This window comes from Rhinoderma darwinii, chromosome 3 (genome assembly GCF_050947455.1).
Source record: "Rhinoderma darwinii isolate aRhiDar2 chromosome 3, aRhiDar2.hap1, whole genome shotgun sequence".
NCBI lineage: Eukaryota > Metazoa > Chordata > Amphibia > Anura > Rhinodermatidae > Rhinoderma > Rhinoderma darwinii.
In genome coordinates this window covers 326985997-327130175 of record NC_134689.1, presented here as the reverse complement: position 1 = coordinate 327130175, position 144179 = coordinate 326985997, and the positions used below count along the sequence as shown (strand labels likewise).

Here is a 144179-nt window from a genome sequence, read left to right as displayed (position 1 = left end):
CCAATGATACATATAGCAGAGGATTGTTCTGGCATGTCGCTTTAGATCTGAATGACAAGAGAAGCGTTTCCCTAGTCCTGATGTATAAAGCAGTCTGTGTTCGCATGACATCTTTACACAATTGCACAGCTTATTGCATGACGTCACACGCCTTCGTGCAGTCATCTGGTTAGGGCGACTCATGATTAGAAGCTCGGTTAACAAGCAGCACATTTCTATGTCTGGCTTTTTCAAGGCTAAACAGAAGCTCAATGGATTCTTATTTCAAGGCAAAGGCAGTTGAAAGTCGTCCGACATGCCAAATAGAAGCCTTCCTTTTCTTGAGTCATAATCAATAAGATTTATAGGTTTTCTTAATTAGGATTAGGGCATTATAGCAGGGATGTTGCTAGAATCTCAATAGACATATCCCACAGGGCAAACATTATAGGGGTAATGGTGGGACACATATAGTAAGCCTGCCTCAAATAATGTTGTCACCAGGGGCGTAGCTAAAGGCTCATGGGCCCCGATGCAAAAGCGCTTATTGGGCCCCCCCCTCCCCGCAAACTTCTCATGGCGGACGATCCGCAGCTTTCAGCTGCATCGCTGGGTCTCCTAAGTGACCCAACAATGCAGCACAAGCAGCCAGGGGCTTTACTAAGGACTTAAAATATCAGGGGAAATAGCCCCAATACATATGTGTCCGCCCAAGAAAATGTGTGTGTGTATAGGAGACAGCATATCTATAGCACTACGACCCTATCAACTATGGATAGGATTAGATACATTGGCTCAGCAGACAGTATCACACATGATAGGATTAGATACAGTGGCCCAGCAGACAGTATCACACATAATAGGATTAGATACAGTGGCTCAGCAGACTGTATCACACATGATAGGATTAGATATAAGGCCCACCAGACAGTATCACACATGATGGGATTAGATACACAGCTCAGCAGACAGTATCACACATTATAGGATTAGATACAATGGCTCAGCAGTCAGTATTACACATGATAGGATTAGAGATAGGGCCCAGCAGACAGTATCACACATGATGGGATTAGATACACAGCTCAGCAGACAGAATCACACATGATGGGATTAGATACAGTAGCTCAGCAGACAATATCACACATGATAGGATTAGATACAGTGGCTCAGCAGACAGTATCACACATGATTGGATTAGATATAGGGCCCAGCAGACAGTATCACACATGATGGGATTAGATACACAGCTCAGCAGACAGTATCACACATGATAGGATTAGAACAGTGGCTCATCAGACAGTATCCCACATGATAGGATTAGATATAAGGCCCAGCAGACAGTATCACACTTGATAGGATTAGGTACACAGCTCAGCAGACATTATCACACATGATAGGATTAGATATAAGGCCCAGCAGACATTATCACACATGATAGGATTAGATACAGTGGCTCAGCAGACAGTATCACACATGATAGGATTAGATACAGTGGCTGAGCAGACAGGATCACACATGATTGGATTAGATACATGGCCCAGCTCGCTGACATTGCGGCTCCAGCGCTGGACCCAGGAAAGGTAAGAATAATAATTTTGCTTCTTTATGTGTTACTAATTATTTTTGTGTCTTTGTGTTTTTTTACAAGTTCGATCGTTGGACTACTTTGGATTCGAGGACTAATTCAATGACAACGTTTTTTTATTCTCAATAAAATGGTTAATGGGGGTTGTGTTTTTTTATTTCAATAAAATATTTTTTCTATGTGCTTCTACTTTTTTAAACTTTATTATTACCGCCTTAGTAATGTCCGCTGGCTGATTGACAACCTCCATTACAAAGGCGGGGCTTAATGTTAGCCGGGGCAAAGGCCAACACTAACCCCCATTATTACTGCCACCAGGGGTACTGGGAAGAGCCCTGGTACGAACCAGTACCCGACCATCTGTAGTGACGATCAGGCACCGTTGCGGCCGTAGGCTGGTAGTATTATGCTGGGATAGGCCAAAAACAGTGGCCCTTCCAACCCTGGTAATGCTGCCTGCCGCTGCTGTGTTGTATCTGGCTGGTTATGAAAATTGGGGGAACCCCACATCGCTCTTTCCAATTATTTTTATTTTTATTTATTTTTTAAATGACGTTGGGTCCCCCCCCCCATTTTTCATAACCAGCCAGATACAATAAAGCAGCAGCAGCGTAGCATTACCAGGGTTTGGAAGGGCCACTGTTTCTGGCCTTTCCCAGCCTGATAATATCAGCCTGCGGCCACCCCAGTATCCGACCATCACTGCAGATGGTCAAGTACTGGATCATACTGGCTCTTCCCAGCACCCCTGGTGGCGGTGGGTACCGGGGTAATAAAGAGGGTTAGTGTTAGCCTCTGCACCGGCTAACACTAAGCCCCGCCTTAGCAATGGACACTGTCAATCAGCCGGTGGCCATTACTAAGGCGGTAGTAATATAGTTTAAAAAAAAAACACAAAGACATAGAAAAAATATTTTATTGAAATAAATAAAAAACATAACCATCATTAACCATTTTATTGATAATAAAAAGAGCCGTCATCGAAGTAGTCCTGGAATCCGACGTAGTCCAATGACGGGACCTGTAAGAAAACACACAAAAAACGATTAGTAACACGTGTTAGGCTTAGATACAGGGCCCATGTGTGATACTGTCTGCGGGACCCTGTAGGGTCCAGCAGACAGTAATCTTATACAGTATAAGATTACTGTGTGCTGGGGCCCTGTATCTAAACCTACCGTGTGGTAGGCTTAAATACAGGACCCATCAGACTGGATCACACATGGGCCATGTATCTAAGCCTACCATGTGATTGGCTCAGATACACGGCCCTTGAGACAGCATCACACAATCTGTGATCCTGTCTCATGGGCCCTCTAAGCCTGCTAGATCGTAGGCTTAAAGGGGTTGTCCAGTGCCTAAACATTGATGGCCTATCCTCAGGATAGGCCACATCAATAACTGATGTGTCGGGGTCCGACTCCCGGGAGCCGGCCAATCAGCTGTTTTGAAGGGGCCGCAGCACTCGTACGACAGCTGCTTCCCTTTCATTTCCCTTACTCGCTTACACTGTGAATCACCGACACGGATTCACAGTGTGAGCAAGTGACCGGAATGAAGGGGAAGCAGCTCTCGTACGACTGCTGCGGCCCCTTCAAAACAGCTGATTGGCTGGCTCCCGGGAGTCGGACCCCGCCAACCAGCTTCAGCAGACAGGTATATTAATCTTACCCTCCTCTTCAGCCGCGGCGGAAGTTCTGTCCTTACTCTATCCAGGATCACAATGTTGTGCGTGGCGCATAGCGTTGTGACATCAGGACCTGTTAGCACTGTCAGTTACTACAGTAACAGGGGCCCGCAGCCCGAGTTACTATAGTATTTTATTGATGTGGTGCAGGGGGCCGTGGGCCCCCCTGGCTTCGGGGCCCGGTTGCAATTGTGACTGCTGCGACCCCTATAGCTACGCCACTGGTTGCCACATCTTCACCTCACAAGTACTTTGTATGTAGAGTTGATTTTTATTATATATCCCTATTAAATAAAAATCTAAGTAAATTCAAAGGTAAATTCATTCATGCCGATCGCTCCCTATTATGTAGAACGGGCAAACTGTCCGGCATCATTGTGAACTTCACTCTTTTTGGCTGATGGAGTCACTGACTAATCTATATTACAGACTTAATTTATAATTTTGTTAGTGCCTCCAGATGTTGAAGACATATTTTTATCTGGATTCCAAGTCAATCAGTGGTAGTGTCTGCAGCTTGGACCCTATGGCACCAGAGATCTTGATTATGTTCCCTTGATGGATGATTTCGATGACAAATTTGGAAAATGACGAAAAAGTGGGTGTGGTATTCAAGTCGGCGTAGTTAAATGGTTTTCCCATCTAAGACTTTTTTGGGCATATCAAGCTCTGGGATCCGCACCTATGTAAAGAATGGGGGTTTTCTAACCCTTGTTCCACCTAGTGAGGTGGCCGTCAGCTAGTGCATCCAGATGGAGAATGAATGAAGAGATGGGCATGCATGTTTGTTTTGTTCTATGGACGTTACGGAAACAGTGAAGCAAGAGTTCTTGGCTGCTGCCGTAAATCTTGTAGAAGCGAATTAAGAGAGCCAAGCACATGCATGGCCACCTCTCTATTTATTCTACACCCAGGAAGCAGCAGCCAGGTGGGTCGGGAATTGGAGGAATATCTCTTTAGGCCACATTTAAGAAAAATAGGTTAAAGTGGTGCAAATTTGGGCATAAATTTTACCAGGCATAGATTTCATTTTGTGGATGCCAGCCAGTTCCAAGTGCACCAAATTGCTTAAAGGCATGAACCTTTTAATAAATTAGGTGCAATTCATTCAAACTATATCCTTTTTTTAGACTGGAGCAAGATACACCAGTCCTAGTAAATGTGGCCCACTGGGCCTCAATTTTCGAAACTGCCAACAGAAAAACTGGTTTAGTTCATTGCGACCAATCAGAGCTCAGCTTTCATTCTTAGTGATATGGAAAATTAAAGCTGCACTGTGATTGGTTGTTATAGACAAGGCATCTATGAACCCTACCTGTCAGGGGATTAGCTTTCTACTTCATGTCCTACATGAGGCCTCTGCGAGCCACTTCGGAATGCCGAGTGGGTGCCAGAGAACCTCCAATAGGTGTCCAATAGGTGGAGGTGCAAGAGGTGGGGCCTCTACCTATAAAACATTTGTATCCTGTCTGTAGTCAGAATAACCCTTTAATGTAGTACCCCCCTCCCCCCCCCCCATTACCTGTGTGCAATGGTCTGTGCTGCAATGATGCAGCCATTTAGGGAAAAATGCAGAAAGTGTTCCGGAACAGACCAATGTGTGAAGATAATGGAGGGGTTCTTGATATACTTCTGACTACACTAACAAACTGAAGCTTCGTTCACATCTGCGTGAGGGTCCCGTTCTGACGTTCCGTCAGAGTGTTCCGTTAGAACGGGACCCTGACTGAAACAAGCGGAAACCATAAGTATTCGTTTGCATCACCATTTATTTCAATGGTGACGGATCCGGTGCCAATGGTATCCGTTTGTCTCAGTTGTGCAAGGGTTCCGTCGTTTTGATGGAACCAATATCGTAGTCGATGGAAATCATTGGTTTCAGTCAGGTTCCCGTTCTGATGGAAAACTCTGACGGAACATCAGAACAGGACCATTACGCAGATGTGAACGAAGCCTTAGTAAAGTTAGTAACCTGATTTTATTTCCTGTTTCTGCTATGAAGTATAAATAAAGACTACCATAACAAATAAATAAAGTATTTTACAACAAGTTTTACTGTGCACTGCTCAATGTAATTACTTGATTTTGTGGTAAAGAAAAATCTATAATTTAACCCCTTAACGCAACAGGACACACCGGTACGTCCTGTATTGCAGTACTTTAAGGCACTGGGACGTACCAGTGCGTCCTGGCTAAGAACTGTCACCCTGTCAAAGGACCAGGTGACAGAACTGTGCCATCAACTGTTTATGACAGTTGATCGGCACAGTAAGACGGCAGGGGACCAATCACAGCAGTCTCCTGCCGGCGATCGCTTTGATTGGTCAGTCACAGCAGACTGACCAATCAGAGTTCCTTGAGAACGTGTATGTGATAGAGCTGGCTCAGATGCTGAGCCAGCACCATCACTGCCAGGTGTCGGCTGTATATTACAGCCGACACCCCGCTGTAACGGCCAGGACCAGAGCTAGCTTCCGATCCGGCCGATTAACCCCTTAGATGCAGCAATCGCTGCATCTAGGTGGTATCTAGCCTGTCGGCACCCCTGATGGTTGCCATGGCCGCCATTTGTCACAGCTGACATCCTGCTCTAACAGCCAGGAACGGAGCTAGGCTCCGATCCGGCCGATTAACCTATTAGATGCAGCGATCAAAAGCAATCGCTGCATCTAGGTGGTTAGATCTCACCCGATGGTTGCTAATGGCAACAATAGGCACCTGCGGGGGTGCCGATGGTTGCTATGGCAACTGGAGGTCTGACAATGACCTCCTAGTACGGAAGCCTATTTGGTAAGCCAGGAGGCGAATAGCTGAGAGCTCTAATACACTGCACTATGTAGGTAGTGCAGTGCATTAGAATAGCAATCAGGGCTTTATGCCTTGAAGTCCCCTAGTGGGACAAAAAAAAAAGTTTAAAAAAAATTAATAAAAACGTTGTAAAACACTAAAAAAAATTAACGTTTCAAGTTATAAAAACAATAATCGCCCTTTTTCCCATAATAAGTCTTTTATCATAGGAAAAAAAGGGAAAAGATTTTTAAAAAAGTACACATATGTAGTATCACCGTGTCCATACTGACCCAAACTATAAAAATATCATGCTATTTTACCCACATGGTGAACACCGTAAAAAAATTAAATAAAAAAACTATTCTAGAATCGCTGTTTTTTGGTCACTACCTCTCCCAAAACAGAATAAAAAAAGTGATCTAAAAGTTGCATGTACCCCAAAATCATACAATTAAAAACTACAGCCTGTTCCGCAAAAAAACAAACCCTCCCTCAGCATATCAGAATATGGCGACAGAAAAAATAAATGATTTGAAACAAAAGTGATTTTATTGTGCAGATGCTGCAAAACATAAAAAAAACTATATATATATATATGGTATCGCCGTAATCATATCGAACCGCAGAATACAGTAAAATTGTCATTTATAGCGCATGGTAAAAGCCGTAAAAAAAAAAGAATAGAAAACATTATCAGAATTGCTGGTTTTCGGTCATCTTGCTTGAAATGGAATGGAATTAAAAGTGATCAAAAAATCGCATATACCCCAAAATGGTACCAATAAAAACTACAGATTGTCCCACAGCAAATAAGCCCTCACACAGCTCAGGTGTAGAAAAAAACAAAAAAGTCCTGGCTCTCAGAATATGGTGATGTAAAATGTGAAAAGTGTTCCAAAAGCGGATAAGATTGGGCATCATTTATCAGTGCGACAATGGCCACATATCTATGAATTATTATTTATTTATCGCTTTATTATACCACCTTATTATGCCCTGATGTACTCTGCCCAGCATACATATGCCCCCACATTATAAACTGAAATAACAGCAAAACCCCAAACAGAACTACCACTAAGTAAAATCTACGCTCCAAAAGACAAATGGCGCTCCCTCCCTTCTGAACCCTACAGCGTGCCCAAACAGCAGTTTACGTTCACATATATGGCATCACCATACCCGGGAGTACCTGCTTAGCAGTTTGAGGTATTTATCTTCAGTGGCACGAACTGGGCACAACATGTTGTGCACTAAAATGGCATACCTGTAGAAAATTGCAATTTTCACTTTGCACAATCCACTGAGCGTTCATTTCTAATAAAAAACCTGTGGGGTCGAAATGCTCACTACACCCCTTAAAAAATGCCTTGAGGGGTGCAGTTTCCAAAATGAGGGTCTCCACTTGGGGGTTTGTTTTACTATTTGACCCCGGAGCCCTGCCATTGTGGGCCAATGCTGCGAAAATCACCAAAATAGGCCTCACATGCGCATTTGCTCTTTCACTCCTAAGACCTGTCATATGTCCAGGCAAATAATAAATGCCTTGAGGGGCGTAGTTTACAAAATGGGGTCACTTCTCAGGGTTTTCCACTCTACTCTGATACCTAAGAAACCTCTGCAAATGCGACACGGTGCACCGTACACCAGTCCAGCTAAATCTGCGCTGTAAAAGCCAAATGGCGCTCCTAACATTTTGAGCTCTGCCATGTGCCAAAACAGCAGTTCAGGGCCACACATGGGGTATTTTCTTATATTACCCCTTGTGAAAATAAAAAATTGGCAGCAAAAACGACATATTTTTGGAAAAAAAAATATTTTTCATTTTCACTGCCTAATTCTAATAAAATCTATGAAACACCTGTGGGATCAAAATGCGACATGGTGCCCAAAAAACAATCAAGCAAAATCTGCATGCCAAGTAGCGCTCCTGCCATTCTGAGCCCTGCAATGTGTCCAAACAGCAGTTCATGAGCACATATGGGGTATTGCCATACTCGGGAGAAATTGCTTTACAAGTGTAGCGGTGCTTTTTCTCCTTTATTCCTTGTAAAAATGAAAAAAAAAGTCAACATTTTAGTGGAAAAAAAATCTAGATTTTCATTTTCACTGCCTAATTCCAATAAATTCAGCAAAAAAAAAACCTGTGGGGTCAAAATTCCTTGAGGTGTGTAGTTTCCCAAATGGGGTCATTTTTGCGGGGTTTGCCCTGTTTTAGCCACTCAGGGTCTTTGTAAATGTGACATGGTGCCGCAAACCATCCCAGCAAAACTTGAGCTCCAAAAGTCAAATGGTGCTCCTAACTATACCCAAAGATAAATTTATTGAGGGGTGTAGTTTGCAAAATTGGGTCATCTGGGGGCTTCCACCGTTTTGGTCCCTCCAGGGCGTTGCAAACACGACATGGCACTGAAAACCATTCACAAATCTGTGCTCCAAAATCCAAATGGTGCTCCTTCACTTCTCCCTTCTGAGCCCTGTCGTGGGTCCATGCAGCAGTTTATTACCACGTATGGAGTATTGCCGTAATCGGGAGAAATTGCTTTACAAATGTTGGGGTGCTTTTTCTCTTTTATTCCTTGTCAAAATTACAAATTTCGATTTTTATTTTTACAGACTAATTCTAATAAGTTTAGCAAAAAAACCTGTGGGGTCAAAATGCTAACTATACCCCTAGATAAATGTCTTGAGGGGTGTAGTTTCCAAAAATAGGGTCACTTTTGGGGGTTTCCACTGTTTTGGCACCACAAGACCACTTGAAACCTGACATGGTGCCTAAAATATATTTAAAAAAAAAGGAGGCTCCAAATTCACTAGGTGCTCCTTTGCTGAGGCCTGTGTTTCAGTCCATTAGGACACTAGGGCCACATGTGGGATATTTCTAAAAAGTTCAGAATCTAGGAAATAAATATTGAGTTCCATTCCTCTGGTAAAACCTTCTGTATTACAAATTAATTTTGGCAAAAAAAATTAAAATTTTAAATTTCACCTCTACTTTGCTTTAATTCCTGTGAAACGCCTAAGGGGTTAAGAAACTTGCTGAATTCTGTTTTGAATACTTTGAGGGGTGCAGTTTTTAAAATTGGGTGATTTATGGGGACTTTCTAATTTATAAGGCCCTCAAAGCCACTTCAGACCTGAACTGGTCTTAAAAAAATAGGCTTTTGAAATTTTCTTGAAAATTTTAGAAATTGTTGCTAAAGTTCTAAGGGCATGACCACACATGGCGGAATTCCTCCGCAACTGTCCGCATCCATGCCGCACAGAATCTGCGTTGCAGATTCTGCTGCGGATCTGCACAAAATGTGCAGTACATTGATGCGGACTAGCTGCTGCGGACTGCGGGAAAAGTGCTTCCCTTCTCCCTATCAGTGCAGGATAGAGAGAAGGGACAGCACTTTCCCTAGTGAAAGTAAACGACTTTCATACTTACCGGCCGTTGTCTTGGTGACGCGTCCCTCTTTCGGCATCCAGCCCGACCTCCCTGGATGACGCGCCAGTCCATGTGACCGCTGCAGCCTGTGCTTGGCCTGTGATTGGCTGCAGCCGTCACTTACACTGAATCGTCATCCTGGGAGGCCGGACTGGAGACAGACGCAGGGAGTTCTCGGTAAGTATGAACTTATATATTTTTTTACAGATACATGTATATTGAGATCGGTAGTCACTGTCCCGGGTGCAGAAACAGTTACTACCGATCGCTTAACTCTTTCAGCACCCTGGACAGTGACTATTTACAGACGTCTCCTAGCAACGCTCCCGTCATTACGGGAGCCCCATTGACTTCCTCAGTCTGGCTGTAGACCTAGAAATACATAGGTCCAGCCAGAATGAAGAAATGTCAAGTTAAAAAAGCAAGACGCATCCGCAGCACACATGACATGTGCATGACAGCTGCGGAATTCATTGCGGAACTTTGAATCTCCATTGAAGTCAATGGAGAAATTCCGCCATGAGTCCGCCACTGGTCCGCAACAGACAGAGCATGCTGCGGACACCAAATTCCGCTCCGCAGCCTATGCTCCGCAGCGGAATTGTACGCATCGTGTAAACGAACACTGCTAAATTAAAGTGAAAGTCAATGGAGAAACGGCTCCGCTGCGGATTAACGCTGCGGAGTGTCCGCAGCGGAATTTAAGTGAAATTCCGCCATGTGTGAACCCGCCCTAAGTCTTGTAACGTCCTAGAAAAATAAAAGGACTGTTAAAAAACGATACCAACATAAAGTAGACATATGGTAAATGTTAACTAGTAACTATTTTGTGTGGTATTACTATCTGTCTTACAAGCAAATACATTTAAATTTAGAAAGATACTAATTTTTGCAAATTTTCTCTGAATTTTGGTGTTTTTTACAAATAAACACTGAATATATTGACCAAATTTTACCACTAACATAAAGTACAATGTGTCGCAAGAAAACAGTTCCAAAAATCACTTGGACCCATAAAAGCATTCCAAAGTTATTACCACATAAAGTGACACATGTCAGATTTGAAAAAATTGTCTGTCCCTAAGGCCAAAACAGGCTATGTCCTTAAGGGGTTAAAGGAAAACTTTAAATAGCAGGTTATGATACATTTGGTTGTCTGTTTTAGAAAACCCATTCTTAATACTTTATTAGAGAATTCTGAGTTAATAGAGAGGTACTCTATTCAGGACTATTATCCACTATATTAGCCTTGTCTATTAGGGTATGTTCACATGCAAAATCAAAAATGGCTGAAAATTACGGAGCTGTTTTCTAAGGAAAACAGCCTCTGATTCTCAGCCATTTTTATGGCCGTATACGTTTTTATTTAAGGTGTTATTTGGAGCCGTTTTTGGAGCCGTTTTTCCATTGACACAATGAAAAACAGCTCCAAAAACGGCTCAAGCATGCTCCTTCTTTTTACACAGCGTTTTCTTTTACGCGCCATTTTTTAAAATCAGTTGGATATTTAGATGCCTCATTAGCATTATGACTGTCAAAAGAAATTAAGAGATAAATTAAAGGGGATCCCCAAGATTTGAAAAAGAGTGCTTCCCCCCCTCCCCCAGAAACAGAGCCACTCTTGTGCTGCCGGTATTTCTGCTGATCCCCATTCAAGTGGATTGGGTTGAGCTGTGATAGCAAACAGAGCCAATGGACAAGAGTGGCGCTGTTTAGGAAAAAGAAGACCCTTTTTCTAATCCCGCATCCTGCAATTTTTGCAGCAATTCCATTGAAAGCAGCAGACATTCCGCTGTGGAAAAAACGCACCATTTCTTACAGTTTTTACTGTAGAAAATGGTGCATATTTTGCAGCATTTTTTCACAATGCTGGGAGATGGTGACATCTCCTCTGGAAAACGCAGCAATTCTGACCACTTTCCGCAGCAGGAATTGATATGCTGCATTCCGAAAAATACGCACCACAGGTCAATATCTGGTTGGAATTTTTACACAGCGTGAAAACGCAAGATTGAATTAATGTGCTGCAAATTTTAAAATATGCACAAAAGGTAAATTTAGGTGTGGAAAAAATATGCAATGTGTAGATGAGATTACTTGAAAAATCTGCGGGGCAAATCCGCACGTAATCCGCATCTTGTGCATGTGGCCTTAATTGGGTATGAACCAGCAGTTGATGTTTTTTTAAAATACCTAAGGATTTTCAGATTCTGGCCTGATGCTTCTTCCACTACATGCAAATCTGGGTGTAGGCAGAAGTTGACTTTATGGTCTGTCCAAGTTATGTGAGACATAGATGTAAACAGAGTAAAATGTCAGAGAGCGCTAGACAGTTCTTGAGATTTAAAGACACCTATCAACTGATGTAATGTCTCAAAGGACATTCAGGAGTTGTGTTCCCTTAGATAATTTAGATTAAACCAAAATCTATGGTGCCAATGGAATCACTACACATGGGCAGCATCCTATAAAAATTCCTTAATCTACCAATAGATTGGTTTGTTGAATACTCAATGTCATATGTGTTCATTGGCTTATAACTGCAATAAAATATGGTCAGTCTGGAGAATTTAATTTAAAGTGCGGAGGCGGAAATGTCTATCCTGCAACAACTTCTCAATTCACAAGGGAAATTTTGACTGCTTACAAACTGCTACCTTAAACCATCTGTCAAATACCTTGATCCACCAGAGACATGGAACAATTTTAAGAAAGCAACTTTCTCTGCAGAATCAGTTACTGTAGACGTAGCACATATACTGTCTAGAGTAAGTAGAAAAAGCGCTAAGTAAAGTTACAGAACAGTGGGCGTAATCTGTGTCTGAACAAGGACTTGGAATACAGAATTTAAAAACGTCTTATATTACAAAAAGGGTCTGCTTTCTTTTTCCAGAAGTAGCGCCACTTTTGTCTCTGGACGGTGTCTGGTATTGAACTCAGCCTCATTCACTCAAACGAAACTGTGCTGTAATACCAGACATAACCCGTAGACAAAAGTGGCACAGTTTCTGCAAAAAAGTGACTCTGAGCTACAATGGAGCCCAGTGAATTATTCACATATAACCTCTCTAAATGTTGCAGAAATCTACAGGATCTGATTTTTTTTTATTTGAGATATATATATATATATATATATATATACACACACACATATATATATATATATATATTTGTTTATTTTTATTTTTTATTATATATATATATATATATATATATATATATATATATATATATATATATATATATATATATATATAGTCATTCTAGAGCATAGTCTTCTATAATCACTATTCCAAAGGAGGAGATGGGACAATGGTGGAGTAAAATGGAAATAAAGTAATGGTAACATGTTAGCTGTTGGCATTATTATGTATTAATGTGTATGGATATAAGAAGGCTCCTGGTGGTTTATCAAAAATACCTATTTAAGGATGTTGGTAAAATGTGTTGGCAGGTGATTTGGCATCCAGGACCAGAGGAGCCCAGGGGAAGACACTCCAGAGTAAGATGAGACCTGGCTTATTGATTTGCCTGCTGCTCTTGGAGTTGGCCTATGTGTCTGGACAAGGTTTGTATTCGATTTACAAGATGTCATCTTAATCTGGTAACATTTATGTGAGGAGAATTACAGGATCTGCACTGGTTACAGATGTCTTGAATAAATCTAGAATAAGAAACATAAATTCTAGATTTATCTACTGCTATTGGGAAAATATTACCATATACATTTGTGGGTTTTTCCCCTCTTGCAGTTGTCTGCAATCTGTCAGAATAATATGTTTTCATTTCACACCTGTGTTAACTCATTGTACATACATTTTGACTATATTAATATATAACTATGCAACATGTAGACATTCCCTTCAGGAAATGTTTAAGATAAGTAGAACTAATTATTTCTTAATAATATTCATAGTAAAAAGTATCAAAATTTTATTGCACCTGGTTGGTTGCTGCAGACAAAAATAACACTTTTTCTCTGAGCCAGTTTTGGATGTATAAAACTTCACTCAGGGCTGTTTGCAAAGTTTCTCCATTCTCTATTTTAAAAAAATGGTCATGAAGGTGGACTTAAACTTTTTGTCCGTAGAATTCATCCATCCGTAAATACTCTCTGTAAATACGGATCCGTAGTCAATGCACATCCGTAGCCGTCCGTAATTACGGAAGCACCCATAGACTTCTATGGGGAGTCCATGTGGTAATTACAGACAAAAAAATTAAATGTTCTATAATTTCTACGGCACGGACACCCATCCGTAAAAATACAGAAAGGTGTCCATAGCCCATAGAAATTACTGGGTCAGTAATTACGGATGAAAAATACGATCATGTGCATGTGTCCTAAGGCATCATGCACATGAACTTTTCTGTTTTGCGGACCACAAAACATGGAGCCTAGTGGCTTCCATGTGCAGTCCGTTGTTTTTGCGGACCCATAGACTATGGGTGAGACAGACTGCAAACAGAATAGTACCTGTCCTCTAATTTGCGGAAGGGACACACAGATCTGCAAAAGAAAGAAATGTGTGCATGGCCCCATAGAAATGAATGGTTCAGTATGCTATCTAAAAAATAAAAAATAAACGGATAGGATGCTGAAGAATACAACGGTCATGTGAATGAGCCCTTAATTTAAAACCATTTTATGTTTCAAAAAAATATATAAATATATATATATATTATATATATATACACACTTCTCAACATTGAAACTGCAACACCAAGAAGGGGAAGCCATAAAGTTACGCAAATCGAGGAAGTGGCAGGTGTCACTAAGCTCTGCAAATTATACATTTTTCAATTTTCAAGCACCTAGTTCCAATCTGTGGCATGTGGGATGCACAAAAGCTAGATTGATAGCAAAGTTTTTTAGCCACATGAAACCTCAAAAATTGGATAAAGTGATTTGGATGATTGTGCGATGCCTCCTGTTCGTCAGTATGCCAGTTATCGCCACTTGTCACTAACTGAGAGGGACAGAATCCTCGAACTAGAGATCTTAGTCTATCACTCCGGCAGATCGCTACGCGCTTAGGCCGAGATGTCAGCACTGTTCAACGTTGCGTGTCCCAGGGGTTGGGAGCACAGCAACAAATGGGAATGACAGCAAGAGGTGCAAAGAGACGAACCTCTGATTGGAAGAATGGTACGTACTGCAAATGAAATTGGACATCACATCCCAAGCCCAGGATGGCAATCAGTGTTGGCACAAACCATCAGAAGGTGTTTATATGACATTGGGCTACGAGCCAGACGTCCAGCTACAGGTGTTCCATTGACCACACGCCACCGCTCTCAAAGGCTATCATGGTGCACAGCAAGATGGCAATGGAAGCTGGAATGGAGGTCTATTATTTTCAGCGATGAGTCCCACATAATAGCCGGAGATTGGTCTGGAGACCATATGGGCAATGCCATGACAAAGCCTTCACAAGGGAACGTCACACCGGTCTTACTACCGGGATTATGGTGTGGGGTGGCATTATGTATGGGTAGCCAGACCCCTAAAGTCTTCATTTCAGGTACACTAACAGCTCAGCATTACATTGATTTTGTCGTGGAAGCAGTGGTACGGCCATTTCTCCAAAGTGTCTCAGAAGCCGTTTTTCAACAGGACACCAGGCCACAGGTTGCCCGTGCTACTGTGAGCAGCCTGGGTGGCCTAAACGTGTTACCATGACCTGCAGCGTCTCCGGACTTGTCTCCCATCGAGCACATCTGGGACGTCATTGGTCGGCAACTGCAAAGGGAGCTATCAGCAGGCAATCTTGATGATTTGCGTGCCCAAGTGCATTCAGCGTGGCATAAAAATCCGCAGACAACCATTAATAACCTCATTAATAGCTTGCCAAGGTATGTAAGTGCACATGGCACACATACTCGATACTGAATATATCAAGATGTTTAGAATATTTTGTTTCTGTAATGGCAGGAAGGAGGTGAAGGGAAAGTGAGCCCTAATCTACCCACCGCCCTGTCCCTGCCTACTTGCAACGACCCGCCCTAGGCGACGGGGTACAACTGGGCGGTGGTCCCTACGCTGTCTAAGTGCATGGGAGAACAAACAGGGAACATGCAAGGGAAGGGGCAGTAGCCCACGGAACGCCGCGAGGAAACGGAGGGGTGAATGAGTAGTCAGGACCAGGATGAAGTGGAGTATACCAACGTGAGCACGGAGAAGGAAGCAAGCCAGGGGCAAGCGAAGCAGGTTAAGCGGAACTGCAGCAAAGCAGAAGCACGGCAGAAGCAGGCTGGAGCAAGCAGCAGTGGGGCCAGGAATCCATAAGAATTACAAGCACTGAGGAAGAGAACACGGCAGGTAATAATGGACAGGGGGCGGAGCTAACTCCGACTGACCAGGCCGCGATAGGCTCTCCCACTCCTGAGCCTGCCACCCTGGTTGGTGGGAGCCGGTGTCAGTCTAAGAGGTCTGGCCTCAGGTGTGGATTGATTAATCCCAGGAGTATACCTAGACGTAGTACCTGGCAGATCCCTAACAGTTTCCATATTTTTTAGGATTTGTATATGATTAATATGTCTATTGATCCTATGAATTCTACAATTCCAAAACTTTTCCTTCTTGGTGTTGCAATTTCAATGTTGCGTAGTGTATATACATATAATTTTCTATTATTTATTTCAAAATTTTTGCATTAGTTTGTTAGAAAAAAGAATACCACGTCTACAGTCCTCACCTCTAACAGAGTGTGGCACTTTAGAGTAGTACTAAAGAATTTAAAATAACATATATATATATATATATATATATATATATATATATATATGATACAATATTGTAAATGCCAATAAAACAAAGAATTTATTATTGATGGACACATTTACAGGGTTATCTCACTAAAGACATTGACCACCAATGGGGGAGGTCAAATCACTGAGACACGTACGTGATGATCGCTAGAACAAAGTATTTTATTCTTGCATTTGGACCCCAACGGATTGGACATTGCTGTTATATCCTAGAGATATGTCATCAATGTCTTTAGTGAGATATCTTCTTTAGTGATTTCAGGTAATGCACACGATTTAGTACCTTAACACATATTGTTCATGGGAAGCATACAAAAAAGTACCTTACTGGACTGTCGTAAATGTCTACTTATAGAATGACAGGGGAGGATGTGTTCACGTGTTTGATTATTTAGAGCGCACTGTACGTTTCCTGAATTAGCTATTCTCCATAGAGAGCAGCTGTTGTGTGATTTCTAACACTGCCACCCATCACTGGAATTCACCACTGAGGAATTATCCTTACAGTTCTGTTCCCACTGGGTCTAACTATAGAATACTTCAGATCAGGTGGCCCCAACTTTATTTTTGGGTTCTTGACATTCATTTGCTGTCAAATAATAGATGAGGAATTGTCTTCTTCAGACACATGATGATGTTGTGTGGGTCATCCTTAAATAACTTGCTGGTACAAAGACTCCCCAACACTTTTTTATATTGTATTCCATCCAGTACATACAGTACATGAACCTCTACATTTATGATAACCTGAATGGCTTTGAAGTACTAAAATATAAAGTTATACCATCTCTAAAGGACGACTACCAGAATAAATATCTAAAATATTATTTTAAAGCACACTAAAAATGGAAAACCCCTACTTCTATGGTAAGATATGATTGCGTGAAGTCACAGGTACAAAGCCTGAGGTTGCACTACTGAAAGATTCTGATGACGTCTCCTTCAGATTCTTGTCAAGCTTAATGTTGGCATCAAAACATTGGCCTAAACGCATCAATATTATTATAATAACAATCTTACTTTCTTTTGCAGCAGGTTAATTTTGTGACAAACATTGCACGCCATTTGTAAAATGTGTTGCATTTTATACTGGAGAAAAGGCGTAGGTTTAGTTTAGTGGCTTACATTTTATGGTACCCTGCAGGTGGTGTGAAGATGCAACTTTTTATTTTATTTTTATTTTTTGAAAAGTTTAATTTCATAATATGGCTAAAAAATAACTCCACCTATAACCATGCCCAATTGGCTGACATGAAGCAAAAAGTGATGCACACAGCGCAAACAGTAATTATTTTTGGAGTAAATACTTAAAAGATCAAGCACACACAGGATACGCCATTATTTCTGCCGAAAATGCGTAAAAAAAGTGGTTCACAGAAGTTGATGCATGAGGGTGATTATGTGCATCAAAATCACCATTCCCATGAACATCTACATCCTAAATGGCTTGAATAGTGGCAGTCATCTGTGGTAGGGTGCGCGAACAAGTGATGTCGATGGTGATTTGTATGCACACAGTAGGAAGAATTTATGCAGTTTTCTGGCACTAAAATGTCACAAAAAATGGTGCACGACATATTTGCACAATAATTTGCAACTTTTTGCTGTTTTCCTCCACTCACTCCAAAGCAACTCAACAAAAAAGTCTTACGGGTCTGAGCGAAACGGGATGGGACTATTCACGGCCCGACCAATGAACTAAAATTTATGTCAGAAACAAGCGTAAATTATAGCTGAAATCTACAGCAGCTTGTATCTGGCGTAGAATTACCTTTTGTAGCGCACAGACTGTACAAGATGCGGGTTTCAGACTAAAACTACCATATGAAACGCCAGTCTTAGGAAATCTGCCCCAATATCTCCACGACAACACTGCACATGACAGAAACTAGAACACCGAAAGCTATGGGTGATGCAACAGTAGACACAAGTCAACTACAAATATTTATAGGACTTTCAATTTCTAATATATATATATAGTGTATATTAATACATATCTGTTTTGTATAGTAACTAGTAGGTTTCTCACAGTTGAAGTTTATCCGCATTTCCAAGATGATCGTGTGAATATTGAAGCAGATTTAGTCCAGAGTCAGGAGAAAAACATACTGGCTATGTTCACACGGAGTATTTTGCAGGCAGAATTTCTGCCTCAAAATTCAGTTTGGAAGTTTGAGGCAGATTTTCCTCTCCGTGCACGCCGATTTTCGCTGCGTTTTTCGCCCACGGCCATTGGGCGCTGTGGGCATAAAACGCCGCAAAATAAGCTTTCTCTGCTTTCCATTGAAGTCAATGGGAGGTCAGAGGCGGAAACGCCTGAAGATAGGGCATGTCGCTTCTTTCTCCCGCGAGCCGGTTTTACTGCTCGCGGGAGAAAACCGCCCCCGCCTCCCATTGAAATTGACGGGAGGCATTTTTGGGCCGTTTTTGACGAGCTTTTTGGCGCGGTTTCCGCGTCAAAAAAACTCGTAAAAAGACTCTGTGTGAACTTAGCCTTAAAGATTAATACATTTTAGAATACAGTATTTAATATAAAATTTTTGAAAATTCTTCTCTGTATTGGAATTCTCCAGAGCTTTCTCTTCAGGATCCTGAAAAATCTGTTTTCTTTTATAAATCCTAGGGCTGCTAGCAACATACGGAATTAAAAAACATAATGCAACACCCAATTATAGAGAATCCTGTTAAAAGCATGGCCAAGATGCACAAAAATGTTAGATATTTTCGCAAATTGTTCATATTACAATAAACTTGTTATAACTTGTAGGACCCCGGAAAGGAGATGCTGTGCTAAACCATTCTGCAAGGAGAGTTCGCACTGGGAAAAAAATCGCAACTACTCCAGTAAAGGTTAAAGCTGATGGTAAAGAATGTACTATGTACTTATGGTATCACATTGAGGATGGAGATTGAGAGATGAGAAACTGGAGAGATTAAGAAATATATAAGTGTATATATATATATATATATATATATATATATATATATTTATTCCGTCCCAGTCGAAAGTTTGGTCACACCCGACTATAAAATGGGATTTTCTTCATTTTTCCTTTTTTACACATATTAGAATAATAGTAAAGTCATTGGAACTAAGAAGTAATAAACATGGAACTATACAGTGACCAAAAAAGGTAATACAATTCTTAGAATTATATTTTAGATTCTTTGAAATAGCCACACTTTGCCTTGATATCAGCTTGAAGTTCAAAATTAAATGGTAATGATATAAGGTTAGAGACTTTGTTCAGGTTACTAAAAATAGAAAAATCTGCAGAAAAAAGAACGCTCAAAAACGTAAAACTTTTAAACGTTCTATTCCAGGTGGATTTTTCTATCACAATGAAATGGGTGCAGTCCAAAATATATATTGTTCTGAAGCATTATCCTTAGAAAACTTCACCAATTTAAGCTGTAAGCATTTAGATAAAATATATATATAAAATATAAATAAAAATCTTTATTTGACAGTTTTTAAGTTTTTTTTTATTAGTCCTCCTAGAGGAGTTGAACCAGTGATCGTTGGCTACTAATACTAATGTATTGCTGTATATCGTGGTTCTGACATACTTTTATTAAGCCCTGGAGTACAAAGATTGCAGAGAGGGGGGGGGGTTGTCAATGCAATGTTACAGGGGGCTGCCCCCCTGTTTCTAATGGCTTAGATGCCGCGGTTGCATCTAAGGAGTCAAACAAGCTGGATCTCGTTCGTTAGACTGAAGTGTCAGCTGTTTCAAACAGGCGACACGCTGAACAAATGGAGCAGGCTCTGCTGTACAATGCATTCGCAAAGTCTTCAGACCCTTTCATTTTTTCCACATTTTGTTATGTTGGGGACTTTTGCTAAAATAAAAAATATTTAAGAGGTTTTCTCATCATTCTGCACTCAGTACCCCATAATGACAAAGTGGAAAGAGAATGTTAGTAATCTTTGCTAATTTATTGAAAAGGAAAAACGAAACTCTTGCATTGACATAAGTATTCAGACCCTGTACTTAGTTGAAGCACCTTTGGCTTTGATAACAGCCTCCAGTCTTCTTGGGTATGATGCCACAAGGTTTGTACACCTGGATTTAGGGACTTTCTGCCATTCTTCTCTGCAGATCCTTTCAAGCTCTGTCAGGTTGGATCAGGACCATCAGTGGACAGACATTTTTAGGTCTCTCCAGAGATATTCGATTGGGTTCAAGTCAGGACTCTGTCTGGGCAATTCAAGGACATTCACAGAGTTGTCCCTAAGCCACTCCTGTGTTGCCTTGGCTGTGTGCTTAGGGCCATTGTCTTGTTGGAAGGTGAACCTTCAGCCCAGTCTGAGGTCCCAAGCACTCTGGATCAGGTTTTTATTACGGTTATCTCTGTACTTTGCTCCATTCATCTTTCCCTCAACCCAGACCAGTCTCACTGTCCCAGCCGTTGATAAACACCCCCACAGCGTGATTCTGTCACCATCATGCTTCACTGTAGGGATGGTATTGGGCAGGTGAGGAGCAGTGTCTGGTTTCCTCCAAACATGATGCTTAGAATTGAGGCCAAAAAGTTCAATCTTAGTTTCATCAGACCACATAATCCTGTTTCTCACAGTCTTGAGAGTCCTTTGGGTGCTTTTTTATAAACTCCATTCGGCTTTCATGTGTCTTTTACTGAGGAGAGGCTTCTTTCGGCCACTCTGCTATAAAGCCCTGATTGGTGGAGTGCTGCAGTGATGGTTGACCTTCTGGAAGTTTCTCCCTTTTGCACACAGGATCTTTGGTGCTCAGCCAGAGCGACCATTCGGTTCTTACCCAGACTCTTCTCCCCTGATAACTTAGTTTGGTGGGGCGGCCCGCTCTACGAAGAGTCCTGGTTGTTCCAAACTTCTTCCATTTAAGAATTATGGAGGCCACTGTGCTCTTGGGAACTTTCAGCACAGCAGACATTTTTTTTGTACCCTTCTCCAGAACTGTGCCTCCACACAATCCTGTCTCTGGACTCTACAGGCATTTCTTTCCTCATCATGGCTTGGTTTTTGCTCTGATATGTATTGTCAGCTGTGAGACCTTATATAGACAGGGGTGTGTCTATCCAAATCATGTCCAATCAAATGAATTTAACACAGGTGGCTCCAATCAAGGTGTAGAAACAACTTAAAGATGATCTAGATAAATGGGAGGCCCCCAGAACTAAAGTGTCATAACAAAGGGTCTGAATACTTATGTCCATGCGAAATGTAAGTTTTTAATTTTTAATAAATTTGCAAAAATTTCTAAAATTCTGTCTTCACTTTGTCATTATAGGGTATTGGGTGCAGAATGATGGGAACTTGATTTTTTTTTTTTTTTAGCACAAGGCCTCAACATAAAATGTGAAAAAAGTAAAAAGGGTCTGAAGACTTTCCGAATGCACTGTATATACATGCTGGATGTCAGAAAGTGGTTACTTATCACACACACTACATCTATAGGATTCTTATAAGGCTTCATTCCTACAGACGTATAATAATCAGTATTTTGCATCAGTATTTGTAAGCTAAAACCAGGACTGAAACCTAAAGGGTATGTGCACACGTTATCTTCCTTTTACAGGAGAAAACAGCTGCCTCGTTTCAGCCGTAATTCCTCCTCCTGGCATTTTGCGAGGCTTCTCTGACAGCGGTAAATTTTGAGCTGTGCTTCATTGAGTTCAATGAAGAACGGCTCAAATTACGTCTGAAAGAAGTGTCCTGCACTTCTTTTGACGAGGCTTTATTTTTACGCGTCGTCGTTTGACAGCTGTCAAACGACGACGCGTAAATGACAGGTCGTCTGCACAGTACGTCGGCAAACCCATTCAAATGAATGGGCAGATGTTTGCCGACGTATTGTAGCCCTATTTTCAGCCGTAAAACGAGGCATAATACGCCTCGTTTACGTCTGAAAATAGGTCGTGTGAACCCAGCCTTACAGAGAAAAACTAGAATGTTAAGAATTGCACCTCTTCTGGTTTTGGCTTACAAATACTTATGCAAGATACTGACCATAATATGCAAGTAACAATAACTCCATCCAAAATTTCCTTTTAAATGACATTTCTTTATCTAGTGTGAATGTCATAGTTACATTACCTGTGCAATATGTGTGATTCTAATTCCTTTATTCTGCTGCTCAGAGTTTCAGCAGTGGACAACCTGGTTCAACATTGATCACCCAGGTGGAAATGGAGACTATGAGCGCTTGGATGCCATTAGATTCTACTATCCTAATAGAGTTTGCCAAAAGCCTCTGCGCATGGAATCACGGACGACAGAGTGGGTGCCAGCAGGGAAAACTGGTGAAGTGGTGCATTACAGCCTGACAAAGGGATTCTGGTGTATCAATACAGAGCAAGTCGAGGGCAAAAATTGTTCTAATTATTCAGTTCGCTTCTTGTGTCCTGTTGGTGAGTTCACGGTTTCTACATTTTTTGTGGTTTACAAAACAATTGCCATTTTATGATGTGTGAATGGCGAGGATTTGTTGAGATCATCTGGAATATGTACGTAATGCAGCATAAAACATTTGGCAAGGGTATAATATTTTACAAGTTTATATTGCATTAGAACTTTAGTGTTTACAACTTTATTTTACATTTTCATTGAGGTTTAAAAACATTCTTACGTATATTTAAAAAAAAGTACTGATTGCAGCTTTGTTGTTGTTGTTTTTTCATTTGTAAGGCATTGGTATCAACAATTCACTGCATTTGAGTCCATTTCTAAGTTGCGACGTACGTTTGGTACAGTGATGTCATATACTTCATTTTGTACAAGCAGACATATTGTACAATTGACTATGGACCTGCTCAGCAAGATGGTTACATTTTCTCAATGGCCTCATATGGTAGATTAGTCCGTTTTTATTTATCGTGAAACGCTAAACCTTTTTGGGGTGACCGCCAAAAAAATCTAATGTGATGTGAATGTTTTACGCTGAATTAGAGCAAAAGTAACATTAATGCAGTTGTTGGCTTGTAGAATAAAGCTGTACATAAATACACAGGATATTCCTTCTGTTACAGTTTTACAGCCCACTGTTCCAAAAGAGCCGTGGTCAGAATGGTCACCATGGAGTGTGTGCTCAGCCAGATGTGGTAGTAATGGCATGCAGATTCGGAGGAGAACCTGTTTAGCCGAGGATCAGTGGCAAGACCACTGTAATGGACCCACAGAAGAGGGACGCAGGTGTACTGGTGCCCTATGTGCAGGTAACAGGAAACCAGACTAACCAATCCGCATGGCTTTATTATTGCAGAACAACACCAACAACCAAGAAGTCCATCTGGTCTGCCCCATTTTCAGATATTAGTGTTATTTTCTGTCCCTGTCTAACATATTTTATTTATAATATTTGAATTTAAAAAGTTTTATATTTTAATTTAAAAGGTAACTCTGTAAAAACCTCAGTGTATATAAAGTTTGTTAAGTTAAATGACATGAATTCTTTTATTGTTATATTACTGCTACTATATTTACTTCTAGTAAATATAGTGGTCTTATGTTGTCTATAACTACTCATGTCTCATTCTCAGAAATTCTTCCACCTCCTATAAACTGAAAAACATTATTGCTAATACATCTTACCTATTTGCCCAACATTAGAAAGTTGTCTTCATTCTTATTTCTCTTCGCAGTGTGTAACCTGAGCTGTCCTATGGGCAAAGCAAGTGCAGACTGCAGTGTGTGTGAATGCAAGAACCAAATACTGTACGGCACAGTCACACTCCAAGACGGAGCACCCGCTGCTGGTGTAAATGTGTATGTAATCTCTAGGAAACCCAGAGTGAAAGCTGTATCCGATGCCCAAGGGCAGTTCCGCGTGGTAGGGCTGTGCCCCAACAGCACATTGCAGTTAAAGTTGGAAAAATACTCTGTGGTCAATGTCAAAATACCTCAAAGCAATGGATCATCTTCATCTATCAATATTAGTATGAAAAGGAAAGGTAAGAGTATTGGAAAAATATTATATTTTCTTATCGCATAGAATAAAGGCAGGAATTTTGCGGACTGACATTATTTTGCTCACCAATTCACTTGGAACTATTGATATTACTGAGGATTGAGGCTCTTTGTGTGTTATATGTCAGCAATGTTCTATATTTATGAACTTGTTCCTAGTGCAACAAATGGATAAACCCGTCAGCAATCCTGATATGTCTGCTTTAGTAAATATTAGTAAGTAATAACTAATAACATACAACACTGGAGAACCATTTCTTAGAGCTCTGCATCATGTTATTCCTCCTCTGTAATGCCTCCTGGAAATGTGTGATTAAATTAACAACTGGGTGTTAGCATTCCCTTTGTCAATACGGTGTGGGACACACAATCTAACACTGTCAGCATTGATTAAAAAGTGTCAGAATGTGTAAGATATATAAACAAATAGTAGCCGTAAGGGCACAATAACCCATTTGTTCCAATTCATCAATTAAGGCCTCATGCACACGACCGTAGCGATGTGCACAGGCCGTGACTTGCGGCTCAAACGGCCACGGAGTGTCACCCGCGGCCATCCTACAAATCACGGGCCATGCACATTGCTGCGTGCATTCATTTCTATGAGCCTGGACAGCAAAACACGGCCGTAATAAGACATGTCCGATCTTTTTGCGATCCAGGCACGGACCGTTTGTATGGGTCCATTGAAATGAATGGGGCGCAATTCACCCGCAGATTTGTAGGTGAATTGCGGCCGCAAAAATACGTTCGTGTGCATGGGGCCTAAATTCTAATAAAAATTAAGCTTTTGTTGGTAAATATATAAGAATGGATATTGATTGCCACAATATTGTAAGGAACAATTTAAAAACTGTGTTTGTTAGTGTCAATCATTAGTAAAGCTTGTATAGTAGCATGTTCACTGCTGGACATTCATACAGTGAATGTTAATGGTATGACACTGTATCAGCTAATGCCACTGTTGCTCATTCGCGGCCGTTTGCGTTTAGCCTGCGAAATAGTTTTCTTATTTGCTCATATGTGTACCAACACAAATATATTTGTGTTGGTGTACTGCAGACAACGTAATACAGAAGGGGTCAATTTATACATACATTTCCAGAAGGAGTAACAGAGGAATAATACAACACAGAGTTCTACGTAAAAATGCTCCAAAATTGCTAATTTATGGGGGATGGAAGTGTTTACTAGAACAGACATGTCAGGAGTGCTAATAGGTCCTCTTTAACATCTTTAGTGGTGAACTCCAAAAATCCAAAAGTAGGAAAATGTACCTCTGATTAGAGTTTCCAGCTATTTTCAATGTCTAAATTCTGATTTACCTGTGCGTCATGAGATTGGTGGTTCCGGGAAGTAACAAGGACCACACGGCTGCATTCTGTTACTACCTATTAGTAAATGACAACAACCTGAGCAGCAGGATCTTGAGGGAGTCTCCAGTCATTTCTGGACTCTACGTTACATATCGTATAGTAAACAGTAATAGAGAGCAGTCCATACCTAAATAAAAAAAAATTGAGTGCCGACAACATCAGTCAATAAAAAGTTAGATCTTTATTATAGTACTACACAAATTTAATACATAGTTATCAATAAATAGTTTTTAAAAATCACACAAGAGGAAAAGGCGACATCACCAGTCTGGATTTGTAGTTTAAAGCGAGCCTCGGGAATCACCCTGACAAACAGGCCTTAGTATAGTTACTTTACGTCTAGCACCTCCTTGCCCTGAATACTTAAATTACTGTGCATTTAGCTTACCTTTCTGATTATTCTTCGTTTTGGCCGCCATTTTGAATCCCCCTTGCTGTTTTCGCTGTACCTGCAGAGTGGGCAGTGAAATTCAGCAATATGACATCAGAGCATTCTCACCACTCATAGTTCCAAACGCTTGGTTAGGGACTTGGACACAGCGCTGATGTCAACAATGTGCCCTAGTGCTTTAGAAAAGAGGGGCTCAGACTACTCAGGCACACTAAGCGACACTGTGTGCAGAGTAGTCTGAAATACAGCAGCCATGACAGGCAAAAAAACAAAGGATACTAGGAAGCTTAGAAAGTAAACAAGAAATAAATAAAAGTCAGCATAGGCACTTTGACTGGTCTGTGGCTTTGCAGCCTCAAATGGAGCAAGCTACGATGCACTGTGTGTTCTGACACCTTTCTCTCATAGCCAGGAGTAACTTTTCAGCAATTTGTGCTAGAGTACCTCTACTGTGATTGGATCAGATGGGCTACGCGCATAAAAGACCTTGCACGCCCATTGCCCTGTTGCCCGTACACCGGTTGTCCTTCCTTGGACCACTTTTGGTAGATACTACCCACTGCACCTGCTAATTTGGAGATGCTCTTACCCAGTGTAGTCATCATAATTTGGCCCTTTTCAAAGTTGCTCAAATCCTTATGCTTGCCAATTTTTACTGCTTCAAATATATCAACTTCAGGAACCGAATGTTCACTTTCTGCCTCACAGTGGCGTAACTACTGCTATAGCAGCCATATCGGCTGCTACGGGGGCCAACACCATGAAGGGGACCGTGCCACCCGCCGGCACGGGCCCCCCCCATGGCCGGAGGCTCCGCTAGCAGCCGTTACGACTGCTACAGCGCGACGCCACTGAAGGGGTTGTTTCTACAAAAGACATGCATCCCTTATCCACAGGATAGGGGATACATGTGTGATCGCTGGGACGCCCAGTGATAAGGAGACCGGGGGACCGAAAGTCCCCCGAAGTTCTCCATGACAAACCTCGGACTTCTGGGCTCTGTCGGCAGCTCCATTGAAATGACTTGTGCACAGGTCGCGCTTGTGCGCATGCGTGACCAGCGCTCCTTTCATTGTTATTGAACTGCGCAAACCCTGGAAGTCCGAGGTTTGTTATGGAGAACTTCGGGGGACTTTCGGTCCCCTGTTCTCCTTATCGCTGAAAGCGATCACACATGTATCCCCTATCCTGTGGATAGGGGATACATCTCTTTTGTAGGACAAACTATAGGTTGTTTTTTTTGGGGGGTGGGGGGTCTATATGGCGGGCTGTATGTCTATATGGCTACAGGGAGGGCTGTATGGCGTTATCCTCAGGGGGGGCTGTATAGCGTAATCTACAGGGGGGGCTGTATGGCATAATCTGCAGGGGGGTCTGTATGGTGTAATCTACAGGGGGTTGTATGACGTTATCTACAGGGGGTCTGTATGGTGTAATCTACAGGGGGGTCTGTATGGTGTAATCTATAGGGGGGTCTGTATGGCGTTATCTACAGTGGGGTTGTATGGCGTTATCTACAGGGGGGGCTGTATGGAGTTATCTACAGGGCGCTGCGTGGCGGAATCTATAGGGAGGCGCTATCTACAAGGGGGGGTTGTGTGATACCCAAGGGAGGGGGCCCCCAGTTGAAAATTTGCTATGGGGCCTAGTTTTTCCTAGTTACGCCTCTGCTGCCTCATATATCCCACCAGTTGACAGGTGCCATTGTAACAAGATCATCAATCTTATTCACTTCAACCAATGTTATTCACTTCACTGATCTGCATATATCAATGGTAAAATGCAGAAGTGCAATGGTATATCCGCTTCCATAATAGGAATTACATACCCATAACGTGGAAACACCTCCGGGATGGTGCCAAACCCAACACGTGTTTCAGATTGAGCCTTTATCTGGGAATTCACGCATAAAACACATCGGGGTTGGTGCCTTCCGAGAGATGTTCTCACATGTGTAACTCCTGTCATTGAAGTGGCTATACCATCATAAATATGAATGAATTGCACGTATGCACTTTGCCATTGATATCGTTTTTAATTGAATATATATTATATGCGACTTAAATTCATAAATTAGACTAAAATAAGCTGGAAAATCCACCTAATGCTTGTAAGATGGATTTGTCCAGTACCTTCCATCATTGGAATCATAATATTGTAAGACAGAATACAATTCCAAATGATCCTCAGTTGAACTGTGCATCCTCTATGATTCTCCACAGAAAAACCTTACATAATAGAAAATCCTGAAGCCAAGGTGCGGAGAGTGGGGCAAAGCGCGACATTCTGCTGCAATGCTGTGGGAGAGCCAGCCGTAGAGCAGTATCTGTGGTACGTGAGATCGACATATTTTTATTCACCTGAATACAAGCACCATTACTGTATGAATACAGTGCACAAAAAGGTTTAGCAACCTATTGCGTGGTACTAAAATTTAGGAATATGGTGATTTGTAGTGGGATACTGCATTCAAACTTCTCAATGCCTGGTCATGTCTTGTTTCTAGGAAATCGAAATGCCAGTTGATCAGTGGTTGGCACAGGACAAGGAACTTACTACAAATGATCTGTGGCAGACTGCTTCTGCAGAAAGATATGAGCGGCACTTATGTAGCGCCACTCATTTCTGTATAAACGTCAGGCTCTGACATAGAATATGATGTCTATACCAATATTATTTTTAGATATGTCAATAGCAACATTTCCATGGATGTGTATTATAAATATATTATAGACAATCCTAAAATATATTACATAAATATATTAAACCTGTAAATAGAAAACCTTATTTTATTTAATATGGCACTGTTTGTTTGTTTGTTTGTTTGTTTGTTTTTTCACTGTCTAGTTAGATAGAAAATTAAATTGTGCTCCCACAATATGAGTAAATTATATTATATGGTTCACTGAAGTAACAATAAAGTAAAAAATACCTTTTTATTTAGTAACTAGTTAAAAACAGGGGTAACACACCACTGTAAACATAAGCCCCACCGTGATTGTTAAAAAACGTATTAAACAGAAAACACTGAGTCATTATAATACATCTAACTCGGTGTTTTTAGATATTTTGTCTGAAACCAGCATATATCCAGGGCACATCAATAGTACACTCCCCAAATGAAGCACAGGTGTCCGAAATAATCGGGTCTCCTAGTGCTGGGTGTAACTCAATATGACTATCCCCAATGCAAACATTCCATAAACAATACAACGACCCTACGCGTTTCAGGTACTCATCCTCAGGGGTCCGTATAATGGTAACTCTGGCCTTCACACCAGCGATAGAATCCTTTGAACAGCAGGTATTCTGCTGTAAGTCACGGCAAAGATGCGCGTATCGATGTCAACGGCTTTTCAACGGCGACCGTCTCTCGGTCCCCCATATTTATGAGGGATCGTATTTTTCTTTCCACCCTATATGTGATTAATACTTTATAGTTGCTATATCAGGCAGCCTACTTGCGGTGTTTAACTGTCCCGCGAGATTTACTTATATTCTATCATCGTGTAGCGCTTACCTTCTCTCACTATGGCAGTTTGGGCGAATTGTCCTTGACTTCTACTGCGCCTGCGCGAGCGGCTTGATGCGGCCGATGATGACCCCTGGTTGTCAGCTGACGGCGAGGGGTCACATGGGCAGGTGTCACTAATCGTGAGGGTGCGGGGATTGGTCAGTTCATGTTTGCCGCTAGAATACGAGGGGTGGAGTTTAGCGCTTATAGTAACGTAGCGCCTGCAATGAAGTATGCCGTTGACATCGATACGCGCATCTTTGCCGTGACTTACAGCAGAATACCTGCTGTTCAAAGGATTCTATCGCTGGTGTGAAGGCCAGAGTTACCATTATACGGACCCCTGAGGATGAGTACCTGAAACGCGTAGGGTCGTTGTATTGTTTATGGAATGTTTGCATTGGGGATAGTCATATTGAGTTACACCCAGCACTAGGAGACCCGATTATTTCGGACACCTGTGCTTCATTTGGGGAGTGTACTATTGATGTGCCCTGGATATATGCTGGTTTCAGACAAAATATCTAAAAACACCGAGTTAGATGTATTATAATGACTCAGTGTTTTCTGTTTAATACGTTTTTTAACAATCACGGTGGGGCTTATGTTTACAGTGGTGTGTTACCCCTGTTTTTAACTAGTTACTAAATAAAAAGGTATTTTTTGTTTGTTTGTTTGTTTGTTTGTTTGTTTGTTTGTTTCCAATTGTATCATTTGTTTTTCAGGTACCATAATGGAACCCTTTTGGACCAAAATATACATAAATCCAGCAACCAGCTGACCCTCCGCAAGCTCAAGGCAAACCAAGCTGGAGAGTACTATTGTAAAGCTAAAAACGATGCAGGATTTGTAAAATCTAGACAATCCCGGCTCACTCTCATTGGTGAGTTAAAACTTGACTGTAGAGAAAGCCTTGAAAAATTATGCTCTATTCAATTTTATTAGAACTAACACTTTTAAATTAAGCAAATTTCACAAATGCTTGGAGTTAAAGTGTGTACAGCGTTATACGTTTTTCTCATGTAAAACATAAGTCGACCATACAATGTAATATAACGGAGATTGAATGAAGATTTGTTATCTTAAATTAATCACATGCTTTTACATTTCTCTTATGATGGTAAAAGAAAAAGAAAATATTTTCAATTACTTCTATCAATTTCTTTGTAAAATTGGTTGCATGTTCCAATCATTCAATGGTTGACTCTTCATTGAATCTTACCATGTATGGCCGGTTCTAGTGTCATGAATGTCAAGTATAAATTGAATTGTGAAGTGTCATACTAAAAATCCCTCTTTTGCTTCAGCTCTTGATGAACATGCCTGCAATCCAAATCCAGAGATTCATCTCATCCAACTTCCTCATGACTGTTTTCAAAATGCCACTAATTCGCTCTACTACAATGTGGGGAAATGTCCCTCTACGTCATGCCCTGGGGATCTGGACAATGGACTGCGGTGCAAGGACACGGTGCCATACTGCTGTGGAATAACCAAGACAGAAGTAAAAGAAGTCTCCTGTCAGGATTATGTTCTCCCAATTAAAGTTGCCATGCACTGTGGTTGCTTAAAGTGTGCAGACTCCAAAATAATTGTCCGTGGGAGAGCAGTGGCAGCTGATACTGGAGAACCAATGCGATTTGGACACATATACATGGGAAATACAAGGGTTAGCATAACGGGTTATAAAGGCACCTTTTCAATTCAGGTTCCTACAGAAACAGAGAGGTTGGTTCTTACTTTTGTTGACCATCTACAAAAATTTGTTAATACCACAAAAGTTCTTCCATTCAATAAAAAGGGAGGTGCTGTATATCATGAGGTTCTTCTTCTCAGGAGAAAAGAACCAGTAATATTGGACTCTATGAAGATTAACCAGATATCACTGGGAGATATAGAAAATAGTGATCCTATGGCTGAATTGGAAATCCCACCAAATTCTTTTTATCGACAAAATGGAGAGATCTACAATGGAAAAGTAAAGGCAAGTGTTACATTTTTAGACCCAAGAAACATATCAACAGCCAGAGCTGCACAAAGTGACTTAAACTTTGTCAATGAGGAAGGTGACACCATGCCACTACGCTCATATGGAATGTTCTCAGTAGACTTTACTGATGAGAAGGCCACAGAATCTTTGAATGCTGGAGCGGTTAAAGTATACCTTGACTCTTCCCAAGTTAAAATGTCAGAGCATCTTAAAAGCATGAAATTATGGTCTCTAAATCCAGAAACCGGAATTTGGGAAGAAGAGGGAGACTTTCAACAAGCAAAAGTTCGACGAGGTAAAAGAGAGGAGAGGACCTTTCTTGTAGGCAACATGGAAATTAGAGAGAGAAGATTGTTTAACTTGGATGTTCCAGAAAGTCGAAGATGTTATGTAAAAGTTCGTGCATACAGAAGTGAAAGATTTTTGCCAAGTGAACAAATTGAAGGTGCAGTAGTGAATCTAATCAACATGGAACCTGTGTCAGGATTTTCATCCAATCCTCGAGCCTGGGGACGTTTTGACAGTGCTATAACTGGTTCAAATGGGGCATGCTTACCAGCATTTTGTGATGACAAATCCTCAGATGCTTACTCTGCATTTGTAACTGCAACCTTAGGAGGAGAAGAACTGGAACCAGTTGAATCTTCTCCAAAGTTTAACCCAAATATAATTGGTGTTCCACAACCCTACCTAAATAAATTGAATTACAGAAGAACAGATCATGATGATCCCAAAGTCAAGAAGACCGCTTTCAGCATTAATGTGGCCAAACCAGGTCCAAATGTTGCTGAGGAGAGCAATGGTCCAGTTTATGCCTATGACAAACTTCTAGAATGTGAAGAGGCCCCTTATAATGCTGCCCATTTTCGATTTTACAGAGTAGAAGGTGACACATATGACTACAATACTGTATCTTTTAATGAAGATGACCCAATGAGCTGGACTGCAGATTACTTAGCTTGGTGGCCCAAGCCAATGGAATACAGGGCTTGCTATACAAAAGTTAAAATTGTTGGGCCTCACGAAATTATTGTAAGGTCTCGGAATATGGGTGGCACGCATCCACAGACAGTTGGCCAGCTCTACGGAATTCGAGATGTACGTAGTACCAGAGACCAGGAAGAATCCAACCTCTCTACAGCATGTGTAGAATTCAAATGTAGTGGTATGCTGTATGATCAAGACAGAGTGGATCGTACACTTGTAAAGATTGTTCCTCAAGGAAGCTGTCGGAGGGAGTCCATAAACAGCATGCTTCATGAATATCTTGTCAATCATCTTCCAATGGCAGTTAACAATGACACCAATGAGTATACTATGCTCGCTCCTCTTGACCCGCTTGGACATAATTATGGCATTTACACAGTTACTGATCAGGATCCAAGAACAGCCAAGGAGATTGCTCTTGGTAGATGCTTTGATGGCTCATCTGATGGGACTTCGAGGGTGATGAAGAGTAATGTAGGGGTAGCCCTTACTTTTAACTGCTTGGATAAGGATGTCGGGCAGCAAAGTGTTTTTCGTGGGAATGGATTAGCAGCTTCCAGTGCCGCTAGACAGGGAGGCAGAATTGGGAGGCAGCAAAGAGCAAGTCGTAGAAACAGGTCAACAAGCAGACTAACCTCTCTTTTAACCACAAGACAACGCAGCTCAGAGCAGTAATGAAAGAAAGAACTCCAGACCAGGCTGCTAGTACTTTCTTTAACATAATAGGTATAGCAGAGTTTTCAGCAAATTTCATAATAAAAATGTTCATGTCCTTTTTAAAGTCATTTGCCCAGATGAGGTATACTGAATTATAGCTGAATATATCTACATATCAATAGTTTTAATCTAAGCTTTGTCTTTTATCCAAACAAGAACAATGAGAAGTATCCTAAATAAAATAAATTGCAGGCAAGGACATCTAAGGAAAAAAAATCTAAATATAAATCCATCACATATCTGTTACTTTTTTTCCCTATATCATTCAGTATACTGAAATATAATTAGTGGCACACATGCTTTATTACCTACTTACATGCTTATTTCATCTGAGTTATGTATATAACTTAATGGCTTCCTCCTGTCCGTTATTCTTTAATTTGTATCTTTCAGCAGCCAAAACTACCCCTTCTTCATGGGGACTAGTTAAAAACTGTATTATGTATTTTCCATCACTTGACACCATTAGCAAGCAATAACATCTTTCCAGATGTGAGTCCCACTGAAAATGTAACATGAAAACCAGAACTAGAATGTGACAAATCCCTTACACATTGAGAGACCTAAATCACATCCAAAATAGTTTATTGGCATTCAATATAAGAGTTCTAAGGCAAAATCACTACAATCTATAAAGCAGATAATGCCTAGAGCTTACTAGAGACTGTTACTGGTCTCATGGGGGCAAGAGAGTTATATTTGAATGTCATAACTTCCAATATACGTAAATATTTCACTAAAGAAATTGTTACACATTGAGTTTTGTCTTGGAGTTGAATTGTGTATATTCCCAATAAAACAATGCTGCTTTCTGTTACCCACTCAAAATAAGGTGAAACGGACTGAAACTGAATTTATAACATACATACCAAATCCTGGCCTCAGTGTCAGGAGTGGGGTGGCTATTTGCCAACACTAGGAAATATGGTTTCAATCAATGTTCAGTCGAAAATGTGCTATGTCTATCAGTTCAGTTGTGCATACTAGTTGCTTCCTTTCTTGAATTGGCTATTCCCTTGAGGAGGATTATTCATATTACATTTCAGACTGTAATAATGTACTTGAAAATGTAAATAACATTTTATTTATTTTCTTTTTTATTATTTCTTGTAATTGCTAATTCTAAGGTTTTTTTTCTTTACTGTGGAGACAGTGAAAGGTTACTGTCATTATTAAAACAGCGAAGTATTAAATATACCGTGACTCTGTGCTAATCATGGCCTTGTAAAAGACTTGGCAAAGGACCATGGCAGGTGGGGAGTTTAACTGGGACGATCAAATCGTAACACAGGTGTTCTAAGGCAAGCTCAGGGAAACAGAAACCTTCCCTGGAGCAGAAGGGCAAATACAGACCATGAAAGCACGGGCTCATGATTCTTCTGACTTTTTGGGTAGCCAGTTGTCCTCATTAAACAATAGTTTTGAAATTAACCACATTGGGTATTGCTATAGGGGTTGCAGCAGAAGTTGCAGTCGGCCCCTGTCCCTGGTGTCTGAGTTGGACAACGGGCTCCTCTTTCTCCCGAAGAAGACATCAGTATTGTAAATAGCACATGGTAGCTGGAGGAGAGGCCTATTATAGATTTAGCATTGGAGCCCAGGAGCTTTAAATTACGAGACTATATCACACTTTAAAGTATAACATAAGAAATAGAACCCTTATAGACTTCTGCCAGTGCCAGGAGGCATCCCTTGTCTCCAACTTCTTTTTCTCCCTCCATTGCTACTGCATTGGAAACTAGACACCTAGGACAGGGGCTGTGACTTTGGCTGTTGAACTTCTCTGTCTGCAATGCAAATTAGACTGGCCAGTCATTCCCAATTATCTAAGCCCCTATTTTTATTGCCAGATATTTGGAAGACTGTTTTAGATGTTCCTGTTGCCCGCTTAGCTGCCCCTAGTGGCAGTGTCCACAAATAAAGTGCTAGTGCCCACGTAGATAGTACCACAGTGCCCATGTAGATAGGGCCATACACAGTGTCCATGTAGATAGCGCCAAAGTGTCCCCTGTAGATAGTGCCCTATTGAGTGCCACAGCACCCAGGTAGATAGTGCCACACTCCCCCTTGAAGATAGAGGTCACACCCTGTATATAGCACTATAACACCTGTAGATAGCGCTATAGGGACTCCCTCTAGAATCGGAATCCCCAGCCAGAGCATCGGAAACGCTCTGGCGGTAGATTTCGCTCCAGGAGTAGTCGCTGATGTCAGTGTCTATATATGGACAGTGACGTCAGGGGTTCCCTCTAGGAGCGGAATTGCCAGCCAGAGCTTTGGCAGCGCTCTGGCAGGGGATTCCACTCCAGGAGTACCCCCTGACGTCACTGTCCATATATGGACAGTGACGTCAGGGGTTCCCTCTAGGAGCGGATTCCCTGGCCGGAGCGTCGGCCATGCTGTGGCCGGCGATTTTGCTCTAGGAGGAGCCCCTAACATCACTGTCCATATATGGATAGTGACGACCCCGGATATAGTGTCCTATATAGTGTCACAGTGCCCATGTAGATAGTGCCACAACTAATTCATTTCTAGATTTAGCATCCCTTTAGTAAACTATCAGTTTATAGATTATTTTAAACACAGTCATTAAAGATTGGGCTACTTTCCTGTTGCCGGCTTAGCTGCCCCTAGTGCCAGTTTCCTCAAATAAAGTGCTAGTGCCCACGTAGATAGTACCACAGTGCCCATGTAGATAATGCCATGCACAGTGCCCATGTAGATAGGACCACAGTGTCCCCTTTAGATAGGGCCCTATAGAGTGCCACAGTGCCCATGTAGATAGTGCAACACCACCCCTTGATGATAGCACCACCTCTTTGTATATAACGCTACCCCCTGTAGATATCACCACTAGGACATCCTCTAGGAGCAGAATCCCCAGCCAGAGCATCGGCCACTCTATGGCTGGGGATTCGGCTCCAGGAAAATCCCCTGACATCACTGTCCATATATGGACAGTGACATTACGGGTACCCTCTAGGAGCGGAATCCCCGGCCAGAGCCTTGGCCACGCTGTGGCCGGGGATTTTGCTCCAGGAGGAGCCCCTCACGTCAGTAGTGAGGACCCTGGAGATAGTGTCTTATATAGTGCCACAGTGCCCATGTAGATAGTGCCACACCCCCCTTGAAGATAACACCCCCCCCCCCCGTATATATAGCGCTACCACCCCTGTAGATAGCGCCATTAGGATTCCCTCTAGGAGCGTAATCCCCAGCCAGAGAATTGGCCACGCTACGGCTGGGCATTCTGCTCCAGGAGTAGTCACTGAAGTCACTGTCTATATATGGACAGTGACGTCAGGGGTTCCCTCCAGGAGCGAGATCGCTGGCCAGAGCTTCGGCAGCGCTCCAGGACTAGTCCCTGATGTCACTGTCTATATATGGACAGTGACATCAGGGATTCCCTCTAGAAGTGGAATCGCCGGCCAGGGATTCAGCAGCGCTCTGGCAGGGGATTCCACTCCAGGAATAGCCCCTGACGTCACTGTCCATATATGGACAGTGACGTCAGGGGTTCCCTCTAGGAGAAGAATTCCCGGCCGGAGTGTTGGCCACGCTGTGGCTGGAGATTCCGCTCCAGGAGGAGCCCCTGACGTCACAGCCATATATTTGGATAGTGACGACAGGGGCTCCCTCTAGGAGCAGAATCCCCAGTCAGAGCATCAGCTACACTCTGGCAGGGGATTCCACTCCAAGAGTAGCCCCTGATGTCACTGTCCATATATGGATAGTGGCGACCGGAGTTCCTCTAGGTGCCACTGACGTCACTGTCCACTATCCATATATGGACAGTGATGTCAGGGGTTCCGTCTAGGAGCAGAATCCCCAGCCAGAGCTCTGGCAGGGAATTCCACTCCTGGGGGAGCCACTGAGGTCACTGTCCATATATGGATAGTGATGTCAAGGGCTTCCCCGAGCTCAGCGCTTAAAGTGCTGTGCCTGGGGAGTCCTTGACGAGCGGAGGAGCTCCCTCTGCTCCTCCGCTCTGTACTATTGCTGAAGCAGGGAGCTGATTGACACCCTGCTTCAGCATTGGGTTCAACTGTATCTGCGTCCTGAGGACGCAGATACAGTTGACACCGGGACATAAGCCTGGACGCACAGGACAGAGGGACACCGACCATAATCCGGGACTGTCTCACTGAATCGGTGACTGTTGGGAGGTATGGCTACACTGTTTCCGTAACTCCCATAGAAGGGAATGGGAGATATGGAAACAGTGTAGCACATCGAGCTTCGCTGTTTCCGTACCTCCCGAGTTCCGGAAACAGCATAGTTCACTTTGCAGAACTGTTGCTAGTTCTGTTTGCAGAACTCCCATTCACTTCTATGGGAGTTACGGAAACAGCTCAGCAAGCACGGCTGTTAGCGTACACCTGACCATCTCGTCAGTCAGTGTCCGGAACCAAGTGACAGTGGCAGAACGTAGGCCGGGGATCAGGGTCCCCGTTCTAGAGTTTGGTACGTGTTCCAGAGATGAGACCTGCATTTATCGGACATTTAAGGCATATCATGTGAATATGCTATAAATGTCCAAGAAGGGAAACACCCTTTAAGCATGGACACCTACAAATGCACCGTTATACAGGGTGGGCCATTTATATGGATACACCTAAATAAAATGGGAATGGTTGGTGATATTAACTTCCTGTTTGTGGCACATTAGTATATGGGAGGGGGGAAACTTTTCAAGCTGGGTGTTGACCATGGCGGCCATTTTGAAGTCGGCCATTTTGTATCCAACTTTCGTTTTTTCAATGGGAAGAGGGTCATGTGACACATCAAACTTATCGAGAATTTCACAAGAAAAACAATGGTGTGCTTGGTTTTAACGTTACTTTATTCTTTCATGAGTTATTTACAAGTTTCTGACCACTTATAAAATGTGTACAAAGTGCTGCCCATTGTGTTGGATTGTCAATGCAACCCTCTTCTCCCACTCTTCACAGACTGATAGCAACACCGCAGAAGAAATGCTAGCACAGGCTTCCAGTATCCGTAGTTTCAGTTGCTGCACATCTCGTATCTTCACAGCCTTCAGATGACCCCAAAGATAAAAGTCTAAGGGGGTCAGATCGGGAGACCTAGGGGGCCATTCAACTGGCCCACGATGACCAATCCACTTTTCAGGAAACTGTTCATCTAGGAATGCTCGGACCTGACACCCATAATGTGGTGGTGCACCATGTTGCTGGAAAAACTCAGGGAACGTGCCAGCTTCAGTGCATAAAGAGGGAAACACATCATCATGTAGCAATTTCAGAGATCCCGTGGCCTTGAGGTTTCCATTGATGAAGAATGGCCCCACTAGCTTTGTACCCCATATACCACACCATACCATCAATTTTTGTGTTCCAACAGTCTTGGAGGGATCTATCCAATGTGGGTTAGTGTCAGACCAATAGCGGTGGTTTTGTTTGTTAACTTCACCATTCACATAAAAGTTTACCTCATCACTGAACAAAATGTTCTGTGTAAACTGAGGGTCCTGTTCCAATTTTTGTTTTGCCCATTCTGCAAATTCAGTGCGCCGATCTGGGTCATCCTCGTTGAGATGCTGCAGCAGCTGGAGTTTGTAAGGGTGCCATTTGTGAGTAGCTAATATCCGCCGAAGGGATGTTCGACTGATGCCACTCCCCAGTGACATGCGGCGAGTGCCATGCTGTGGGCTCTTGCTGAATGAAGCTAGGACAGCCACTGATGTTGCTTCATTAGTGACAGTTTTCATGTGTCCACATTTGGGCAAATCCAACACTGAACCAGTTTCACGAAACTTGGCAAGCAGTTTGCAAACTGTAGCATGGGAGATGGGTGGTCTCGTAGGGTGTCTTGTATTGAAAGCTGCTGCAATGACCCGGGTACTGCGTTCTCCAGACATCAACACAATTTCTATCCGCTCCTCACGTGTTAACCTCTGCGACATGTCAATGGCTGTAAACAAAGAGATGCTTGTAAATAACTCATGAAAGAATAAAGTAACGTTAAAACCAAGCACACCATTGTTTTTCTTGTGAAATTCTCGATAAGTTTGATGTGTCACATGAGCCTCTTCCCATTGAAAAGACTAAAGTTGGATACAAAATGGCCGACTTCAAAATGGCCGCCATGGCCAACACCCAGCTTGAAAAGTTTCCCCCCTCCCTTATACTAATGTGCCACAAACAGGAAGTTAATATCACCAACCATTCCCATTTTATTTAGGTGTATCCATATAAATGGCCCACCCTGTAGAATAACAAACGATATAACTACAAAAACTGGCTTTAGTGGCAACCTGTCACTAGATTTTAGGGCACCAAAACACCAGACTGTTGTTAAACTGCTGGGGTTTAGAGTCCTGAATTTGCTGCTGTCAAAACTGTCTGTTTTATCATTTTGTCTAAAAAGAAGTTATAATGCAGCATGCACTGTATGTCAATTACCAAGACATTACCTTGACAGCCTGCACTCCTCTCAGGACTCTTCTGTGGTAATTTACATTCTGCGCATGCCCTGTTATAACTTTTTATCAGACAAAATGCTAAAACGGTCAGTTTTGAGAGGAGCATGTTTAGAACGCTAAACCCCAGCAGTATAACGACATGCTGATGCAGGGGCGTAACTAGGAAAGACTGGGCCCCATAGCAAAGTTTTGACTGGGGCTCCCCCTCCCCTGGGTGTCACACAAACCCCCCTTGTAGATAGTACCTTTTTTACAGCCCCCCTGTAGATAACGCCATACATCCCCCTGTAGATAACGCAATACATCCCCCTGTAGATAACACCATACAGCCCCCCCTGTAGATAACGCCATACACCCCCCTGTAGATAACGCCATACAGCCCCCCTGTAGATAGCGCCATACATCCCCCTGTAGATAACGCCATACAGCCACCCTGTAGATAATGCCATACAGCCCCCCTGTAGATAACGCCATACAGCCCCCCTGTACATAACGCCATACAGCCCCCCTGTAGGTAACGCTATACAGCCCCCCTGTAGGTAACACTATACAGCCCCCCCTGTAGGTAACGCTATAAAGCCCCCCCTGTAGGTAACGCCATGCAGCCCCAACCCCCCAAAAAAATCCGACCTACAGTGTGTCCTACAAAAGACATGTATCCCCTATCCACATGTGTGATCGCTGGCAGCGATAGGGAGAAGGGGGGACTGAAAGTCCCCTGAAGTTCTCCATGACTAACCTCTGACTTCCGGCGTCTGCGCAGGCAGCTCAATAAAAATGAAAGGAGTGCTGGTCACGCATGGGCACAAACGCGACCGGCGCTCCATTCATTTCCCCGTTCTCCCTATCAATGCCAGCGATCAAACATGTATCCCCTATCCTTTAAAGGGAACATGTCACTAAACCATCAGCACAGTGGCGTAACTACCGCTGTAGCAGCCGTAGCGGCTGCTAGCGGAGCCTCCAGCCATGGTGGGGGCCCGTGCCGGCGGGCGACACGGGCCCCCTCATGCCGCAGGCCCCGCAGCAGCCGCTACGGCTGCTACAGCGGTAGTTACGCCACTGTGCTGATGGTTTAGTGACATGTTCCCTTTAAAGGGGTTGTATTAGATTGGAAAAACATGGATGTGCCCTTCCAGAAAGAAAACCACTCTTGTTCATAAACTGTGTCATGCAGCTCTGCTCTATTCAATCTGAATGGGACTGAGCTGCATTACCAGACAAAGACTATGTACAAGAGTGGCATTGTTTAGGAAAGAAAGCAGCCATATTTTGGTAATCTCGTACAACCCTTTTAACCCCTTGGCAACATTTGACGTGGGGGTTAGGTCATAGCTGGCAAGCAGTGGCGGATTAAGTAGACCATAGTCCCTGGGCTGTTTCACAAACTTGGGCCCCCTTCCCCACCGCCGCTCTGCCGTGTCTATAAGTGAACATCACCTTTTTGTGTGAGCATTGATAAATCGTTGTTACGATTCCCCTTGTCAAAGGGCTGTGTCCCTACATACTGACAGTCTCCAACCATCGCTGACTGTATCACACTGTGTAGGGACACATCCTCTTGACAATGGGAATGGTAACACACATTTGTCTATTAGTCCTGGGTACACAAATATATGTAGAATACAAGGATTTCCTACAAAAGACATGTCAGGATAGGGGACAGATCCCCTATAGATACAGTCTTCTCTGATGGGAGTCATTTTCTTTTCTTCTCCATCTGACGCAGACCGTTATGGCTACTTCTACTGATGAGACATCTTTGCCCATCACTTCTTCAGCCATTTCGAGCCTCTATAGAAACACACAAATTTAGACACCAAGGCCCAGAACCAAACATTAAAGGGGTTGTCCGGGCACAGAACGTTTTTTATACTGATGACCTATCGATGTGCCTGGACAACCCCTTTTACTCAGACTAATAAATTTGGACCCCAGACTAGATCATAGAATACATACAGACCCCATCAAGGGGAAGTATGGTGCAGACTCACGGGCTGCGCCCGCTCCATACTCGGCAGGTGTTGGCTGTATGTTACAGCCGACACTGTAACAGGCTGAATCAGAGAAAACTACGATCCCGTCCATTTAATCACTTAGATGCCACCGTCAATAGTGACCATGGCATAAACCGTTAGAAAAACAGCGGGTGGCCCCCTCCGACATGTACACATGCTTTATTGTACTGCGATATTCTCATGGTATCAACTGTACATTTTGTGATTTGTCAAATAAATGTTCCTTTAAAAAACATTAAAAAAATACTTTTTGTTTTAGATTTTCCCTTGAGGGAATCACATTAGTTAGGTTCTTTATACAGAAAGGGCCATCATCAGGGCAGTATGGATGGGATTGTTGTCAGGGCCCTAGCCAAAAATATGAAAAAAAGGGCCCGCTGATGCCACAATCATCACTGCTACCCATTTAGATTATTACACTTCTGCCTGGGTTGGACCTCACACTCTTTGTAAAGCTAAGTAAAACAGGACCCCCAAAAAAGGTACCCTGCCTTCTCCCCTCCTCCTCTCAGCAGCGTGATGTGCGTCCTGCATGTGAAGGGGAGGCAGACCGCGGCGGAGGTAATTCTTAGAGCCCACCAGAAGACCAGCTGTGAGCAGCAGGCACAAGAGCGAGTCGTAAATTACGGAAGGGAGGTCAGGGGAGTCCTTGAGCTGCTGTCTAATTTGAACAGGCTGCAGCTTCAGTTAAATGTTGTTGTTGTTGTTTTTTAAAGTCCCTACTCTGCTTCCCACAGAGCCCCCCCATCCCGTCTTATTCCCAAAGAGCCCCTGCCAAATTCTGTCTCCCTGCCCCCCCCCCCCTACAGGACATTTGCAAATTTGTGTCTCCTGCTCTCTCTTAGCCCCACAGAGCCCCTGCCACTTTGTGTCCTTCCTGTTCCTTGTTTTATCCACAGAGCCCCTGACACATTTTTTCTTCTACCACCTCCCGCTATAGAGCGCCAGCAACCTTCTGGACTTCTATCCCCCCCCCCCCCCCACAGAGCGACTGCCATTTACTGTTCTCCCACCCCATCTCTCCACAGAGCCCCTGCACCCAGTGGCGGATTAAGTAGACCATGGGCCCTGGGCTGTTACCCAAACTTGGGCCCCCCTTCCTCACCGCTGCCCTGCCGCGCCGTAACTATTTTTGACACTACTTTTTTGGGCAAGCATTAACAGTGTTACGATTTCCCTTGTCACAGGGCTGTGTCCCTACATACTGAGAGTATCACACTGTGCAGGGACACAACCTCCTGACAAGGGGAATTGTCTATCAGTCCTGGACTGCAGAAAGACTTTTTGTGAAATACAAGGATTCCTATAATAAACATGTCAGGAGAGGCGACAGATTCTCTATAAATCTAGTGACTCACAGGTGACGACATCTCAGATTCTAGTAGTTTTTTTCCTCTTTTCTTCTCCATCCGGTCCAGCGCTCATGACGACTTCTCCCGGCCATGACTCATTTCTGCAGAATTTGCCACTCAGACGTCTCCTCACTTTTCCAACATTTCCACACCTATAAACGAAAATAAAGTTATCATGGTGCCACATACTGTGCCCCTAAATATAATAGCACCAAACACTGCGTGCCTGAATATAATAATACCACACACTGTAAAACACCACATACGCACAGCCCCCTGTACATAGTGCCACACACAGCCCCTGTAGATATTACACACCCCCATAGATATCGCCATACACAGCCCCCTCTATATATCACACATCCTCCCCGTAGTGAGCGTTACACACAGCCCCATATAGATAGTGCCATACAGCCCACTGTAGAGAGCGCCACACAGCCCTCCCCCTCTTGTAAATAGCACCAAAAAGCCCCCCCTATAAAGAGCGCCACACACATACCACTGTGGATAGCACTACACAGCCCCCCCTTGTATATAGTGGCACACAGCGCTCCCCCTTGTATATAGTGCCACACAGCGCTCCCCTTGTATATAGTGCCACACAGCGCTCCCCCTTGTATATAGTGGCACACAGCGCTCCCCCTTGTATATAGTGCCACACAGCGCTCCCCCTTGTATATAGTGCTACACAGCGCTCCCCTTTGTATATAGTGCCACACAGCGCTCCCCCTTGTATATAGTGGCACACAGCGCTCCCCCTTGTATATAGTGGTACACAGCGCTCCCCCTTGTATATAGTGCCACAAGGTTATGTACACATTTAAAAACTTTATATCATAATTTTATATATATATATATATATATATATATATATATATATATATATATATTACCCAATTACCCTAATATAGACATGTAATATATTACAATTTACGGTAAACAATGACGATTACAAATAAAAGGTCTATTTTAGGGTAAAACTATGTTATTACCAAAAAAAATTGCTGAAACTTAAAAAAGCTTATTTGTTTACTATTATTTTCAAACTTTATGAATAAAAATTGTAAAATAGCAAAAAAGGTGTGTCTAAAAACGATAAAAAACCAAACCTGCATTGTCTACGGAAAAAACGTCGCAAAAATCACGTCGTTTTTATTTATTTTTTATAAAAATGTGTGCTTGGTGCAACTTTGTAATTACGTTTTATTAAAAAATATTTTTACTTTTTGAGATACAGCTGCTTTGTTTCAGCTATTTTTTTGGGTAATAACATAGTTTTACCCTAAAATAGACCTTTTATTTGTAATCGTCATTGTTTACCGTAAATTTTAATATATTACATATCTATATTAGGGTAATTGGGTCAGCGCTAGCGTTACAACAATGATTGGCGGGGGGGGGACGGTTTTTATTGGGGTGGGTATTTTATGTGTATTTATTATTTCATTTTTTTTTGCACTTTACTTTCCTATTTTTTTATTACTGTGGTCTGTTCCTCAAAGGTCAAAAAAGACCTTTGGGGAACTTTATGTATATTTTTTCTTTCTTTTACACCATGTTTTTCCACTGTAACTGGAGCTGAACAGCAGCCCCAGTTACAGGAGAAATCAGCCCTCTCATAGTGACGATTGTCACTAATAGGGCTGTGCTGGGTCTAGTTAGACCCAGCAGCAGCCTGTCAGTAACGGCACCCGGCGATCATGTGACCAGTCACATGATCACCGGGAGGAATAGAGACAGCGCCGCTGCTGCTGTCTCTATTCCTATACACAGCGTTCATTGAACGCTGTGTAAGAAGACATCGGAGAAGACAGAAGCAGCTTTCGCTGCTTCTGTCTTCTCCTCAGGGTCCCCGGCAGTCACTGACAGCCGGAGACCCGACATTCAGCTGCCCGATCGCGCGGGCAGCAAGTTAAAACCCGAGCCGTAGAAAGTCTATGGCTCAGGTTTTAAGGACCCGTCCCTGACCGCTGGCCGTAAAAATACAGCCAGCGGTCGGGAACCAGTTGGGCAGGAGGATAAGCCTGCTGTACTGACCTCAGCGCCGGTGACCGACCGCCCGGCTCTTGTCTTGCAGATTCGGAGTAACAGAACAGCCGTCCGTCGCTGTTCTGTTACTCAATGGCGGCGGCCCGCACTTGTCAGGGAGGCGTGTCCTACCCCTTTCCCGGCCAATTCCCTGCTCCTCCCCTCCTCATCTTCGTTAGTTAGCAGCGCTAGCGCGCTGAATAGGTACCTTTGCAAGATGATGTGCGGTTCGGGCTGCCATGGGCCCCCTGGGAGCCTCGGGCCCCGGGCGGCCGCCCGAATCGCCCATATGATAATCCGCCACTGCCTGCACCCTTCACAGAGCTTACAACCAACCACCTCACAAAGCCAGCCCCTGATGCCTTGTGACCCTCTTACTAGACACCGACACCTTGCTAACTCTTTTCACCCTGCTGCCCCCCTCCTGGTAGGGGTCCGCGTCCCCAGATTCTAGCTGTATGGGGCCTGAAAATTCCTGATGGTGGCCCTGCATACTGGCATCACGGTTTCTGTTGTTTACAAGATCCATTACAGATATGAAAGATGATATGAAAGATTTTTGTGGACCCGTTGACTGGTTCATCAAGTTTCCATATTTCTCTGAAGAGCAGACCAGTACAGCAGACTATGCTATTCTGCCCATCAAGAGACCTGATGCAACAGAACATAAGACCAGTGTGAACAGTGGTGTATCAGGTATCAAATAGTTATAAATGACAGTATCCACAGAATATCATCAATTTTGCGATTTGTTCATCCACTGAATGCAGCTTTTGGTTTAAACCCAAGACTTTCTCATGCTGGAGATTATCTCATGCTCTTATACTAAACAGGGCGCCTGGTTTAAGGCTGAAACATTGCAATTTGTGGATTGCTAAACATCAAAATTGAAGACATTCTGTGGATGGTATCTCTCATTTACAGCTATGAGGGACTTGACAGGGACCTCAGAGGGACTTGACAAGCAGATTTGCTTGCTGGACTCACATTGTGCTACTAATTTCTATTATAATTTGGTTTTAAAGTCAGGTATCAGAGTAATTCATCATTACACCTAAAACTAATGTGGTACCTAAAAAACCTGGAGATTACCTAAAGAAAAACACAATTTACATGGACACAGTGGTTGGCTGATGAAAGACATGGTGCATCATAGAGGCAAGATACATTAGGGGCGCAATGTTAAACTATCAACAGTCAAGAGTACTAAACCCATGGGGAACCCCTAAAACAGTTTTCCCATTATAGGAACACCTACCCCTAACTTGAAGAATTTCGGTATGGGGCAGGCAAAGAATTCCAGTCTACTTGCTCCACAGAGGACACTCCTGCTGGTAGAATTCTCTCTAAGGGTATGTTCACACGCAGTGACCAAAAACGTATGAAAATAGGGAGCAGTTTTCAGGCGAAAACAGCACCTGATTTTCAGACGTTTTTGTAGCAACTCGCGTTTCTCACGGCACATTTTACGGACGTTATTGGAGCTGTTTTTCAATGGAGTCAATGAAAAACGCCTCCAAAAACGTCCCAAGAAGTGACATGCAATTCTTTTTCGCGGGCGTCTTTTTACGTGCCGTATTTTGACAGCGACGCGTAAAATTAAGGCTCGTGGGAACAGAACACCGTAAAACCCAATGAAAGCAATGGGCAGATGTTTGTAGACGTATTAGGGGAGTTTTTTCAGGCGTAATTCGAGGCGCAAAATGCCTGAATTACGTCTGAAAACACTGCGTGTGAACATACCCTAAAAGTTGCTCTGGGACCGTCCGTCAATGAGGTCTGTCAAGCGCTGCTGGTGTCCGTCGTACGAGCGTTGTTATAAACGGAAGTTACGACTCAGATTTATAGACAGCCTTAATATCCTACCTGTCTACATGTCTCCTATTTAAAACAATGAATACATTATGTGCCCTGTCCCAGTTCAAACGTACTTAAAAAAGATCAGAGGAAGATTATGGAAAAACACATCAAGAAACTGGAAAGAATGTAGCCAGTCAACAGTGTCTGTAATACTGAAATGTCATCAAATTGTCAATAGCAAATTGCACATACTGAAAAATATTATAATACAAGAGCAGTAGAAAGACATGCAATCCAATCTCTACTCCAAAGTATTGTATTGTACCAGGAGACGCAGTGATCTTGATGTATTGCAATATATTCAGACTTAAAGATGTCAGACCAGACTCAAATAAGAATTTATCATGTGCTGAGCACCTTACTGAATTAAGTGGTGTCTGCTTAAATTCTTATGAAACACCGCAACTGGTGACAGCATAATGACATCATGTTTGTACGGTGACACAGACACAGTGTAGTATCTGTTTCCTATTTTCAGTCTAGCAGCTATAAACACGACAGATATTTTAGTCTGGTGAGATATATCACATTTCACTCTAACTTGAGTTCAAAGAATATCTGAAAATAAACTATTGACATATAATGTGGAATTTTACTTTTTTTTTTTAGGAGCAAGTAAAACCACTATTTAGTAGCAAATTTGTATTAGATTGCTGCATATATTATTATTATTATTATTATTATTATTATTATTATTATTATAGATTTAGAAATGAAATCACTGAAACAACTGTAAAACACAAAGATGTACGCAGTGTCGTAGCTAGGCTTTTCTTAAACGGGCAATGATTCGGTTTGCTGCTCTTGCCCTACCTGAATACCCTGGCCAAGGCAGAGTGGCTTGTTGGCGCCTCCCCCCTTCCCCCCAGCACCCATCTAGGGCACATACCCTGCCAGCCTCCCCTACACCCATGATGTAAGTAAAGTTTCCCTTAAACAATCTGAATGATTTGATGGTCGTCGAAACCTAACAGGGCCTCCAACGCAGATGTGAACAAGGCCTATGTTTACAATTGAATACTTTAGGCTACAGGTCACGTTAGACCTGCAGCCTAAAAGACGCAGGGACAGATTCCCTGTGCATGCTGGCGTGATGATGTCACTGGATCACGCTGGCCTACGCAAGGGTCTCGGCATCTCAAGGCTGTGGAGCAGCTCCATCAATCGTGGGAATGGGACTAAGTGAGTAATTTTTTTTGTGGGGCTGTGTGGCACCATCTACAAGAGGGGTTGTGTGGCACTATCTAGAAGGGAGGCTGTGTGGCACTATCTACAAGGGGGGCTGTGTGGCAGTATCTACAAGAGGGGGTTGTGTGGCATTATTTACAAGAGGGGGTTGTGTAGCACTATCTATTAGGGAGTGTGTGGCGCTATGTACAAAGGAGGGCTGTGTGGTACTATTTACAAGGGGGCTGTGTGGCACTATCTACAAGGGGGCTGTGTGGCACTATCTACAAGGGGGGCTGTGTGGCACTATCTACAAGGCGGCCTGTGTGGAACTGTCCACAAGAGGGGGGATATGTGGCATCATCTACAAGAGGGGGTATGTGTGGCACTAACTACAAAGGGGGCTGTGTGGCAGTATCTACAAGAGAGGGGCTGCGTGGCACTATCTACAAGAGGGGGGTGTGGCACTATCTACAAGGGGGGCTGTGTGGCACTTTCTACAAGGGGGTGTGTGGCACTATCTGCATATCTACAAGGGGGGCTGTGTGGCACTATCTACAAGGGGGGCTGTGTGGCACTATCTACAAGGGGGCTGTGTCGCACTATCTACAATGAGACCTAATGGCACTATCTACAAGGGGAGCTGTGTGGCACCATCTACAAGGAGTAGCTGTGTGGCACTAAATGCAAGAGGGGGCATGAGGCACTATCTGCAAGGGGGCTGTGTGTGGCACTATCTACAGGGGGCTGTGGGTGGCACTATCTACAGGGGACGCTGAGGCGCCATCTACCGTACATTGGCACTGTGGCACTATCTACAGGGGGCACCAAGGGAACATTATAACTGTGTGGTGACACAAAGGGGGCACAGTTACTAAAGGGGCACTTTTATTGTGTCGAGCTCTAAGGGATCATTATTACCATCTGGGGCACTGTAGAATACGAATTGTTTAAAAGGATGGGGTATAGGTGGGGCGGGTGCTGGAAAAGCGAAAAACCAACATGTCTGTGTGTCAAATTCTGCAAAGACGAGTCGTGGCTGGAATAAGTCATCACAGTGGTCTGGGCCGGATGGAGAAAAAAGGGAAAGTGAATGACTCTATACAGAGAAAACATCACCGGTGAGTCACTAGATATAACTGTGCTGTAATCACTTATATAGTCTGCAGAGCTCCTGTGTATAACTGGCATCTTCCACTATATGGTGGTCTATGTATAGTGGTTTTTATTCAGTAACACTATGGGGTATTATTCATTTACTATGTGGTTATGATGTGGCAGTATTATTCAGTAACAGTATGGGGGTATTATTCAGTCACTATGTGGTTATGGTGTGGCGGTATTATTTAGAACTTATATTGTGTTATTATTGGGACTATTGGTCTTAGTGAATTGTGTTTGGTAACAGTATGCAGGTAATTTTTAATCTGGTATAGTGGTATGGTTGAATAACTGTATATGTATATAGATATTTTTTTGTGTGAGAGGGTATATGCTTTGGGGCTTGCAACACTCCCGGACGCGCTAGAAACAGCGATGCAGTTCTCTGCACAACGCCTTCTGAATTGACTGCATTATTGATACAATAATTCAGCATTTGGGTCCCCACTTTTAACTTTGCCTGGGCCACACTTTATCTAAAACTAGCCCTAAGCACGCTTAAACTCTGTCATCAATTTGTTCTGAAGGATATTATTAGTTATATAACCAATAATAATGATGTTCTATGAGAGTTAGGTAAACAGCCAAGCAAGCGGCTGCTCGACCGTTTCCGTAACTTCTATAGAACACAATGGAGAGAGATGCACGCATGTGCGGCCCCCTCTCCGCCTAGTCCGGCTTGGAATCGGCAGCCAGCAGCTACCTCACCAGGCAAAACAGGGCTCTAGTGACCTCTGTTGTCAAAAACGTCTGACTGCTGTGCTTGCCAACAAGGGTTTTGCCACCAAGTATTAAGTCTTGTTTGCCAAAGGGATCAAATACTTATTTCTCTGTGCACAATGCAAATAAATATATATAATTTTGACTATGTGATTTTCTTTTCTTTTTTATATATATAATCTATCTCTCACTGGTAAAATTAACCTAGCCTAAAAATTCTAGACTGTTCATGTCTTTGACAGTGGGCAAACTTACAAAATCAGCAAGGGATCAAATACTTATTTCCTTCACTGTATATATATATATATATATATATATATATATACATACACACATATACCTCTTTTTTTAAACAAATGTGCTGACTTTAGTTAGATGCTGGTGCAGATTACAATTTACAAGATAAATATAGGTAATAAAATTCCATATTAATCTTCTGTTTTCTGCTCTTTTTGTTATACAGAAAATGAGGCATTCAGCAGCAGCGAGAATAATGGATACAGCGGATATAGAACAAACCACAGTGTGTTACAGGAATTTTCCACACATCATACAAAATCATAAAAAATAAAGCCTCTTATGTAATGTAACTACTGGTTTAGACCCACAAAATTTACAAATCAATGGCAAGTTCGAAAAAGTTAAGGCTCATATGATACACTTAAAAGCAATTATAAGCAGATCTAAACAATTTTACCGTAGTGCAAGTTAGATTCCTGCACACCCATTTCCATAACTGTTAGTTGTTTTGTTTTTTTTTTGCTTTTTTTGTTTTTTTAAATACACAGCTATTTTTTCCCCAGACAGATCTTCCCCCTGTCCATTCTCATTAGTAATCTGTGACCTATTGCAGTCCAGTCTTTGTGCACCTCCATCTGTGCACTGAATAATTTGTCACCATTTATAATTGAGGTATATTTTCTGCCTTTACCACCGGAAGAGAGTTTTTAATCCAGAACCCCTTGGCAACATGTGACATAATTGTATGTCACAGTCACCAAGGTGTAGCATGGAGCGGGCACATGGGCTGAGCCCACTTCACAATCTGTGTGTTCGGCTGTATGTTACAGCTTACACCTCACTGCAACGCCAAGATTGAAGATAACTCCGGTCTCCAAAAAATATTAAAATGTCCAAAAAAAGACTTTTTCCATTTTTCCTGTAAAGCAATGCAAAAAAAAAAAAAGTTAACATTATTGATATCGCCACATCCATAAAAGTCCAAACTATTCAAACGTCACATTATGTAACCTGCCAGATGAACGCCGTAGGAAAACAAAAATCACAATGCCAGAATTTATGTTTTTTGGTCACCTCACTTCCCCAAAAATGTAATAAAAAGTAATCAAAAAGTCGTATGTACCCAATAAAAACTACAGCTCGCCCCACTAAAAACAAGCCCTCCAACCGCTCCACCAACGGAAAAATAAAAATGTATGGGTCTCATAATATGGTGATTGATATTTCATTTTAATTAACCTAGAATTAAAGAGCAAAGCAATACACAAACATAAAATGTTTTATAATGGTATTTATTATAACATATGTTCCGTAGCACAGCTTCTGCAGAAATCATCCCCTCACAGTCCTGCCCTGCCTCCCACTGGTGACACAAGAAACTGAGAAAAGGAAAAAAAATACGGCAGACTCTTAGAACTAAGAAACAAGCAAGTCTTCTACAAACTAATGTTCAACTAATAACATTAAAGCTGGGTTCACACGACCTATTTTCAGGCGTAAACGAGGCGTATTATGCCTCGATTTACGCCTGAAAATAGGGCTACAATACGTCGGCAAACATCTGCCCATTCATTTGAATGGGTTTGCCGACGTACTGTGCAGACAACCTGTCATTTACGCGTCGTCGTTTGACAGCTGTCAAACGACGACGCGTAAATTGACTGCCTCGGCAAAGAAGTGCAGGGCACTTCTTTGCAACGTAATTTGAGCTGTTCTTCATTGAAGTCAATGAAGAGCAGCTCAAGATTTACGAGCGTCACAGACGCCTCGCATAATGCGAGGAGGAGCTTTTACGTCTGAAACGAGGCAGCTGTTTTCTCCTGAAAACAGTCTGTCTTTTCAGACGTAAAAGACACTTATCGTTTGCACATACCCTAATATTTCATTAGACAAGGATCACTAGAGACTGTAAATGTACGGCTCACAACTATAAACCCCTTGATTTTTATTTTAATAAAAAAATAAAACAACATGTGCCAAGTTGTACCCATTTGATGCCTCACATTCATTTACCACGTGCTCAGTGACCAGTCCAAGTCAATGGAGCTATTCACAATTTTTTTTCACGGAGCATGTGTCCGTTGCGAGAAATTTACAGCATGCCTTATACTGGTCCATTTTTGCAGACCAAACTCACCCATTAAAGACTATGGGTGCGTGAAAAGAAAAGGAATGCAGTTGCCAAGAAATGCAGAAAAAAAGTGAAACTAAAAAGAGCTTTCAGAGGAGAAAAACAGGCAAGAAAAACGGATGACACACGGAAAACACACGGACACAACACAGATATTTATATGCATGTAAAACAGTCCTTTTTTGCAGACGCAAATCAGACACATTGATGTGACTAAGGCCTAAAGTTTAGTTTATACAAGCATACACTATTGTGATATTGAGAAAATAGAACACAGCTTATAAATACACACACAGACAAGTGCAATCATCATTACGATAGAGTACAGCCTATAAATACACACAGTATTGTAACATCATTATGGCATCATAATTAAATACAAACATAGATTGTGATATTATCACAACAGAGTAAAACCTAAATGCAGCTTATTAACCCCTTCCCGACAAGCGCCGTATATATACGGCACAGTCAGGTAGTGGTTCCCGCAAAACGCAGTACCATTATGTCCAGGTGATGGTGCAGGCTCAGAAGCTGAGCATGGATAATTACCGCCTGGTATCAGCTGTTACAGCTGATACCCTGCTGTAACGGCCAGAAACAGAGCTAACCAATCTGGTCGATTATCCCATTATATAATGCAGCCTCCAGCGGGTCCTGATAGGCATTTTCGACAGTGTCACACTGACAGCTCTAATACATTGCACTACGTATTGCAGGCCTTTGAGTCCCCTGGTGGGACTAAAAATAAAAAAAAGGAAAAAAAGTTGAGAAAACTGTTGTATAAAAATAAAAAAAACATAGAAGTTTCAAGTTAAAAAACACAAAATCACCGTTTTTCACATTAGTCTTTTATTATTGGGAAAAATAAAAAACTATATCAAACACAAAACACAAACTGGTATGTATGTAGCGCAAGAAAAATACCATAGAATAACTAAGTATTTCACGAATATATATTTTATTTAAAGTAAATACACAACATGAATAATTAAAAGCATTAAAAATAGCATAAACATGCTATACTTAAATAACCCCTGAGGAAGCCACATTGTGGCGATACACGTGGGGCTTTCAGTACCCTCTTCCCTTCTCAGTTTATCACGTAAATAAGCTGGCTTGATTCAGATGCTCATATATTAGGAACGTATATTGTGGGGATTAGGTGGGAATGTGGGGGTTTCTTCTGTTTACCACTTATCAGGGTGGTTACCCCCAGAGATTTTGTCTACCATGTTTATGCTATTTTAAATGCTTCATATTTTAATTATTCATGTGGTGTATTTACTTTAAATAAAATATATATTCATGATATACCTGGTTATTCTATGGTATTTTTCTTGCCCTACATACATACCCGTTTGTGTTTTGTGTTTCATATTGTGGTTATAGGGTATGTGGCAATATTTATGCAGTGCCCGCCGGTGATATAAAAAAATAAAAATATATACATAATTGGTATCGCCACATTCGTAACGACCTAAACTTTAAAACTATCATGTAATTTATCGCGCATAGAGAATGCCGTAAGAAATAAATATGGGAAAGCAATGCCAGAATAGCTGTTTTTAGGTCGCATTTACTCCTAAAAAATGGGATAAAAAGAGATCAAAAAGTCAAATTTACCCCAAAATAGGAGCAATAAAAACGACATCCCGTCCTGCAAAAAACAAACCCTTACACAGCTTCGTCGACAAAAAATAAAAAAATTATGGCTCTTAGGACATGGCGACAGAAAACAAATGATTTTTTTTTAAAAAGTGATTTTATTGTGCAAAACCTGCAATACATTTAAAAAAAACTACATAAATTTGGTATCGCTGTAATTGTATTGACCTGCAGAATAAAGTTAACATGTAGTTTATGGTGACTGTAAATGCCGAACAAAAACCAATAAAAAACAATTCCAGAATTGCTGTTTTTTGGTCATTTCCACTTCTAAAAATATGAAATAAAAAGTGATAAAAAAAAGTCGCCTATGTCCCAAAATTGTACAAATAAAATCTACAGCTTGTCTCACAGAAAACAAGCCCTCACACAGCAATATCACCCAAAAATAAATAACTTATGTCTCTAGTAAATCACGGAGGAAAAAACATCCTGATGTGCAGACCAGAGGGAAACATTCCTTCTTGTAGTAAAAGATACAAAAACTATCGTTCGGACGTTCTGTCGGAGCTTTCCGTCAGAACGGAGCCCTGACTGACCCAAACGGAAACCATAGGTGACTGAATCAATACCGTAGTCATAGATGTAAACGCAGCCTAAATTTGGTATTGCCGTAATCATGCTGACCACGCTAATGCCTTTGTCTGCCCTAGACGAAGGCATTAGTACTGAAATGCGTGTTGGGGCGGATATTCGTGTGTTGTCTCTCCTGCATCCATTATGGGTATGTTATATCCACTTGATATGCTTATGCATTTCTTGGTGTAATTGTTCTCCGCCATGTTTACATTGACCCAATACATGTCTTAATACCGTATATCTGATGTGCTTATATAGCACCCTTTTGCATTCGTATATGGTCACTTTATTTAAGTCTATATAATTCTTTTGGAGGGTGCATCATTGGCACATTTTTGTACCCTGTCTATTCGTAAGATGCGCAGCGTACTGTCCTTTTCATCTGCTGGTTTATTGATTCCTTATTTTATCTATTGTGTTTTTATTATGTAATTCAATAAAGATTGCTCTATTTTTGCATACCTTTTTGTCTTTATAGCATATATATATACACTACCGTTCAAAAGTTTGGGGTCACCCAGACAATTTTGTGTTTTCCATGAAAAATCACACTTATATTTATCAAATGAGTTGCAAAATGACTAGAAAATATAGTCAAGACATTGACAAGGTTAGAAATAATGATTTTTATTTGAAATAATAATTTTCTCCTTCAAACTTTGCTTTCGTCAAAGAATGCTCCATTTGCAGCAATTACAGCATTGCAGACCTTTGGCATTCTAGCTGTAAATTTGCTGAGGTAATTGGGAGAAATTTCACCCCATGCTTCCAGAAGGCCCTCCCACAAGTTGGATTGGCTTGATGGGCAATTCTTGCGTACCATACAGTCAAGCTGCTCCCACAACAGCTCTATGGGGTTGAGATATGGTGACTGCGCTGGCCACTCCATTACAGATAGAATACCAGCTGCCTGCTTCTTTCCTAAATAGTTCTTGCATAATTTGGAGGTGTGCTTTGGGTCATTGTTCTGTTGTGGGATGAAATTGTCTCCAATCAAGCGTTGTCCACAGGGTATGGCATGGCATTGCAAAATGGAGTGATAGCCTTCCTTATTCAAAATCCCTTTTACCTTGTACAAAACTCCCACTTTACCAGCACCAAAGCAACCCCATACCATCACATTACCTCCACCATGCTTGACAGATGGCGTCAGGCACTCTTCCTTTTATTAGCCAGTCTCAGATATGGCTTTTTCTTTGCCACTCTGCCCTGAAGGCCAGCATCCCAGAGTCGCCTCTTCACTGTAGACGTTGACACTGGCGTTTTTTCGTGTACTATTTAATGAAGCTGCCAATTGAGGACCTGCTGTGAGGCGTCTATTTCTAAAACTAGAGACTCTGATGTACTTGTCTTGTTGCTCAGTTGTGCAGCGGGGCCTCCCACTTTTCTTTCTACTCTGGTTAGAGCCTGTTTGTGCTGTCCTCTGAAGGGAGTAGTACACACTGTTGTAGGAAATCTTCAGTTTCTTGGCAATTTCTCGCATGGAATAGCCTTCATTTCTAAGAACAAGAATAGACTGTCGAGTTTCACATTAAAGCTCTCTTTTTCTAGCCATTTTGAGAGTTTAATCGAACCCACAAATGTAATGCTCCAGATTCTCAACTAGCTCAAAGGAAGGTCAGTTTTATAGCTCCTCTAAACAGCAAAACTGTTTACAGCGGTGCTAACATAATTGCACAAGGGTTTTCAAGTGTTTTCTAATCATCCATTAACACAGTTAGCAAACACAATGTACCATTAGAACACTGGAGTGATGGTTGCTGGAAATGGGCCTCTATACACCTATGTAGATATTGCATTAAAAACCAGACGTTTGCAGCTAGAATTGTAAAGGATCTGCTAGACACAGCTTCTGTGTCGACGCCCGTGGGTAATCAGTCTGCACCTGCTCCTATGTCTGTGAGACTGACTCCATCTTCCACCACTCAGGATGGCAGGCTTAGGAGTGGGAGAGCCTATCACAGCCTGGCCAGACGGAGCTAGCTCCCGCCCACTGTCTATTTATACCTGCCTTTCCTGTTCCCCCTTTGCCTGTGATAATGCTCTGCTTGTTTCCTGGCTCTACTACTGCTGCTTGAACTACTGATCCTCTGCTTGTTATTGACCTAGGCTTACTTACCACTCTCCTGCTCAGCATTTTGTACCTCGTGCACTCCTGGTTTGACTCGGCTCGTTCACTACTCTCGTTGCTCACGGTGTCTCCGTGGGCAGCTGCCCCATTTCCCTAGCTTCTGTGTACCCTTGTCTGTTTGTCTGTCGTGCACTTACTGAGCGTAGGGACCGTCGCCCAGTTGTACCCCGTCGCCTAGGACGGGTCGTTGCAAGTAGGCAGGGACTGAGTGGCGGGTAGATTAGGGCTCACCTGTCTGTCTCCCTACCCCGTCATTACAAGAATAGTCATTTACCACATTAACAATGTATAGAGTGGGGGGCATGGCTTAGCGCGCAGCGGGAGCAGTCGCATGGAGTAGGAGCTCCGCAGTAAATCAGCGCTAACATTATCCTGCAGACATCCTACAGCTGGCCAACATACCGTCCAGGAGATCCAGATGGTCGAGGGTGACTACCGGAGTCAAGATGAGCCCCACCAGAGGTCAGTCGGCCGTGGAGAAGCTGCAAAGTGTTGCCCGCGGCGAGGGGCAAGATGGCGGCCGCACTCCTCTACCACAGCGTGCTAAAGGAGGGGACCCCTCAGGCAGCCAGGAAACAGCAGCGGAGGACACAACAGAGCCCACACTGTCTGAGATGACATCTCAGCTGCTAACAGCTATTGCAGCCTGCAAGACCTCGCTTACTGGTAAGCTTGAGGAAGTAAAGATAGATATTGGCCTTATGCGACAGGACATGCAGGCCATGAGGGAGCTCTTGACTCACGTGGAAGACAGAATATCCGGGGTGGAGGATAGGACAGCGTCCTTGCCGGGCGCCATCGCTGATTTGGAGTCGGTGGGTGAACTGTGGAAGCAAAAATCCGATGATCTGGAGAACAGGCTCCGCCGTAATAACTTGCAGATAATCGGGCTGCCGGAAAGGGTCGAAGGTCAGTACCCTGGTGACTTTGTTCTGAAATGGATTAAAGACCTGCGACCCGATGCGCCATTCTCGCAGGCCTTGGTGGTTGAAAGAGCTCATAGAGTGCAAGGGAGACCGCCGCCACCTGGGGCACCTCCCAGACCACTGCTGGCCCGCATGTTAAATTGCAACGACCGGGTTCCGGAGATTACTTACAATGGGGCGAAAGTCTCTATATTCCCTGATTTTTCGGCTGACCTGCAGAAGAGACGTGCGACATTTCTTGCAGTGAAAAGGCGCCTACGAGACCTGGGCATTCCCTACTCCATGTCATACCTGGCAAGGTTGCGAATTGCGGATGGAGAGAGATCTGTAATGACAGGGATAGGGAAACAGACAAGTGCGCCCTAAACTACCTGCCACTCAGTCCCTGCCTACTTGCAACGACCCGCCCTAGGCGACGGGGTACAACTGGGCGAAGGTCCCTACACTCAATAAGTGCACGACAGACAACCAGACAAGGAAACACAGAACAAAGGGAAACGGGGCAGTTGCCCACGGCAATACCGTGAGCAACAAGAGTAGTAAACAAGCCGAGTCAAACCAGGAGAGTACGAGGTGCCAAACGCAGAGCAGGATAGTAGTGAACAAGCCGAGTCAAACCAGGAGTGTACGAGATACCAAACGCAGAGCAGAAGAGTAGTCAGTAAGCCAGGGTCAATACGAAGCAGGGACAAGTAGTTCAAGAAGCTACAGCAGGGCCAGGAAACCAACAGAGAAGAGTCACAAGCAAGGAGGAACAGGAAAGGCAGGTATAAATAAACAGAGGGCGGGAGCTAGCTCCGTCTGGCCAGGCTGTGATAGGCTCTCCCACTCCTAAGCCTGCCATCCTGAGTGGTGGAAGATGGAGTCAGTCTCACAGACATAGAAGCAGGTGCAGACTGATTACCTATGGGCGTGGATACAGAAGCTGTGCCTGGCAGATCCTTAATAGTACCCCCTTTTATGAGGGGCCACCGGACCCTTTCTAGATGGACCTGGTTTATTGGGGAAACGAAGGTGGAACCTCCTGACCAATACCCCAGCGTGAACATCCTGGGCGGGTACCCAAGTCCCCTCCTCAGGCCCGTATCCTATCCAATGGACCAGGTACTGGAGGGAGCCTTGGACCATCTTGCTGTCCACAATCTTGGCCACCTCGAATTCTACCCCCTCAGGGGTGAGAACGGGGACAGGAGGTTTCCTCGAGGGAGCCAAGGACGGGGAGCAGCGTTTAAGGAGGGAGGCATTAAACACGTCGTGTACTCGAAAAGATGGGGGAAACTCCAGTCGGAAGGAGACAGGATTGAGGACTTCAATGACCTTGTACGGCCCTATAAACCGGGGAGCAAACTTCTTGGACGGGACTTTAAGGCGCAAGTTCTTTGACGATAGCCACACCAGATCCCCGACCATAAACAAGGGGTTAGCAGAACGTCTTCTATCTGCCTGAGTTTTTAGTATGCTCTGGTATGCCTCTAGGTTCTTCTGAACCTGGGCCCAGACTGTGCACAGTTCCCGATGAACGACCTCTACCTCGGGATTGTTGGAACTACCAGGTGAAACGGAGGAGAACCGTGGATTAAACCCAAAATTACAGAAAAAGGGGGAGACCCCTGACGAGTTACTGACCCGGTTATTAAGGGAAAATTCGGTGAGGGGAATGAATGAGACCCAATCATATTGACAGTCAGAGATAAAACACCTTAAATATTGTTCTAGAGACTGATTAGTCCTCTCGGTTTGGCCATTAGTTTCAGGATGGAAGGCAGAGGAGAAGGACAGATCAATCTCCAACTTTTTACAGAAGGCTCTCCAAAACAAAGAAGCAAATTGTACCCCTCTGTCAGAAACAATATTGACAGGGACCCCATGGAGACGCAGGATGTGTTTGACAAACAAGGTAGCTAACGTTTTAGCATTGGGTCGTTTTTTGAGGGGCACAAAGTGGCACATCTTACTGAAGCGGTCTACTACAACCCACACCACCAACTTGCCTTGAGATGGAGGCAAATCGGTGATAAAATCCATGGAGATATGGGTCCAAGGTCTCTGGGGAATGGGCAAAGAACGTAGTAAGCCCGCTGGTCGGGACCTGGGAGTCTTGGACCTAGCACAAACCTCACAAGCGGCGACGTAGGCCTTAACGTCTTTAGGCAACCCAGGCCACCAATAGTTTCTGGCAATGAGGTGCTTGGTACCTAGGATGCCTGGATGACCAGATAGTGCGGAGTCATGATTTTCCCTTAGTACCCTTAGCCGGAATTGCAGGGGAACAAACAGCTTGTTCACAGGAAGGTTCCCGGGAGCTGAACCTTGATCAGCAGCAATTTCAGAGCCTAAATCAGAATCAATAGAGGAAATGATTATACCTGGAGGCAAAATACAAGCAGGATCTTCCTCCGAAGGATGGCTGGCCATGAAGCTACGCGACAGTGCATCAGCCTTAATATTTTTAGACCCAGCCCTATAGGTAACCAAAAAATTGAATCTGGTAAAAAATAACGCCAATCGAGCTTGTCTCTGGTTCAGCCTCCGGGCCGATTCTAGGAAAACCAGATTCTTGTGGTCGGTAAGGACCGTTACCTGGTGCCTAGCCCCCTCCTGGAAGTGGCGCCACTCTTAAAATGCCCATTTAATGGCTAAGAGTTCGCGGTTGCCAATATCATAGTTACTCTCAGTGGGCGAAAACTTCCTGGAGAAGTAGGCATAGGGACGGAGATGGGTGAGGGACCTGGTACCCTGGGACAAGACAGCCCCCACTCCCACCTCGGACGCGTCAACCTCCACGATAAATGGCTCCATTTGGTTGGGCTGAACCAACACCGGGGCTGAGATAAAGCACTTCTTAAGGACCTCAAAAGCCTGGACAGCCTCAGGAGGCCAGCGGAGGAGATCAGCACCCTTGCGAGTGAGGTCCGTAAGAGGCTTAGCGATGACCGAGAAGTTAGCAATAAATATCCTGTAATAATTAGCGAACCCCAAGAAGCACTGTAACGCCTTCAGGGAGGCTGGTTGGACCCATTCCGCCACAGCCTGGACCTTGGCGGGGTCCATGCGGAATTCATGAGGAGTGAGGATCTGACCCAAAAATGGTATCTCCTGCACCCCAAACACACATTTTTCAGTCTTCGCAAACAGCTTGTTTTCCCGAAGGACCTGGAGCACCTTCCTGACATGCTCAATGTGGGAGGACCAGTCCTTGGAAAACACAAGTATGTCATCAAGGTACACTACAAGAAATACCCCCAGGTAATCTCTTAAAATCTCATTTATGAAATTCTGGAAGACCGCGGGAGCATTACACAACCCAAAGGGCATGACGAGGTATTCGAAATGACCTTCGTGCGTGTTAAACGCAGTCTTCCACTCATCCCCCTCTTTGATGCGGATAAGGTTATACGCCCCCCGTAGATCAAACTTAGAGAACCATTGGGCCCCCTGAACCTGATTAAAGAGATCAGGAATCAAAGGAAGGGGATACTAGTTCCTTACAGTGACCTTATTCAAGTTACGGTAGTCAATGCATGGCCTAAGACCACCATCCTTCTTCCCTACGAAAAAGAAGCCAGCACCTACCGGAGAAGTAGAGGGGCGAATGTAACCCTTGGCCAGGCATTCCTGGATATACTCTCTCATGGCTTCACGTTCGGGACAAGAGAGATTAAATATCCTACCCTTAGGGAGCTTAGTTCCTGGTACCAAATCGATAGCGCAATCGTATTCTCTATGAGGAGGCAACACTTCCGAGGCCTCCTTAGAGAAAACATCAGCGAAGTCCTGAACAAACTCAGGTAGCGTGTTCACCTCCTCAGGGGGAGAAATAGAATTAACAGAAAAACATGACGTCAAGCATTCATTACCCCATTTGGTAAGCTCCCCAGTATTCCAGTCAAACGTGGGATTATGCAACTGCAACCAGGGAAGGCCTAAAACCAAATCGGACGATAATCCCTGCATCAACATTACAGAGCACTGCTCCAAATACATGGAGCCAACAAGGAGTTCAAAAACAGGGGTATGCTGTGTAAAATAACTATTAGCAAGAGGAGTGGAGTCGATACCCACTACCGGGACAGGTTTAGGCAAATCAATCAAAGGCATAGCTAGAGACATAGCAAATTCCACAGACATGATATTAGCAGACGACCCTGAATCCACGAAGGCACTGCCGGTAGCAGACCTACTACCAAAAGAGACCTGAAAGGGAAGCAAGATCTTATTACGTTTCATATTTATGGGAAATACCTGTGCGCCCAAGTGACCTCGCCGATGATCACTTAGGCGCGGAAGTTTTCCGGCTGCTTATTCTTACGCCTAGGACAGGTGTTCACTTGATGCTTGTCATCCCCACAATAGAAGCAGAGACCATTCTTCCTGCGGAACTCTCTACGTTGTTGGGGGGACACGGAGGCCCCGAGTTGCATAGGTACCTCCGAGTCTTCCGTGGAAGAACGAAGCAACGGAACCTCGGGAGGCATCATGGGGGAGTCAGAGGAGAAAACACAAAAACGTTCACGTTGTCGTTCCCTGAGACGTCGGTCAAGTCGTACCGCTAAAGCCATAACCTGGTCTAGGGAGTCAGAAGAGGGATAGCTAACTAGCAAGTCTTTCAGGGCGTTCGACAGACCCAACCTAAACTGGCACTTTAAGGCAGGGTCATTCCACCGAGAAGCTACGCACCACTTCCTAAAGTCAGAGCAATACTCCTCAACAGGTCTCTTACCCTGACGTAAGGTCACCAGCTGACTCTCGGCAAAGGCAGTCCTGTCAGTCTCGACATAATTGAGTCCGAGAGCAGAAAAGAAAAGATCAACGGAGGAAAGTTCAGGGGCGTCAGGAGCCAAGGAGAAGGCCCATTTTTGGGGCCCTTCCTGGAGCCGGGACATAATTATACCCACCCGCTGGCTCTCAGAACCTGAGGAGTGGGGCTTTAAACGAAAATAGAGCCTACAACTCTCCCGAAAGGAGAGAAAAGTCTTCCGGTCCCCTGAGAACCGGTCAGGCAACTTGAGGTGGGGTTAAAGAGGTGAGGTGAGGGGCACTACCATGGTAGCATCAGGCTGGTTGACTCTCTGAGCCAGGGCCTGGACCTGTAGGGAGAGACCCTGCATTTGCTGAACCAGGGTCTCAAGGGGGTCCATACTTGCAACGGCCCGCCCTAGGCGACGGGGTACAACTGGGCGACGGTCCCTACACTCAATAAGTGCACGACAGACAACAGACAAGGAAACACAGAACAAAGGGAAACGGGGCAGTTGCCCACGGCAACACCGTGAGCAACAAGAGTAGTAAACGAGCCGAGTCAAACCAGGAGAGTACGAGGTGCCAAACGCAGAGCAGGAGAGTAGTGAACAAGCCGAGTCAAACCAGGAGTGTACGAGGTACCAAACGCAGAGCAGAAGAGTAGTCAGTAAGCCAGGGTCAATACGAAGCAGGGACAAGTAGTTCAAGAAGTTGCAGCAGGGCCAGGAAACCAACAGAGAAGAGTCACAAGCAAGGAGGAACAGGAAAGGCAGGTATAAATAGACAGAGGGCGGGATACTGAAGCTGTGCCTGGCAGATCATTAACAGATCAGTTTTTTTTAACTCCCCGCAGGATGCTGATGACTGGGTGAGAAGTCGGCGCACAGCTAGACGGAATTAAATGCGCCAGACAACACAGATGGCGTCTCCTATATGGCTCACTGACGATGTTGGACTATTCTGGATCACTGACCTTTCGTGACGGATCATAGGATATTGGATATGGTACTTCCTGACGGTGATTTGGACTGGGCCCGACAGAGTCTGGTCAGACCTACTGCCTGGACAGTACGAATCCTCGTAATTTTTGATATGTGAGGCGTCGTGCCTGAGGGGGCTGCCGTATAAACACTTGTTGGTGAAAGCTTGACGAGTTATTGTTTAGCGCGGGTATTACCCCTGTATACTTGAATGTCACGTTTTTGGGCATGCTCCGGCAATGTAATATGCATCTCCATGCATTGCCGGTATTGTTATATTATTTACAATATGTTATTCATGGTTCTCTGTTGGAATGTGCCTTGGAGGAGGGCAGTTAATAATTCACTATTGTACAAATGTAAACGCATATGGGTAGCAGTGTATAATTCTCAGGCGCTTGTGGGACGGGCGGGATTGTTGGTGTTTTTGAGGTATTATGGTTCTATCCTACATGGGATTGGTATATGCTATAAATGTCTTCTTTAACTGTAATGTCGTGGAATGTGAGGGGTATGGGCAACCCGCGGAAGAGAGTGGTTTTGTATGGATACATTCATAAAGTCAATCCTCACATATTGTGCCTCCAGGAGACTCACTTAACGCCTGCTAAAAGGACCACTGTTCTTAGGCCCTGGGTCCAGTGGGCTAGCCACTCATATCATAAATCGTACTCGAGGAGTGTGTCCATCTTGGTTCACAAGTCTGTGAGATGGGAAGCTATCCATACTAAAACTGATAGTGAGGGCAGATATGTATTTGTGTATGCTCTCATTTAAAATTTTCCTTATGTTTTATTGGGTATGTACATTCCCCCCCCAGCATTTCTACAAGTTTTACAGATGGCGGCCATCTTTGCTGCAACATATCCGACAGCTAAAGGGTTGGGCATGGGAGATTTTAATATGGTGATAAACTGCAGCCTGGATAGGTTTAGCGCCTCTTTGGATCGGGATCGTGTACCACCTGCGGTATCTGTACTGGGCTTATTGCTGGATGTGCTGGGGTAGACGGATCTCTACAGCTATAAATAGCCGACAACTAAAGTGTATTCCTGTCACTCTTTAGGCAGAAACTCTCTATCCCGCATAGATTATATGGTGGGTAACTCACTTATTGTGCCTTTGGTAGAATCTGTTTCCTACAAATCTAGAGTGGAGTCTGACCACTCCCCCATGGTGCTCAGCCTTCAACTCCCTGGCCCTCCCTTACCTAAGAGTTGGAAAATACACCCCTTTTGGCTGACACTGATCGGCCCTCAAGACAGGGTACCTGACCAACTAGAAATATTCAACTTAGCAAATGGTACGTTTGAAAAGTCGGGCATTGCATGGGATACTCTGAAGGCTTATCTTAGAGGGTGTCTTCGGTCCACTATCTCCTATTTAAAAAAGGATTCTACCAGAGTTGAGCTAGAGTTGGAAACGCAATGATTGGTCCTGGAGGGTAAATACATTGTTGATCCCACCGACACGAATAAAGATCTCTGGTTGCATGTGGGGAGGAAATATTTATTGCTGCTACAAGAAAAGGCAAATAGGAAGATATTTTTCGCACAGCAATCGTATTTTGAGCTGGGCAACCAGTCCAGTAAACTTCTGCCCCTTTTAATCCATCAGAACTCTTAAAGCCCGGCTATTCTCAAAATCCACAATACCTCTGGTGATTGCTTGACGGACTCAAAGGGCATAGCAGCAACTTTTGTGCAGTTCTACAAGGAGCTATATGCCTCTCAAGCAAACTATGACATGTCAGAGCTATTGACCTATATGGATGGTCTCCTGTTCCCAACATTGAGTGTAGAGGGCAGGGAAGCCTTGGAAGCTGAGGTGACGGAAGATGAGATAAGGGAAGCATTGCAAGCAATGTCAAAGGGGAAGGCATCGGGTCCTGAAGGGATCCCTATAGAGGTATATCACAAATACTTAGACCATCTCATCCCCTCACTTTGTGCAATGTTTTCCTATGCCCTTAGGACAGGTCGGTTACCAGATAGCATGTATTATGCCACTATTATTGTCCTGCTAAAACCCGACAAAGACCCACTGGAATGTAGTTCCTACCGCCCAATATCGTTGTTAAATAATGACTATAAAATACTCACTAAAATCTTGGCAATTCGGCTCAAAAAAGTTTTTTCCCAGGTTATTCATGATGACCAGTTCGGATTTATGCCTGGGAAGTCCACCTCTGACAATATTCGGAGGATACAGGTCCTCACCCAGGTTGGGGGCCCTGAAGGCTGACTGGGCTATAGCGTCATTGGATGCCGCGAAAGCCTTTGACTCCATAGAGTGGATATATCTGGTTGAGACTTTGACAAGGTTTGGGTTCGGCCCAATGTTCCTTAGGTGGATCAAGATTCTCTATAAGGCACCGAGGGCACAAATTCTTGTAAATAGTGAATTATCCCCATATTTCCGTCTGCAGAGAGGTACTAGACAGGGATGCCCCCTATCCCCGCTGCTCTTTGCCCTTGCAATTGAACCTTTAGCTATCCGTATACGACAACACCCTGAGATCAGAGGGATTTGTTTGGGGGGTAGGGAAGATAGAATTGGCCTATACGCCGATGACATGGTTCTATTTATGTCCCAGCCAAATGAGACCTTACCTCTAGCGATCACTACTCTGGAGATTTTTGGGGGGTTCTCTGGACTCCATATTAATTGGACTAAGTCCTTTTTTAAGCCTTTACAGGGGGTGGGATGGTCGGACTCCATACATGGCCTGCGGGTGGTCTCCTCCTTTAAATACCTAGGTATCATTATCAACCGGGACCATAGGAATGATTACAATGCTAATATATTACCGCTACTAGAATATGTTAAGGCTAAATTTAGGATCTGGGGCAACCTCCCCCTGGCTGTGACTGGCAGAATAAATGTAATTAAAATGGTCATTCTCCCCAAATGTCTTTATATACTTGAACACGCAGCTACACCAGTGTTTAAAACCTTTTTCAAGCAGATACATACCTTATTCCCAGCATTTATTTGGGGTTCTAACCGCTCTAAGCTTAGTTTAACTACTTTGCAGCGCCCGAAAAACCTGGGAGGTGCAGCTTTGCCAGACCTATTTCTTTATTATTTGGAGGGACAATTAAGATATTTGAAGGTATGGGTCGACAACATGCCCTTGCCAAATAGGGAACATCATTTGGCATTTCATATGCAATCGAGCACTCTATGGCCAGTATTGTCGGCAATTAAAAATGTGTTGCCCATTCATAGGGTAGCATCCCAGGTATGGCTGGCTGCGAAAAGTATTTATGGGTACTCCGATATACCAGCTGATATGCCATTATGGTTCAACCCTCTACTCACACATATGTCAGATGCTTTGGACCCCGCATTCTGGATTCAAAGCGGGGTATGTACTCTTATGGATATGTACGAGGACAACGCTCTTAAATCATTTACACAAATGCAGTCTGACTTTGCAATACCTAGGAGTGCCTTTTATAGATACCTACAGTTACGCCATGCTCTACGAGCCCAGTATCCCTCCCCTGACACGACGTTCTCACAATTTCCGCTGATAGGCATTTTTAAATCCCAGGGCCACAGAGGTTTGATATCTGCCATAAACACATCTCTTATATTGGCCAAATTAGCTAGCACACCCCTTCAGGTAAAAGACAAATGGACTGCACAAATTCCGTACCTAACGGAGGGGGATTGGGAGGAGGTCCTGTCCTCTCCGATATTTGTGTCTCCAGCTGCTAATAATAGGATGATACAGTTATCCATAGTACATCAAAGCTACCTTACTCCAATTAGATTACATAAAATGGGTCAATACCCGAGTACGCCATGCCACAGGTGCCGGTACCCGAGGTCAGATGTTTGGCACATGATCTGGGAGTGTCCATTTGTTTCCTCTTTCTGGGTTGAAGTGGTAGGGGTGGCTGCTGGCCTTCTGCATATACCTGTTCCGGTTAGTCCACAACTCTGTTTGTTTGGTATTTTACAGGATGAACATTGGCCCCATTACTTGCAAATATTCCTCAGAGAGATACTGTTTATGGCAAGGAAAACTATAGCTTTACGCTGGATGGACCCACGTCCTCCTACAGTGTCTAAATGGAAATCACTCGTGAATTCTATTATTCCGTTCGAGCAGATACTATACAAGAAAAGGGGATGCCCTGATAAATTACATAAAATTTGAGAAGCGTGGTGTACCTCTGCGGTGACTCAATATACCCCACACCAGTATAATGACCTCCGTCGGTCATTGACACACAATTGACGCTACACGATTGGTTGATAGTATTTATGTGATATGTGACTGTTTACATGTATGCATTTCCCCTGCTTTGGACACACTGATGTGTGCTGTCTCACACTTTTGTATGCCCTTTTTTTTTCTGTAATATGTGAGTAGTATGATTGCATTTGTACTTCAATTCTTCAATAAAACGAGTTTAAAAAAAAAAAACAATGTATAGAGTGTATTTCTGATTAATTTTATGTTATCGTCATTGAAAAAAACTGTGCTTTTCTTTCAAAAATAAGGAAATTTCTAAGTGACCCTAAACTTTTGAATGGTAGTGTAATATATAGTAAGTGTTAATTAGAAAATATTTTGTGTGGTATAACTATCTGTTTTTTATTTATATTTTCAGAATTTTATGTCAATTTTTCTGTTGAGGATGCTTGTAGTAACATCATTCGTTCCCATGAAATTGAATATTCTTGTGAAATTTGATATCCCTTCAGCACATCGGACATTGTGATGAATATATTTTTTGATGTTGTGGAATAAAATTATTTCTTGTATACAGATGTGGATTTGGATGTATGGAGTACAGAGTGTTTGAATATACGAGCTTGATAGGTCTCCTTTTTTGGAGGGGATGAGACATTGTTATTGTTATTGTTAGTTTAGCTGCAGGCATTTTTAACTATTCTTATATATTCTCAACATATTCTGCAAGAAATCCAAGGATCACTAGTTCAAGTAGTCTAGGGGGACTTTTAAAAAAATCGCAGCTATTCCGCCGCAAAAGTCGCAACACTTGACTATTTGTCGTGGGTTTTACATCCCCATTAAATTCAATGGGGAAACCCTGCAACAGAAGCAACGAAAATGCAGCATAAATTGACATGCTGTGGATTTAACCCCATAGTGACCACCAATACGCCTTTTCACGGCGGTCACTACGGGGCCTTATGCTAGGCCGCCGCCTTTCACGGCGACCCAGTCTAAGTGCTGCACAAGTGTCCCGTGCAGGCTGGAGCCGGGACCCGGCTGTCTGATGACACCCAGGATCCTGCTCCAACGGTAGCGATCGAAGTTTACTCCCTCTACCACCCATCGGCGGCTCGTAAATGCAATCGCGGGCCTCCGACGGGGTGTCATGGCTGATAAAAGCCCCAGGTCTGCCCTGGGCATATGCCTATTAGGACGCGCCAGAGGTACAGCCTAATAGATTGCTTGTCAGAATTACACTGACCGGAAATAATGCTCTAGTATACTAAGTATACCAAAGCATTATAGCAGCGATCTAAACATTGCACAGTGAAGTCCCCTACTGGGACTAATAAAAGAAGTAATAAATGTGAAATAAAAATTATTAATAAATTATTAATAAAAATGACAGTAAAAATTTTTATAAACTATTTTTTTCTATAAAAGTGGTTTTATTTAGTAAGTGTAAAAAATAAATAAAAGTACACATATATGGTATTGTAATGACCCAAACAATACATTTAATATGTAATTTAAACTGCAAGTGAATACCGTAAAAAAAAAAACGCAAACAACAATGTCAAAATTACTATTTTTTTCCATTGCCCCAAAATAAGTCATAATAAAAGTTAATCAATAAGTCCCATGTACCCCAAAATAGTATTAGTCAAAACTACATCTTGTCCCGCAAAAAACATGCCCCCACATCACTACATTGAAGGAAAAATTAAAAAATGGCGGCTCTTGGAATGCGACGATGCAAAAACAAATAATTTTAGTTCAAAGGTGTTTTTATTGTGCAAAAGTCGTAAAACATAAAAAAACTCTACATATGAGGTCTCGTCGTAATCGTACCGACCCATAGAATAAAGGTTATGTGTTATTTACGCACAGTGAATGGCGTGAATTTAAAACGCATATAAGAATGGCGGAATTTCAGGGTTTTTTTCTATCCCCCCCCCCAAAAAAAGTTAATAAAAGATAATTAATAAATGATATGTACACCAATATGCTTCTATTAAAAAGTACAACTAATCCCGCAAAAAAACAAGTCCTCATACAGCTATGTCGACTGAAAAATAAAAAAGTTATAGCTCTTTGAATACAACTATGGAAAAATGAAAAAAAATAAATTGCTTGGTCATTGGTGCCTAAATTAGGCTGGTCACTAAGGGGTTAAAATCTGCACCACAGGTAAATTTCTGAACGTTTTCGCTGCTGTATTAGTTTAGGACAGGGGTGGGGAACCTTTTTTCTGCTGAGGGTCATTTGGTTATTTATAACATCATTCGCGGGCCATACAAAATGATCAACTTAAAAATTAGCCTGCTATGTATGGTCAAACATTGACTCGCCCCTACTGTGATGTCTGGAACTGCTTCTCTTTGGTGAGGCGTGTGATGTTAGCCGGTATTGATGATGTTGCTACTCGCAACTGGTTTTCCAGGTTTTAATCGGTCAGTCTGGAGCGCGGTCTACTCTTTGCGGCGGCGTTCTTAGGCTGGATTCACACGAGCATGTTCGGTCCATAATGGACGGAACGTATTTCGGCTGCAAGTCCCGGACCGAACACAATGCAGGGAGCCGGGCTCCTAGCATCATAGTTATGTACGACGCTCGGAGCCCCTGCCTCTCCGTGGAACTACTGCCCCGTACTGAAAACATGATACAGTACGGGACAGTTGTCCTGCAGCGAGGCAGGGACTCCTAGCATCGTACATAACTATGATGCTAGGAGCCCGGCTCCCTGCAGTGTGTTCGGTCCGGGACTTGCGGCCGAAATACGTTCCGTCCATTACGGACCGAACATGCTCGTGTGAATCCAGCCTAAGTAGGCCCAAGGCAAATGCATTTGGGACACGTCCGAACTTTACATGAGGCCTCAGCAAAATTTCTACATTTTAGGAGCAGGAGGAGGGCGGACAGAGCAAAGTAGCGTCATTCTCTACTAGTAAATGAGGCTCACTACGGAGTCAGGTTGGTGCGTGCTGGCCCGGGAGTGGACCAGTGCAGTCACCTAGCCTGAGTCACCTGACCTCACCTCATTAATTTAGCACAGGTCCTATGTCTACATCACAGCCAAAGTTCTACATTTAGGCCTCAGCTACATTTCTACATTTTAGAGGAGGAGGAGGAGGCAGATGGAGCCAAGTATTGTCATTCACAACTAGTGAATGAGGATGTGGCGGTCTGAGTGAGGTCAGTGCATGTCGGCCCGGGAGTGGACCAGTCCAGTCACCTGACCTTACATCAGTTGAGGTGACCGGACCACTCCCGGGCCGGCATACACCGACCTCACTCAGACCGCCGCGGCCATACTTGGCTCCACGGTGCCAGCCCGGGAGTGGTCGAGTCCGGTCACCTGACCTCAATCACCTGACCTGACGTGAGGTCAGGTTACCGGACTTGTCCACTCTCAGGCCGGCATGCTCTGACCTCACTCAGACCACCGCCGCCATACTTGGCACCGTCCTGCTCCTATATGTGAGTAGGGCAGACGGAGCCAAGCAGCGAACGATGCAGCGGCAGCGCGGTCTGAATGAGTCAAAGATTAAATGATCTCGTGAACCAGACGTTCAGGTTTAGGGGGTCTGGTCTGGGTTCTGTATTTATGTAAGGGGTCTGGTTTGCAGTCTGTATTTATTTAGCGGGACCCAGTATTTGGTGGGTCTAGATTAGTTTGGTGGTACTGTTCTGTGGTTTGTACTTATTTAGAGGGTCTAGAGTCTGTATTAGTTTATAAGGGCCTGTGGCTGGCATTACTATGCGGCCAGCATGGTTTGCACTGTCATGGGGTCACTGACTACGGCTACCAGTGTTATGGGGTGCGCCTGTAAAACCTTGGCGGTATGAAAGTGGGGCGGTAATGTCATGACTGAAACGCGTATTTATAATGCGTGGACACCAGGAAGAATGTGATGTCTGTAGCTATGGTAACGAACGTGATGCTTAGGAAATGTCGTCCTAGCAACCAAACCAAGTAATAGACTGGAGGATTTCAAGCCGAATCCGTGTTACCATAACAACTGGAACAGGACCCTGAACTGCGTCATTGATTCGCCCCGCCCCCTCAGGACTTCCCTGTCGTAAGGCCGAATCCCCGGCTTGTAGTTGTACGTCCTGCCGGCCGTGTGCTGTCATTGGCAGCTGCGTAGAGCTGTGTGCCGCCGAGCATGGAGAGGTTCTCGGAGGAGCTGGTGAGCGCTCTGAAGGAGGTGGTCAGCCACAGTAACTGGCAGTGTGTCGGGGACAAGGAGAGGTTTAAATCCCCCTGTACTAAGTAAGGTATTGTGGAAGTACTGTAGTAATATGTGACTGCTGCAACACATGCGGCTCCACCAGTTCTCACCACATCCGGCTGTAAATCGGTGTATTCCTTGTGCTGTATGATAAACGTTATAGCTGGTGGCAGTATGGCTATGTGCCCACTATAGATGGTATTATAATCTAAAATCCTAAATGGGCATCAGCTGGTAAAATGCATGGCAGGGTGCCATACAGGGTGATTTTCCAAGCAGCATGATAATGGTAACCTAATGCCGGTGCAGTTTATGGTGGCATCCCAGGCAAGCTGCAGATTGGCTAAGGAGTCATGGCGGCTGCCAGGTGATCCCTCTTGGACAATGAATGGAGCTCCTTTTTGGTCCCTACTAGACGCAGTAATTCACCGTGAGCCAGACTGGTTTTAGGTTTTCAGTAGAGCGTGTGTAATCCTTCACATTGCTGCGATTACAGCCTCATGGACATGGCCGTATTGCTGCGCTGTATTCAGGCACCCATAGGACTGGCTTAATATACCTCCGTTTGCCCGTGATTTTCAAATGTAGACTTGTCCGATTCCGCATTAATTTGCCAGAAAATAAATCGGATGCTGTATGGATGGAGGTACCGCCGCGTTTTGCCATAATTCAGTGGCAATAAGACGCGATTTGACCGCACCTTGTTAATATTAAGTCTTTAGGTCCGGTCTTTAGCTTTTATAGTTGCTTTCATGCCATTGATTGGTAAAATGTAGATTTTTTTTTGATTTTTTTTTTTGCTAGGTCTGAACAAAAGCCTTTTTGTAGACTGTATGTGACTGTCGCTTGACAAGTACGTTGATAAGAAAGGCATGAATTTGAAAAATAAAATGGTTGTGCGTTGAAACTATCCTTCAACCTAAGGCTTTGTTCACACTAGGGATGTCACGATACCAGAATTTGGACTTTGATACCGATACTCCGTGCAGTATTGCGATACTCAATACCAAAATCGATACTTTGCCAACTATAATTTAAAAAAAAAGTTCTTCCGTTTTCTAATGTGGGGCACGAGGTGGTATGAATTTTGAACCTCCATGTGCCTGACATTAATAGTAGTTAACCCCATCATGTTCCTCAGTCATAATGGACAACATTGGGTTAATGTGTGAGGTACATGATGGGGTTAAATACTATTAATGGGAGGCACATGGAGGTTCAAAATTCATAATACCTCGTGCCTCACATTAATAAATGAAAAAGATTTTATTTTATAACCGCGTAAACATCATAAATGACGCTATAAATTTGTTCTTATGGTTGTGACGATACCGAGTGTGTATATTTTATGTATTGAGACTTATTGAAATGTGTGTATTTTTTTATTTAACATTACTTTATTTTTTTTCACTTTTATTTTTAAACCGTAATGTACTGGCATATCTATATACTTATAAGTACACAGGCAGTTGTTAGGACATACCTCAGTATGCCCTAACAGGAAATATGGTCAGACAGCCCTGGGGTCCTTCAGTGGACCCTGGGCTGTCTGCCCATATATGGTATGTCCCTCGATCGTGTCACAGGGATTCCCTGTACGATCCAAAGGGCATCCCCCTTCTTATTTTCCCCTTGAATGCTGAGGTCAGATTTGATGGCAGCATTCCGGGGAATAGCTGCGGAGATGAGAAGTTTCTCTGATCTCTGCCGTTAGAGCGGGGCTGTGGCCGTCTAATACAGCCATTGCCCCGCTCCTGACAATAAGTGCGCGCGATCAGCATGAGGTGATGCGGCCGGCGCTGCACTAATGAGCGGCGGCGCCAGCACTGAAGACAAAGAACATTGCGTTTTTTTGCAGTGTGCACGCCATGTTCTGTCTTCAGTGTCGGCGCTCGTTAGTGCAGCGCTGGCGGCATCACCTCATGCTGACGGCACGTGCGCACATGTCAGGGCTCAGGAGCAGGGCAATAGCTGTATCACACAGCGCAGCCCCACTCTCACCACATTCATGTATTACTATACTAAGCTGTGTGGCCGCACAGCTTTGTATCGGAATACATGAATTAACGTTATTGAACCGTTTGAGGGTGCACGGTATCGAAACCGTATAGAAATTTCGATGCATCGCGCAACCCTAGTTCACACGGCGGAATATTCATGCTGATACCAGTGCCTTTTCCACATCGGAATCAGCGTGAAAAACGCTTGTAACCAACCTCCCATTGTCTTTAATGGAAAACGGCCCCATTGTTCACACAGGGGGGAACTTTCAGAGGTCAGAACTGCAAATTGCATTGCACAGCCTATCCTGAATGGGACAGAAACGTGGTAGTTTTTACTGCAACACTGTGAAAAATCCGCTCTGAACATTGCCATGGGGGATGTTTGCATTCGTTTTTTGCTTCAATTGCTGCAAAACTGCACCATTTTTGCCGCAATTGCAGCCGAAACTGAGACCAAAGAAGACTTGTGTCACTCATACCCTAAGTTTATTTGTCAACCCAGCATTACCTGGTCTTGAAACAACTGCTGTATTCCAAATCGGTGTGAATCGGAAGTAATGCTTATCCACTTACTGACAACGAGCACCCCAGTCATAGATGCCTTCTGCCATTTGACCAGATTATTATTAAAGTTTACCTTTTATAGTAGATCTATACTATAATACTTCCAATAATATTTGCTTGCTTTTTTTTTTTCAGATTATATTCCGAGGATGGAGAACATTTGGTCTTAATTCACACAAGTGGCAAATTTCATGCCATGGATTCAGCATGTCCCCATGAAGGTATCCTATAATATTTTAAAGGGGATGTCCACTACTGGACAACTGATGACCTATCCACCGGATAGGTAATCCGTACATGATTTGTGGTTGGTCCGACACCTGGACCTCGCACCGTTAAGGCGCTCCTGCTGCCTCCGAGCACCGGACGTACATGCCGAAAGCAGTTGGCTCCAACCACTGAAAAGCGGCCGAGCTGCAGTACTGCAGCCCTACTCCTATTCAAGTGATTCAATGCAGCACGGCTGCTACAGAGCCAACTGCTTCCGGCTACATACATTGCATAATGGGCCATAACATTCGGTGCCCGGACGCCGCTGGAGTGGCTTAACGGTGCAGGGTCCGGATGTCGTACCTGCACCGATGATATACTGATGACCTATCTGGTGGATAGGTCATCAGTTGTCCGCTAGTGGACAACCCCTTTAATATCTGGTACTCAAAAATATTGGGGCAGATTTACTACTGCGTCTGCAATGTGCCAAATTTCTCAAGTTAGACTAATTTGACAGATCTTTGCCTTTCTAGAAACTTTCAAAAAGGGCCTAGAAAAGGGGGTGTGGCTGATTAGGGAAGGGGGGTGGCTTAAAATAAGCTAACTGAAAACTAAACCAACCAAGAGTAGCTATAATAAGTGTCTAACATGTCATACCACTGATGAATTTGGGGCATCTAACGACTGCCTGGTCTAAGTTTCTGCTGTCTAAATGTTAGACCGCTTAGTAAATCTGCCCCGTTGATTTTGCCTTCTATGATAATCTCATACATCATAATTTAAAGGAGAATTATTAGAAGTGATATATAGCGTGTACTGCTCGAGCCCTAAGTTATAATGGAATTTTCTGTGTGGATCTAAATCCCCATCAAAATTGATGTCCAAACATACACACACCTACACCTCCCACTGTTCAAGGCTGAAAGAATGTCAGCATTGATATAGATGGTCAGTTGGATCTTCACAATGTCTCTATGACAAGGATGAACAAGGCAAAAGCACAGACTGGAATTGTCATGGGGAGATATGGGTAGAGGATGCAGGCTTAATTCACACTTACCAAAAAGTTATCCCCATATGCTATAATGAGACAAGATCAAACGTATCTTAGAAAAAATACAAAATGACTTTATTAAAGACAGACAGCACAGTTGATCAAGACACTTTAAAAATTACCACCCATAAAAACAATGTACAACAGTACACAGAAAATAGACAGTGTTGAATATGAGGCAGGGCAAACAATGGTAGTATAACAATATCAACGACTATAAAGTAGGTATACTGATAATAATCACCATAACAAGGGCCTATAGAATGGCCACAAAAAATGTAAAGTCACAGTCATAGAGAATAAACACATTGGGACCTCAAGATACGCATACCAAAAGACCCCCCATGCGCCATTCCACTGCCACAACACTGTCAGAACACCCCAACGCGCATTTCGCACCTGGCTTCGTCAGGGGGTGCTGAAAGAGTGTGATCAGAGGGTTTAAATAAGGGGTACACAGCTGAACGGTGTACCTCACTTACTTGTCCATAGGATGTTCAGCTGGCGCCTGCACGAGGAGAGGCGGCACCTCAATCACGCAGCACACGGCGTCCGGAAGTGAGCAGTGCGCAGCTGCACAGAGCCCAAGTCCATGTTGCGCCGTGAACTACGTGATGAACGGCCCCGCGCATGCGCACAACAACCACAGACCACCGCATCCATCTTGGAATAGGGCAAGGCAGCCGCAATTGCCCATGTCCAAAAATAGACAGCGGTATGTATACAGGAGCGCCATTAACAGTTAGAAAATATATATACATATTAACTACATTACAGAATAGCAAAAACATTGTAGATGAGAGCATATTCAGACCTCTTAAAATGTATGGATATATCATAAGTCAAACATTGGTTCCGATAGATCGAATACAGGCAACAGCATATCGTGCAATAATATAGATGAACAAAGTGTACAGAGGGGGACCCAATGCATGCCTAGGAGCCCACTGTGCACACCAGTCAAAGATATTTAGGGTGAAATATCACCATATATATATATATACGACCAAATATCATACCTGATTAGTTAGATGGATGAAAATATATAAATAAAAGAAAAAGGTGTAAAATTGTATGTAAATTATAATGTGAAATAAGTGGTTTAAATACATACATGAAAAGCTAGTAGATGTATGAAGAAATGCACATTTAGAATAAATGTGTATAAAGACAAAATGATCCTATATATTACAAATAATAAACGTGCATAAATACGAATGTGTATATATGGCCATGTGCATGCACACATAGCCAAAAATAAAATAATAATAAATGCATATATATGAACGGACCAGAAAGGTCACAAAAAAAGTGAAAGTGTGAAAGAAATAAATAATATATGATAATAAGAGTGCGATTAAAGCACAATGGTGTAGCTTGAAAGCAATAAAAATAATAAAGAAAAAGTGAAAAAGACATATGAATAGAAAAAAGCATATGATGATCAAAAGCGTGTTGGAACAAGACATCCATCAATGTTGTAATGCATCCAGGAAATTCCAGGATATAGAAACAATCCACTCCAAGGAAAGCTGTACCAGACCATAAACAAAGATATCGCTATTATAAACTAATGCAAACATCGCATAGCCACAGAATCAAAACAAGAAAGGTTAAAGAACCAAACATTATATTGCAAATGTAACCTAATAATGTAGACAACGAAACCACATTTGTCTCAAAAACATATAAGATGACTTCCGTAATGTGCCTTCGATGCAGCCATGCACCTCAATATAGCCATGCGCCTCCAATATAACCGATACAGTCCACTCTGAAAAGACAAGCAAGCGGAAGTTAAATAATAAATCCTCCCTACACACAAAAGGATAAAACATAACAGAGGTTGGCACCTACTAGAGATTTATAAAAATGGAGCGAAACTAATAATTTCATTAAAGAGGCTCTGTCACCAGATTTTGCAACCCCTATCTGCTATTGCAGCAGATCGGCGCTGCAATGTAGATTACAGTAACGTTTTTATTTTTAAAAAACGAGCATTTTTGGCCAAGTTATGACCATTTTTGTAGTTATGCAAATGAGGCTTGCAAAAGTCCAAGTGGGTGTGTTTAAAAGTAAAAGTCCAACTGGGCGTGTATTATGTGCGTACATCGGGGCGTTTTTAATACTTTTACTAGCTGGGCGTTCTGATAAGTATCATCCACTTCTCTTCAGAACGCCCAGCTTCTGCCAGATCACGCTGTGACGTCACTCACAGGTCCTGCATCGTGTCAGACGAGCGAGGACACATCGACACCAGAGGCTACAGTTGATTCTGCAGCAGCATCAGCGTTTGCAGGTAAGTAGCTACATCGACAGAGCGCCCAGCTAGTAAAAGTATTAAAAACGCCCCGATGTACGCACATAATACACGCCCACTTGGACTTTTACTTTTAAACACACCCACTTGGACTTTTGCAAGCCTCATTTGCATAACTACAAAAATGGTCATAACTTGGCCAAAAATTCTCGTTTTTTTAAAAATAAAAACGTTACTGTAATCTACATTGCAGCGCCGATCTGCTGCAATAGCAGATAGGGGTTTCAAAATCTGGTGACAGAGCCTCTTTAAGCCCCTTAGGAAAAACGGTTTGTAGTTTCACTATCCATTTACATTCACGTTGGGCAAGGATTCTCTGAATATTACCCCCTCTATTTCCTAGGGAGATCTTATCAATTCCCCTAAAGGTGAGAAGTCTCCAATTACCTTGGTGATGATCACGAAAATGACGAGGTATCGGTTTTAGTTTGCTTAGCTTTTCATAGCACCCTTTATGTCCCTTACATGTTCAAGGATCCTCACACGGAGTTCTCTAGAAGTGAGACCCACATATATCAGTCGACATGGACAAATGGCATAATAAACCACAGCAGTTGAACGACAAGTGATGTTGTGACAGATCTTATATTGTCTTGACCCAGAAGAGTCACTAAAATCTAGAGATCTAGTCATGAGGGAACATGCCCCACAGTCACCACAGGGGTATGCACCCCACTTCGGTCCCTTGGAATTGAATATAAATCCTGAGGTAGGAGCTACATAATGACTCTTGACTAATATATCCCTTAGATTACGTGATCTACGTGAAGTCATAAGGGGATAATCTGATAGCACTACACTCAAATCCATATCAGTATGGAGAATTGGCCAGAACCTCTCAAAAATCGATTTAATTTCTCTCCATTGAGCATGATATCCAGTGATGAACCTTACCTCTTCATTACTGTTCTTTTTCTTGAATTTAGGTATAAGTAGGTCACTTTGTTGCGTATTTTTAGCTCTCTTGTATCCTTGCTCAATATCCATAGATTTGTAACCTCTAGCACGAAACCTGTTTGAGAGGTCAACGGCCTGATTCTCAAAGGCTGATTCTGTAGAATATATGCGGCGTGCTCTTAAAAATTGTCCCGTTGGAACTGCTCTCAATGTCTGTGGGGGATGAGATGATTTGGCATAAAGGAAAGAATTGACTGATGTACTGTTCCTGAAAATGTCAGTGACAATTGATCCATCTATGTCACTAGTGAGTCTGATGTCAAGAAACTCAACATCAGTGCGACTCATTTTGGAAGTCAAACGGATGTTAAGCTGGTTGACATTCAGATCCACAAGAAGCTTGTCAAGTTTCTCTCTTTCACCATTCCAGAGAAATAGTATGTCATCGATGAAGCGCATCCATATCAGGACGCCTCCATCATCAGCATCAGGCAACTGAAGATTCTGCTCCCACCGGCCAAGAAAGAGGTTGGCATATGAGGGCGCACAAGTGGCCCCCATTGCCACCCCCCTCTTTTGCAGAAAATATCGATCCTTGAAAAGGAACAGATTGTGATGTAAAACAAAATCCAATAGTACAATCAGCAGATCGATAAGATCGGATTCCAAGTTGGTCCCATTTAGATAAAACCTAGCAGCTTCAATACCATGTTTATGTTCAATTGAGGTATAAAGTGACTCCACGTCACATGTCACAAAGAAGTCATCATGACCCATGTAAACCCCCTCTAAGCTATTCAAAACATCCGTGGAATCACGAATGTACGATGGTAATTCACAAACAAGGGGTTTAAGATAATGGTCAATGAAGCGACAAACAGTTTCACATAGACTTCCATTGCCCGAAACTATCGGTCTTCCCGGAGGGTCCACTAGATTTTTGTGGACCTTGGGGAGCAGATACAGGGTTGCTAAAATGGGTTTATCAACAATGAGACCATCAATTGTGGTTTTAGGTATAATATTGGATTCAAAAGCCTTCAATAGAATTTGATCTAATTGAGTTTTAAAACTACCTAGAGGGCATCCATCCAATTTTTGATAACATGACACATCATTGAGCTGTCTAAAGGCTTCTCTCTCGTATTTTTCAACAGGCCACAATACCACATTTCCACCTTTGTCAGCTGGCTTGATAACCACTGATTTCATTCTTTTCAGTTGTTCCAGGGCCTCCCGTTGTGCCCTATTCAAATTATCATGTGTACTATGTGAAGATAATTTACTCAATTCATTGGTAACCAATCTCACAAAGGTGTCAACTGCAGGACACATGGACAAAGGAGGAAATGTGGTAGAGCGCCCCCTTACTCCCACCGGGAATTTAGGTTCAACAATTGGTTCTTGTTCTTTTAAAAGCCCATCAAGAGCCCTGAGGGTCTGTTGTTCATCTTTTCCTATGAAAAGTTGCACATCATATCTAGAGAAGTGCTTTTTAAAAAGCAGTTTCCTAGCAAAAAGGTGTACATCCTTGACAGCCTCAAAGAAATCAAAGTTAGATACTCGATAGACGGTCAAACCCATTCCCAACACTTCCAACTGTGCCTGCGTTAATATCTCATTGGACAAATTAATTACCTTTAGTTGATCTTTGCCTGTCTGTTCCTGAGGTTCATCCCTCCATCTAAAGGCTTGTTTCTTTTGCTTTTGCCCATTAGATGTCCTGTGTCTTGCTCCCATCTTGGGCGTTTGCCTAAAAAACGACCAGTTGATGGTCCTTCATTAGAGGATGACGATGTATAGCCTGATCGTGATCTTGATCTTGACCTCATAGATTGTTGCCAGTTCCACCTAAAGACACGATCATTTTGGTAATCGGAGAGATCACGCTGAAATTTCTTCATTTTAAATTGTTGGATCTCTTTTTCCCATTTAAGAAATTCACTATCTAATTCCTTTTCGAAGGTGAACATCTCATCTGCCGTCATCTTCGCCTTCAGATCTTGCTGTAGTGGTTCAATTTCACTCTCAAGTACTTCAAGGGTCTGTTTATCACATCCTATCAGTAGCTCTAACATCGTTCTGGAGCAGACTTTACATGCATCTTCCCACCTCTGTCTGAATAGGTCGTCATCAACTGGAAATGAAGGTGTAATTTTAACTCTCAATCCCCTAGGGATGATATCCTTACTGAGGTAATGCTCCAGAGAAGCCTTGTTCCACCATGTTCTGGTCCGCTTTTCCAATAAGAATTTTATACGTAACTGAATATCTCTATTCAAAGGTACATAGGTGCCAACCTCTGAATGTATATCACTTTTAAAAACATCTGACAACTGAGTGACCCAATTTTGGTCACGACCACGATAATCCATACCAGGACCTGTATTCACCAAGAAGACCATAATTAAGCCAAAAAAGAATACCTATAAATTCAAGGTCATATATCAATGAATAAAGTTGCATATATGGGACCCCATGCATAGAAACACCAAAAAGTTATCCCCATATGCTATAATGAGACAAGATCAAACGTATCTTAGAAAAAATACAAAATGACTTTATTAAAGACAGACAGCACAGTTGATAAAGACACTTTAAAAATTACCACCCATAAAAACAATGTACAACAGTACACAGAAAATAGACCGTGTTGAATATGAGGCAGGGCAACCAATGGTAGTATAACAATATCATCGACTATAAAGTATGTATACTGATAATAATCACCATAACAAGGGCCTATAGAATGGTCACAAAAAATGTAAAGTCACAGTCATAGAGAATAAACACATTGAGACCTCAAGATACGCATACCAAAAGACCCACCATGCGCCATTCCACTGCCACAACACTGTCAGAACACCCCAACGCGCGTTTCGCACCTGGCTTCGTCAGGGGGTGCTGAAAGAGTGTGATCAGAGGGTTTAAATAAGGGGTACACAGCTGAACGGTGTACCTCACTTGTCCATAGGATGTTCAGCTGGCGCCTGCACGAGGAGAGGCGGCACCTCAATCACACCTCCCACTGTTCAAGGCTGAAAGACTGTCAGCATTGATATAGATGGTCAGTTGGATCTTCACAATGTCTCTATGACAAGGATGAACAAGGCAAAAGCACAGACTGGAATTGTCATGGGGCGATATGGGTAGAGGATGCAGGCTTAATTCACACTTAACCCTTATGTCATGGAGCGGGGTGAAGTATGGAGCAGTCTCACGCGCTGAGCCCGCTCCATACGCTGCAGGTGTCAGCTGTGTATTACAGCTGACACGCTGCTCTAACGGCCAGGAGCAGAGACTGCGCTGTTCCTGACCATTTAGTTAAATGCCACAGTCCATAGCGACTGCGGCATTTAAATCATTAGAAGGAGGGGGACCAGCCCCTTCCAAAAGCCCATTGCCCCCCCTGCGACGCGATTGCTGGGCACTGATAGTTGTCATGGCAGCGCAGGGCCCTAATGAAGGCCCCTGGTCTGCCTTCTGTCTGCCTCTGCTAAGCTTAGTAGAGGCCTGTAAAAATTATGACAATATACTGCAATACATTAGCATTGTACCAGTGATCTAATGATCGCTGGTTCAAGTCCCCTAGAGGGACTAATAAAAAGTGCAAAAATAAGTTGAATACATTTTCAGGAGTGTGAAAAAATCTTTTAACAGTTAAAAAAAATAACCCTTTTCCCATTTTTTCCCCATGCACAATGTAAAAAAAAATAATTAAATGCCAGAATCGTTGTGTTTTTTGGTCGTCTTAGCGCTAAAAAAAAAAAAAAGCTCGTCCTGCAAAAGATTAGCCCTGATACTGCTCAATCAACGAAACAATTAAGTTATGGCTTTCAGAAAATGATGGCACAAAACCATTTATTTTTTTTAACAAATATTTTTTTCTTTGTAAAAGTGATAAAACATAAAAATACCTATATAAATTTCACCGTAATCGTACTGAGGGGCAGAATAAAGCTAAGTTGTTGTATTTCCCCACAGTGAAAGCTGTAAAAACGAAACCCAAAAACTATGGGGGAAATGCAGTTTTTTCCAATTCGACCCCACAAAGGTTTTTTTTTCTGTTTCCCGGTACGTTATATGGTACTTTAAATTGTGCCAACAGAAAATGGAACCCCCCCCCCCCCCCCCGCAAGAAATAAGCCCTCACGATACTCTATTGAAGTAAAAAGAAAAAAGTTATGTCTCTTGGAAGGCAGGGAGTAGAAAACGAAAATGGGACGTTTTATGTATTACTTGTGTTAGGTCTCTTTTTCATTAGGATATTAGTGCTTACATTTAAAGGACTCTTTAACAAAATGTTTTTTTATAGATAATCAGTTGTTGTACAGCAGTAAGCAGCGCTGATTCTAGCTTTTCTGCTGCCTGAGGCTAAAATTTATATAGCTGTTCTTCATCACTAGCAGCCTCCTCCAACTTTCTCGGATGCACCGTTGCCTTGTACTCCCCTGGCATGCGCTGTGCATTGATGAAGGGGGGCAGAGTACACCTCGCTTCACTGTGCGTGCCCAAGTGGTACAAGGCTATGGCGCATCCGAGAAAGTTGGAGGAGGCTGCTGGTGATGTAGAACAGCCAGGGGGATGTTAATCAAGCATGAAAAGGTGGGTTTGGAGGCAGCACTATGTTACTCTTCAGGATAGCGGCACCCCCCATGACGCTTTAATGAGTAATTAGCATATAGTGTGCGCCGTTTTAAAAGTTGATTTTATAGATGTTGCTGCATCTGAAAAAAACCTACAAGGGAATGTTTGGAAATATTGTCAGTACATAAATATAGAACCAACACAAATACAGCTCAATTTAGTGCAACCCCTGCTGTATAGGTTTGTACGGCGTAAAACCACAGCTCCCAGCATGGCCTGAACAATGGTAAGGATATGCTGGGAGTTGCTGTTTCACAAAAAAAAATCATACCACCCATCCTGCAGATCATACAGTGACTACAGTTCTGATTAGAGGCAGAATAAACATTTTCACTAAGCGACTCGCAGGGGACGTCTTCCTAGATTCCAGTTGTTCTTTTTCTCTTTTCTTCTCCATCTGGTCCAGACCTTTATGATGACTTCTCCCGGCCACAACCCACTTCTGCAGTTTTCCGCTCAGATGTCTTCAGCTTCTCACTTTTCAAACATTTCTGCACCTATAAACAAAGATAAAATTCTCATGGTGCCACGCACTATGCCCCTAAATATAATAGCGCCATATACCGCACCTCAAATTATAATAGCACCACACAGTGTGTCCCTAATTATAATAGCACCATACACTGGGTCACACACACACACACACACACACACACACACACACACTGCCCTCTGTAGATAGTGACCCCCCTGTAGATAGTGCTCCACATATAGCCCCTCACGCTTTTCCCATGCTGTCCTCTTGCAATGCAGGCCTGCTCTCTTCTAAGCAGGACTGCTGGGGCTGAACGGTGCAAGCGGCGCGATGACGTCATCGCGGCGCTTGTGTCATTAAAAGGCGCTGAATGGCAGGGCAAGGCATTCTGCCCAGCCAATCAGCACCTTTCAACGACTTAAGTGGCGTGATGACCACATCACGCCACTTGCGTCGTTGAAAGGCACTGATTGGCAGGGTGGTGCCTTGTCCTTCCATTCAAAAAATGCCCCATATCTCCCTCCATTAATTTCAATGGGATGTAGATGGGTTGTTTTTTTTGTTTTTTTTCCCTATGCGTTTTTTTGACCGCTCGCAGGAAAAAAAAAAGCTCCTCTTGGAGCAGTTTTCGCCTTTTAAGGCACAGTTCAAACAGTTTATGAATGCGGAAATCATGTCGGAAACCGTGCCACAAAAACTTCCTAAACTGCCTCTTATTGATTTCAATGGGGGGCGGAGGCGGTTTTTCCCCCGGGCGGCTTTGTCCTTTCTTGCCACTGTTCCCCCTTTAACCTCTCATTGAAATCAATGGGAGGCAGAAAAAGCGTTTTTTTCTGTGTTTTTTTTGCCCACGGTGCTCAATGGCTGTGGGCGAAAACCACGTCAAGAAAGTGCAGGCAGTTCAAAATCTGCCTCAAAAATCCTGAAGGAATATTACTTTATGTTTTATAGCAAGAATAGGTGATGGCAACTGTCTTTCTGCAGGAACTGGGTATTGCATGACTCTGTAGTAACACCCAGTTGTATGGTGTCAGCGACTAATGTAATGTTGTGTCCTCATTCAATAGGAGGGCCTTTGGAGCAAGGAGACATAGAGGAGCTATGTGATGGGCGACTGGCACTAACCTGTCCATGGCATTATTTTGACTTCTGCTTGGATGATGGTTCTTCTTCCTCTGGATTGCAGGTTCAATAATTCTATTCCTTTCTCAACAGAAAATAAGGAACATATAACATATGGGGAGATTAATTAAATCTAGCACAAGGCTAAAGTGGAGTTGTTGCCCATAGCAACCAATCAGATTTTACCTTTCAATTTCCAGAGGCCCTTTGGAAAACAAATGCTTCAGCCTGATTGGTTGCCATGCGTAACTACTCCACTTTTGCCAAGCACCAGTTTTGATCTCCCTGATTGTTTACATCGTCTATACATAATAATAATAAAACAACAACGATTACAGACTGTAATGAAGAACCTATTGAAATTATCTTGACACAGTGACCGTTTGACCAAGAACATCTAAAAGATGCCCATAAAGTAACCATTATGGGCACAGGGCATCCGTTGTAAGTTGCTGAACCAGAGTTTAACCCGTTAGTGACCACCCCATAGTGTTTTTACGGCGGCCACTAACGGGCTTTATTCTGATGCAATAGCCTTTTTACGGCGCTGCATCGTAATAAACAAACAGAGCAGGGAGCCGTTAAATCTCCCTACCTCTGGCAGCTGAGGGCTGGGGGCATCCCTGCTCAAACGTGTGAGATCGATATTAGTATCGATCTCACCCGTTTAACCCCTTAGATGCGGCGCTCAATAGCACGTGCCGCATCTGAGTGGTCTTGGAGAGAGGGAGGGAGCTCCCTCTAATCCCAATGACACCCGGCGATTAGATCGCCGAGTGTCTGTGTCTCCGATGGCAGCCGGGGGCTTAATAAAGGCCCCCAGGTCTGCCTGTAGTGAATGCCCTCTAGGTCATGCCTGTGGCATGATCTAGCAGATGCCTGTCCGTTTTACACGGACAAGCAGTAATACACTGCAATACAGAAGTATTGCAGTGCATTATAAAAGCAATCGGAGGATCGCATAGTGAAGTCCCCTAGTGGGACTAGTAAAAAAGTTTAAAAAAAAAGTTTAATAAAAAGTGAAAGGAAAAAAAAATTAAAAACCACATTTTCCCCCTTACAAACTGCTTTATTATTAACAAAATAAAGTAAAAAAGTTACACATATTTGGTATCGCCGCGTCCGTAATGACCCCAACTATAAACTTATTACATAATTTAACACGCATGGTGAACGTCGTAAAAAATAAAATAAAAAAATACAAAAATTGCTGTTTTCTTTGAGTCCAGCCTTAAAAAAAAAAAAATGAGATAAAGTGATCAAAAAGTCGCATCTACTCCAATATTGTACCGATAAAAACGACAAATCGTCTCACAAAAAAAAAGCTCTCATACAACTGCATTGTCAAAAAAATATGAGTTACGGCTCTTCAAATATGGAGACACAAAAACAAATAATTTAGAAAAAAGTGTTTTCACTGTGTAAAAGTAGTAAAACATACAAAAGCTATACAAATTTGGTATCGTTGCAATCGCAACAACCCACTGAATAAAGTTATTGTGTTATTTATACCACACGGTAAACGGCGTAAATTCCCCCCCCCAAAAAAGTTAATAAAAGTTAATCAATAAATTCTATGTACCCCAAAATGGTGCTATTAAAAATGACCACTTGTCCCGCAAAAAACAAGACCTTATACAGCTTTGTCGACGCAAAAATAAAAAAGTTATAGCTCTTTGAATGAGACGATGGAAAAACGTAAAAAATGGCTTGGTCATTAAAGGCATGGTGTCGCCCCAAAAACATGTTTTTTTTTTAAAATTTAAACATTTAGTGTGTGGGTGATAAAACATTGTTCAAATTTTTTTTATTTTTTTCGCGAGTCAGGAAATATTATAAATTTTTTCAAATTTATAATACTACCCATTTTTGGTCACTAGATGGAGCTGTTTGGAGCTAGTTCCCAAAATTGCAGCATTGCAACATTGGGTTAAAAGCTATCGCTCTAGTGAGCGCTCAGCATCCCCCCCTCCTTTATCCTGGCTAGTGCCGGGATAAACGAGGGGTTTGAAAGGTTTAACCTGCTACACTGTGCGTCGCCATTTTTTGAGGTAACCCACAGTGTAGTAGGTTTACATGCAGTAGTAAACACACACAAACACTAACATACATTGAAATCGCTTACCTGCTCCTGCCGCCGCGGCCCGTCCGCTCCCTTTGCTGCCGCTGTTCCATGTGCACTTGTCCGGAAGCCGCGACCGGAAGTAGTAATATTACTGTCCGGCCGCGACTTCCGGTCCACAGGAAAATGGCGCCGGACGGCGCCAATTTCGAATAGGACTGTGTGGGAGCGGCGCATGCGCAGTTCCCACACAGACGCCGTACACGGCAGTCAATGGGACGGGAGCCGTTCGCAGTCCCTATGGGACTGTGGCTGCCGTATTCCATGTCTGTGTGTGTCGTTAATCGACACACACAGAAATGGAACAAAAAATGGCAGCCCCCATAGGGAAAAAAAAGTGTGAAAAAAAGAAACTGTAAAACACAAACACACAAATGAAAATAAACGTTTATATTAAGGCACTAACATCTTTAACATATAAATAAAATATTTGTGATGACACTGTTCCTTTTAAGGTCTAAAGCAGGCTGTCATTAAGGGGTTAAAGGGGTGGCACATCCTGTGGAAAGCACCGTCTATGAACTCCTCTCCTGCAATTGGCATCGCTAGGCGCTGTCTTACTGATAGACTACAGGAGGAGCTACCTATGGGTGTATTCACACCTGTAGGTTTTGTGGTGGTTTTTTTGCCGTGATCATTGCAAAATTGGGGCAAAAAAATGCAGTAGTAACACAAGCCACTATGTTTTGTTTTTTTGCTGCGATTTTGCAATAATCACAACAAACAAAGCCTGCTTGTGGGGCATTGGCAACACTGAACGCAGTGCTGACCCGCTCCATCGCTCACATGAACAGTTGAACGTGCTGGCATCAGTATTGTGTTAAAGGGTATTTCAATATCCGTAAATAAATGTTTATTTTTTTTTGTGTAATAAAAGTTGTACCATTTTTCCAATAAACACTATCTTACCAAAAGTATGTGGACACCTGATCATCACACCTACACTATATGGACAAAAGCATTGGGACACACTTCTTAATCATTGAATTCAGTCCCATAACCACAGGTGTATAAAATCCAGCACCTCGCCATGCAGTCTGACCTTACAAGCATTTGTGTAAGGGCCTATTCACATGAACGTTGTATGTGTCTGTCTGACGGCCGTTAAAACAACGGTTGTCACACGGACGCATGTTTCAACGGATCGTGTCAAGGGTCTGTTGAAAAATAGAACGTGTCCTATTTTCTTCCATTTTCATGGATCCCTTGATAGACTCCAGTCTGAGTGTGTTTTTCACGTCCGAGTTTGCACTGGGTCGTGGGAATAAGCCCTAAGAATGGGTCATTCTAATGAGCTCACTGAATTCCAGCGTGGTAACAAGTCAGTTTGTGAAATTCCTTCCCTCCGAGATCACTCACAGCTGATCGTGGAATATATATCGTGGAAGCATTTAGGAACCACAGCAACTCCGCCATGAAGTGACAGACCACATAAAGTTACAGATCGGGTCGCCGAGTGGTGAGGCGCATAGTGCACAAAAGTCGCCAACGCTCTGCTGACTCAATAACTGCAGAGTTAGGGTATGTTCACACGGCCTATTTTCGGGCCGTAAACGCCCGAAAAACGACCAAAATATCGGAAGCAGAACGCCTCCAAACATCTGCCCATTGATTTCAATGGGAAAAACGGCGTTCTTTTCCGATGGGCCGCGTAAAAAAATGGCAGCGAAAAAGAAGTGCAGGTCATAGACTCTATTGAAAACAGCTCCAAAAACGTCCATAGAAAACGCTGCGAAAATCACGAGTGGCATAAAAAAACGTCTGAAAATCAGGAGCTGTTTTCCCTTGAAAACAGCTCCGTATTTTGAGTTTGTGTGTGAACATACCCTTACAGAACAAAAACTTAGCAGGGAACTTCATGGCATGGGTGGTTTTACGCAACTGCAATTGGACTCTAGGGCAGTGGAAACGTGCTTTGTGAATTGATGAATCGCGCTTCTTTATCTGGTAGTCTGATGGGCAAGTCTGGGTTTGGTGACTGCCAGGAGTACGTTACCTGCCTGACTGCATTGTGCCAACTATAAAGTTTGGAGGTGGGATAATGCTAGAGTTGTTTTTCAAGGATTGGCCTAGGCCCCTTAATTACTTTGGAGAGACATTTTAATGCTTCAGCATAACAAGACATTTTGGACAATTGTTTGCTTCCAACTTTGTGGGAACAGTTTGGGGTAGGCTCTTTATTTGTTTGAGCATGACTGTGCCCCGGTGCATAAAGCAAGGTCCATAAAGGCATGGTTGGGTGAGTTTGGTGTGGAAGAACTTGACTGGCCTGCACAGTGCCCTGGCCTCAACCACATCAAACACCTTTGGGATAAACTAGAATGGAGATTACAAGCCAGGACCTCTCATCCAACATCAGTGTCTGATCCCACAAATGCTCTTCTGGATGAATGGGTGAAGATTCCCAGATACACTTCAAAATCTTGTAGAAAGCCTTCCTAGAAGAGTGGAAGCTGTTTTAGCTGCAAAGGAGGGACCAACTCCATATTAATGCATATGGGTTTAGAATAGGTTGTCATAAAAGCTCCTATAGGTGTAATGTGTAGGTCTCCCAATACTTTTGTCCATATAGTGTGTATGAGCTTATTGAACATCCTATTCCAAAATCATGGGTGTTAATATGGAGTTGGGCCACCCTTTGCTACTATAGCACCCCACACTGTGTAAAAAAAAAATAAAAAATCAGCTGAAAATAGAATTCGGGTACGCTTGAAAAAACGGCTCCATTACGCCTACAAACATCTGCCCATTGCTTTCAATGTGTTTTACGATGTTCTGTTCCCATGAGGTGTAATTTTACGCGTCGCTGTCAAAAGACGGCGCGTAAAAAGACGTTCGCGTAAAAGAAGTTCATGTCACTTCTTGGGACGTTTTTGGAACCGTTTTTCATTGACTCCATTGAAAAACAGCTCCAATTACATCCGTAAAATACAAGAGGTTAAATAGCCCCACCCCACCGTTCCACCTCAGTGTGTGTCTTCTAACCATGTTTGGTAACTTTACATATTTATTACTCCTCATAAATATGTGTAAATAATGTTTAAATAACATAAATAAGGGGGGGAATATAAGGCCCCGTTCACACTGAGTTTTTTGCAGGCAGAAAATTCTGCCTCAAAATTCCGCCTCAAAAATTACTCATAGCGGATACTTGAAATTTTAAGGTGCTAGGTTTTAGTCCTTTTTCAAGGCCTGATTGCAGAAAGTCCAATATCTGTGCAATATTAGGATGATGAACATCAGGAATATGCACACGAACGTGCTTTTGCGGCCGCAATTCCCCCGAAAATCCACGGGAGAATTGCGGCCCCATTCATTTCTATGGGGCCATGCACACGGCCGTGGTTTCCACGGTCCGTGCATGGCCAAGAAGCCCGCACCGCAGAAAGAACAGGCATGTCTTATTACGGCCGTGTTCTGCGGTCCGGACTCATTGAAAATAATGGCCGCGGCCATGTGCACGGCCCGCGATTTGCGGGAGGCTCGCGGCTGTCGCTTCGTGGCCGGCCGACCTGAAAATCACGGCCGTGCGCATGACTACGGTTGTGTGCATGAGGCTTAAGAGTTTCTTCCAGACCTTCCCATAAATGGCGTTCGTGACATTTTTCCTACTTTTTTGTAGGGTTTTTATGACTGCCTCTGACAATCCTTTGGCTTTCAGTATCAGGCCCTCAGAAGCCAGGCTGCTAAGTGGAATTTTTGCGGCTCTGAGTGTATGATTGGCCCCTGATAGAGAAGATCCGGGAGTGATTGTAGAATCAAAGGATCTGTTATCTTCAAATTGTTTAGGAGACCAAACCAGGCCCTTTTTGGCCATAGAGGATCGATCAAAATAAGACTGGTTTTCTCTAGCCTGAGTTTCTGTAACACCGGTGGAATCAAAGGATTAGGAGGGAAAGCATATGCTAGTGTGTGTACCCCTATGTATTTTTCTTTGGGGTTTAGAGAAAATAATTTTTGCGTTTTCGTGTTTCCCTGGTTGGCAAATAGATCTACTTCCAGGACACCCCACCTGCTGGTTATCGGAACAAACATCTTTTAATTCAGGCACCACTCTGTGGAATTTATGGCTTTCCTGTTCAGAAAGTCTGCCTGTGTATTTAGAGTCCTTTTTAGATAGAGGGCTGAAATGGACCAGAGTCTTGGTTCTGCTCAGTAGAATATTTGTGAGGCCAAGATTTGGAGGTTTCGGTCTTGTGCCTCCCTGGTGTCTCACTGTAGTTATGTTGTCTGAATATACTCTTATGTGTGAGCCTCTGACTAGATATTCTGCTGATCTTAGGGCCTCTAATACAGCTCTCAATTCTAGAAAAATTGAGGAGTGAAGGCTTAGTGTCTGAGACCATGTATCCTGGAATATTCTTCCCGGATACCACTGCACCCCATCCTAATTTGCTTGCGTCTGTTACTGATATTATGGGAGAGGGATGCCAAACTACTCATTTGTCCGGGTTCCTGGGGTTCAGCCACCAGATAAGGGAACTTTTTACTGAACCTGTGAGGAGTATTTTCTTTTCTAGCGTTAGGGAGGATTTTTTCCATTTTGACAGGATCAGGGCCTGGAGATTTCTGGAATGAGCCTGAGACCAGGGAACCGCCTAAATGCATGAGGTAATTAAACCCCAATATCGACATTGCCTCTCTTATGGAGACTTGTCTTTATGTCCCTCTGGAGTCATGTTGGATTTTTCCCTGTTGATGATCCAGCCTAAGTCCTGGAGTGTTTGACTGGCAAGATGTATGTGACTTCTAAGTATTTGAGAAGAAGGTGCTATTAGAAGAAGATCGTATAGATATGGTATTACGTTTATCCATAACTTCCTGAGATAGGCCACCACTTCTGCCATTACCTTGGTAAAACTTCTTGGTGCAGAGGAGATTCCGAATGGGACTACATTGAACTGTAGTGGTACATTTTTGGGCCCTGTTGGACTGAAAAGTTCAGTCTCTATACCTTTCTGTATATCGGATGTATTGGAATGTAATAATATGCATCCTGAAGATCTCTAGTCGCCATCATGAAGTCTTTCCCTACCAGTGGAATTGTTGACTTTATTGACTCCATCTTGAACTTGTGCTATACCACAAATTCGCTCAATGGTTTTAGATTTATGGTTATCCTGTCTTTACCGTTGGGTTTCCTGACCAAGAAAAGGCGTGAGTAGTGGCCGATCCCTCTCTCCCTGATGGGTACTAGAGACATCACCTTCATGTATAATAATTTTTGTAGTCCTTCTGACAGATGTCTGAAGAGTAATGGATGCGAGATGGGTTTTGACCATTTTGTTTGGGGGTAGGAGGAGAACTCTATTTTGAACCCTTCTAATATGGAATTCAGCATCCATTTGTTGGAAGAGATGTTTTCCCATTGAGGAATTTTTTTGAAATTCTTTCTCCTACTTCCCTGGCGTCATTGTTTATCTTGGTTAGGTCTGTTCTGGTTAACCCGTAAGTGACCATCAATACGCCTTTTCACGGCGGTCACTAAGGGGCCTTAGGCTAGGCCGTCGCCTTTTCACGGCAGCCCAGTCTAAGTCCTGCACAGGTGTCCAGTTCAGGCTGGAGCCGGGGCTCTGCTGGCTGATGACAGCTGGGCTCCTGCTCCAACGCTCGCGATCGAAGTTTACCTGAAGTTTTAACCCGTTAAATGCCGCCGTCAATAGCGATCGCGCCATTTAACTTCTTTACAGAGGGAGTGAGCTCCCTCTGTCACCCATTGGCGGCCCGCAACTGCAATCGTGGGTCTCCGATGGGGTGTCATGGCAGCCGGGGGCCTGATAAGGGCCCCCAGGTCTGCCCTGGGCATATGCCTATTAGCACGGTCCGGAGGGTCGTCCTAATAGATTGCCTGTCATATTTTCACTGACAGGCAATAATGCTCTGGTATACCAAGTATACCAAAGCATTATAGCAGCGATGTAAAGATAGTAAAGTCCCCTAGTGGGACTAAATAAAAAGCAATTAATGTGAAATAAAGATTATTAATAAGAATGACAGTAAAAAAAATTTTTTTTCCATAAAAAGTGGTTTTATTTAGTAAAAGTGTAAAAAAAGAAATAAAAATACACAAATGGTATCGCCGCGACCATAATGACTCCATTAATAAAGTTAATATGTAATTTAAACCGCAAGGTGAACACCGTAAACAAAAAACAATGGTGAAATAGCTATTTTTTTCCATTGCCCCCCAAAAAAGTCATAAAAGTTTAATCAACAAGTCCCATGTACCCCAAAACCGTACCAATCAAAACTACGTCTCGTCCCGCAAAAAACAAGCCCAGAAAATAACTACATTGACGGAAAAATAAAAAAATTACGGCTCCTGGAAAGCATAACAAACAAAACATAAAAAAACGCTACATATGTGGTATCGTCGTAATTGTACCGACCCATAGAATAAAGGTAACATGTTATTTATGCCGCACAGTGAACGGCGTAAATTTTAAACGCATAGAACAATGGTGGAATTTCAGGTTTTTTTTCTAATCCCCCCCCCCCCCAATAAAAGTTAATAAAAAAATGTATATGTACACCAAAATGGTGCCATTAAAAAGTACAACTAATCCCGCAAAAAACAAGTTCTCATACAGCTGTGTCGACAGAAAAATAAAAAAGTTATAGCTCTTTGAATGCAACTATAGAAAAACGAATAAAATAGCTTGGTCATTAGGGCCTAAAATAGGCTGGTCACTAAAGGGTTAAGAAAGATATTCCTTCCTCTTCCCCCTTTAGGGGTAGCTCGACCTGCCTGATTTACCTTTTGCTCTATAGGATTGTTGTTGATTAAGAAAGGGTTCGGGAAGGGTTTTCTTTCTATCTGACACCTTCTCTAAAAGGGTATCCAGATCTGGATCGAACACATATTCTCCTTGAAGTGGTATAGCGCAGAGTTTGTTTTTGACAGTGAATTCCCAGACCACATTTTTAGCCACAGGGCTCTTCTTGTAGTGTTGGAGAGTACGCTAGCTCTAGAAGCAATTTTTATGGCTTCTGCGGAGGCATCCGCCAAAAAAACGGTGGCTTTGGAGAAAAGGGGGATTGACGCAATAATGTCTTCTCTAAGAGTGCCCTCTCTGAGGTGAACCTAAAGTTGATCGAGCCATCTAAACATAGATCTGACTACACAGGTGGCACCGATATTCATCTGTACTAGAACTGAGGAGACTGTCATCCTTCCTGTCTAATGGTTCTTTTAGTTGGGAAGAGTCCTCAAATGGGCGAATAGTCTTTTTTTTTTTTTTTTTTTTTCCCCACCTTTGCCACCTGAATATAAATTTTTGGTATTTCAGACCAGAATTTTCTTTCCCCTTCGTCCAAGGGGAATCTTTCTCTAATTTCATGAGGTATGGAGATGTTTCTCTGGAAATTTCCATTCATCCTTAAAGAGGCTCTGTCACCAGATTTTGCAACCCCTATCTGCTATTGCAGCAGATAGGCGCTGCAATGTAGATTACAGTAACGTTTTTATTTTTAAAAAACGAGCATTTTTGGCCAAGTTATGACCATTTTTGTAGTTATGCAAATGAGGCTTGCAAAAATCCAAGTGGGTGTGTTTAAAAGTAAAAGTCCAAGTGGGCGTGTATTATGTGCGTACATCGGGGCGTTTTTAATACTTTTACTAGCTGGGCGCTGTGAAGAGAAGTAACATCCTCTTCTCTTCAGAACGCCCAGCTTGTGACAGTGCAGATCTGTGACGTCACTCACAGGTCCTGCATCGTGACGGCCACATCGGCACCAGAGGCTACAGTTGATTCTGCAGCAGCATCAGCGTTTGCAGGTAAGATCGACTTACCTGCAAACGCTGATGCTGCTGCAGAATCAACTGTAGCCTCTGGTGCCGATGTGGCCGTCACGATGCAGGACCTGTGAGTGACGTCACAGGTCTGCACTGTCAGAAGCTGGGCGTTCTGAAGAGAAGAGGATGTTACTTCTCTTCACAGCGCCCAGCTAGTAAAAGTATTAAAAACGCCCCGATGTACGCACCTAATACACGCCCACTTGGACTTTTACTTTTAAACACACCCACTTGGATTTTTGCAAGCCTCATTTGCATAACTACAAAAATGGTCATAACTTGGCCAAAAATGCTCGTTTTTTAAAAATAAAAACGTTACTGTAATCTACATTGCAGCGCCTATCTGCTGCAATAGCAGATAGGGGTTGCAAAATCTGGTGACAGAGCCTCTTTAAGTCCTTTTGAGGTTTTTATGTATAGGAAATACTTATCTTCTCTGGGTTCTTAGGCCCGCAAACCTCTCATCTTGGACAGAGCGTGATTCTTGGCCTTCTTCCACCCCCATTGTACTTCTCACTGCCCCTAGCAGTTTGACCATAAATTCAGATGAGAAATAATATTTATCTTCTTTCTGTGGTGTGGAGGCAGATGCAATCTCTCCGTCCTCTAGTACGCCTGATACTGAGGGAATATAACTGCCACCTTCAGAACCTGAATCCTCTTCCATCAGTTGGGAGGTATGTTTGAGAAGAGGATGTCGGAGAGGATTATATCTCCTGTTTGACCATCGCTTTTAATTTCCTCCAGTAAAGATGGTTGCTCATCCCTGATAACTTTTTCTATACACATTTGACATAAATTCTTCTTATTTGAAGATCATTTTTTAGTGCAAATAGAACATCTACGAAATGTTTTGTTTTTTTAGACTTTGAAGTGGGCTCCTTTTCCGCCTATACACAAGAAATAGACAAGATAACAGGATTAAACTGGCGTGTTTTAAGAAAAACCGATCTCCTCCCCTTCCCTGGAACAAACTTACGAATCCAGAGGCCACGCAAGGCTCAGAAGAACCAGATTTGAGGGTCGGATTATCCATCCCAAGGAAAGACTTGACAAACCCAAAAACAGTTGTCAGTAGCAGAGATCCTACCTGAGAATGAACCCTCAGTCCAGGAGACCTTTAAGCCAGGTGACCGGGATTAGCGTGGGGAAATCAGCCAATCCTTAAAGGAGGGAGATTTGCTTGAATTCCTGTAGGCCTTTAACCCGTTTCTCATTTCTGGGAAAGGAGATTTCAAGTGGATCTTCAATGACGTGAGTGGTGGGCGCCGCAATGTGTTTTCGGAGCATCGCCGCTAAACCGGAAGTGCGTAATGACACCGACTGGCAGTGACTATGTTGGCGTGCGTTTCACAGTGGAGCGCACGCTAGGCCTACAGGAGTCCACGCTACTTCCCCCGTGGAAGTAGCATGGCTAGGGAGCTCCGGAGAGGACCGCAGCCAGTATTAACCCCAGGTTTACCAGAACGGCGCAGGAGGGGTTGTCTTAGGTCCCGGACCCAGAAGGGAACGGGAGCAGCAAAACCCCTGCTGCCTCGTGGATCCATTTGTTACTAGCCTTCCCTGCCACCAGCCCAGAGACGGTAGTATTCTCTTGTTACCCGATAGGGACAGGAAAAAACATGAGGAGCAACGGTGGGGTGGGACTATTTAACCTCTTGTGCTTTTTCCTGTCCATATTAGATGCGGGGTCTTACCTCCCGTGGTACTGTCATGGAGGGTGCTTTGAGAAATTATTGTTTATAAATTGACCTGTGCTGCTTTTCTGTTGCAGGTTTTCCCCTTTGTATTCAATGGGAAGGTAAAACCCGCAACAAAAGGCAAATGTTGCCATTTTTGCGGCGGAAAAGCTGCGATTCCGCCGCAAAAAAACGCAACTCAGAAGGGAATAAACATATACTTACCCCGTTCTCCGTGGTCATGGCGACGCATCCCTCTATTCTCAACCCTGGCTGGTCTCCTGGGATGACGTTTCATCCCATGTGTCTGCTGCTGCAGCCAATCCCAGACTGCGGTGGAGACATGGGATGAAACATCACCCCAGGAGGCCGACCTGGATGGAGACCAGAGGGATGCTTTGCCATTACTATGAAGAACGGGGTAAGTATATGTGGTGTGTTTTTTTTGTTTTTTTTTTGTTGTTTTTTTTTAAACCGCTGTAAAACCGTGGACATTCGGCCCGAAAAAACTGCACCACAATTTGGTGCGTTTTTTCCTACCGGAATTCCCTGCGGGTTCCAGGGTGGATACGCTGTGTGCTTTTATGCAGCTTATCCGCCCTGTGTGTTCATGGCCTTAAAGCTTAAATAGGGTTTTTGTTCTCGGCGCTATAACCACAACAATCCTTACAGAATGTACACATTTGACGCTGCTGGAGAATGTGCATGAGAATTAGAGGATTCATTTTTGGGGTAAATATTATTCATTGAACAAACTACCTTTAAAACATAGCATGAAAAAATTTGTCAAACTGTTTTTATTAAGAAGATCTACAAAATTAATTGATATCCGCTCCAATTTTAAATTATAGGAAAATCCTATGTGTCTCGCTAAAAAAGGAAACAAAATATATGGGGGCAGGCTAAGAAACCCAAAAAGCTTTTGCCAGTTAGCTCTTGGAGAACCCATTAGCACAGAGGTTCATTTATTTTTCTCCCTGCACCGTAGATGTTTAGGGTGCATTTAATGTCATTTTTGGCCGTTTGGCAAAACTGCAACCTGCCACGATTTTGCGTTGTGGATTTCACATGTGCGGTGTTTACAGGTGAAACACACTTACCTCACACCTGTAAAAAGAAATAAAAATGCGCAGATTAAAAACACAGCACAAAACCGTGGTAAAAACAGTGTGCCGTTCTGCCGCAAATCATTTTACATTTTTTGTTTTTTTTATATTGCAATAAAAAAACTACTTATGTAAATGCTCCCTTACTAAATGGGCTTAATAACATACATGAACAGTACAAGTTTGCGTGTTAGGGTATGTTCACACGAGGGCGTCCGTAACGGCTGAAATTACGGGGATGTTTCAGCCTGAAAACATCCCCGTAATTTCAGCCGTAACGGCATGTGCAGGCGCTTGAACGCCGTGTCCATTACGGACGTAATTGGCGCTGCTATTCATTGGAGTCAATGAATAACGGCTCCAATTACGGCCAAAGAAGTGACAGGTCACTTCTTTGACGCGGGCGTCTATTTACGCGCCGTCATTTGACAGCGGCGCGTAAAATACGCCTCGTGTGAACAGACAAACGTCTGCCCATTGCTTTCAATGGGCAGATGTTTGTCAGCGCTATTGAGGTGCTATTTTCGGACGTAATTCGGGGCAAAAACGCCCGAATTACGTCCGTAATTAGTGCGTGTAAACATACCCTTATTCGTTTAGTTAGATTGTGATTCTCCAGAACTGTGACTTTATATTAGTAATTAATGCAGAAATCCAGATAAATCTGTGATATTTTGTGCCGCCACTTTCCTGAATAATGGTTAAACCGTTCCATTTGGGGACATTTGCTAGACTAACCTGCTTCTTTCTACTCATTCTTTTAAAAATGTATGCTTTTAGAACCAAGTGCATGAAGTGAAGGTTTGCGAAGAAAAAATTTATATCCAGACTCAGAATGCATTATCCCTAACCCCTTGGAAGAAAGCGCAGTCTAACCAGCCAGGTATGACTGTTTTTATAACTTTTTTTGTTTATAGATTTTCATGGCTATTAAACTGGATAACTCAGCGTCTCTTCTTCTATCCTAAATTTGATTTAGGATTTTCATTAAAATAGCTGTTAAAATGCTGGCAGGACTCCGAAAAGCCGGACTCACAGGCTTACTGACACCATATTTCCTTATAATGTTGTGTACGATTCCCAGTAACAGAAATGCATACCTCCCAACTTTTGTGTGGTCAAAGAGGGACGTTTATGGTTCATTGTGTGGAAGATCTATTCTCACTTCACATTTGATTCCGGTGTCTTAAAGTTTTGAAATTACAGAGGTGGATTCCCACGTGGTGTAGTTTTATGCCATAGATTTGCCTGCAGCGAATCCGCTGCAAAATATGCATATTTTGGATGAGTATTTGTTGCGGACTGCAGCCGATTTCCCATTGCTGCTGTTCCACTCAATTTATGGGAGTGATGGAGATAGCCGAGTAAAGCGCTTGGTTGTTGCCATCAGCCTCATAGACTGAATGGAGCGGCACCGCACATGCTTGACTTCCGCTTCTTTCAAACTCCTCCTCAATGTGGTTAGGAGGAAAAGATGACTCAGGGCCCCTGTTCTAGTGATCATTGGGGCCCCAGCAATCATACATTTGTCACCTCTTCTGTGGAGAAGTGATAAATGTCATTTGAGGGATTTAGGTTAAAAGTAGGGGCTGTCCCTACAAAAGAGGTACACTTGGGAAGTATGGAAATGTCTGAGCTGAACTAAAAGGGCCTGAATTCTCTACAGAGAATTTCATTCTGTAAATCAGATCATAGACATCACTAATATGGTCTTCTCACGTGTATCTAGGACATATCAGAAGTTCATTTTGACTAGATGCCCCCTTTAACTTCTGTATGCTCAATAGTCAGCGGTTCAGTTTGCACAAACCTAGGTTACAGTATCAAGCCCTAACATACAGGTATTATGTTTTATAGGTAGCATTGGAGCTACTGGGAGCGCACCAGTCAAAGATAATGAATGTTCCTTAACTTACTGGGCCAGCAAAATCCTTTGCACTTCAGATCCAGAAGAGAAGGTAAGGCTGCAAGCTGGTATGGGGGGTATAAATCATAGGAGCCGATTATTCTGCTTTCAGAATGTGATCATTGTTACTATTTATTTTGTCTAGTCTGTGTGTAGAGACGGTACATACGTGTGGTATTTTCCCTAGGCTAAACTGACTCACCAAGTACAGGAGTTGTGGAACTCAGGAAAAATTTCAGAAATCGGACACACGGAACCCCCTGTCCAGCCAAGCCGTAAAGAGAACCTAACCATAGTTCAACCGGGCAGAATCAAGAGAGGCAAAGGAGGCACGCTGGTGAGACATTTTGACTTATTTTTTTGTTTTCCTGTCTCTCTTCTCTAAGCACTTGGCCTGTTTTAGAGAAAGCACATTAATTTTCACAATATAACAATTAAGTTAGAATATTAAAGGGGTATTCCCATTTAGAACATTTATGACCTAAATGTCCGATAAATGCAGGTCTCGCCTATGGGACCTGCACCTATCTCTAGAGCACTATCCTACCTTACTGCTCTCCGGCTACAGAATTACGAGTTGGCTGGCGACCAGCGACAGTGGGAGAAAGCAGGACTGGAGACGGGGTTCCGTTCTAGAGATAGATGTGGGTCTAATCTCTAGAACCCACACCTATCTGACATTTATGGCATATCCTACAGATATGCAATAAATCTCTGAGATGGGAATACCTCTTTAATTCGTTCCGTAATGACCATTGTAATTTGAAAATATGAATACTTCAGATCATGACTCTGACTTTTATATGTAAGGATTTTCTTTATCCGTATTAGTTTTCTGCATTTTTTTTGTCATAAACTACTGCTGGAACGTACACTTTCATTGTTGAGATCAGGTGCTTTTTCAGGGTCCTATGTAGAGTGGAAAATAAAATGGAGCCACCCTCACCTGGTGCCCAAAGAAGCAGTTCATCCTGGCACGTGTAAAGAACCGTTCATATAGCACTGTACTGCAGAGAGGCGCTGCTAGGCAGACAATCCATGCATGGACAAAAGTAATGCAGTGCCCACTTTCCCCCAATGTCCTAATTCACAAGTGATTTTCCAGTGAAGTGTTCGCGCTGATTGGGTTGATTTTTGCAGCCAATCACATGCACCACAGAGCGGCACTGGCTGCAGCATTGTATGTTGCATGCCGTTTCAGTTTAGAATGGCCCAGGTATGTTTTTAAGGTGGGAATACCCCTTTTAAGTCATTCTGTATGTGACTTGGGGTATAGGGAGCACGCTACGCTGTTATTACATACTGAAATAACCCTCAGTGATGCACCAGTAATGGTAGACCTCCCTCTTATTTCTCAACTCAGGGGGTCTGCTACAGTGTATCAATCTCAGCAATGCTCTTTGAAACAAATAAATCAGCATCACAAAACTCTTTCATGTTGTGAAGGTTTACTATAATGTATCCGCTGTGGGTAAGCGCTTTCCGCCTTGACACCATCCTTAAAAAAGGCTAAAATGTCGCCTGTGTTTGATAAAAATAAAGGTTGTATCCTGCCGCTGTGAAAGCGCTACAGTTGTCTCGTTTTGCTATTTTTGTTCTATATTAGTGCCCTAGAATATGGATCTAAACAGTCAGGAGAACCTGTATGTCTGGCTGGAATCGGTCTTTAAAGGTGTTTTTTATGGCATATGGCTAAAATCTTCCCTTTCATCACCTGTTCGCTCTGCTTCGCGTTTTCCAGAGGCCATTTGGTCGGCCATTGACTAAAATTTCCCACATTGTTGTTTTTTTTTTTCTAACCAGGGAATTTTTTTTTTTTAAGCAATCTCATCATTTTTAGGTATAGCCTTTCATGCGGAATGATATTCTCACTATCCTATATTGTTCATCTTTTTGTGAGAACTGGGCACTAAATGAATCCCCATTTATCTTTTTTGATTTTTGACAAGCAGACATTTAGAAATATGTTATAAATTTTAAATCCCTTTTCCAGAATATCCAAATAACCTTCTAAGCTTCATGTAGCACTTATTACATTTCAATGAAACGGTAAGTATTTGAGTATCTATAGTAACCCGGGATTTTAATAAAACACATTCCAGCTCGTGGTTCTGATAAAACCTCTGGATCAACATCTTAGATAAATAAATGGAGATGATTATGAATCCCATTTAGGCGTTTTAAAGCAAAGTTCTGCCTTTCGGAGCCACTTAGCAGAGTACATTGTGGAGGTTCTTAAATAGGATTTCTGTAATCTAGTGGAATAGTAAAATTAAATTCCACATCAATGGGGCATAAGTGACGGATTATCGGACAGTCCTAGTATTTTTTAATTAGAGGACGTTTCTTATTGGTTCTTTGCTTAGTCGTCTTCTACCGTTATTGTGAAATTTCACATTGTATTGCAGGTCTATGTTGCAAAAACGATATCACTTTTTCTGGATTATGGGATGTCGGATTAAAGGAAATTCACTATATATTTAAAAAACAATCCCCTTATCCAAGGAAATGTACAGGGATGCAGAGAATTTAAAAATCCCTGAAGAATGAAGAGTAGACGCACAATGTTCTACCACATCCTGCGCTCCATTGACCGATCATAGATTTACTTAAATCTCAACCTGCTGTCGGCGTAGCGACCACGGGGAGTTTAACGTTCCATCGCAGCCATGAATGTTTCTCAATGTTATTAGCAAATCTTTTAAAGTGCGACACAATCCAATAGCCTACATGTATATATGTGTCCCAACCTCTCCACAAGGCATACATTTTACAGTGTAGGTTCCCTAAAGTGACCTGACTGTACTCTTTTGAGTTATACATTACCGATAGAAGAAACTATAAGTCTTTTTTTGTAAATAAAATATAAAGTTTTATTAGATCAAATTTAAGAAAAAAGTTACCATTCAATAAAATAAAAAAAATCGACACATGGAAAGGAGTACCAACAAAGGGGAATCACATCATCATTAATTATGGTAATATAGTATGCATGACATCAAAGGCTTGGTACAGGAATGCATATAGAAAAATACATTTAATAAATAATGTACCCTGAGGATAAGATATTGTAACAGAGCAAGTGATCGAAGCCTACAATGTCTATCACAGGCCTACAATGTATGTTAATAACCATATTAAATCTAAATATTTCAGCTTTGTATAGCAGACCCACAGAATAAAGTGCTTAGTGCAAAATGGCTAATATGTAAGAACAAACAACTGACCTGTCATGCTGGATCCCTAAGCTAGTGTCCTGGCCCGTGTTTCGGCTTCCGCCAAGGCCTCATGCACACGAACGTATTTTTTTCCTTCCGTAAATACTGGCGTAAATACGGGTCCTTGGTCACATGAATTCGACCCGTATTCCACCCGTATTTACGGGCACGTTTTTGCTGCAAAATTACATTGCAATAATCGGCAGCCCTTCTCTCTATCAGTGCAGGATAGAGAGAAGGGACAGCCCTTTCCGAGGTAAAAGTAAAAGAAATTCATACTTACCCGGCCATTGCCTTGGTGACGCGTCCCTCTCTTGACATTTTGCCCGACCTCCCTGGATGATGCGTCAGTCCATGTGACCGCTGCAGCATGTGATTGGCTGCAGCGGTCACATGGGCTGAAACGTCATCCCGGGAGGCCGGACTGGAGGAAGAAGCAGGGAGTTCTGGGTAAGTATGAACTTCTATTTTTTTTACACGTTGATTTGTATCGTGATCGGAAGTCACTGTCCAGGGTGCTGAAAGAGTTACTGCCAATCAGTTAACTCTTTCAGCACCCTGGACAGTGACTATCCACTGACGTCGCCTAGCAACGCTCCCGTAATTACGGGTGCACACACGTAGTCACCCGTAATTACGGGAGCCCCATAGACTTCTATGGGCCTTCCCGGCCTAAAATAGGACATGCTCTATATTTTTCAACGGCTCGGGCACCTTCCCGTAAGCATACGGGGAGGTACCTGTGGCCAATAGAAGTCTATGGGCCCGTAATTACGGCCCATGATTACGGGCGTTTTTACGTTCGTGTGCATGGGGCCTTATAGTCTGTGGCTGGCGCTTACAGTTTTGAACTCTCTATTTATATGGTGACCAATTACAAATGCCTTGGTTCATTGGCGGCGCTATGTTTCGTTTGTCAATGGCATCACAAACCATGTGATCGGCGTCATGTATCATGTGAGGCAAACACGCACTTGTCTCATCCACGTCGTGTCGCGTCACAAGTACTTCGAGATACCAGCCAGAGGTGAGTTGCCACGGATGCTTGAGCATGCGCACTGAACCCGGATTTTCTATACACTTAACCAAATCACATAGAACTGGGTTAGAGCAGCCGATCTATATAGATATTTCGCACTTATGGTATAATGTCTAAGACGTATGTCTGGCTATTCGTTATTTAATTAACCATATCCCTATTACTATGTAGAGCGAGTGTTGGTCATATATATCTATAATTAATGGATACAAACGAGAGAGACCTATTCCTGTCAGACCATGGAGCGTCGATGGACCGGGTAATTTTTTTGGGCCCGTTTTATTGACTACCTCTTCATGGTCTGGCAGGGTACATCTAAACATTTAGAGCAATTTGTGTTCAATTTAAATCCAGAATGATCGAAACCTCAGATTAACATACAAATCTGACAATAAACAATTGGATTTCCTGGATATTATGATCAAATGTGATGATAATGGATATATCCAGACTGATCTGTTTAGGAAAAAAACATCAGTAAATTCACTTTTGCATGCTGCATCTGCACATCCTAAACAAACGATCTCTGCCATACCAATAGGTCAGTTCCTTAGGCTGAAACGTACTTGCTCTACAAAGGAGGATTTCCAGAAACAAGCGCAGAAGAACTTGAGAGTAGATTTATTGATCGTGGATACAGTAAGCGATGCATTAGGAAGGCAAAAAAACGAGCACAAGATACAGAGAGAAATAGACTACAACAACCAACTGCGAAAACAACTGAAATAAATCAGATGAGATTCATTACATCATATCACTCCCGATGGAATGAGATGGTAGATTATATGAAAAGATACTGGCCTATAGTAAAGGCAGACCCCATATTAAATAAAATCTTACCCCGTTGTCCTTCAGTAACATACAGGCGAGCTAAAAATCTCAAAGACCGTCTGGTCCAGAGTTATTATACTCCAGTACCACCTGGAAAATCTTTGGATCAAGGGGGACCAAAATGGGGATGTTACCCATGTGGGGACTGTATCTCATGCCCCAACATTGAACGTGCTGTTGATTTTACTAACTCTGAAGATTACATTTTCTAAATTGCGCAGCACATTACATGTGCAAAACGTGGTGTAGTCTATTATGCAACGTGTCCATGTCATAAAATCTATGTAGCATTAACCACCCGCGAACTTCGAGTCCGCGTCAGGGAACACGTACGAGACATTGAATCAGCGGAAGAGATTCATGAAATAGACAAAGTGGAAAAATGTAAAACTACCTTGCCATTTCAAACTACACGACAATTGTAACTCAAGATTGTTAAAAGTCAGGGGGATAGACCATATAGAAACAAATGAGAGGCGACGATTTAATGAAGAAATTATTAAGATTAGAATGTAAGTGGATATGGAAATTAAGAACTATGCAGCCGAGTGGACTCAATGAGTCACATGGCTTTGCCTCTTTTCTCCGATTGCGAAATGCACTCTGGCTTTTTTTAATTTGTAGTATGTGTTAATGTAATATTATTTGAACTTTTACTATGTTTCTTTCTGTTTCGTACTCTTCTTGATATAGGTGACCTAACACAACTTTTTTTTGTCATGTTCTATATCAGCAGTACATTGATGAATACCTGCAATATAGTATTTGGTTCTACAAACAAAGAACGAAATAAGTTGTCGTATTCTGCCTTCCTTTTATTGTTGGTCTGGTCATGAGCAATGCATTCACTATTTCGTTTTGTTCACGTATTTTTGTAATATTTTGTGTTCGCATGTGCACTTTTATCACTTACTTTTATCACTTTATGTATAACACACACAATTATAATTTATATATTTATACATTCTTCATATATACTTTTATATTGAGATCACTATTTTCAATATATATATATTTATCACGAGTATATTTGAATATACATCATCTTTCATCATCACGGTCACGCAATACAATATATTGCAATGATTATTGGTATTTATTATTTATACAGTATTATTGAATATATTCATATTTGTGTATACCCTACATCTGTTTAGATATGAACCGATTGTACACTTTTTATGTGTATTTATTTTCACATTTGCTTACTTAACATGCGCATTTTATATTGTAGTATATTTGATTTTTCACTATTCTAGCACGTGTTGTTTGTATCTATTAATTATATATACATATATATATATATATATATATATATATATATATATATATATGACCAAGACTCGCTCTACATAGTAATAGGGATATGGTTAATTAAATAACGAGTAGCCAGACATACGTCTTAGACATTATACCATAAGTGCGAAACATCTATATAGATCGGCTTCTCTAACCCAGTTCTATGTGATTTGATTACGTGTATAGAAAATCTGGGTTCAGTGCGCATGCTCAAGCGTCCGTGGCAACTCACCTCTGGCTGGTATCTCTATGTACGTGGGACGCGACATGACGTGAGGAGACAAGCGCGTGTTCGCCTCACAAGACACATGATGCTGATCACATGGCTTGTGATGCCATTGACAAACGAAACATGTCGATGCCAATGAACTAAGGCATTTGTTTTACTATATTCTTTCACATGGAGCAGATCACATTGTAATTGGTCACCATATAAATAGAGAGTTCAAAACTGTAAGCGCCACCCCCAGACGAAGGTGGAAGCCGAAACGCGTGTCGGGGCAGGACGCTGACTTAGGGATCCAGCATGACAGGTCAGTTTGTTCTTACATATTGGACATTTTGCACTAAGCAGTTTATTCTGTGGGTCTGCTATGCAAAGCTGAAATATTGAAATTTAATATTGTTATTAACATACACTGTAGGTCTGTGATAGACATTGTAGACTTCGTTCACTTGCTCTGTTACAATATCTTATTACCATAATTATTGATGATGTGATTCCCCTTTGTTGGTACTCCTTTCCATCTGTGTCGATTTTTTTTAATTTTATTATTTTGAATGGTAGCTTTTTTTTTTTTTATTTGATCTAATAAAACTTTATATTTTATTTACAAAAAAGACTTCTAGACTCATGGTTTCTTCTATCGGTAATGTATATAATAAAGATTCTTCCCTATATACGTTTTTATAGTTCCAAATTAAGGAACACTCTTGAGCCACTAAAATTTGCAGTCGACTGCGGTTGCTGCAGTGTCAGACAGGACCGTCTGGTTTCCTCAGTTGCGGTGGAGGTTTACAGTAGACATTCGGTTTCTATCCCTGAACCGTGTATAAATTGAACCAAAATTATTTCTTTTGTATCCACCTGTACTGAGAATCGTATAATTTCCTGATTCTTGTTGTTCTGGCATTTTTGTCAAAATAGTTGTGTATTTTTGGCTCCCCTAGGCCAGCAGAATAGCATTGCTGCACTCTCTAGCAAATATTGAGCAGTGGGCAATAGACCTGTCCTGGGACATCATTGCTCGCTTCGCCACCTTTCAACTGCAGACCGGTGAGAGGCTTCCAAAAGAATTCTACTCCGATTTTGTGAAAGTTGCTGGAGATGAATCAAAGGTTTGTTCCGCTTATTATATGGCTGGAGATCTTTGTTTCACATGTGACACAAATAACCGATTGTGACTTATCTTCCCCAGCATTACAGTTTGCTGGAGGAGCGGCTTGTAGAGCTGGGCACTCGTTTTGGAGATCTTCCTGTGCATAATGGTATGTTTGTTTGTTTTTATACCAGGCACACAATATCAATAATCACTGCGACGTGTCCATTTTGTGCACGGACTTCTATGATCATCTTTTCTAGGCTTGTGGCAGTCTGCTTCAGATACAGCACATGACCTTCTTGGACGGTTGGCTATTGTTCATATGGTTCATGAAGCCAGGTAATAAACCTTTAAATGTGATGTGTGTAGTCCTCATAACACCAGGGTGTGAGAAAACCAAACAGCAGGTACTTACTCGATGCATGCCAGAATTGCTGGATGGGCAATGCTTCAATACAGAGCCCACATTTGCACTGAGATGTGAGTGTGATCTTCACTAGAATGTATTAACACTTTATTTTTTTTGTTATAAGAGGTCTAGATGTCCACCCTCAGACGCTGCAAAGATTTTCGGCACAGGGAGATGAAAGTTCAGCACAGGTACTGGAAGTTATTTACACGGACGAGATCACCCATGTGGCAGCAGGCCTGAAGTGGTTCACTTACATTTGTAACATGGAGCAGCGGGTGAGAAGCTCAGATTTTTTTTTTTTTATCAGATGCTTATTCTCTGTATGTAATTATAATCTTTATAAATATATTCTGCAGCACTTTATCATTGGAGACGTAACTATTTGTTATTTTACTTATTAATGAAAACAAATGAATGACCAATGAGACAAAAGGAGAGCGGTCCCTGACCATAAGAGCTTACAATTTAAATGGAATATAAAGGTCTGTTCTCCTATGCCAGCAATTCTGCTCATCTGGAGATAAAATACCTGGTTCGTTTGTTGCCTAATATGCAAAATACGGTCTTCATACACTACCTGCAGGATCTGTCTATTTGTATAATGTCAATGTGCTCAGCCCTTTAACCACTATCTTTTTCCATTAAAGACATTTAATTTCTGATCAGTGGTGGTTAGACTGTTGAATCTTGAGAATGGGTGTACCCATTGACCACTTGGTGCAATCTGCAGCAGTTGGTGTTCTCCCGCAGCAACTCCAATACTGGCTGTTTAACACTTGTAATGATGGGATCTGTACAGATCTCAACATCACAAGGGAAGGGATATCGCTTTGTTACCTGATTGGCAGTCCCACTATGGATAGTGCTGATGGTTTTAAGGGATAGCCCTGGGCCATACAGAGGTACCTAGGGCTGTCCTGAGATAATCCCGGTGTAATGCATGCACAGGCAGTAAGGGTCCATTCACACGTTGTGATTGAGGTGCAGTTCGAACCGCATCAAAAAAACGCACCAAATTGTGGTAAAAAAAACGCATGCGGTTTTCGGTTGCATATTTTTGGTGCCGTTCTAAACGCACATCAACCTTAATGTGTGAATGGACCCTTATGCATTGGTTACATACACTATATAGACAAAAGTATTGGGACACACCTCTTAATCATTAAATTCGGGGGTTTCTTTCAGTCCCATAGCCACAGGTGTATAAAATCCAGCACCTCGCCATGCAGTCTGACTCTACAAACGTGTGAAAGATTGGGTCGTTCTAAAGAGCTCACTGAATTCCAGCGTGGTCCTGTGATGGTAAGGTGTCACAGTGCGTTTATGTTGCGTTTTTAAACTGCAGCAAGTCATTTTTCAATAGAAGTCAATGGTGAAGTTTTGTTATGGACAGACTGCTGCTATTATATTACAATGTGTTTTTTGTACAGTTAAGTGCATCTTCATAATGTGTGACCGCATGCAGTTAATGACCGCGCTGCCAATGTTGTTGCTGAACTGCTTGCGTTTTTGCTAACAGTTCTGCAATACATTGTAATGACCTATATACAGGCAGCACCTAACAAACTTCAAAACGGGTGAAAACGATGTCCATCAATTATTTCCTTTAAAAACGTAACAGAACTGCAGCATTACAGAGACAGAAAACGCATGCAGTTGACCACATGCGGTTTTCAAACACAACAAAACCGCGTCAACGACGCACCATGTGGCCTTACCCTAATAGAATGCAAGTTTTATAACAGGTTAGTGAAATCTCTTCCCTCCTAGATATTCCAAGAACAACGGTGAGTGATATTATATCAAAGTAGAAGTGTTCAGGAACTGCAACAAACTGGCAGACGATGTAATGTTACAGAGCGAGGTCGCCAAGTGCTGACGCATTTAGTGCATAAACGTCACCAACGCTCTGCTGACTCTAACTGCAGATTTCCAAACCTCCTCTGGCATTAATGGGGTTGTCTCATGACTAATATCATGTTTAATTGTATTCCTAACATCTAAATATACATTTCACCCATTAGTCGATTGCAGAATATGCCCCTATCTCCAGATGTTTTGTCACCTATTTTCTATGCCTTATTCATTGTTGTTTTCAGTTAGCTTGTGCAGTTGTTTCATTATCCTATCCTGCAGCACTTCCAGCCCAGCCACCAGTGTATTCATATAGCGCAGTAGCCAGGCGCTGTCCTGCCCGTGTGAACTCGGACACCTGCTGAGTTTATATGAGCAGGACGGCTCCTTCTGCCCAGAGCCGTCTCATTGTATTCTATATAACAGAAATCTGGAGTGCTACAGTATAGGGGATAACAATGGAAGAGAGCAGCGCCCACGTGCCAAAGTAAAAAAGCGAGCACTTGGTGGCAGGTTACAGCCCGCCCACCTACCTGTAAGACTGAAGGAGTGCAACAGATGAATGGGAGCAAAAATAACTGATGGTAAATACATTTTTATAAATTTAATATTGCTACTTTTGGCCTTCTACCTACTGTTCTCTTGCAAAGGTTGGTCCTGATACAACCCCTTTACCATCTGCACAAGAACTTTGCACCGGAAGCTTCATGGCATGTGTTTCTATAGCTGACCAGCTGCATGCAAGCCTTATATCACCAAGCACAATACCAAGCATCAGATGGAGTGGCGTAAACACGCTGCCACGAGAGCCGTATTCTGTGGAGTGACTAATCACACTTCTCTATCTGGCAGTCTGATGGACAAGTCTGGGTTTGGCGAATGCATTTTGCCAGCTATAAAGTTTGGTAGCAGAGGGATAATGCTATGGGATAATGAGATGGGATGTCTGTGGTAGTTACAGCAGAGGACGCGTAATCTCGCGAGATTATGCGGTAAATGACAGGTTACAACGAGATTACGCTTCCTCGGCTGTAACTACCATAGAAACAGTAACAAAGTGCTGAGATTGTGAATAGACATTCCGTGGAATGTCTATTCACGATCTAAACACTTCAGTATTGTTAATGTGTAAGTATAAGACAGCACATAGGGATCTAGCAGTAAATGAATGGAGAGGAGTGCATGATGCTGATTGGTCAGCGTCATACACTCCTCTGTACAACGACCACTTGGTCTAAAGTAAAAATACGCACACTTGGGCATTAAGCAACTCGTTAGCATAAATCTAAAACGCTAATAAAGTGGTAAAAATAGATCGTTTTTTTTTTTAAAATAAAAAGCATTACTGTCACCTACATTACAGCGCCCATCTCCTTATGTAGGAGACAGGACACTTATAATGTGGTGACAGAGCCTCTTTAAAGAGTAATGAGTCGATACGCATCACTAAAACATATGAAGTCTGAATTTTGTAATTGTACCGTTGTATAGTTGATTATATTTCTTCCATTAGGACTGCTTATCTACTTTCCATGAGCTGGTACCACTGTATTTCAGAGGATACCTAAAACCTCCATTCAATACAGAAGGCAGGAAATCGGCAGGGATGTCGGAAGAGGTAATGTGAACTCATGACTGATGTAGCCTTATATCCCAGATTATCCGTACAGTATCCACATTGAGCATTACGCAGGGTCCACTTGTTATCGATCACATCTAACAGCTTGATCTGACACAGGACCCGCTGACAATGAACCAGTCAGTGACCTGACTGCTACAGGTTTTAGCCCTAGATACAGCTGCTCTGTATACAGGATACAAAGCGGCTGTATCTCAAAAAGTATTTATAAAGTTGCACTAAACACACGGATGCAGATTTTTATATAAAAATAAAACTATTTCAGGTGTACATAGCATTTAACTATATAAGAAATGTATCCTAATTGGTTTTTAAGATCGTGTTAGGGTATGTGCACACACACTAATTACGTCCGTAATTGACGGACGTATTTCGGCCGCAAGTCCCGGACCGAACACAGTGCAGGGAGCCGGGCTCCTAGCATCATACTTATGTACGATGCTAGGAGTCCCTGCCTCGCTGCAGGACAACTGTCCCGTACTGTAATCATGTTTTCAGTACGAGACAGTTGTCCTGCAGCGAGGCAGGGACTCCTAGCGTCGTACATAACTATGATGCTAGGAGCCCGGCTCCCTGCAGTGTGTTCGGTCCGGGACTTCCGGCCGAAATACGTCCGTCAATTACGGACGTAATTAGTGTGTGTGCACATACCCTTAAAGTGATTTCAGGTTCCTTTTATTTGCACAGAATAATTGCTTACCCCTCACTGAGACTTGTAAATAAAATCACTGCCGAATAGACTACAGGTGCAAATAGCAATCTCTAATATCCACTATAATTAGGATGCTGCTGGCACCTCCACTTTTCCCTTTTAGTATTTGATATTACACTAGGGCCTTACAAGTGAATTGGCAAACTTATAATACCTAGTTATGTCGACTCAGAGCGAGAGCTGCTCTTTGCCCTTGCTGCTGGGGGAGGGGGGGGGCATTTGTTGCATCTTCGATATTGTTTCAATGCCGTGCACCCCCAAACTGTTTGATACCGTTATTTCATGTATTTCGATACTAAGCTGTGCGGCTGCACAGCTGTGGTGAAACCGGGTCAGTAGGGGTCGGTTTACGCCATGAGATTCTGGGCGATAGATTCAGGCGACACAGATTAACAGGGGACAAGCCACAGAGGTGCGTTTATGGACAGGGACAGACACAGACACACACAGAACCAATGCATCGCTGCTTCTCCCCTCTGGGCTGGATGGGACAGGCTACCTCACTATGGGGTCTCTCCACTGTACCTTTCATCCTTTGGGGTGTCTCCAGATCCTCCTTAGTTAGATGGGACTCCAGCACTTGTCCTCTATTACTGTCCCTAGGTCAGGTACCATCTCTGAGGTAGATAGCAGTGTGAGCTGCAGGCAGGGGCTATCTCATCCTCTCCTGGGCAGGAACTAACTGAGATCTCACACAGCACCACTATATCCCTCACTCACCCCTCCCTCAGGCATCAGGCCATGTGCATCCTGCTCTTGCCCCCTCCTTTTTCTTATTTACACTCAGACAAGTTCCCGCTTGCAGCCTGTGACTCATTCTCCTTCAGTATAAGATTAACCCTAGAGGGGAGGACAGTGAAGCAGCACTGAATACAAAATAATATAATCAACTGGTTATCAAACATAATGTAATGCAGTTTGAGGGGACATATCCCCATCTAGACCGGGCGCCATCTAAGCTATGGCACCCGGATGGCGGGAGTGCGACGGTTTGCGGCAGGCTTAACCTTTATTTGGGTACAATGCCTGTAACAGTCACCCGTTCCGCCACAACAGCTAAGTATAGTAACACATGAATGTATGAGAGCGGGGCTGCGTCTGTGTGATACAGCCATTGTCCCGCTCCTGAGTCCAGAAAAGTGCGCGCCGTAAGGATAATGTGATGCGGCCAGCGCTGCACAAATGAGCGCCGGACAGAACATGGCGGACACACTGCAAAACACCGCCATGTTCTGTCTTCAGTGCTTGAACCGCCGCTCATTAGTGCAGCGCCGGCCACATGACTTGTCAGGAGCGGGGCAATGGCTATATTAAACAGCCACAGCCCCGCTCTATAACGGCGGAGATCAGAGAAACCTTTCATCTCCGCCGTTATTCCATTGTATAGTATACATAAGTATAGTAACACATGAATGTATGAGAGCGGGGCTGCGGCTGAGTAACACAGCTATTGCCCCGCTCCTGAGTCCCGAGACTTGCGCGCCGTCAGGATGACGCGATGCGGCCAGCGCCGCACTAATGGGCGGGGGCAGTGAAGACCGAATATGGCGGGCGCACTGCAAAACACCCCCATGTTCTGTCTTCAGTGCCTGCATTAGTGCAGCGCCGGCCGCATCACCTCATGCTGACCGCGCGCGCACTTGTTGTCAGGAGCGGGGCAATGACTGTATTACACAGCCGCAGCCCCGCTCTATAACGGCGGAGATAAGAGAAACGTCTCATCTCTGCCGTTATTACCCTGAATGCTGCGAGCAAAGCGGACTGCAGTATTCAGGGGAAAATGAGAAGGGGAATGCCCCTTGGATCGCATCACAGGAATTCCAGTGACGCGATTGAGGGGCATACCATATATGGGCAGATAGCCCAGGGTCCATTGAAGTACCCCAGGGCTGTCTTACCATATTTCCTGTTGTGAGGGCATACTTAGGTATGTCCTAACAACTGCCTGTGTACTATCCGTACACAGGCTAATGTACTGGCATTTAAATGCCAGTACATTAATGTTTAAAAATAAAAGTAAAAACAAAGTAATATTCAATTTAAAAAAAAAATACTTTTTTTACAATAAGCATTAAAATAAGTCTCAATACATAAAACACACATTCGATATTGGTGCGGCCATAATGACCTGCACAACATTTTTTTTGCGTCATTTATGATGTGTACGCTGTAAAAAAATAAAAACTTCTCTTTCATTCACTTATTAATGTGAGGCACGAGGTGTGAGGAATTTAACCTCCATGTGCCTCACATGAATAGCAATTAACCCCATCATGTACCTTACACATTAACCCATTATGACTGAGAAACATGATGAGGTTAATTACTATTAATGTGAGGCACATTCAATATTCATCACACCTCGTGCCTCACAACAGAAAATGGAAGAACTTTTTTTTTTTTATTACTGTTGGCAAAGTATCGTTTTGGTATCGAAATCGCAATACTACACAAAGTATCGGTATCAAAGTCCTAATGAGCATAAACGTATTAACTGTTATTTCGTCTTTTGCAGTGGTATCTCCCCTTGGTAAAACCATCCTGAAAGAATCCTCACTGCTACCAAACATAAATGTGTTTATTTTAAAGCAGTCGCCTCCTGCTGCTTCATCACAACAGCTGGCACTTCTACACAAGTTACAAGGACTCATTGCTGGCCAATGTGTAGCGGAGAATGAAGAATGGCTTTTAACCTTCTGCTAAATTATGTATTAGCCTAAAAAAAAAAGTCTGTTTCAGAAGCTTGGCTGATACAGATGAGGCATCTATTACATTAAAGGTTTCACTAGGCTTCACCTCTTCAAATAGTACGGTCAAACTTCGCAAAATCTCCGTAAAACCAGGTGCTGTTTTGCAGCTCGTCTTTTGGCACACAACCGCCATGTGGCTGCAACGGGTACAACACCATTAGAACTCCTGCACACATCCGTTCATTTCTTCACTGTGCTATAACTTTACCAGCTAGCACACAAAGCCTATTTATTGCTATGGGACTAAAGCACACATTCCTTTTTTTTGGCGAATCCGTGTGCCCGATCAGCAAAACTCAGGGCAGGTCCTGCCAGCTTCTGCAGATTTGTCTCGCCCATTCTAGTCAATGGTCCATTTAAAAAAAACTAAATCGCACACAGAAGCCGTCCGTTTTTTGCGCCCATATATAAGGACTAGGATGTGTGAATGAGCCCTTATAGAGGGTAATATTTGTAATGGCACATATTCCATATTATTACATGTAATAAGGAAGAATGCATACTTAACAAAAACATTTTATTAAAATACAATTAAGATGAAAGCTTTTTTTTCTTTAACAATTGTGACTCGTGTGTATTTCCGGTTCATTTTCAGTCTGTATTATACATAGTTCCGATGATTTGTTGAGTCTTGTTATAATATTACTCAGTTATTTCCCGGATGCAATGTAAAAGATCATCTTTGTTGCCGTGCTAGCATCCCGTATTCCTAACTGGTAGAGATCTCGGTTTTGGAGTCTTAGATTTCGGTGGGAGATGAAGAGTGTAGAAGCGGCACTCCTCCAGTGGAATATCAGATTTCTTCACAAACCAGTGGTGCAGGTAACCATTATAAAAATCCTTAGCAGATAACTTCTTCCTGAGTTTTACAGTTCGGACTCCCACCCAGCCATCCTGCCAACACAAAGGGCAAAACTCCAATACACATAATGACTGGCTATATACAAGAAATCGCTGCTAACTGTATAACCCTCAGCAAACTAGCTGGCCGTGACTGTAGTCCGATATCATTGCTGCACCAAGTACACAGTATATCGCCGTATCAGTTTTGTCTAGAGTGTTCCTTTTCAGAGCATATTTTTCAATACCTTCCACAATATACAGATGTAGAACAGCCAAGCTTGGTATAAAGAACAACTAATACAGCTTAAAACTAGACCAGACAGGCAGAAGAGGCTACAAATGTATCACAGTAATGCACACTGGATGGTAAATTTGGTGCGTATTGCTATACATGTTAAACACTTTAGACAATTTTTTTTTTTTTGTGTGTGCCAAAATTTTGGAGCTTGTTAAGCCATGCCCCTTGTCTTTTCTAGAAACTTTAAAACTGTCTAGGGAGGTGCGAAAAGTGTCTAAACGGCAACTATGGCGCAAGGCATGCACTTTTTTGGGCACAAATGAGCCTGTATACTAGCGTATTTCGCCTAGTAAATATGGGGTAAACATATGGCATATTAACCCCTTAATGACCGGGCATGTTTGTACCTTAATGACCAAGCCAGATTTGTCAAATCTGGTATGTCTGACTTTATCAGAGAATAACTCTGAAAGTTTTGAATAGCCAAGTAATTCTGACATTGTTTTTTCGTCACATGTTGCACTTTATTTTAGTGGTAAAAGTAGACTGATACGATTTGCGAAAATTAAAAAATAGAAAAATGGAAGAAATTTTGTAAAAATTACCATTTTCCCCTATTTTTAACTGCAATATGTCACATATGTACACACATACTGCACAATTTTTTTAATTAAATATATATTTTCTATCTCTTTACTCTATTTTGGCAGCACTTTTGAAAAAATAAAATAAACTTTCAGCAATTTAGAGGACTTACAAATTGAATAATAATTTTATAAATTTTGAAGTACATTTTGTTTTCCTGCACCAAGCCAGGTTTTCAGAGGCTCATAGGTCTCAGATTGATGGAAACCCCCACAAATGACCCCATTTAGAAAACTAGACCCCTTAAGGTATTTACCTAAGGGTATAGTAAGTATTTTGACCCCACAGTTCTTTGCTAAATGTAATGCATATCAGGTGAAAAAAAAAATAATTTCACTTTTTTCATAAAAGTATTTGTTTGAAGACCGATTTCTTTGTAAAGCGAACATGAAAATGAAGAAACACACCACAAAATCTATCACCCTGTTTCTCCTGTTTTCAAAAATACCCACATTGTGGCCCTAATGCGCTGCCTGGACACACGGCAGGGCCCCAAAGGAAGGGAGCACTCGGAGACTTTCAGGACTCATATTTTGCTTGAAAATGTTTTAGGCCCCACTGTACATTTGGAGAAGCTTTGAGCTGCCAGAACGCTAGAAACTCCCCATAAACGACCCCATTTCGAAAACTAGACCCCTTAAGGTATTTATCTAGGGGTATAGTAAGCATTTTGACCCCACAGGTTTTTCGCTAAATATATTGGAATTAGTCTGTAAAAATTAAAATGTACTTTTTTTCTGAAACATAGAAATTATTATTTACAAGGAATAACGAAGAAAATGCACCCCCACATTTGTAAAGCAATGTCTCCCGATTACGACAATACCCCATATGTGGTAATAAACTGCTGTTTGGACCCACAGCAGGGCTCAGAAGGGAAGGAGCGCCATTTGGATTTATGATTTTGCTGGAATGGTTTTCGTTGCCATGTCGCATTTGCAATGCACTGGAGGGACCAAAACAGTGGAAACCCACCAAAAGTGACCCCATTTTGGAAAAACCTTCAAGGAATTTTTCTAGGGGTATATTGAGCATTTACACCCCACGGGTCTTTTGCAGAGTTTATTAGAATTAGGGCGCGAAAATTAGTATCAAAATTTTTTCCACTAAAATGTTGCATTTTCTCATTTTCACAAGGGATAAAGGAGAAAAAAAAACAACCATTTTTTATAAAGCAATTTCTCCCGAGTACGGAAATACCCCACATGTGGTCATACGGCTTTTCATTAGAAATGAATTAACCCTTTCTGGACTGATCCATTTTTTGCTTTCATATTTTAGATTTTCACTCCCCGCTTTCCAAGAGCCATAACTTTTTTATTTTTCCATCAATAGAGCGGTGTGAGGGCTTATTTCTTGCGGGAGGAGCTGCAGTTTTTATTGGTACCATTTTTTGGTACATAAAAGTTATTCAAAAGTTGTATTACATTTTTTTTTTTTTAGAGCGAAGATGACAAAAAAAACAAAAACTGCGATTTTGGCGGTTTCAATTATTAATTTTTTTTTAAGGTGTGCACTGTGCAAATTAAATAATGGTATATTGTAATAGTTCGGACTTTTACGGACGTAGCGATACCAATTTTGTTCATTTTTTTACATTACTTTAGAAGAAAAATGCAAAAAGGTGTTTTGTTTTTTTAACTTAAAAAAAAAAAAATTCTCACTACTAATAACTATAATTCTTCTATACATTTTATTAATCAATCCCCTTAGGGGACTTGATCCAGCGATCATTGGATCACTGGTACAATATACTGCAATACTAATGTATTGCAGTATATTGTTATTCTTACAGGCTTCTGTAACAGAGCGATCGCTGTTCCTGTCCGTTAGTACCGAGGGGGCCTGCTGTAATACACAGCCGACACCCGCAGCGTATGGAGCGGGCTCAGCACGTGAGCCGGCTCCATACATCAACCGCCGCACCATGACGGGCAATTAAGTCATAGTGCGCAAAGGGGTTAATGCGCAGCGGATGGTTCAAAGTGAAAATTGCAATTTTCCACTGATATGCCAATTTAGTGCATAATATGTTGTGCCCAGTGTGTGCCACAGAAGACAAATACCTCATAAAACATTAAGCGGGTTCTCTCGGGTATGGCGACGCCGTATGTGTGGGCGCAAACTGCTGCTTGGGCACGCTGCAGGGCTCAGAAGGGAGGGACGCCATTTTGCTTTTGGAACGCAGATTTTGCTTGGTAGTTTTTCTGTTTTGGGTTTCGCTGGTATTTCAGTTTATAATGTGGGGGGCATGTGTAATCTGTGCGGGGTACATCAGGGTATATGTAATCTGTGCGGGGTACATCAGGGTATATGTAATCTGTGCGGAGTACATCAGGGTATAAGAAGAGGGTATAATAATGGGGTAAATAAATAATATTTCATAGATATGTGGCCGGTGTCGCACTGATAAATGGCGCCCGATCTTATCCGCTTTTGGAACATTTTGCATCGCCATATTCTGAAAGCCAGAACTTTTTTATTTTTTCTCCACCGGAGCCCTGTGAGGGCTTATTTGTTGCGGGACAATCTGTGGTTTTCATTGGTACCATTTTGGGGTACATGCGATTTTTTTGTTATCACTTTTTGTTCAATTTTTTTGCAATTCTGAGCAAAAAACAGGAATTCTGACACCGTTTTTTAGGTTTTCTTTTTGCGGCGCTCACCGTACGCTATAAATGACATTTTTACTTTATTCTGCGTGTTTGTACGATTACAGCGATACCATATGTATATAAGTTTGGTCCTTTTTTTTTTAGCGTTTGCGCAATAAAATGACTTATTTATAAACAAAAAAAATGTCTGTCACCATGTTCTGAGAGACATAATTTTTTTTATTTTTTTGTCAAAAAAGCTGTGTAAGGGCTTGTTTTTTGCGGGACGGATTGTAGTTTTTATTGGTACTATTTTTGGGAACATGCGACTTTTTGATCACTTTATTCTTTATTTAGGGAGCGGTGGTGACCAAAAAAAATTGTGATTCTGTCGTCGTTTTTTATTGATTTTTTTTGGGGTGTTCATCGTGCGGGGAAAATAACATTACAGTTTTATAGCTGGGTTCGTTACGAACGCGGTGATACCAAATATGTGTACTTTTTTAACGTGTTCATTTTTTTTCTATAATAAAAGTCTTATTATAGGGAAAAAAAAGCATTTTGTGTTTATATAACTTATAACTTATTTTTACACTTTTTTTAAAACATTTTTATTACTTTTTTTACTTGTCCCACTAGGGGACACTTAGACTTGCAGCTTTGATCGCTGCTAGAGTACATTATACTACACACGTAGTGTAATGTGTTCTAACTGTCATTGTGACGTGACTGTCACACTGACAGGAAGCAGAGGAGGAACGGCCGGACGCTGTTTTTCCCGAGGCTTCCGTACATGGCAACCCGGAGGTCATTATCTGACCTCCGATTGCCGTGACAAGCATCGGTAGCCCCCACGATCACTTCGTGGGGGCTGCCGATGTGCTTCAAACCACTTAAATGCGGCGACGGCAATCCGTCGCCGCACTTAAGGGGTTAACTGCCGAAAGCAGCGGCGATGGTCCGCTGTCCGGCGAGACTGATGTGACAGCTGTCTAGGACAGCTGTCAGCGCGCGCCTGTCACTCTGTGTTTACACAGAGTGACAGTTTGAAATGCGGACGAAAATGCACGTCCTGGTGCGGGAACTAGCAGCCGACCAGGACGTGCATTTTCGTCCTTGGTCGTGAAAGGGTTAAAGCCACTTTTACATGGCAGTATTTTGGTGCGTATTTGTGTAAGCCAAAGCCAGGAGGGGATACAAAACCCGGAAGAGTGGCAAATCTTTCCATTAGGCTTTCTTCACACACATTTGTTTTGTTTTTTTTTACTTGTAAAAAAACAAATTTTAGTCACACAGTTTTGGCGGTTTTTTGGGTGTGTTTTTTTATTTCCTACAGAGAAGCTTATGGGTAAACGCATAGAAAAAAAAAAACACTGGACCCAAAAAACGCACCTTAAAACTGCCACTGTTTATAGTACGTTTCGTACTTGCCTACTGACTCAAAGAAAAAAAAAAAAAAAGTGGCAAAAACAACTGAGTTTTTCCTATAAACACTATGGGGAAAATTTATATTTGTCAAAGGGTTTAACCCCTTCCCTCTTTAGCCACTTTTGACCTTCCTGACAGAGCCTCATTTTTCAAATCTGACATGTGTCACTTTATGTGGTAATAACTCCGGAATGCTTTCACCTATCCAAGCGATTCTGAGATTGTTTTCTCGTGACACATTGGACTTTATGTTACTGGCAAAATTTGCTCGATATGTTCAGTATTTAATTGTGAAAAACACCAAAAATTAGCGAAAAATTTCAAAAATTAGCATTTTTCTCAATTTAAATGTATCTGCTTGTAAGACAGGCAGTTGTACCACACAAAATTGTTGCTAATTAACATCACCCATATGTCTACTTTAGATTGGCATCGTTTTTTGAACATCCTTTTATTTTTCTATGACCTCACAAGGCTTAGAACTTTAGCAGCAATTTCTCACATTTTCAAGAAAATTTCAAAAGGCCATTTTTACAGGGGCCAGTTCAGTTGTGAAGTGGTTTTGAGGGCCTTATATATTAGAAACCCCAAAAAAGTCACCCCATTTTAAAAACTTCACCCCTCAAAGTATTCAAAACAGCATTTAGAAAATGTCTTAACCCTTTAAACATTTCACAGGAATTAAAGCAAAGTAGAGGTGAAATTTACAAATTTCATATTTTTCTGCAGAAATACATTTTTAATACAATTTTTTTTATAACACAGAAGGTTTTACCAGAGAAATGCAACTCAATATTTGTTGCCCAGTTTCTGCAGTTTTAGGAAATATCCCACATGTGGCCGTAGTGTGCTACTGGACTGAAGCACCGGCCTCAGAAGCAAAGGAGCACCTAGTGGATTTTGGGGCCTTATTTTTGTTAGAATATATTTTAGGCACCATGTCAGGTTTGAAGGGCTCTTGCGGTGCCAAAACAGTCAAAATCCCCCAAAAGTGACCCCATCTGGGAAACTAGACACCTCAAGGAAATTATCTAGGGGTACAGTGAGCATTTTGACCGCACAGGTTTTTTACAGAAATTATTGGAAGTAGGCGGTGAAAATTAAAATCAACATTTCTTCAAAGAAAATGTAGGTTTAGCGATTTTTTTTTCTCATTTCCACAAGGACTAAAGGAGAAAAAGCACCGCAAAATTTGTAAAGCAATTTCTCCCGAGTAAAACAATACCTCACATGTGGTAATAAACGGTTGTTTGGAGACACGGCGTGGCTGAGAAGGGAAAGAGCACTATTTGGCTTTTGGAGTTCACATTTAGCAGGAATGGTTTGCGGAGGCCATGTCACATTTACAAAGCCCCTGAGGTGACAAAACAGTGAAAACCCCAAACAAGTGACCCCATTTTGGAAACTATACCCCTTGAGGAAATTATCTAGGGGTATAGTGAGCATTTTGACCCCACAGGTTTTTTGCAGAAATTTTTGCAAGTAGGCTGTGAAAATGAAAATCTAAATTTTTTCAAATAAAATGTAGGTTTAGCTAATTTTTTCTCATTTCCAGAAGGACTAAAGGAGAAAAAGCACCACAAAATTTGTAAAGCAATTTCTCCCGAGTAAAACAATACCCCACATGTGGTAATAAACGGCTGTTTGGACACACGGCAGGGCTTAGAAGGGAAAGAGCACTATTTGACTTTTTGAGATCACATTTAGCAGGAATGATTTGCGGAGGCCAGGTCACATTTGCAAAGCCCCTGAGGGGACAAAACAATGAAAACGCCCAAAAAGGGACTCCATTTAGGAAACTACACCTCTTGAGGAATGCATCTAGGGGTGTAGTGAGCATTTTGACCCTACAGATGTTTCATAGAATTTATTAGAATTGGGCAGTGAAAATAAAAACAGTCCTTTTTCTTCAATAAGACGTAGCTTTAGCGCAAATTTTTTCATTTTCTCAACAAATAAAGGAAAAAAAGAACCCAACATTTGTAAAGCTATTTCTCCCGAGTACGGCAATACCCCATATGTGGTCATAAACTGCTGTTTGGGCAAACCGCAGGGCTCAGATGGGAAGGACCGCCATTTGGAGTGCAGATGTTGCTGGATTGGTTTCTGGACACCTGTGGGCCCAAAACAGTGGAAACCGCCCAGAAGTGACCCCATTTTGGAAACTACACCCCTCAATGCATTTACCAAGGGGTGTAGTAAGCATTTTAACCCTGCAGGTGTTTTGTAGAAATTAGTGTGCGCTCAATGTTGCAGAGTGAAAATGGGATTTTTTTCCATAGATATGCCAATATGTGGTGCCCGGCTTGTGCCACCTTAACAAGACAGCTCTCTAATTATTATGCGGTGTTTCCCGGTTTTAGAAACACCCTACATGTGGCCCTAATCTTTTGTCTGGACATATGACAGGGCTCAGAAGTGAAGAGTACCATGCGGAGTGGAGGCCTAATTTGGCGATTTACAAAGTATTGGTTCACAACTGCAGAGGCTCAGATGTGAAATAATAAAAAGAAACCCCTGATAAGTGACCCCCACTATGGAACTGCACCCCTCAATGCATTTATTAAGGGGTGTAGTGAGCATTTTCACCCCACAGGTCTTTTCCATAAATGAATGCACTGCGGATGGTGCAAATTAAAAAAAATTATTTTTCCCTAGATATGCCATTCAGTGGCAAATATGTCATGCCCAGCTTATGACGCTGGAGACACACACCCCAAAAATTGTTAAAAGGGTTCTCCCGGGTATGACGATGCCATATATGTTGAAGGAAACTGCTGTTTGGGCACGCTGTAGGGTTCAGGGCCGAGGGAGCACCATTTGGCTTTTGGAGAGCGGATTTTGCTTGGTACTATATTTGTTTGAGTATTGCTGGTGTTTTATAATGTGGGGGTACATGTAAGCGGGGCGGAGTATATAAGGGGCATAGTCAGGTGGTATAAAAAAATAAAAATAATCCATAGATGTGTGTTACGCTGTGACACAATCCTTTCTGCACAGGCCGGTGTCGCACTGATAAATGGTGTCATTTCTTATCCCCCTTTTGGTCCACACTCTGCACCTTTGTAGTTTGAGGAATCTTGCTGGGAAAGTGTTGTCCTGGTATAATACGGGCACCGTCGCTTCCAGCGGATATGTTTGGGCCCTCCCCTTCCTGGTTCCCTAATTTTAGGTCCTTGATAAATCGCCTCTTGAAACAGAAGAAATGTTCCCCTCGGGCACAACTGCATATTTTTTTATTTCCTGACTTATTGGAGCCATAACTAATTTTATTTTTCATAGACGTAGCGGTATGAGGGCTTTTTTGTTGCGGGACGAGCTGTAGTTATTATTGGTACCATTTTGGGGTACATGCGACTTTTTGATCACCTTTTATCCTATTTTTTGGGATGCCAGGTAAACAAAAAAACGCAATTCTGGCACAGCTTTTTTCGTTTTTTTTATACAGCGTTCACCATGCGTTATAAATTACATGTTAACTTTATTCTGCGGGTCAGTACGATTCCGGCGATACCTAATTTATAGAACTTTTTTATGTTTTACAACTTTTTGCACAATAAAATTACTTTTGTAAAAAGAATGTATTTTTTCTGTCGCCAAGTTGTGAGAACCATAACGTTTTAATTTTTTTGTCGACGGAGGTGTATGAGGGCTTGTTTTTTGCGGGACGAGCTATAGTTTTTATAGGTACCATTTTTGGATACGTGCGACTTTTTGATCACTTTTTATTGTAATATTTGTAGGGCAAAGTGACCAAAAAACAGAAACTCTGGTAACGTTTTTTACGTTTTTTTTTTACGCTGTTCACCGCGTGCAATAAATAATATAATATTTTGATACCTCCGGTCGTTACGGTCGTGGCGATACCAAATACATATGGTTTATTATTATTTTTCAATAATAAAGGACTTGATAAGAGTAAAAGGGGGATTGTGTGTTATTTGATTACTTGAAACTTTTATTGTTTTCAAACTTTTATTTTTTGCACTTTTTTTTTACACTTTTTTATACTTTTTTTACACTTTTTCTCAAGTCCCACTAGGGGACTTGAAGGTCCAACGGTCAGATTTTTTTTTTTCTAATACATTGCACTACCTATGTAGTGCAATGTATTAGATCTGTCAGTCATTCACTGACAGCAAGCCGTTTAGGCTTCGCCTCCCGGCGGGGCCTAAATCGGCTTCCGTAATGGCAGAGCAGGAGACCATTGTGTCTCCTGTTGCCATAACAGCAGTCGCCAGTCCCGATTGCCTGTCAGAGCTGGCGATCTGCTTGTAACCGCTACGATGCAGCAATCGCTTTCGATTGCTGCATCGAAGGGGTTAATGGCAGGGATCGGAGCTAGCTCCGGTTCCTGCCGTTACAGGTGGATGTCAGCTGTACAGTACAGCTGACCTCAACCGCTGATGACGCCGGATCAGCTCCTGACCCGGCGCCATCTTGCCGGCAGCTACGGAAGCCGATCAGGCTCCGCCGCCGGGCGGATCTTGACCGGCTTCGGTGCTAGGCAGACCGGGAGGCCAGTATTAGGCCTCCGGTTGCCATTGCAGCCACCGGAACCCCGGCAATTTCATTGCTGGGGCTCCGATGAGCTGCAAACACCTTAAGTGCAGCGATCGCGTTTGAGCGCTGCACTTAAGGGGTTAATGGCGGGGATCGAAGCTAATTTCGGTCCCCGCCGTTACAGTCGGATGTCAGCTGTAAGATACAGCTGAGATCCGACGATGATGGCACCGACTCAGCTTCTGAGCCGGTGCCAAACGTTTGACGTACATGTACGGCATTTTGCGGGAAGTCAATGCTTTCCATGACGTACATGTACGTCAAATGTCGGGAAGGGGTTAAAGTCTTTGGGCTTTTCACGTCGCCCTCATCGCTTTTGTGAAAAGAGTCGTGGCTTTCCAAAAGGGGGTCGGTTCACAGCGGGCTGACAAACTTATTATAATTTACGCCAGAAAACGGATGTCCATTATAGTGGAAATCTATGTGAGGCGTTGCAAGGTGGAGCCTCCGGGCCGGCCCCGATCCTTGCAATTCCAGATCAGACTGCCCCAGACCCATCACACAAAAAAAAAAAATATGCTCACCTCCCCTCTTTTGCCCTGAGGCTCCCTCAGCTCATACAAGGTCCTAACATCGAGCAGCGTCAGGATGTTGTATGTGATGTAGAACTGGTGACATTGAGTGCTGTGTCGCATTTAAGACCCCGACACTGCTCGGCGTCAGGACCTTGTATGAGCTGCTGCAGGAGGAGGAGACCCGAAGAGGTGAGGTGAGTATAGTTATCCCATGTCCCATTGGGGGTGGGCGGGGGGCTGCATGGTGATATTGACACAATGTGTGTGAAGGCACCTTTACTTTTTTCTCTGTAGGTTCCACTCCTAGTTTTGGTTTACAAATAGTGATGCAAATGTGATTAAGGCCTAACTCCTTGTAAAATAAGAAAGGTCACGGCCCTTACCAAATCTTCTAAAAGCAGTTTTGCTTTATTCACAAATCAGGCCCTGGAATAATCGTGTCGTATGCGAGACGTCCATCGCTGGTCGTGCACAGACTGTATCCACAATGCCGCATATTTTAAAGATTTGTATATAAGGGAATTGGACCGCTACCTTTTTATTATCTGCCTCTCAGTCCCTGGGGACCACTAATCATATTGCTGCGGGAGCATAGTAAGTCCGATTGGCGGAAAAATAGTTTGTGTCAGTAGGAAAACTCTGTTTGTAAAATGCTTCAAGAACTTCCGTCACCTCGTATAAACTGCACAGCGTATTTCAAATGTATTTCACAGCATAATACGCGAGTTTAAGATAGAGTGTGAATGTGGCATCACATTTATCTAAACCCACCTTACAACGTACCACCATGATCTGTGGAGCAGAAAGGTACTGAATTGAGCCTGGGCATCTAGAAAAATCTAAAAAAAAAGAAAAAACAGGAAAGTGGTGACATTACAAAAACAAGAGTTGCTTTAAATGCTATTTTATATATCGGCATGCTTGGAGACATAGGTATAATTTTTCCCGCGGAATCACCCAAATTGAAACATCTCCAAGCAAGGCGTGTGATACTGCATGCAAAAAAAAAAACATAGACCTGAAGTGATTAAGGAATCTGGAACTTCTATGAAGTCAAGAAGTTTGATAGGTGCGCCCATCCATACAGCCTGAAGTGGCATCTGTAAGAAATCAGAGGAGTCAGTTGTATTTAGCAACTATATGGCCAGCATTCAGATGTGGTTACAAAAGGGAAATAACCTGTAACCTTGCATTAGGCATCATGCACGCGACCGTAGTGGTGTGCACGGTCCATTATTACATCACAGCCGGCCGCGGAGTGTCATTCACAGACCGTGGACGCGCAAGATGTGCATGGATTTCAATGAGCCCGGACCGCCATTGCAGACCGTAAAATTACATTACATCTTTTTTTTTTTTTTTTGTGGTCCATGCAATGCACGGAGCGTGGAAAACACGGTTGTGTGCATTGACCTATAGGATAGCCTATATAACAGCAATTTCAAGAACAGGGCCATTAAGCCCCATTTATTTCAATGGGGAGAGACCACATCTTGCTTTTAACTAGTGAACAAGGCTAAAGCTGGCCTTATTCTTCAGATCGATATGGGTCTCAGCCAATGGACCCAGACCATCAATGTTTTAGGACCTCTCCTAATGACCGGCTCTAAAACATGGTGGGCAAGCCACTTTAATGCTCATGAGCATGGCAAGAGAAAATTCTGCCCCACTAATACAATACCGTTTTCCAGGTAGTAGTAAACGGTTTACCGCAAATCCAATGGCACGTTCTAGACCAATGATCTGGTCCGGAGTTTGTTCTGTCCACTTGATGCAACTCATGGGAGCAGTTATCTTGGGTGCTAAACAAGAAGTCAGAGTAAAGAAAGTGTCAGAGCCCTTCAACATGACTACGTTTTATTATTAGCCGCACTCGTATGGTCAAGACGTGAAAGTAAAAATACTTTTAGATATCGGCAAGAAACAAAATGTATGAACAGGAGACACAATGACACTCACCAAACGTTACTCCATCTTTTGGCTGCTCTGTCGCACTTCTTAGATGTTCTGGTAAGTCTTTTAAAATGGATATAAGCTTGGAGAGAATACAAGAACAAAAATGACAAATGTTTGGATAGATTTCTAGAAAGAAGCCTCTCATCATTAACCCTTTACCATTTCAGCCCCCTTCTTGGACAGCACAGCTTCCAGATCCTTAGAGGTGCACTTGGGAGGAACAGGAGAGGTTTCCTGCATCACTATCGGGCCCACATCAAACCTAAATGAGAGTGAATTAATCAGCAAAATGTCCTCAAAAGTCACTGAACTTTAAAATGCAAGATGTTTAGTGTCCCTCCAATTCTCTTCTCCCACCTGATCTGACATCAAGCGCAGAGAGACGCGGGAAATAGAGTTGTCGAGGCAACCGTACAACGTCCCAAAGAATATTGTGCATGAGTTCTATTCTAACATGACCCGTGCACAATACTCTCTGGGTGTCTTACAGGTGCGCCTTGGCAAACATACCGCCCAGTGGTCAGGAGGATGAAATTGGAGGGACACTTTATTTTAAGGGCTATGTTAACAATTGATATTTATGGTATATACGTAAACTACGCCATAAATGTCTAAATAAAGGTCCTGGGGTTGGATGATCATCTGATGTTTATAAGGGCCTTCCGACTGTCGGGGGAAACAGTGAATTTGTTCCTATGGGGCTTATTCCCCTCTCCCTATGGAAATAAACATGCATGTTCTGGTAAACTGAGCATGCATGTTTATTGTGGAGTCAGGAGAAAAAGCGGCTGGCTGAACTAGTTAGTTCAGAGGACAGCTATTGCATGGGTATAACTTTAATACAGAGCATTACTACTGTCGCAAATGGAAAAGCTCATTGGTTTCACCGAACTCAGAAAACTCCTATAGGCTATGTTCACACTGAGTTTTTTGCAGGCGGAATTTCTGCCTCAAAATTCAGTTTGGAAGTTTGAGGCAGATTTTGGTCTCCCTGCACACCGATTTTCGCTGCGTTTTTCGCCCGCGGGCATAAAGCGCTGCAAAATACGCTTTCTCTGCCTCCCATTGAAGTCAATGGGAGGTCAGAGGCGGAAACGCCCAAAGATAGGGCATGTCGCTTCTTTCTCCCATGAGGCAGTTTTACCGCGCGCAGGAAAAAAAACACCCCCGCCTCCCATTGAAATCAACGGGAGGAATTTCGGGCCGTTTTTGACGAGTTTTTTGGCGCGGTTTCCGCGTCAAGAAACTCCATGTGAACATAGCCTAAGGCCCTGTTCACAGAGTTTTTTTGCATGCAGAAAAATCTGCCTCAAAATTCCTTCAGGAATTTTGAGGCAGATTTTGCCCTGCCTTCACCTTCTCTGCCACGTTTCTTGGCCGTAGTCATTGAGTGCCGCGGGCCAAAAACGCTGCAAAAAGCACTTTCTCTGCTCAGAGACGGAACCACGGGAAGAAAGACCATGTTGCTTTTTTTCCCCGCAAGTGTTTTTTTTCAATTGGAAGGCGAATTCAGACGTTTTTTGGCATGGTTTTTGCGTCAAAAACAGCGCCAAAAAACTCCATGTGAACTAGCCCTTAGGATTGATGGTCTGTCCTCAGGACAGTCAGTAGGTATGCGACTCCCAATACTCACAACTGTCAGCTGCGTGAAGGGTCACGTCCCCTTCATTGTTTACCTAGGTAGTGTTCACTGAAGTGCCACGGCGTCTTCACTCAGCTGACCGGCAGAGTGCCAGGAGTCGGGCCCCCACTTATCAAATATTGATGGCCTATCCAAAGGATAGGCCATTAATATTAGTCCCAGAACACCCCTGCTTCACCTGCCATGCATACACAGAGCGGGGGCAGACATTGTATACGATGATATAATTATCTATGAATTGGGGTCACTGGTGAATCCAGTTTATTTTCTTGGTTCTGCTTCAGCCTGTGTAATATCTGCCTGAAGCCGATGTCCTTCGCTTTGGGTAACACTCAACTGTCATGAACCAGACATTTAATTCCGCTACGATCACAGAGAAAGCAAAACTTCTCCGGTGTTAATAGTTCCTCATTTGCATTTACACACTTATTGTACGGCTGTTGCTGGTCTTCACCTCTTTGGTCTAATCTGCATGATGGTGACGCCCGTCTTCATATCTCCATTGAGTACAGTATGGATTAGAGGAGCTGGGCCTCGCCATCTGGGCAGGAGGCTGGGGTGTACATTCAAGATCCCGCTGAAATAAACAACAGTGAGCAGACTGCCAAACATATTCATCCATTTCCCGCATCGTTGTAATTTACCTACTATGGAAACTTTAAAATGAGGTCTTCACTGAGGAGTCGCCCAAACGATGCCACCACTCCGACATCAAAATGGTCACAAGGGCCAATGTCAGGCCATTCATGGAACGGAATCCCCTGCTCTGAAGCATAATTCGCCACTGGAAGACCTTTTGGCAATAAGGAGGGCAGTGAAACCACCTCTAGTCCTCCAATCACTTCCTCCGCTGCTTTGCTTCTGAGCCCATACCAATCATACAGACATAAGAGAGATGCAAATTAGTAAAACCAGTTATCAAGTGTGAGGGTCTGTTCACACGCAGCAGCAAAATACGTCTGAAATTACGGAGCTGGTTTCAGACTAAAACCGCTCCTGAATTTCAGACGTAATGGCGTTTTTCGCGGCGTCTTTTACGGACGTTATTGGAGCTGTTTTTCAATGGAGTCAATGAAAAACAGCTCCAAAAACGTCCCAAGAAGTGACATGCACTTCTTTGACGCGGGGCGTCTTTTTACGCGCCGTCTTTTGACAGCGACGCGTAAAATGACACCTCGTCTGAACAGAACATCGTAAAACCCATTGCAAGCAATGGGCAGATGTTTGTAGGCGTAATGGAGCCGTCTTTTCAGGCATAATTCGAGTCGTAAAGCGCCCAAATTACGCCTGAAAACACTGCGTGTGAACATACCCTAATTTGCGCCTTACAAAGGGAGACAAGCCGCAGCTCTGGAAGCAATTGGACATGTTGACATCGAAAATGCTTTTTTTAACCCCTTAATGACCAGCCTACTTTAGACCTTAAAGAGGCTCTGTCACCAGATTTTGCAACCCCTATCTGCTATTGCAGCAGATCGGCGCTGCAATGTAGATTACAGTAACGTTTTTATTTTTAAAAAAACAAGCATTTTTGGCCAAGTTATGACCATTTTTGTATTTATGCAAATGAGGCTTGCAAAAGTACAACTGGGCGTGTTGAAAAGTAAAAGTACAACTGGGCGTGTATTATGTGCGTACATTGGGGCGTTTTTACTACTTTTACTAGCTGGGCGTTGTGTATAGAAGTGTCATCCACTTCTCTTCACAACGCCCAGCTTCTGGCAGATCACGCTGTGACGTCACTCACAGGTCCTGCATCGTGTCAGACGAGCGAGGACACCGGCACCAGAGGCTACAGTTGATTCTGCAGCAGCATCAGCGTTTGCAGGTAAGTAGCTACATCGACTTACCTGCTAACGCCGATGCTGCTGCAGAATCAACTGTAGCCTCTGGTGCCGATGTGTCCTCGCTCGTCTGACACGATGCAGGACCTGTGAGTGACGTCACCGCGTGATCTGCCAGAAGCTGGGCGTTCTGAAGAGAAGTGGATGATACTTCTCATCAGAACGCCCAGCTAGTAAAAGTAGTAAACACGCCCCGATGTACGCACATAATACACGCCCACTTGTACTTTTACTTTTCAACACGCCCACTTGGACTTTTGCAAGCCTCATTTGCATAAATACAAAAATGGTCATAACTTGGCCAAAAATGCTTGTTTTTTAAAAATAAAAACGTTACTGTAATCTACATTGCAGCGCTGATCTGCTGCAATAGGAGATAGGGGTTGCAAAATCTGGTGACAGAGCCTCTTTAAAGGGGTTTTCCAGGGATAAAAAATTTTTGTACTAATACTCTATGTCAAAATTAAATAAACTCCCTAATATGCATGGTGTCAAAAATCGCAACACATTTGTTCCTATTCCCCCCTACCTCTGGCCGGCCGGAAGTTCTGCTCTTCATTCTAGTGTTTTTTTGCTTCAACACACGCTAGTGCACGAACGTTATTATGCAGAGCGACCTGTGTCGATACCTCACGGAGTATCGACACAGGTCTGTCATTAAAGCATAAAATGAATGGCACGGGCATTGAGGAGGCTGTGGACCAATAGGATGTCTCAAACCTAGGACTTTTGGCGTATAGCCGGGTTTGAAGCATGCTAATGGTCCACGGCCTCCTCATTGCCCGCCCTGTTGATTCTTTTATTATGCTTCAATGCGTGCCCCATTTTCTTTGTGTTTCTTCGCATAGCTCAGTGCTCGTGCACCGCCCGCCGCAAAAATTGTGTCTCCCTGGAAAACCCCTTTAATGACTTCTTTATTTTTCAGTGAACACAGCTGTATAAGGTCTTGTTTTTTGCGGGACAAGTTGTATTTTTTAATAGCACCATTTTGGGGTACATCGAATTTATTGATTAACTTTGATCAACTACACCGTTTACCGCGTGGTATAAATAACATAACTTTATTCAGCGGCCTGTTTTACGATTGCGGCGATACCAAATTTATGTAGTTTTCTTATTTTTTTCACAGTAAAAACACTTTTTTTTCATAATGATTTGTTTTTGTGTTGCCATATTTTAGGAGCCATAACCTTTTTTTTTTCTGCCGCTTTTCAGTTGTATAAGGGCTTTTTTTTTTTTTGCGGGACGACTTGTAGTTTTTATTGGTACCATTTTGGAGTACATGCGACTTTTTGATCACTTTTTATCAAAAAAATTTTGATGTCAGGATAAACAGTAAGGGTATGTTCACACGGCAGCGTCCGTAACGGCCGAAATTACGGGGCTGTTTTCAGGAGAAAACATCCCCGTAATTTCAGCCGTAACGGCATGTGCAGGCGCTTGAACGCCGCGTCCATTACGGATGTAATTGGCGCTGCTTTTCATTGGAGTCAATGAATAACGGCTCCAATTACGCCCCAAGAAGTGACAGGTCACTTCTTTGACGCGGGCGTCTATTTACGCGCCATCTTTTGACAGCGGCGCATAAATATACGCCTCGTGTGAACAGACAAACGTCAGCCCATTGCTTTCAATGGGCAGATGTTTGTCAACGCATTCAAGCCGTAATTTCGGACGTAATTCAGGGGTTAATACGCCCGATTTACGTCCGTAATTAGTGTGTGTGTGTGAACATACCCTAATTCTGGCAGTTTTTTTATTTTATTTTTTACGGCGTTCACCATGCGGGATAAATAATGCAATAGCTTTGTAAATGGGGTCGTTACGGACACAGCGATACCGAATACGTGTCGTTTTTTTTTTTACATAATAAAACATTTTGTAAGGGGAAAAAGTGGGTTTTTAATATTTTTTTTACTTGTGATTTTTATTTATTATAAACGTTATTAAAAACGTGATCTTGCTGTAAATGACAGCAAGCGTGATCTCGAGTAAGTGACACACATTAACGTTACCGAAGAGTCGGGAGTGTTTAATAGACATCGCGTCCTGCCTGGAAGCGATGTCTATTTACTCTCAAGTCATTTCAGTATCGTTAATGTGGGTGTAAGTGACAGCACACGCTGTGCTGAGTACATGAATAGAGAGACGTGTATGACGCTGATCGGTCACTGATTGGTCAGCTTCATACACTTCTCTTCACAACGCCCACTTGGTCAAAAGTAAAAACACGCCCAGTTGTCTATTAAGAAAGTCATTAGCATAAAGCTAATATAGGTCATAACTTGGTGAAAATAGATAGTTTTTTCTAAATAAAAACCACTGCTGTCACCTACATTACAGCGCCGATCACATTATGTAGGAGATAGGCTCTTTAAGCTGGCCATACACCTTTAATAGTTGTCGGCCAAATGCTAATCTTCAATACTCCCGTCATCCCCATACACGTGCACGCATGCCCGATCCGTTTTTCCTCTACATCTACCAAACGAACGGGGACTTTAGGCCCCACTTATATGGTCAGACACTAATAGGAGGAAACGTATGGATTGGTGGCAGAGCATGTGTGCAGGCCACTCCATACAGGACCCCCACCAATCTTCCACTTATCACCTATGCAATAGATGGGCAATAAATGTTATTAGTAGGAAAATCTCTTAAAAGCGGTAGTTCTATCGAGAGCAACCCGTTTCCATATGCCCTATTAGGACAACGCACAACCCTATCAGTATGGGCCGTGCAGTACTTTGCATCTGTAGTGTCGCCAGCCATTTAGCTGTAAAGCGGTTTTATGTGTTTAGTCCATCAAGTTTACATACACTTGAAAGAATGGAAACAACCAACAAGAACTCACTTGTTGCCTGCCATTCCTACCTTCCTGTGTTTGCGGATTGCACTGACCACAGCAGCCATCTTTACCTGTTCAAGCTCTTCAGACATTCCAGTGCAAATTCATCTGTTCCAAAGAACATGACATTCCAAGGGGGGCGTGTCCGTCCACAAGCGTCATTGATTGACAGTCCATGGCTGCAGCTGTACAGCCGCACTTGACAGCAGCCTGTGCGAACACGTCCATAGTCTCTACTAATCCTCTGCGGGTAGTGACGTCTCTGTGTACAGGAGAGCAGTGGTCTAGTTTGGTAATCGGCAAATGCTGATAATTTCTCCCGGTCAAATCTCCATGAGGTTGCTGGTAAAGCTCTATGACTACCCCGCAGAAGCTGTATATTGTCTCTCACTATCACAGGCGGTGTACCCTTGTCTTCCGTGTCCCCTCTGCTTGTCACGCGTCCATTAACTGTACGTGCTCCCCATATGCAAAACATGGAAGGACAGACAAGTTCCAGCCGTGACAGCATTCTCCATGACGGGGTATATAAACTCATAATCCTGTATGGAGCCCGTAAATTCACATTAATAAGTGCCTTCAACCTTCCGTGCCACTGCATCTCCTGGGCGCAGCCATCTTTGACGTGAGGTGCGCTTGTAAAACATTTCCGTCAGGAACTATAGCAGCACTAAGGTTCCTGGTAAGTGATTAAGAAGCCCAACAAAACTCAAACGATTTCTCTCTTGTTCATGTTCGTTCTATTTCTTTCTTATTTTTTTTTTCTTCTTGGCCCATTGCATGGTGAACGCACTCTTTTCATACTCGCTCCTATATTGATGTATAACATAATATTGAGCCAAATTTATCTCAGCATGGTCAAAACAGTCAACGTCAATTAAACCGTTAACCCACCATTCCCTGTATTTAAGCCTTAGGCCCCATGCACACAAACGTGCTTTTGCGGCCGCAATTCCCACGAAAATCCACGGGAGAATTGCGGCCCCATTCATTCCTATGGGGCCATGCACACGACCGTGGTTTCCACGGTCCGTGCATGGCCCAGGAGCCTGGACCGCAGAAAGAACGGGGATGTCTTATTATGGCGGTGTTCTGCGGTCCAGGCTCATAGGAAATAATGGACGTGGCCATGTGCACAGCCTGCGATTTGCGGGCGGCTCGCACTTCGCTGCCGGCCGACCCGAAAATCACGGCCGTGCACATGGCTACGGTTGTGTGCATGAGGCCTTATTTAGACAAACATTTCACGTCTGTGTTTTGTCCATTTAAATAACTGACAGCACACAGACCAATGCAATTCAATGGAGCTATTCTAACATCCGTGTTTTTTTTTTCATGGAGTGTGTTTCCGTTGCGTGCAACTCACCGCATGTCCCATTCTAGTCCCTTTTTTTCCTGGATCAGGCACCTATTGAAGTCTATGGGTGCGTGAAAATCACAGACAACATATGGATGACATCCATGTGTTGTATGTCTTTCACGCATCAGTTGCTTAAGAGACATTCCACAACAGGTAGTGTCGTGCTGTCTGTGCGGCTGGTATCATGTCCCAGTTTAAACTGCATCTGCGTCCCCAGTTGAATATAATGGTGGAGAAGAGAGCCGTTAGCTCCCTGATCCACCATTCACTACGTAAAGCCAGCTGTGAGTGGTTTGGCATAGACCGGGTGCGATTCAGTGATGTCATCGCGCCTGTCTGCACCGAGCCACACCTAGCACAGACCAGAAGAGCAGAGGGATCTAGACCAATCATTGTGGGAACTGGGATAGGCGAGTATTTATTCAATTTTTATTAGGCACTCTAAAGGCATTATACTGTGTTATAATGTGATGGAAACTATGGGGCATTAATTGCAGGGATTGGGGGTGTTGGACACGTGGCTTAACGGGAAAAAAATGTACCGCTTCCCGCGCCGCAGCTGTTTTTCTTTGCAATACTTGAAAGTTGGGAGGTATAGGAGAAACACGGACGAAAAATACAGTGGACACATTGAAACCACACTGACGCAACACGGACAGTTATATGCATGAAAGATGGAGGCGTTCATGTGAAAAAGGCCTTAATGTGGCTATGCTGTTTCCGTAACTACTATTCAGTTGTATGGGAGTTACGGAAACTGCGTAACTCGACCATGTAACCAGGAAGTGAAGTGGCCGGAAGACAGCGGAGCCAGGTAAGATAGAACGGGGTTTATGGGGCCCCTTTCTATAGATAGATGCGGGTCCCAGAGGTGGGACCCGCATCTATCTGACATTTATGACATATCCTGCGGATGTGTCATAAATGTCTTTAGTTGGAAAATCACTATAAATGCCGCGGTCGCTATTGACCGCGGCATTTAACTAGTTAAACGGCCAGGAACCGTTCCTGGCCGTTAGAGCAGCGTGTCAGCTGGTGACAACTGCAGTGTATGGAGCGGGCTCAGCTTGTGAGCCCGCTCCATACATCATCCCCTCCCCGCTCCATGATGTGCCGACACATCACGGGTCGGGAAGAGGTTAAAGGGAATGTGTCGCTAGAAATTATTATTATTTTTTTTTTAGTTAAACAGTTAGTATATACATGATTACACATTGTTCAAATTTTTTAAATTTTTTCACAAGTCAGGAAATATTATAAATTAGATTCTAATTTATAACATTTCCATGTGCTGGTCACTAGAGGGAGCAATTCCCAAAATTGTAGCATTGGCATGTGGTAAAGCAACCTCATTGCTTTATGCTGCAAAATTGGAGAAGACACACTCGCTCTAGTGTCCTCAAACAATCCCCCTCCTTTATCCTTTCTAGTGCCAGGAGAAAGGAGGGGGTTGAATGTTCAAATCTCCTACACTGTGTGCCGCCATTTTTTGAGCGAATGCACAGTGTAGTAGGCTTAGATACAGTGGTAATCACACAATATAACACGAACATACACAAACATAACTTACCTGCCGCTGCCGCCGCTCCCTCCGCTCCTAGTCCTTGCTTCTGAACATATGGACGGAAGCCGCGACCGGAAGTAGTCATCTTACTGCTTTCGGTCCACATGAAAATGGCGCCGGATGTCGCTCGGCCGAAGACCTTCCTTTTGGACTGTGTGGGAGCATGCGCCGTTCCCACACAGACGGCGTACGCTATAGTGAATGGAACGGCTCCCGTTCGCATTCACTATGGGGATGTATGTGCCGTATTCCATCTCTGTATGTCTCAAAGGCCAGCCAATTCTGCCTAATGTGTATTCGTAATAGTTTTTTGTCAGGCAGAAAAAAATCTGCCTCATGCTTTTTCACACGTTTTTCTTTTTAACATTCTTTTAGTTATATTTTCATCTGAATCAATATACAGTAGAAACATAACATATTCGCAACAAGCACACATGGAAAGTGCTACAGAACAATAAGATGTTAATATGCATACAAAGTTCCAAAACACAAGATACAGCAGTCCTCTGAGCCAGCAGAAGGAAAAGTTATACTGGGAACAGAAAACATGGATATTAGGAAGCATATACATGTCAATACAAGACGATCAATACTATCAGGACTGTAGGCACCACAGCGATCAGAACCAGCACCCTTCAGCAGCACCGAACACAGATATACATAACCTATTTCAGAGAGAGGTTAAAAAATAGAAGCAGAACAAGAGAAACGAGAACTCAGACGGATCCAACAGATCACCCCCCAAGTCTCTTTCACACGTTTTTTTTTTTTACTCTTTTGGGGCTTTTTTCTTTTAAATTTAGCAAATGTAAAAACTGTGGGAGTTATTCAACACGTCAGTAACCGGCCCAAACAAATGGCGCATTTATTTCCCACCTCCCATTGATTTCAATAGAGGTTCAGAAGGGGAAGCCACTCCAAGATAGGGTAAGTCCGCAAGTGGACAAAAACTGGCTGGAAAAAAAATGCCCCTATCTCCCAATGAAATCAATGGAGGGGGATTTGGTTTCCATGTCAGGATCAGCGCCAAAAAAATGTGGTGTGAACTGGGCCTTAGAGCTAAGGCCCGCAGGTCTGCCTTCAGTGCATGCCTATTAGGCCCTGCCAGAGGCAGAGCCAAATAGAATGCCTGTCAGTTTCACACTTAGGCCTGATTCACACGAACATGTTAAACGTCCATGGGACGGCCGTTGAAACAGCGGCCGTCCCACGGACCTATGTAATTCAATGTGGCTGTTCACACAGCCGTTGTTTCAACGGACCGTATGAAGGGTCCGTGGGAAAATAGGACATGTCCTATCTTTTCACGCATCACGCATCCCCCCATAGACTCTCAACTATGGGGGATGCGTTACATCGCGTCCCGCAGCGCTGGGCACGGATGCAGCTCGGACGTGAAAAACTGTCGTTTTTCACATCCGAGATGCGCAGCGCTCATGTGAATCAGGCCTTACACTGCAATACTACTGTATTGCAGTATATTCTACCTGTATTATGAAAGCAATTCTATGATCACATAGTAAAGTTCCAGTGGGACTAAAAAAAAGTAAGTAAAAAATAGTTTCATAAACTAATAAATAAATGATAAGTCCCAAGCTAAAAAAAAACACTTTTTCCCCACTACAAAATGCTTTATGAAAAAAACTAAGGAAAATGTAAAAAGCACATAATTGGTATCACTGTGTCCATAACAACCAAAACTATAAAACGATTACGTTATTTAACCCGCACGGTGAACGCCGTAAAAAAATCAAATAAAAAACTATGACAGAATTGCTGTTTTATGCTCATCCTGCCTTTCAAGAAATGTTATAAAAAGTGATCAAAAAGTCGCATCTACTCCAATATGGTACCAATACAAACTACAAGTTGTCCCGCAAAAAATAAAAAAGTTATGGCTCTTAGAATATGGCTACGCAAAAATAAATATATATATATTTTTTAAAGTGTTTTTATTGTGCAAAGGTAGTAAAATAAAAAAAGCGTTATAACTTTGGTATCGCCATAATCGTAACGATCCTATGAATAGATTTGTTATGTTATTTATACCACATGGTAAACAGTGTAAATTTAAGGCTGGGTTCACACAACCTATTTTCAGACGTATACGAGGCGTTTTTTGCCTCGTTTTACGTCTGAAAATGCGTCTCAAATACGTTGTCAAACATCTGCCCATTACTTTCTATGGGTATAACGCTGTATTGTTCCCACGACGCGTAATTTTACGCGTCGTACGGCAATTACGACGCGTAAAATTACGCCTCGTAAAAAGAAGTGCAGGACACTTCTTTGGACGTTTTTGGAGCTGTTTTCTCATAGACTCCAATGAAAACAGCTCCAAAAACGGACGTAAAAATTGCCGCGAAAAATGCGAGTTGCTCGAAAAACGTCTGAAAATCGGGCTGTTTTCCCTTGAAAACAGCTCTGTATTTTCAGACGTTTTTGGTCACTATGTGTGCACATACCCTAAAACACCAAAAAGTATGGTGAAGTTTCAGGGTTTATTTCATTACCCCCCCAATAAAAGTTAATCAACAAATTATATGTACCCCAAAATTGTACCATTAAAAAAAACTACAACTGCAAAAAACAAGCCCTCACACGGCTATGTTTATGGAAAAATAAAAAAGTCATGGTGTTTGTAATGCGACGATCAAAAAACTGAAAATCATACTCCGTCCTCAAGGCATCATTTACACGAGCGTAATATACGCGCGTGCTTTTCACGCGTGTCGTACGCACCTATATTAGGCTATCGGGCAGTTCAGACAGTGCGTGAGTTTTGCGCAGCTCGAGTGCGTTGCGTAAAACTCACGACATGTCCTTTCTTTGTGCGCTGTTCGCGCATCACGCACCCATTGAAGTCAATGGGTGCGTGAAAACCACGCATGCCGCACGGAAGCACTTCCGTGCGAACTCCGTGATTCGCGCAACAGCTGTCAAACTCTGAATGTAAACAGAAAAGCACCACGTGCTTTTCTGTTTACAAACATCCAAACGGAGTGTCATAATGATGGCGGCTGCGAGAAAATCACGCAGCCGCGCATCATACGCTGATGACACACGCAGCTGTTAAGTGCCTTTTGCGCACACAAAACGACGCTTTTTTTGCGTGCGCAAAATGCACACGCTCGTGTAAATCAGGCCTAAGGCCCAGAATAACCTGGCCACTAAAGGGTTAATGCATACTTGGAGAATGATATAATGATGCGGTAGCTTTTACTTTAACATATCCATAAACATGACAAATAGTGCCTGATTTATCCATTAGAGATAATTGACTTGTTTTTACCGCCAGTAATGTTCCAGACCAAGAAGACAGAACTATTTGGCTACAAACTGTTTCATGTCACCAAAATAATTTTCAGTTTGAGACTAGGCAGACAAACGAAATCATGTCCAGGTTTTGTACACCGATACATTAGAAGCATTCCTCACAGCATAAATTAGGTATTCGTGCCATTTTTTTGCGCCGAATTTAGAGCTAAAATAAAAGTGGCTATATATGAAAATCACAGGTTTAACCCCCTAAGGCCGGATTCACACGAGCGGGTGCGTTTTGTGCGCGCAAAAAATGTTGTGTTTTGCGCGCGCACAAGGTCCCTGTGTCATCAGCATATGATGCGTGGCTGCGTGATTTTCACGCAGCCGGCATTATTATGACATTCTGGTTTTATGTTTACAAACAGAAAAGCACGTGGTGCTTTTCTGTTTTCATTCTTTATTTTGACTGCTGTTGCGCGAATCACGCACGGCACCTGGAATTGCTTCCGTGTGCCGAGCGCGATTTGCACGCACCCATTGACTTCAATGGGTGCGTGGAACGCGAAACACGGGCAAATATAGGACATGTCATGAGTTTTACGCAGCGCACATACGCTGCGTGAAATTCACTGACCGTCTGAACGGCCCCATTCAGTAACATAGGTTCGTGCGATGTGCGTGATTTCCACGCGCGTAAAATGGACGTATTATACGTTCATGTGAATAAGCCCTAACAGTCACAATAAAATTTTAAAAAAAAGTCCAGACAGACACTTTTTTTTATTGTAGACATTTAATTTAAAGGAGTTCTCTGGGAAAATAAACTTAAAATAAATAAATATTATTTAATAATAAAAATATTCCTAAATACCATTGTTTATCCAAAGGTGCTCGTTTAGGGGGTAAACATATTCAGGTGACTTTTCAGAATAATCTGTCATATGTGTGTACACGAGGAATAACACTATTTCTGACCATTATATGACTTGAATTCTGTATTTCTATCAGTTTTCTCCCCTGCAGGCTCTATCTAATTCTCAGTTGTTTCTGAGCTAGTCGCTAGAGCCTAACTACTGTCATGTCTTCTATACACACAAATAGAGAAAGGAGAGCAGGATTCTCCTCTATCTACCACATATATAAAAGCTGCAGCAGCATGGAGGAGATTAAACTGCAGTAATGAGCAGTTTAGCTGTGAATCTAGCGCTGACATATAACACTTTCTATGAGAACCTGCAATCTGTGTCTCTCCTCTGTCTCTCCCTTTCACCCTTGCTCCCTCCTCCCCCTCCTCTCTTTATAGACTTCTATGGGCAGCTGTATCCTGATCCCTATGTCTGTCTCAGGTAGGTGGGGGAGCATGATAAGTGGAAAATGAGGCATTTTTCTCTAATAAAATATATTACAAAGTTTCTTACATTCACTTTATTTATATATACATGATTTATACAAAGTTTGTTGAAAAGTAAGTGTCCATTTAATTTTCATGTAAATTTAACTGGCAAATAGTTCAGGTCCCCTTAGGCCATATTAACCTAATGAGGTTGCCGATTTTGGCCTTACATATCAGTAAAATTGTTCGCCACCCTGTGTTCGATTAGACATAACTTTTTTATTTTCTCATCAATTTAAGGTCTTGTTTATTGCAGGACGAGCTGTAGATTTTTGTAATAACAATTTTCAGGCAAGATATATATAGCATTCAATTTATGTTATGAGGAAAATGCCAACAATTGCAAAACAAACAATGTTTGCAGTTTTTATTTTCAGTCATTCACTGGTCATTATGCACGCGTTTTTTATTCAATGGGTTATGAAGTATATGCATATTATTTGTGATATTATGGATATTTTTCATATATATATATATATATATATATATATATATATATTATTTTAGTTAATTATTTATTTTGTAAATTAAATTATCTATTTTCATAATTTGTTACATTTTATTTTATACCATTTTTTAGAGAGGAATAGCAGGCACTGTGAGCTTTCAAACAAGGGGGAAAGGAAGAAAGAAAAAAGGTGACATGGACAGAAGAGATAAGGTGATGGGAACGACAACACAAGGGCGGACAAACTATTGGTGCAGCCGCACAGGGGTACAGTAGGTAAGGGGGTCCACTGTCACCTTAGAGCAGCCTTCTTCTGTCTATGAGATTGCATGTACGTACATACTTAAACAAATTACTTTTATGGCTAGCAATTACTGGTGGATTGTTAGAGAGATAAAAGGGATGACATATTGGAGACCAAGGGGCCCATATACTGTTCTTGCACAGGGGCCCAAAATTGTCTGTATCCGGCCCTGGTTGGACAGATTACATAAGGGGGATGAACAGGGGAGGATAAGGTTAATTAAAATACTGTTTATACTGCTGTGTGTACTACAATTTTGCCATATTAGTTTTGCAAAAATTGTAGGAAAATATTTTCCTGTAATTTTCACACAAAAAAGTGGCAAAAAACGTTAGCCTGATTTTTTTCACTGTGCAGAGAGGAGCTGCTTCCGATTACAATCAGCTCTTCCAGCTCTTGCATGGCTGTCTGGTCAGAAGGAAGCAGACAAGCAGAATGGTCAGAAGGGAGAAAGATTGAACAGGACTGCACTATATGCCATCGCTACTGTGCTGACCATGCTAGTTAGGCCACATTGGCTACTGCGCCCACAGCCGCTGCTATGCCTGCTACTCTAAGGGTAAGTTCACAAGTAGGGTAAATACTGCGGATTTTGCGCAACGGATGTTGTTCCAGAAAATCTGCAGCATAAGGCCGTATTCACACGAGCGTGTACGTTTTACGTTTAGGTCCATAACAGCTCAGTGTGTCAGCAGCGTATGATGCGTGGCTGCGTGATTTTCGCGCAGCCGCCATCATTATGACACTCTGTTTGTATGTTTGTAAACAGAAAAGCACGTGGTGCTTTTCTGTTCTCATTCATAGTTTTGACTACTGTAGCACGCATCACGGGCGGCACATGGAAGTGCGTCCGTGTGCCGTGCGCGGTTTTCACGCACCCATTGACTTAAATGGGTGCGTGATGCTCGAAAAACGGCCAAAGAACGGACATGTCGTGAAAATCACTGACAGTCTGAACGGCCCCATAGAATAACATAGGTCCGTGCGACGCGCGTGATGTATTACACGTTTGTCTGAATAAGCCTTTATACAGTAGCAGCAGAGCGGATTCGATTTGAAAAAATCTCAACCACACGCTGCGTAAATAATAAGCAGAAAAAACACTCAGAATTTGACCTGTGGTGCGGTTTTTTAATCTGCAGCATGTCAATTGTATTTGTGTAATCACTGCTTTTTTGTTGCGAGTTTTGCCCATTGAATTCAATGTTGAGGTAAAACCCGCAACAAAGAGCAGATGTTGCGTTTTTTGCTGCGGAAAATTACGTTTCATCCCTTGTGACCGCTGCAGCCAATTACAGGTCTGGCTGCAGGATGCCAGAGGGTAAGTGTGTGGGTTTTTTTTATACGTGCAGTTTTCCGCAGCGGGCATTCCGGCCGAAAAACGGCACCACAATTTGATGCGGGTTTTTCGTCCGGAATTCCCTGCGGTGACCAGGGTGGATACGCTGTGTGCTCTTACGCAGCGTATCTGCCCTGTGTGAACATAGCCTAGTAGTTACATCCTCATGCGTATAGCTATCATTTCTTTTTGTACAGCTAGAGCATGATAGTACAAAATGAGCTTTTCACACAACTGTCTCACATGAAATAACTATATATATATATATATATATATATATATATATATATATATATATATATATATATATACATATATATATATATATATATATATATATATATATATATATATATATACATATGTAACACCAGGGCCGTCCTTTGGAGTGTGCGACCTGTGCACGCCAGCGTCCATCCATTCAATGAAGCAGAAAACGTTAGTCATCGGCGAAGGCAACCCTTTACCAAGGGTGGTCCAATTCCGATGCAGCAATGCAAATTGGAGACTTTTTTTTACGATGCACCTTTGTTAGCATAGGAGCAGTGACCATCTGTCTGCTTCGGAGCCACATACGCAGTAGGGTTCACTGAACTGTTATTTTAGACACACTTCTGGTAGCCCCCTGGTTGATTTTCACTGTGAGCTGCTCCACTATAGAGTGT

The 144179-nt window shown here is 42.8% G+C and overlaps 3 protein-coding genes across 10 annotated transcripts; 2 read left to right on the top strand and 1 right to left on the bottom strand.

The window, feature by feature from the left end:
• The first annotated feature begins 12981 nt into the window (after positions 1 to 12981).
• CILP (cartilage intermediate layer protein) lies at positions 12982 to 33369 on the top strand. The gene is made up of 8 exons (XM_075855292.1): positions 12982 to 13042; positions 19013 to 19108; positions 22369 to 22638; positions 23257 to 23442; positions 23869 to 24177; positions 28183 to 28291; positions 30200 to 30357; positions 30782 to 33369. The coding sequence occupies exons 1-8, from the start codon at positions 12982 to 12984 to the stop codon at positions 33124 to 33126; spliced, it is 3534 nt and encodes a 1177-aa protein (XP_075711407.1). The 3' UTR covers positions 33127 to 33369.
• Positions 33370 to 70787: 37418 nt separating this feature from the next.
• Positions 70788 to 115268, top strand: RFESD (Rieske Fe-S domain containing). 7 transcript variants are annotated; one of them, XM_075858290.1, is made up of 13 exons: positions 70788 to 70992; positions 74450 to 74535; positions 84988 to 85106; positions 98525 to 98627; positions 99602 to 99702; positions 99838 to 99987; positions 107208 to 107375; positions 107456 to 107525; positions 107620 to 107698; positions 107893 to 108046; positions 108957 to 109073; positions 111139 to 111243; positions 114492 to 115268. In XM_075858290.1, the coding sequence occupies exons 2-13, from the start codon at positions 74511 to 74513 to the stop codon at positions 114519 to 114521; spliced, it is 1221 nt and encodes a 406-aa protein (XP_075714405.1). In that variant the 5' UTR covers positions 70788 to 70992; positions 74450 to 74510; the 3' UTR covers positions 114522 to 115268. The 7 variants fall into 7 exon arrangements, with proteins under 7 accessions (XP_075714405.1, XP_075714404.1, XP_075714401.1 ...); XM_075858289.1 differs by lacking the exon at positions 70788 to 70992 and adding an exon at positions 71003 to 71705; XM_075858286.1 differs by lacking the exon at positions 70788 to 70992 and adding an exon at positions 71003 to 71788.
• On the bottom strand, positions 115227 to 134477 carry MTFMT (mitochondrial methionyl-tRNA formyltransferase). Of its 2 annotated transcripts, none has more exons than XM_075858283.1 (9): positions 133914 to 134477; positions 129799 to 130011; positions 129605 to 129727; positions 127668 to 127770; positions 127512 to 127587; positions 127263 to 127354; positions 126571 to 126652; positions 126324 to 126391; positions 115227 to 115620 (listed from the first exon to the last, which is right to left on the bottom strand). In XM_075858283.1, the coding sequence occupies exons 1-9, from the start codon at positions 134441 to 134443 to the stop codon at positions 115420 to 115422; spliced, it is 1488 nt and encodes a 495-aa protein (XP_075714398.1). In that variant the 5' UTR covers positions 134444 to 134477; the 3' UTR covers positions 115227 to 115419. The 2 variants fall into 2 exon arrangements, with proteins under 2 accessions (XP_075714398.1, XP_075714400.1); XM_075858285.1 differs by having other exon boundaries at positions 129799 to 130008.
• Positions 134478 to 144179: the final 9702 nt, after the last annotated feature.

Excerpts from the sequence above, each read along its gene's own strand:
- CILP (XM_075855292.1), top strand. The coding sequence starts at position 12,982 with ATGAGACCTGGCTTATTGATTTGCCTGCTGCTCTTGGAGTTGGCCTAT. Across the intron at positions 23,443-23,868 it reads TACTGGTGCCCTATGTGCAG|TGTGTAACCTGAGCTGTCCT; the intron begins GTAACAGGAAAC and ends TTCTCTTCGCAG. Across the intron at positions 28,292-30,199 it reads GCCGTAGAGCAGTATCTGTG|GTACCATAATGGAACCCTTT; the intron begins GTACGTGAGATC and ends TTTGTTTTTCAG.
- RFESD (XM_075858286.1), top strand. The coding sequence starts at position 71,682 with ATGGAGAGGTTCTCGGAGGAGCTGGTGAGCGCTCTGAAGGAGGTGGTC. Across the intron at positions 99,703-99,837 it reads CTTCAGATCCAGAAGAGAAG|GCTAAACTGACTCACCAAGT; the intron begins GTAAGGCTGCAA and ends TATTTTCCCTAG. Across the intron at positions 107,526-107,619 it reads AGATCTTCCTGTGCATAATG|GCTTGTGGCAGTCTGCTTCA; the intron begins GTATGTTTGTTT and ends CATCTTTTCTAG.
- MTFMT (XM_075858283.1), bottom strand. The coding sequence starts at position 134,443 with ATGCAGTGGCACGGAAGGTTGAAGGCACTTATTAATGTGAATTTACGG. Across the intron at positions 127,588-127,667 it reads CCAAGAAGGGGGCTGAAATG|CTTATATCCATTTTAAAAGA; the intron begins GTAAAGGGTTAA and ends ATTCTCTCCAAG. Across the intron at positions 126,392-126,570 it reads AGATTCCTTAATCACTTCAG|ATTTTTCTAGATGCCCAGGC; the intron begins GTCTATGTTTTT and ends CTTTTTTTTTAG.